This window comes from Nuphar pumila, chromosome 2 (assembly GCF_984573655.1).
Source record: "Nuphar pumila chromosome 2, dmNupPumi1.hap1.1, whole genome shotgun sequence".
Taxonomy (NCBI): domain Eukaryota; kingdom Viridiplantae; phylum Streptophyta; class Magnoliopsida; order Nymphaeales; family Nymphaeaceae; genus Nuphar; species Nuphar pumila.
The window spans coordinates 144,737,022-144,858,917 of record NC_143250.1 but is presented as its reverse complement, the minus strand read 5'-3'; the positions used below and the strand labels follow the sequence as shown (position 1 = coordinate 144,858,917).

Sequence of the window (121,896 nt, the reverse complement as noted above, 5' to 3'; positions counted from 1 at the left end):
GCTAATTTTCAAAATAACCAAGGGCATGCTTGAAGAAAAGGACTACTAATGAAAAACATAATTCTGAAGGACATATCTGTCAACTCGCAGTTCAAAAGTTTGATCTTGTGGTAAAAGCCTTCCCGTCTGTTCTGCAAACCAACCGAATCTAGATCGACCTATATGTTGAGAAAACAAATGATTAAAAAACTCTTTTTGGAAAATTTGTAATTTTTTTTTTTATCTTCACATGGTTAGTACAGTCACTAGACGAGATAGTGGCCAACAACATAAAAAGTAATGTTAAATTTAGAAAAAAAAATAAAAGTGAGATAAGAGACTCTTGCTTGGCTTCTACTTCATAATTCACACTTTTCCACCATATCTTCTTCCTTCTTAGTCTCACTCCAACCCACCAAGTTTCCGGCATTTCCCCGTAGGAAAACCAAGGCATTCCCGGCATTGGCTCCCCAGGGAAGGTCCCCACTACCAACAAACAGATCAGATCTGTTCTTGCCTGAAAATACAGCAGAAACACAGAAATACTTGATCTTTTCCCTCTTGGAAAACGGGGGGAAACCAATAAAAATCCCACTTTCTGCTGCTAGAAAACCGACTAGACCCATCTTCTCTTTTCCAGAATCCCAACAAAAATTCAATCTTTTTCCTTGCCGGAAAACCCACAAAATGCCACCAGTTCCCTTCTGAAAAACCCATAACAAGCCCAACAAAAAACCAGATCCTTCTCTTTTCCGGAAACTCGTTGCACTACACGTAAAATCCTACTTTTTCTAGGGGAAATCCATCGAAAAAACTCGATCTTTCTGCTGCATTTTCGCCGGAAACCATCGGAAGAACTCTATTTTGCCGGAGAATTTTCGCCGGAAAGGTCCAGTAAAAGAGAAGCATGTTTGGTAGGGACCCCTGGGGAGGCTCCCTGGAGATCAACGCCGATTCCGCAACCGACGACGATCGGAGCCGGAATCTGCATGACTTCGACCGCGCCGCGCTCTCGCGGCAGCTCGACGAGACGCAGCAGAGCTGGCTCCTCGGCCCGAGCGAGAAGAAGAAGAAGAAGTATGTGGATCTCGGGTGCATGATCGTCAGCCGGAAGCTATTCGTGTGGACGGTGGGGACGATCGTCTTCTGCGGGCTGCTCGCCGGCCTCATCATCCTCATCGTGAAGACGGTGCCGCACCACCACCGAGCGCCGCCGCCGCCGGATAATTACACGCAGGCGCTCCACAAGGCCCTCATGTTCTTCAATGCTCAGAGATGTAAGCATTTCGATCGATTGGGGTCTCTTTTGGTGCCATTCTGTTTCTGAATTGGGTGTTTATGAAGATGGTTTGATCTGTTAGATTGGTGGTTTTCTTTAAAGTTTCCAAATGTGGATTTCTTAAGCATCATTGATATGGGCAACTAGATTTGTGTTATTTTTTTTTTCAAAATTTTATCTGGCTTTAGTTATTTATTTTATTTTTAACGGGAGTATTTTTAGATGTTTTTGTTTTGTTTTTTGAGAGAGTTACTGTTTCTCAGTTTTTTTTATTTATTTTTTAATTGTAAAAGTGTGGATTTCGTGGTTGTCATGCATGGGGATGATCGGATCTGTCTGTTAATTTTAATGGGTCATCTTTAAAAAAAATTCCAATGTATTAAATTATCTGATATTCTATTTTGATCTTGATTAGGGTACCATTACAGTGTTTTAAGTTGTAGATTTCCTTCTTTTCATGCATGGGAAAATTGGATCTGTTTTAATTTCATTTAAATGCTTTTAAAAAAACGAAATCCATTAAAATTCTTTCTTGTCATACATGAGAAAATTTTGTCTGTTTTAATTTCATCTAAATGTTTAAAAAATTGTGAACTCGATAGTTTATCTGAGTTTTTCCTTTGGAAAATTATGAATCCATTAGATTATTTTGCGTATGGTGCATGGAGAAATTTGGTCTGTTCTAATTTGATCTAAATGCTAAAAATAGAAAGAACCCATTAGTTTATCTGATCTTCGTCCATCTTTTGTTCTTTCCATTCATACTCGGGCTGTGAGTTGTGTTTTCTTTTTTTCTTTTTTAAATTACATGATGCATGTGTTTGTTCGATCTAGTTTCAAATCAACCGTTTTTGAAGAGTAGTTTTTAAAATTATTTTTGCATCTTTTTGTGATCATCGTCGGATTGGCTCGGTTTCATGATTTTCAGGGATTCTAATTCAATATTATTTTTTTCCCTGGTTCGTTTGACTTCAAACTATTTTTCTGTAGCATGTATGTATAATTTTCTCATTCGATATGTCAGAATTTAATTATATTATCAAATTTTCTCCTCTGATCGAGTTTTAATTATGGATTCGGTTTCCTCATTTTTGAGGATTGTAATTCAATGCTATTTTCTCTCCTGGTCTGTTTGACTTACAACCATTTTTCTGTAATACTTATGTATAATTTTTCATTTGATATGTTCAGAGATTTAATTATATTATCAATTGTTTTCCTCTGATCGAGTTTTAAATTTTGTACTGTAAAGATACTTTCCATTCATTTGATATGCAGATCTGGTTCATTAGATCACTGTGTCTAAAGGTGGGATGTCAATGTGCGTTATGCGTGAGAGATATCTGTTATATTTATTTTCCATTTCCCCAATATCACGGACTCATGCTTTCTGCTTGTAAACCTCTCTCTCTCTCTCTCTCTCTCTCTCTATATATATATATATATATATATATATATATATATATATATATATATATATATATATATATATATATATATATATATTGCTGGAAACATGCTAAATGTTTTTTTTGGGATTTTTCATTTTATTTTAAAATTATGACCATACAGATGTGATCTACGTACTTGATTTTATAGGCGTTCAATTGTGACACATGGGTGGGGTTTTATAAGGTTCAAAAAATCAACGGTCCAAATTCTTTGTAAATTTTTTAGGCTCCAAAATATCATTATTTTTATCGAAAACACATGATCCAGGTGCTGATTCCTAGTAAATCAACCATGTTCTATGGAGTCAGAATTGCAAAAGGAACACCAGAAAAGCCAAAAAAACCATTTAGCATGCTTCCATCACTCTATTAATTTAAAATTTGAATTTGATATTTTTTATGTTTTGATCTTTTTAGCGTCTCCTCCAACCTTTTCTCTGGGCAGCTTTATTCCTGCTCAGCAGACTGCGGCATGGTTATTTCTTATGAATGCAATTTTCACCTGTAACTGTTTATCTTGTTTATCTGATTTGGAAAGATGTGTTAGACTATTCTATCTGTACCGACACTCCTAACTCTCTGTTTTTAAACTTTATGATACAGCTGGGCCACTTTCTAAAGGTAACAATGTATCATGGAGGGGAAACTCTGCAATGAAAGATGGGTTGTCTGATGATTCTTATCGTAAGAGTCTGGTTGGTGGGTTTTACGATGCCGGGGATGCAATCAAGTTCAACTTTCCTCAGTCATTTGCCTTGACCATGTTGAGTTGGAGTGTGATTGAGTACAGCACGAAGTATGAAGCTGCTGGTGAACTCGATCATATTAAGGAGTTGATCAAATGGGGAACAGATTATCTTCTCAAGACCTTTAACGCTTCTGCAGATACCATAGATGTGATTGCCGCTCAGGTGAATCAATTAATGATGGTTGTTTTTATTTCTTCAATCCCGTCTTTCATGTCTTTGATTCTTGTCAAATATTTGAACACAAGTTTGCACAAACATCTACCAGGTTGTCATATATTTTTGTCTATATTTTGATTCCTATGAACTACATATGCCATTGTCATTTTGTTGTGTATTAAGGTTGGTTCTGAATCATATCCAGGTTGGTGTTGGAGATACTTCTAAGGGTCCTAGCCCCAATGACCATTACTGTTGGATAAGGCCAGAAGACATCAACTACCCGCGCCCTGTATACCAATGCCACAGCTGCTCGGATCTTGCTGCAGAGATGGCTGCAGCCTTGGCTTCTGCATCTATTGTTTTTAAGAGCAACACGGCATATTCAAAGAAACTTGTTCATGGTGCCCAAGCACTGTTCAAGTTCTCTAGAAGTCAAAGAGGCCGGTACAGTCCTGGTGGCACTGATCCTTCACTATTCTATAATTCTACTGGGTACTATGATGAGTATGTGTGGGGTGCTGCATGGATGTATTATGCAACTGGAAACACTTCCTTCCTTCAACTAGCCACCACACCCGGTATTGCTAAACATGCTGGGGCATTTTGGGGTGGTCCTGATTATGGCGTCCTCAGCTGGGATAACAAACTTGCTGGTGCTCAGGTAATATTAGGATGACTTATAGTTCTTTTTGCACTATCATCATCATCATCGCAGTCATCATGACTGTTCTGGTCTTTATGTTAGTCATGGAAAACATACATTTAGGAATATTACATGGTCAACCATGACATTTCAAACCCTCAAAAGGTGGATCTTATGCTGCAGATTTAATGTACATGTTCAATCGGTTTTCTTGGTAGAAACATATGAAATTGGGTGTAATTTAAAATCTTCAAAGCACTTCATGATCATTCCTTAGTGGTGGACTCTTTTACAGTCCTCCCATGTCAGATTTTCTAGCATTTAAGATTGTAACGTTCTTGGAATAATTGAAAGTAAATTTTACTAATTACAGTTGCATATGCTTTAGAGTTTTACACGATTATTTTGTTTATGCAGGTTCTGTTGAGTAGGTTGAGACTGTTCCTAAGTCCTGGCTATCCATATGAAGAAATGTTGAGGACTTACCACAACCAGACCAATATCATAATGTGTTCATACTTGCCAGTTTTCACTAGCTTCAACTGGACTAAGGGTTTGTATTTTCCACCAGCCTTGTCTTTCTTTTCTGTTCTCCTCAATCCCATAAGAAATTGAGAGAGAGATAAGCAAAATTAAGTTCCAGTTCAGCTCACAGACTAGATCTGAGTTACCATCTCAATACTGATGAGAAGTGATGCACTGTTGCAGGGGGCTTAATTCAGCTGAACCATGGAAGGCCACAACCTCTTCAGTACATTGTAAATGCAGCCTTCCTTGCTTCTGTTTACAGTGATTATCTTGATGCTGCAGATACACCTGGCTGGTACTGTGGTCCCAATTTCTTCACCACAGATGTCCTGCGAAATTTTGCAAGAAGCCAGGTATCAAAGTGTTTCTTTCATGATATGGGTAATGCCTATCAAAACATGTAATTTGACTTTGGACACATACGCGTGAACATGCACGCACGCAAGCACAGCCCCCCCCCCCTTCTCTCTCTCTCTCTCTCTCATGTGTCAGAAAACATGGTATACAAAATGAGATTAATCTTGACACTAAAATGCAAACAGGGCCTTAAGGTGATTGTCATGGTCTGCTGACTGCAATTCATGGTTGAATTGATTTCGAATTGACTCCAGATTGCACCATCATAACTTCATAAGAGAATAGATTCTGACCTCCAAAATTTTGTCCCAAAACATGTTGATGGTAAATGGTCCATAGCAATTTCATCATACGGTTCAATTTAGTTATAAGATAGAAAGCATTTTCTATTAATGTTCCCCCAAAACTTTGTTCTGAAGTTCTATGACTTGATAGATCTTCGAAAAGTACACCTGTTTAGATTCAAGCAAGTGATCTGATTTTAATAACCCAGACCTTCATGGAGAAGTGCTTTAAGTAACTCCAGCAGCTTGTTGCTTCCGACGAGGGACTCATTGAATGGCTTGGCGTAGTAGTGATTAGTTCAGGTGAGTTTGGTAATAGTGATTAATTCAATTGACGTTTGCCACATCTGAGCTTCATATGATGTGGGTCCTCAGCCATTTCATGTCCATTGTCATAATCTGTTATAATCCACTTCTTAGCGATGTTTAAGCCTGTTGCTGAAATTTAACCAGCTCCATTGCACAACTTATTTATTGGGTGATAAATCTCAAATAGCAGGCATGCCAAGTGCTAATTGTTCTCTCCATTTCATTCATCTTCGTCTGTCTTGTTAATGACCAATGTATTCTCAAATCAGTTGATTGTTTAGGTATTTATTATTATTTTTGGTTTCTACAGATCGATTACATTCTTGGTAAGAACCCCAGGAAGATGAGCTATGTCATCGGCTATGGTGATCACTATCCTACACACGTTCACCATCGTGGTGCATCGATACCCAAAGATAGGACCAACTACAACTGCAAAGGTGGAAGGAAATGGCTTGACAGTTCAAAACCGAACCCGCACACACTTGTTGGTGCCATGGTTGCTGGACCAGACAAGAACGATGGGTTCCACGACGTTCGCACCAATTACAACTATACGGAGCCTACTCTAGCAGGCAATGCTGGGTTGGTTGCAGCATTGATCTCTTTGTCCACGCATGAGAATGTGAATGGGATCGACAAGAACACAATATTCTCTGCTGTTCCTCCCATGAACCCAATTACACCTCCACCTCCTGCACCATGGAAGCCATGAGAAAATAATGGACTTTGAGATTGATTGTACTCGAGTATTTAAGGATGTTGCAATTGTTAGTCTTTGAAACCCTTTACGGCTTTGGGTGTTTGGATAGAACCCACGTCCATCTTATGGAAGCCCAAAATAGGTGTGTTCAGTATAGCCTACGGGTTATCTTTTGTATGTATGATTTCTTTTTTCGTGTTCTTAAATCTTCTGCCGATGTAGTAACTATATGTGGGCAGATGGGATTCTTTTTGAAATGAAAAAACTGCATGGTCATAATGAATAAGAAAGCTTATGCCAATTCTCTCTCTCTGTGTGTGTGTGTGTGTGTGTGTGTGAGTAATCTTCTGCTGATGTATTGTAGAATTGGACAGAGTGGATTAGTCTTGGAATGAATTCTTTTGTTGGATATGATGAATATTAAAACCTGTGTGTGTGCGCATGCAAGTGCATGTGTTTGTTTGCGTGTGTGACAGACCTGGAAAACCAACAATCTAAAATCATTTTTTCTTTAATTTTTACTCGGAGAAACCACTTAATGATCATAGACCTAGTCGCCTTGACTCTGCCTGCCATATGTACAGTCCCGTCTTGGCAGCGGCTTACCCTTCACCCCTGGAAAGTCACAACGCTTCGTCTTGCGCAGGGGGTGACGCTCATGAGATTTGAACCTATCTGAAATCAATGTTCTGCACAGTTTTTGTAGTAAGGTGCCCTAGGGTTTGGTTTTGTACGCCACAAGGCCTGTCGGCATGGGAAAAATTCAGATCCAGCCCTATTGTCTTGGGCCCATCTATGGTGCTGTCTATACCAACAGCCCAGGCTGTTCTGAGCCAGACCAATTATTATTGAAAGCAGAAAAGGGAAAGAGGAGGCAAGGTCTGGGAACACCCTGGGGGAAAAATCGGGTTTGGGGAACCAAGGTGGGGGCCCAAACCTGGCCCACAGCTTTGGTACACAAAATCAATCAGTTTGTGCCAGCTCGATCTCCAAAGCCTAGCCAAGTCTTACTTTGTCAAGATAATGTGATGAAAGTAGGGGTGGCAATTTCTGACACGACCCGCCAACCCGACCCGCCAACCCGCCTCTTAGGCGGGTTCGGGTTGGGCTTAAGCCAACCCGTTTAATAAACGGGTCGACCTGCGTAACCCGTTTATTAAACAGGTCGGGTTCGGGTTGGGGTATGCCAACCCGGCTGACCCGTTTAATAAACGGGTTAGGCGGGTGGGTCAACCCGCCAACCCGACCTGCCAACCCGTCCACCCGACCCGCCAACCCGCCAACCCGACCCGCCAACCTGCCTACCTGCCAACTCGATCCGTCAACCAGCCAACCCGACCCGCCAACCTGAAAACCCGTTTACCCGACCCAACCCATTTATTAAATGGGTTGGCGGGTCGTGTCGGGTTACCCGTTTATTAAACGGGTCGGGTTCGTGTTTGCCACAGCCGACCCGTTTAATAAACGGGTCGGGTTCGGGTTGAGGTATGCTGACACGCCAACCCAACCCGATTGCCACCCCTAGATGAAAGTCATGGCCGAAATCAGCAAAAAACATGTCAACCTTGAGTTATTATAGACAAAAACTGATGCCTATATAAGGCCCCGTTGAAAACCTGGTTTAGGTGGAAACCAGGTTTTGGAGAACAAACTGGGGTTTTGTCTGTTTGGGTGACACAAAACCCAGTTTTCATAAACCAGGTTTAAGAAAAACCTGGTTTATGAAAAATTATGGGGGACCAGGTTTTTCACTTGGAAAACCTGGTTTATGGGGGTACCTTCACCCTCTCACCTTCATGCCCCAGGCACCACTGTACCGCCACCATAGTGACAAAAGTTAAAAACGGCAAAAAACTAGGCAGATTTTTTGAAAATTTTCAGTAAAATCTTGTGAATAAAAAATATATATAAAAATATAAAAAATAATTTTTATAAGAAAATATAAATAAAACACATTTAAAAATAAAAATCTTGGGGGTTTTCAGGATAAATATCTTTTAAAAATATATTTGTCACGGTCTGAAAATCTTGCAAGAAATTGTCATTTTAAACTTTCAGGCAATTTCTCACGATATATTGGCGATATTTTTATAAATATTGTGATATTTGTCACAGAGACCTCCACTACCTGCCACCTTAGTTCAATACCATCAACGCCGGAAGGTACCAGACCATCCATTTTCCAGCCAGAAAATGGCCAGTTTGTTTTTTCCTGTTTTGCTAAAGGATCCAATATATCCATCCATTAGGTTGTAGTCTTTAGAATCCACTAGGGATTCCCACTTCCATAGTCATGTTTGGGATGCAGTTTTTACCCTCATAAATGAAGTGGAAGTCACCAGAAGGTCACCGGTGTGATCAACTTCAGAAGTGTCGATGGTAATTACCACCTCTCCCTTGTGAAAGCTGAAATGAGGAATTGGAACTGGCAAAGGTCATGCTAATTCCTATTTTTCTCTTTTTTTCCTGGTTTCCAAACAGGTTTGGAAGTGGGGGTTCCACACTTACCACTCGGGTGACCTCGGACAGTCACTTCCCAAACAGAGTTTTTATCAACTAAAAACAAGTCTTTTAATTGTTTTTTGTTGTTATCCAAATATGACCAAGACCAGGTATTTGGTCAATTGAGTTTGCCAAAAACCTGAGTTTTTGAAAACCCAGGTTTTGAGACCTGTCATAATATGGAGAGGTGGGGACACCCACCCGGTCGCCCAAGTGGCAGCAGGCTTGGAGAGAAGATGCTGATCCCTTTGTCCCAGGTTCGACCCCCACCAGGGGTACGGGTGCCTTTAACTGGTGGGCTTTGTAAGGGTTTGAGTGTCAGTGACCCGACCCAAGGTTTACTTGACATGGAGGCGAGATATCTCAAGAAACAAGCTCCCACCGGCCACCCCACTTCCTCGATGTCAAAATTGATTCGGACCCTGAATCGTTTTGGGAATAGGCCTTTTGAACCAAACCGAGCCAAATAGAATCAAAACATACCCAGGTCCATATACTAATCTTTTTACATTGAAAAATCACTGGTCATAACCAAAACTGGGACCAAGTCTTGTATAAAATTTTACAAACCATACCCAGCTCCATATACTAATCAGATCCTTTAAATTGGACCTGAATTCTAATAGAACTTCGTTCTTTATCACCAAACCCTGACCTTATAGGGTTTGGTCCGGGTTGAGTCTGGGTCAAACCCGACCCATTGACACCCCTACGTACTAGGCCTATAATTGCGAATTTCAAAACTATGGTCTTAACTAACAATTAAAGTCGAGTATCCTAAACCAACTAGACTACAACGAGAGCATGCTTTTTGTAATTAAAATAATAAAGTCAATCAACACTTGGTCTGCTTGAATTATGACTTGGGCTTCAGAAGCAGAGAGCCACCACAGTGTGGAACAGTGTTGCGAATTGGCCTGAATCGGCGGCCTATTTGGTAAAAAAATCTATACGAAATTTGAATCTGCTTATATTTAAAAAGATTTTAAATATTTTTTAATAATAATAATTTAATATTTAAAAATAAAAACATGTGATTTTTTACGATAAATATCACGACATTTATGTTTCTGGTAAAAAAAAACACAAGAAATTTAAAATATTATGAGAAATTACCGATTTTAACTTTCAGATTTTTTCACGATATTTTTCATAAATCTTCACTTTATTTTCATTTCTCATAGTGCCAATTTACCGCGACACCTTATTTATATTTGGTTTATTCTTTCTATTTTGTTTAATTTGATTTGTTTGCCATTGTAAAATATATATATATATATATATATATATATATATATATATATATATATATATATATATATATATATATGACTTAATTCATACCATTTTACCTGGTTGCAACACTTGCCAAAATTTGACACCAAAATCTGCTTAATTCAAGAAACATATTTAGATTTGGACTTAACCAAAAACAAACTTAACATGTGGAAAAGTCTCCTCTTCTATGACTTTTCAGACATGATCCTGCATCAAGAGAATGAGATATCATACCCATAATTGAATATTTCAGAATCTGAAAGTAAATTTAAATTTTAAAATAACTCTAACTTTTAGAACAAAAAAAAAATAGAATCATTTTTAAATCTTCAATGCAAGTGATTTACCACTTGTTACAGTACAATTTTTTTTTTATAATGATGATGAAGAAGGAATCCTCATTGAGAACTGGGTGCCTAATAAGCCCGACTTTCTGCGAGATAAAACTCCGGGTTAAGGACACGACCACCGAGCCTTATGTGCCTCAACTGTGATATAGCAACAGCAGCCCCAATGCACCAAAATCTGTGTAATTCAAGAAACATATTTAGATTTGGATCTGACCATAAACGAACTTAACATGTGGGAAAATCTTTTCTTTTTATGATTTTTCTCAAGGTTGTTAAATGCGATGAGGCGAAGCGAGGCGTTGAGCCTGCGCTTCGCCTCTGAGGCGTACGCCTCTCACAACTGGTATGGAAGTGAAGCGGTGGGAGGGGAGGCAGGGAGCGGCGGAAGAGCAGTTGGCCGGCATGTGGCGGTGGATCCACCGGCACTTGGGGTTAGCACAGCCGACGAATCGGGCGGAGGAGGAAGACTTGGGGATGAAGGAGGGGGTTCTGGAGGTTGATGAGGGGCAATTTGCGCATCATAGCACGCCTCATTACCTTGAGCGTGCGCCTCGCCTCTGAGGCGTACGCCTCTCACAACACTGATTTTTCTGACTGGTGGCACCAAGCAACCCTTAAATGAGAACGAGATTTAATACTCATAATTGGATATTTGAGAATCTGAACGTAAATTTAAATTTAATTTAAAAAATAACACTAACTTTTAAAACAAAAGAATTTTTAGAATCATTTTTAAATCTTCATTGCTAGTGATTTTTAAAAAAGTGTCATCGTCATTAGAAAACATGACCTATTTACCACTTGTTACAGTACATTTTTTTGTGTGATAACGATGATGATGAAGGAATAGGCTCAGCTTACTGCAAGATAAAACTCCTGGTTGAGGACACGACCACCGAGTCTTATCTGCCTAAACTGTGATATAGCAACAACAGTCCCATGCACCAGCGGGATTTGATCGTAGGCCTTCAGCTTGACGCAGGACACCACTGGCCACATGGATAACCCCCTCGGTGGTAATTACAAAAAGATTAATATATTATGCAACATCCAACCTTATGGAGAAATGATTCCAACAAGCTTCTCAATATGATTAGAGATTGGGCCGGTTGCAAGTAGAGCTCAATCCAAAGGACCCTAACCTCTTCCCACCAACATAATCTCAAGGACTCATAGAGCAAGTAGGACGTGAAAAGGGGACATTGAGGAATAGTTTATGGATGTTCTGTCACAAAGATACGATTACAACCGGACACAACACATGTTCGAGACTAGGGGTGGCAATTTCTGACACGACCCGCCAACCCGCCTCTTAGGCGGGTTCGGGTTGGGCTTAAGCCAACCTGTTAAATAAACGGGTCGACCCGCGTAAACCGTTTATTAAACAGGTCGGGTTCGGGTTGGGGGTATGCCAACCCGCCAACCCGGCTGACCCGTTTAATAAACGGGTTAGGCGGGTGGGTCAACCCGCCAACCCGACCCGTCAACCCGTCAACCCGCCAACCCGACCCGTCAACCTGACCCGCGAACCTGAGAACCCGTTTACCCGACCCAACCCATTTATTAAATGGGTTGGCGGGTCGTGTCGGGTTACCCGTTTATTAAACGGGTCGGGTACGTGTTTGCCACAGCCAACCCGTTTAATAAACGGGTCGGGTTCGGGTTGAGGTATGCTGACCCACCAACCCATCGTGTCGACCCGCCAACCCACCAACCGGACGGGATTGCCACCCCTATTCGAGACAGGAGTTCATTAAATCTTTGAAAAATAGGGCACGAGGACACATATTTTTGTTAAATTTCAGCCAATTAAAATATATTAATATTTAATATATATATATAATACATTTTATTGAAATAATAGTAAAATATCTTAAAATAATAAAATAATGTCTACACTGTCATAGCATGTCCAGCAGTGTCACTAGAAAATGCAGCCAAAATGGCGTGTCTCTGTGACATAGCGTATGTTTGATGTACACAAGCTCGGATCCAAGGTCTGATATAGATATGCCTGATGTGAGTCTATCAACAAGTCCAACCAATAAGGGCGTCCTCGAAGGCTCTTAGGGATGTCAATGGTATGCCTTGGGTAAGATGCCGACCCAGCATCCAACGAGGACTCCGCTTGTTTGGTAGAAACTGTAAGTGCACATCACCTTGTGTTGAGATGTTGCAAGTTCAAAACCCAATGGTACATTGTATAACTGGTGGGGGTCTGCCTAACCCCAACTCGCCTATGAAAAAAAAGAAGATGCCGGCCACACATGAACATGTTTAATGGACTTCAGTAAGGTCTTCAACATCTGATTAGTTAAGTGAGTTCGACTTCACTTTTTGTTCTGGTAATTCTTGCATTCAGATCTCAGAAAATTCAAAATTTATTAACATTGGAATCTGTTTATGAATGGATACATGTCCAATTAGAGAATCCGGATTTGGTAAAAGTTTTTTACCATCCATATCCAGATCCAACTGAGCCAAATCTGGTTTAGCAAAACAAGAGGGTTATTGCCAGATGCTTTAATAAGCAATTGGTGGTTGGATCATTTAACTCAGTAAGCCCTTCTGGACTGTGCGTAAACCTTCAAGAAATTCAGAAACCATAGATGAATATTTTTTTTTTTTTATGATGAAGAAAAACCCTCACCAAGAACCGGGTCATTTAATGGACCCACTTCTCAGTGAGGTAAAACTCCAAGTTGAGGACACGACCACCGGCCTTACATGCCCCAACTGTGATAAAGCAATGGCAGCTCCTATGCACCAGTGAAATTTGTGCCTGGGCATTCAGCTTGAAACAGGACCCCCCCTGACCACAAGGGTAACCACCGCGGTGGTAGTTTGCAAAAGTAATGCCAAGATTTCAAATGAGTTCATCCTTAATTAGCTGCATGTTTAAACGTAATGGTTTTTTCTTAGCAATGAAATCAGAACAATACATACCGAAAGTGTCATACCTCTGCCTTATGTTCCAATATAACATGCATTGGATCTCATGAACACCCATTTGTTTTCTAGCAATTAGTTTTGATCCACATGTCATCTGCATCATCGCTGGCAGTTTAATGCCTAGGCTTTCACAAATATCTGGTAAAAATTAGAAATTCCTCCAATCGCTTTGCTGCTATCGCAAAAGAACAACGCAATGTCAGAACTCCAGATATTTCTGATTATCCACTGGAAAACAAAAAGGACTTATAATTCCATTGCAATTCCATCTAAGACTTGTTTTGATCAATCAATTAATATGTAGACATAAAATTACTATTTACAAACAAAAAGTCTTCAAGAAAAGAACGGTCTTTCACCATACATGGAGAAGATATACACCAAAAATTAGGAAAGAAACAAGTTCATTTACTATCCGACCCGATCTCATCAGAAACATATCCATCGGAACTATCATCACTTGAAGTTTCACCTGTTTCCTCTGGTGTGTATCCTTAGTTTTGGCCGTCTGTGTCACCACCTGATTCATCCTCAGGCTCCTCATTGAGTTCTATATCCACTTAAAAATACTTTACCTCTCTCTTCTGGCGTTTTCCTCTTCCAAAATCTTCACTTTTTGATGCATTACTATTGCATTCAGCAAGTATCTCAGGCCATTCGTTTGCTTTTGGTCATCTTGGATATTGATCAGGAAGTGGAATAAAAGTTTGGATGCCACCAAGATATATAGCCATTCTCTTCAGGGGGTATCAAGGAGAGTTTGAATAGCATTCTCATCATAACTAAATGATGTTGCTTCTACGCTTTTATTTGCATTCTCCGAGCTACATGAAGCAGTACCGAGTGCAGCTCCTTAACGTCAAGCTTTGTTTTAGGATTCATCACTAGATTCTCGATGGCCAACTTTCTCTTAGATTTCTGCAAAATCTTTTCCTCCACTGAACCTTTTGTTATTAAATGACAGGGCGCAATGGACCAATTCTGTGTGCCCTTGACTGTGCTTGCAAGTCAGCAAAGGGATTGAAATCTGGATCTGTAAACAAGAGAGAGAGAGAGAGAGCCGAACTATAACCATCAACATTACGAAACGAAAACAGGTTCAACCAACATTGAACCTACCGGGAAACCAAACACGGGCCCAAGACATGCCAAGGAGCCCCAAAAAAGGGAAAAAGAAAAGAAAAGGAGAGATGCAAGGAGAAAAGGAAGAAAGAAACAAGAAGCCAATACAGTTAGGCGACGAGCATCACCCAGGATCATGAATGGTCCCTGGAGGCAGATGGTGTTGCAGATCAGGGATGTTGATGCGGAGAATGGCGTATACGTCCGCCAAAATAAGGTTCACCATCTTGTTGAACACTGCCAGAATATGCCGAAAAATAGCGTTGTTGCGAGTCATCCATACGGCCCACCATGACGAGAGAAGCCAAGTTCGCCAAATAATACGCCATTTGTTGCAATAACGAACTGGTTGAGGACCCCACAACAAATCATTGGCGAACGATTCCTGACGCACGCTAACCCCCGGCTTATTCCAAGTCACCTTAAAGATGTTTTGAAAAACAGAGCACTCCCAAAAAAGGTGAAAGGCAGATTCTTCAGCCGCCTCACACAACACACATTTACTCGGCAGATGAAAACCGATGGATTTGAGGAAGTTGTCAGTCTGCACCCGATTGTGTAAGATTAGCCAAGCCAGGAAACATGATCTCGGAGTGGGACCCTTGCCCCAGATCAGGTTCGTCGGAAACCGGTCCACCCTCGATGGAAGGAGAGCGAGGTAGCCTTATTTAGAGCGGAAAGATCCGTTCGGAGCAAGGTTACGACCAAAGAACAGAGACTGTGATTCAACATTGCCATTATGAGATAGAACTGCAGACCATGCTTGGATCCATGATCGACGAAGCTTTGACATAGATCGCTGACGCACGCTTGTGGCCCCCACCAATGATTCCACACCACCGTATTTAGCTAGAAGCACGCTTGCACACGGAGACCCAGGTTGGTGTGCAAGCCAGCTCTGCTTCACGACAAGAATCATACTCCTCAGCCGGGGGTCCTTGATTCCCAAACCCCCCCTATTTTGGGGTAGTCGAAGAGTGTCCCACCCTATTAGGTGGCGCTTGTTTTCGTGACCACGCCCAGACCACAGGAAGTGCGTCATTACCTGAGCTATCTTCTTACTAACCCCCATGGGCATCAGGAACATAGACATAAAAAATTCTGGCATAGCAGAAAGAACGTGCTTGATGAGAGTTAGTCTACCTGTGATAGAAAGGTAGGACGCTTGCCAGCCCAAATTTTTTTTCTGAACCCTTTGGATAGTGGTGCTCCAGGCTGCCGTTGATACACGACTGATTTGGAGCGGCAGACCCAGATAAGAGAAAGAGTTATCCGAAACCGAGCATCTGAATATCCGTTGGCCCAAGTCCAACATAGAAGCAAAGGCGTTGACCATGAAAAGACAACACTTCTCGTAGTTCAAGGATAAACCTGACATCGATTGGAAAAAAAGAAGGACAAGCTTGAATCTTAACATTTGTTGGATGGAGGCCCTTCCGAAGATAATTATGTCATCAGCGAATGTCAGGATCTGACTACGACACTCTTGAATACCGAGAGATTCAATTAGATCACCCTCCACTGCCCTCTTAACCAAGACCACCAGGCCTTCAGAGACGACGTTAAAGAGTAACGGAGACAGAGGACATCCTTGTCGAAGACCACGACCAAGTTTGAATTGTTTTCCCTTGACCCCATTGATCTGAAACTGTGATTGGGCATTGGTTACCAGCTCATGCACTCAGCTAGAGAAACGCCTACCAAAGCCCAAGTTTGCCAAAATGTTGAAGAGGAACGGCCAATGAACCGAGTCGTAGGCTTTATGAAAGTCAAGCTTCAGAGTGAAAAAGACCCCCCCGCTGATCTTGAGAGAGTGCAACACTTCTGTGGCCAAAATGAAGGAATGTTGAAGTCTTCTGTTAGGAATGAAGGCGAACTGAGCCTCTGAGAAAATCCTAGGAGCAATTGAACGCATCTTGTTAGCTAAGACCTTGGCGATAATGCGATATAAACTCCCTAACACTGATATAGGTCTAAACCGCGAGATATCCGATGCGGCTTCCTCCTTAGGAATAAGCGACACAATTGCTAGGTGAGAATGAACCGGCAATCGGCCATTTCGATGAAACTCGGCGAAGACACTAAGAATGTCACTCTTAACGCATTGCCAGAATATGCGAAAGAAATCCACAGGATAGCCATCAAATCCTGGAGCTTTCCACCCAGACGACTCCCGCACCGCCGAGACGATTTCTTCTTCGGTGAACAATCCCTGAATCGAGTTGGCTAGGGCTCGATCCATGGACAAAAATAAAGTTGAACCCATATTGCCACCTACAGCTTGGTTGCAGGAATACAGGTTAGAAAAATAGTTGGAGACAATATTGAGTACCTGATCGCCCGAAAAGGAGACACCATTGATATACAGAGTGTGAATCACATGTCTTCGATGCCTGTGAGATGCTAACGAATGAAAAAACCTTGTATTCCCGTCACCCGCTTTAAGCCAATTCACCCTTGACCGCTGCTTCCAACGAATTTCATCCTTTAGACGCCACGATTGCACTAGAAGAGTCAGCTCGGCCGATCTAGCATTGAGACATTCAATATCTGATGCATTCATATAGGACGTATCCAAGAGAGACTGATTGATAGAAGCCAGCTCTCGCTCTCAATCTCCCAGATTTTGGAATTTACTTATTCTATTGGAGATAAGCCAAGATTTGATATCGCGAGATAGACAAAAAAGCTTAACCATGCATCTTGTAGCCGCCCGGACTGCAAAGCAAGGTCTACTCCAAGATTGATGGACTAACGACTCGAAGCCCGCCTCCTTAAGCCACCATTGCTCAAATCTAAAGGATCTATCGCCGGTGAAGCCTTGACCCCATCGGATAACAATCTAACTATGGTCTGAGACAGATGGTGGCAGAAGACAATAAGAGATGTCATTAATAGAACTCAGCAGCTCTGACGAAACAAGCACCCTGTCTAGCAGACGGAAGCACGGAGTAGATCGTCGATTGGACCACGAGAAAGTTTCACCAACATGGGGAACGTGGTACAACCGGTTCATCTGAATAAAATTTTGGAAGCCCCTCATTGAAGCCGAGAAATTAACCGGAAAGCTAGAATCGATAGGAGACATAAGGCAGTTGAAATCTCCCATGATAATATGTTGATCCCCGAATGAAGCAATTACCGTATTTAAGTCCAACCAAAACTCCTCCCGACGGCTTTGACGGTGGGGACCATACACCATAGTGACCACAACTGAAATAGTCTGAGTAGGTAAGGGAAGAGTGATGGATATGGAAAACGTACCTTCGTCCACCTGTTGTAAGGCTAGAGAATGCTTCCCAAGGATGAGGATGCCTCCCACATATTGAGTCGCAGGCTTGAAGAAGGAATCTGCACCACGCCAGATTTCGGAGACGACCGAGCTCGAGATATCTGCCATCTTCGTTTCACAAAGAGCAATAAGATCGGGCTTTTCTTGACGGATCCAACTCGCCAGGAAAAGACGTTTGGTGGGGCAATTCAGTCCCCGAATATTCCAACACAAGATCTTCATAACTGAAAGTCCGGAAATACCCGAGGAGTGCGGATCCTCACAGACCGCCTAGGAGAGACCCCGGACTCGCCGGATGGAGATAGCGAAGGTCGACGACGTCTCCTAATAGGGAGACCACCCCACCTAGGAGGAGATAACCCCTCGACCGAAGGAGAAGTGGTGTTGATGAACGAGATACGCCCAGCATCCGCGACCAAGGTCGGTAAACGATCTGCGATCGCGGCCAAGGACTCACGCATAACAGAATCAACGTTGAGGAGCTGGGCTTGGGAAAGCGCAAGCTTGAGCCGCCGAGCTGCATCGTCCACAGACAGACCCAAAAAGGATGAGAGTTGACCACTCAAAATGACGAACCCGCAATTGACGGATAGACCAAGTTTGGGGAGCCCTCCAGGTCTGCGAAGTCGCCCTCCCGGATGAAAGAGGAGGAGTTCAATGCCAACGGAGCCCTGCAAAACACGGCTAACAGAGGGGCACTTACCAAGCTGATGGAGACCAGGCAAATCGGATATACGATGCACTTTGTTGAGAAAGACGAAAACAAGACTGAAAGGCCATCAACCAGCTTGAAGAAGAAACATTGTCGGATCGGGACTCCGATAATAGGCGACCTGTGGGCCCGAGCAAGGAGAGAGTCCTCCGAGAGATGAGACCTGTTACGCGAGAAAGACCCAAACTCATATGCCCCATAGGTCGAAGCAAACAAAATATAGGATGATGCAGCTGCCGAGTGGCAGAGAGAATCCTTAGACGCCAAGGCGACACCTGACGGTACCCGATCCCCATCAAGCTCGAAGAAAGGATCCACCAAAATGATCCACAACAACATAGCCCAAGACTCAGACCACCCGGGAAGCCACGACAGCCAACATCTTCCTGACCGAGGCCAAGATGCCTCGTCACACCCGCCATACCACCTGAAAGCCCGCCCCGCTTCGAACAACGAGCACAGAAAGGAAGATACTATAGATGATGATGATGATGATGCGAGCAGATTCGCACCCCGAGGCTGCAAAACGCCCCCTGCCGACACAGAGACACAAACACTGCCAGGGAGCCGCGGTAGCCCGAACCCCAACGCCCCCGAAGGAGAGCAAGATGACGACAGCGGACAAAGAGAATCCCTGCTCACCCAAGAAGACCTCGCCACTTCGCTAACGGGACCCACAGTATCCACCGATCTCCGTACGGCTTGAAAACCGAGTGGCCAGCACGACCACCAAGACAAGGAGAGGCGAGATCTCGATAATTGAATCGGGGAGAGCCTGCTTGCCTCACCTCTGGCCATAACAACTCCTCGCACATCAAAAGGAGCGAAAGAAGAGAAAAAGTACCTTCGTCGACCAGAAAAAGGAGAATAAATCGAAGGCACCCCCGAGCACTCGACCTGCATCCCCGATCTACGCCGAGGAGAAAAGGACGGATAAAACGCAGGCATCCCCGAGCAAGCCACCTGCACCCCCGAGCATGTCGCAAGCACTCCCTGGCTGCAGAAGTCACCAGACGCGGAACCCTCAAAGACAGAGGCAACACAAAGGACAGGCGGGCCCGACACAGCAGAGCAGAAACTATCCCGACCCAAGATGGCAGGCGAGCCACAGGTACGGTCACGACAAAGATGGTTAAGATTGAAACGCTTCCCTGCGAAAGACATCGGAGCAGCCGTAGACGGTCGCATCGGCACCCAAACGGAGCCGATCTTGAATCCCAAAAATGACGACGAAGGATCTTCCAAGATACCGATCTGGACCCAAGGCGCGAAAGAGGCTTTGCGAGGGCGGTGCATACCTCGCGAAGAGGCTCGTCCGAGGGAGGGAGGAGGGACTACCGCCCACGAGTGCCTCAACACTGGGTGCCGCCGAGACCTGAACAACGAGGCACAATGGAGGCAAGCACGACGCCTGCGAAAGTTGAGTGAAAGGCAACCCGCGCACCACCAGTCACCCGGCTTCGCCTGAGAAAGATGAGAGCGAGAAAGCTTTTTGGAGAAAGACCGCTGCCAGGTAGCTTTCACCTCCTGCCAGCCCCGACCGTCGATCGAGCTGGGCGGCCTACGAAAGAAAAACGGAGCCCGAAGAGAGGCGCCAACAGAGCATGCCTGAAGGGATTCCACCCTAACAGCTCTAAGAAATCGCCCGACATCACGAGCCAGCAGTGAACCGGCGGCGAGACAGGACGCGAAGGCCTCCGATAGAGAGAAAAACACACGAAAAGATAAGCGGAAAGGGAGAGCAACAACAGTACCTTGGCGGCGAAGGGCGAAAGCGAGTCCCCAATCGTTCAAAGCCTCTAGGATAGAGGATAGAGCATGTTGGTTGGCTTGCAGGGAGTTGGAAGCTCCTAAGCCCCAGAAGAAGAGGGATGAGGGAGGCAAGCGTCCCACCGTAGGATTGACGATGAAGGTCGGAATCCTTGACGCCGATGGCCGAAACCCCTTACACTCGGGAGACTTGGAGCTTGGCGGAGGACTGCTTCTAGATGCCGAGGACAAAGGTGTCGGTGCCGCGGACGCCCACCGCCGTGATTCCCTACCGGACGGCCTCCAGCACGAACTCCACCTCCCGTCGTGCATCGCTGAGCGAAAGAGACCGAGTAACCTCCCTCAATCGCTCCTTCACGAGAACTCGTGCCCGCATATGGATGCATGGTATCAAGAGAAACTTATCTAGCCAAGTGATAGCAACCGAATTTGGCAGCAATAACTGATAAGGGTGCTCAGACAAATGATCTACGTTGATAGTGCAACCAAGGACCAACTCGCTAGTTCAACCCATCCATTAAGTTTGACACAGGCCATAATAAATTTTTAAGGAAACTTGGCCATGCAAATTCTTAGGTGGGGGTCCTAGCCTCGGAGTTTTATGCCCCAGGCACGACGACCGTGGGTATGGCAGGCTAAGCCAGCACAACCAGATCTTCTTTCTCGGTTATAAATATAAAAAAAAAAAAAACAGTTTGGGGGCATAGAATGGATCATTGTCTAATCATATATGATGACTCTATCTGCACTGGGCAGTCAGAAAGAAAGGTTTGAGTTGGTTCCAGTTATGCCAAACTAATACTTTATCACTAATGAAATTCTAATTCATCACAAAAGCATACCAAGTCAATCCCGAGTTCACCTGCACGAGTTGAATTAAGAAAAATAAACACCTCACACTCTGGGCTATTGAACTCTTGTATTTGTTGCGGACTAGCATGTGCATTGGTTTGGCCATCAATCCTGTGAATAGAAAAACCAAGAGTTATCATAAGCATTCACATAAATGGATACATGACAGTTACGAGATAAGGTTAGAGTAGGTAAACAACAGAGTTTCTTGAGAGATCTATCCTCTACTTAGAATTACTGAATTATTGAAGATGAAGAAGTATTTGATATCACATACTACTCATGGTAAAGTGAACAAAATTTTTAATGCACACACACAGTGGATTTATAACTTGGTTTCTTTGAACAGAGAGAAACATGTAACCATACTATCTCATTGCTTGGGATTTCTTAGTATACAAGAAACTGTTCACACTTGGACTGTGACTAGGACCACTATGTCAAGAACACATTTACCATCAGTGTTTGTTTTCAAATTCTTCCTATGCCATCGCCATGACAGTCAAATGAAGAGGTAAATTAATTGATATCATCAAGAGATTGAGAAATTGTTTTCCCTCTTCGAAAAACTATGACTCATTTCAAGATCTTGTTGATACACAACTTTCTTTAGTTCTCAAACTGGACAAAATCTAATGTAATATAATCTCTAATAAAGTTCAAAACAACAAATATAAATATAGTACCAAGTAGCGAGTATTCGAATATAAATAGCAAATCATAAATATGAATAAATAAATAACACTACAAATGCACCCTCCCCCTTTGGTTAGAAAGAACCATCATTACATAATCAAGCAACACCACGTTCCAAATTCCTTCTATGTTCAACAAAACCAACCCCACTGATGCACCCACCGCCCCAAAATTCTCATCTCAGAAACTGTAAAAACAAACTTCACCATCATCAAGTTCCTTACTCAAAACACTCATGACCCAACCACTATTGAAATTTATTCAAGCAATTCAACAAACACTTGCTACCCATCATCCTCTTCATTAAATACCCATCGATTTGTGAATTTCTCTAAAAAACTACAAACCATAGAAAATATAATATGCAAAAAAAAAATCAACTATAAGAAAAAAGAATACCCAAAAAGAAAAAACTCCGTAAACACAAGAATATATACAGAAAGTCTCAAATACTGGTCATCAAAACACGAGAGAGAGAGAGAGACCTATTTTCTTCTGTTTTATCTTTTTTTTTGGGATTACAAAGCCCAAACCCTATCCCGGTGTCCCTCCCAGCCTCTGAAGCTCCCTCAACTCAGCCCTCCCCTCCATGACCAAACCCTACTTCTGGTCCATCTCTCTATGCAGAAATTCGTCGGAGGTTTCTATTTGTTGCCAGATTCCAGCGGACTGGCAGGAGTGTCTTTCCGAACTTTGCGGGGAGAAAGAGGGCCCCTGCGTGTCCACCTCTCTTAACCGGTGATGTTGGTCCTCTTCCCCAATCTCCGAGCTCTCCGCCACTGAAAAATGAGAAAAAGTATCGTCGACGTGGTAGTCGAATTGTGGAATTGGCTTTGGCTTTGGCTTTTTCTACGCCAGTTTTACGATTTGACGTTTTTTTCTCATCCCAAACAGAGAGAGAAGGCGTTGATTCCATGAATCCACTCCGATGCCCTCCAATCACGAGATCCTAAACAGGGCCTAACTGGTTTTTGACTCTAGTGTATTTTTTTTTTTGAATAAAAGCACTCCATAATCTTAGCATTTTTCTTGGAAGTAACGAGAAGAGGTGAAACTTTGACTGGTTTCACTATGTCTTTGGCCATTATGCAATTTGAGGACTTAACTATTCATATGATCGACTTTTTTATGCAATTTCAAAATAGGATGATCACATTTTTATAAAGGGAAAAATCATATACCGCTTTTTTATTAGTGGGTGCTCATTAAAGCATTGCATGTACCACAAAAATAAAACTTGGAAAGGTCATTATTTGGCATGTACCTGGTTGAAAGTAGCTATATTTTAATGTAATTAAACGTGGTTAGTAACATTGATCCAATATCTGTTACAAATAAAAAAAAAAGAAGAAGAAAAGTTTCGAACTGATCCCTTCATGCATCATTCGATCTTGGTCTAACAAATCATTTAAGATTTGTTTTATGTTTTTTCTTTAAGATCCCTTTTTTGTGTTTTTAGCATCAGATCATTGTGCTTGATTCAAGGTGACAGGGCTAGGGTTAATTCAGAGTTTATAATTGGGATAATTATGAGCTTATTTTTCAATTTTCTTATTATTTCACGTTTTCCTAAACATATTTGGACAGCTTTTGATATTTTACTTGTAGTTGTGCCTATGGCATTAAACTACAGGATTTCATGAACAACCTTCCTTATATCAGTGGTCCAGTTTTAGAAAGATAAAAGAACTCAATCTAGCATAGCTTTCTAGTGGCTGTCAACGGGTCAAGTTTGTTTCGGGCCCAGATGGAACTAAACTCAGACTTTAATTGAGATGATGGTACCGGGTCGAGACTCGGGTCCAATCGGACCCACCATAAGAGAAATCATACCCAGATCCTATAAGAATTACATGAACCCGACGTGGACGATACCCAGTAAAACAATATTTAATTTGTATCATTTTTTACATTGAAAATTTGCGGCTCTTAGTCAGAACTTGGGTCAGGGCCCGAGTCTGGTATGAAGTTTCAACAACCATACCCTGCTCCATATATTAATCAGACCCTTTGGGTTCAACTCGGATTCTAATTGGACTTTCTTATTTATCACCAAACCTTAACCCTATAGGTTTTGATATGGGTCGGTTCTGGGTCAAACCTGACCAATTGACATGTTAGTAGTCTTTAAAATTTGGTGCCCTTTGTTCATAGCTTTTAGAGGTGGCCACGTAAGACAGGGTGGTCGTGGGGCCCTACCCGGTGTTTTCCTTTGCTTCGGTGAGGGTTCCTTGTCATTAAGAAAAAAGTTTGGTGCCCTTAGGTGGATATTATTAGTTCTTATAGCAGTGTCAAGTCTGACAAGTATAAGATACTAAATCGGTGGTCGGCAATCCATTGGGTTCTGTTTAACCCGATGATTAGGTCTTTTTTATATGACATGCTCATTATAAAGGAACATTTTAAAACTAAATAAATGCATGAAAAATGTAACCAACACATGCATAAGAGAGAGAGAGAGAGAGAGAGCCAAAAATCTTAAGGCATTTTTAAATAGCCAATGGATCCCATATTTTCTATCAAAATGCAACTTCCCTTATTCTAAAAGTTTTTTTCCCCATTAAGTCCCTTATTGAGTATGTTTAGAAGCAATACAAAATCTTATAAGAAAATAAAATGTTGCTTATGAGAAGTTTTTATATAATAACTTTTTACTAAGTGATGTTTTTTTTCACTTGTTTGTGTAACATGAGAAAATAGAAAATGTGAGAAAATTGAGAGAATGTTGATCAGCCCCGAGAGAGAAAGGTGGTTGACCACACCAGAGTGAGAGAAAGAGAGATGGGTGAGAGGGAGCTCTTCTTGTGGCAACCCTATGAGATGAGATGTTTTGTGGGTGAATGGTTGTCCTAATGCAAAAATAAATGTTGATAGAAAAAATCTCTTCACCTCAGAAAAATTTTCTATAAAAAGATATTTAAAAAAAAAACTTTCCGTTCAAAAATGTTCTCTCGTTCGGAAAGGATAGAAAAGTTGCCATTTTTTTTTATTTGCCTTTTTCTATCATTTTCTTGCTTTCAAATGCATTCGATTGTGCAAGGCAATGTACTCCATAGATAAATTGTCTTTGAAGGCTTCTTTCTACCTCATTTACCAGTTCTAGTACCTAGGATATATAGTAACAAAAACAAAGGATAAAAATTAAGGGTGGGCATCGGGCCGGCCCGGGCTCGTTTAGAGCTCAGCCCACCGGGCTTTAAGTGGGTCGAGTCCAGCCCGGCCTGGCCCAAATCCATTTATAAATAGTAATAATTAACAAGTTCTCAAATTCTTATGCACCCAAATAATTATCTTTCTAGTTTCCATAAAATTAATGTAACTAATTAGGTAAATAGTAATAGTTGTTTTTTTTATTATTAAAGATTAATAAATAACTCAGGCTCATCGGGCCGGGCCAGGTTTCGGCCTGTCACTTACCGGCACAGGCCTAAAACCTTGGCCCAAAGCTGGCCAATGATGGGCCGGGCCGGGACGGCTTGGCCCATCAGGCTGCCTGGCCCGTTGCCCACCCCTAGTTGTAGGACAAAAGTTCCCACATTTGCAACATTTATGAAATCTACAAGGACATTGGTGTTGAGTTTTTTTTGGAACAAAACGTCCGCCATGGCAATGAAATGCACTCCAATAGTAAAAGTTCATTGGCAATAGCCTGCTTGATTGCATGAACCTTGAAACATGAAGGTGGGAAAGAAAAGTGTACAGGTTTTTTAAACTTTCAAAACAAGGTAAAATCTTTTACATGATAAGTGTTGAACACTCAACGAGTTTTTTCATATGGGAATTTTCTCAATACACGGAGTTGGAGATTTTTTTCATAGAATAAGTTGCCCCCTCACCTCCTCTCTATATCTTTCCCTCTTTCTCGCTATTGGTTCTTCTCTTTTATATGAGAACATTCCCTACGCAAATTTTCCTTTTTTACCAAGTTTTTTCTTGCTTCCAAAAGTAGCCTAAATAAAGTTAAACTTTATTTGCAGTTGTGCCTTGGCAACAATAACATATTTTTGTTTGAACATGAGACCTATCATAATTGATTATGACACGTGACCTAACCATCCAGCCATCTCATTTGACCTTTTATTTCTCAACTTGGCTTATATTAGAGAGAACCATACTTTTTGTTGATATTTATGCGGAGAAACCAACCCCAGGATCAAAGACCTAGTTGCGCTGGCTCTGCCTGTTGTACTTACGGTTGCTGTCCTGGCAGCGTAAATAGGGGTGTAGCAAAAAAAAAATTATTTGTGCGATAGTCGGGGGTTCGGGGGCAGCGCCCCGAATTTTTTTTTTGAGATAAAATAAAAAATGGCTACAATTATTAATAAAAATTTATTTCATATGGACAAATCAAACTATTTGCTGCAGTCAGGGCTGGGCTAGGACTGGACTGGGCTACAAAAATGGATAAAAATCTATTTCATATGGAATCAGGGCTGGGCTAGGACTGGGCTTTTAAAAAAAAAAACAAAAAAAAAAATTACAGCCCAGTCCTGCCCCCCCCCCTAGCTACGCCCTTGCCCCCAGGGAGAGCATGGGTTCTACATTCAGCATCTTAGGTTTTATCAAGAGTTTTTTCAGTTAGTTCTCTTTTAACTTGCAGGCTTGGTGTCGAACCCATAGTTAAAAAAAAGATAAATTCTAAATTAGTTCCTAATATTCAACATAATTAAAAAAATGCACACACACACACACACACACACACACACACACACACACATATATATATATATATATATATATATATATATATATATATATATATATATATATATATATAATGTAGTTATGCTTTATTCTAGTCAATTAGAAATTTAATGGACAATATTGACATTAAACCTCTAGCGAAAACCACAAACATAACTTTTAAAATTTCATTAATGATCTCTCTCTTCTTCTCGTCTGATCTCTGTTTTATAAGTTGAACTGATTTGTATTGGCATAAGAATGACAATGATCCAAAGATTGGTGCATTTTAAAGACAAATGGATTAATATAAAAAATAAAATAAAAGAAGGTTTCATCAAATCAAAACCTACTTATTTCATTAACACCCCAAACCTATGGTGGCATATAGTATATACTAATCGTGAAAGGTAAAAAAGTAATATAATTGTGTTAACCATTGAAATAACTGTAATTAATTTTGAAGAATATTTTCTTTTGATCTATATCAACAAAACTTTTGGGGTCTTCACATAAATTTCTAGACACCAGTTGCATTTTTAAGTTACGTCAAAAAAAGTTAGGTGCCATATGCTGAAAATATCACAATTTCACAGTGATATTAAAACTTGATAACATCTTGGTGATTGAGATATTCTCAAGTATCACCTATTATCTACTGCAATGCAAACATTTACTTTATTAGTTTACAGTAATTTGCATTTTTATATTAGTTGTGTCCATACACGCCTGAGATTAGCATGCCACCCGACGGTTCTTCCACACGCACTGTAATGATCTAGTCGGTCACTGAAATAATATCTACATTAACTGAATTTTGGTTCCATAAACAAATAACGAGTTCTAAGGGCAGTGTTCTGTTCACTGTTCATACTTCTGTTCACTGTCCTGACCGTTCATAGTTCTGTTCACTGCTCCCAAGGTTAATTTAACTTTAACCAAAAATGCTACATCCACTTTATTCTTTGATAAGGCATCTCTAATTTTCTGCCTGGCCAAGGATCTCCCCAGACCTCTCACGTTCGAGAAGAGGATTCTCTTGAGGAATGGTGAGGTTTGGTGGTTAAGGACAAGGTTTTGTCCTTAGCATTGAGCTCTGATATCTCCAAGATCCCCCCCTGATTGTATACCCCGACAACATCAATATTTTTGGATAGTGGATTGTTTATTGATAACCGTGGTCATGCTTCACGAAGAATCTCATCCGTTAAAGAGAGAGGATGGCCAACTCTCTCCTTAACGATTGAAACTGCCCTGCTTGAGGGCTTTATCCATAATGATGTCTTCATTCTGGATAAGCTTCAAGTGAAGGTGAGTAACTAAGGCTGGGTTAAACGGGTACCCAAAGAGAGGTAAATTCCCAACAACCATTTCTCTATAAATACGAGGAGGGTTTTCTCACTTATAAACTGGTGCGTGAACAAACTCCTTTTAAAGAAAGCCGTTTACAACAAAAAACCTCATGTCGATCCCTCAATCTTAATCTCCTTGTTGACTCAGTTATCTTGATTCTTCAGTGGTATCAAAGCTAGTTGGCGGTGTGCGCAGGACCGTCGTCGAATCACCGAGCAACCGTCACCAAAAAAATAAAGTGACAAAACATGCCAATGCTTTTATTTTAAGATATCATGCAAGTCACCGCCCTTGTTTTTGTTTGCAAATCTCTTAAGGAGGTGAGTCATTTCCCCGACCTCTCTGTCCTCTGTTTTTTAGATAGTCACCAACATCAGGCGACCTTTATATTAAAAAATAAATAAATAAAAGGTCATCGACATTAATTTTTTTTCTTTTGCAAAGTAATAAAAAATAACAGGTCTCATCTGGGATCTGCATCAGTTTTTTCAGAGGGTCTCAAGCTACCTCGAGAAGAAGAAACAAAAAAAAAAGCGAGTGGGTCTCTAATTTTGCCTCTCTTTTTTTAATGTAGGTCACCGACATCCAGTGACCTCGGTAAATAAAAAAAATCAAAATCAAAACAAAAAAAAGGGGCTTTGAAGGTGAACACAGACCCCAAACTGAGGCCTGAGTCTATCGTCATTGGATCATAAAAAAAAGGGGGGAGATTTTCTTTTGTTTATCATCGACAACCTCATCAGGCAAGCCAATCGGCAGAATCTTTTGTTTCATTTTCTTTTATTTTTCGGCGATCAATCCAGGAATCAGATCACAACAACTGGAAAAAAAAAAGCAAAAAAAGAAGGAGAAAGAGGAATACCATTTTTCTTTAATCGTCATTTTTTTGTGTGACCTTCGGATAGTTTTCGACATTCCTGCAGTTCTTTCTTTTATTTTTTTTTCGACGAATGAGCTGAAGGAGATGAGTGTCTTCTCATCGACTGTCACAACAACAACAAAATAAATAAATAAATAAAAACAAACAAACAAAAGCACATTGATCAACCTCTCTTTCTTCTTTTTTTTGGCGTATGATCAAAGGTTTTATCTTCGTCTGACGTTGCTGCCCTTTTTTCGGTGAATTGAAGAGAACAATTAAAAAAAAAAACTTTCACAACGTCTTCCACTGCTGCAATAGCGAGCAAGGTTGCTCCAACAACCACTGGGTAACTCCAACTCCTTCGAAAACAAGGCATCAACTTTCTTCTCTCCGATGAACAAACCGACAACGATCAATTTTTTTTCGCTGGCTGAATAAAAAAACAACCAGAAGCTTCATCGAGAAGCTTCTGTTGTTTTCAAGAAAGACTGGATTATATACTGTTTACCAGGTCAAAATATGTTTCTGCCCCCAATCGTTTTCGAAAAGTCTGGTCATATCCCTGTCAGATTCAATTTACTGTTTTATCGAATTTTCTTTTAGTTATTCTGGTCAAGTCCCTGACCTACTGAATTACTTTTTTGAGCCTGCACATTTATAGTAAAGATGGTTTTGTCTTATTGCAGTTGATTTACCTTATTGCCCCTGCTTTTAATTTAATTGTCGACTATATCCCTCTATTGCATATTACAATATGACTATTCTCTTTCTTGATTACTATTTCTGTGTCCCTAAATTACATTAGCAGTCCTATTTTTTGCTGTTAATTTAAAAAAAGAACATAATCTTAATTTTTTTTTAAATAGGGTCAGTTTTTTTATTTTTACAGAAAACCTTCTGTTTCCTTTTAAGTCCTACTTTTGGGGATTATTCTTGAAAAATGTTCTCCAACTTTTTTGAAATTACAGAAAAGTGGTCAAAGTGTGTAGATTAGCTCAATTTTAGTTAAAATCAAAGAGCTTGATTGCCATAAATTTTTTTTTATCTTTGCATGCAATAGTGAAATTGATCATGAATTTTTTTTTTATTATGAACATGTTATTTTATGCATTCATGACTGATATTCTCATGTCATTTTACTTGTTGACTGTTGGACTTAAACTTATCATGTTATACCATATTCAAATAACCAACAACAAAAAAATGATAACTAGAGTTTATGCTACTGAACTAACCAAAACCGATAAACTCATTTGCACAAATTTTCATATTTGAAAGATATGGATTTCTCTTGTTCTGACTCTAGAGAGCATTGAGAATGCCTTTACTACTAAGATGAGTGTCCCTGGTCCTATTGCTTATGACAAGGTTAAAACCTTATATACTAAATACAAAAGGACCAACATGTTGGCGAGAACCATCATGTTAACATATATGGATGATGATCTCATTAGGGTATTTAAGGATTACCCTACAACAAAATCAATTTTTGAAATCATATCCAAGAAATATGACATAACCTCAGAAACCCACATTCAACTTCGCTTGAAACAATATAATTCATGCTATATGCAAGAAAATGATAATGTTGTTGACCATGTCAACAAAATGCTGGTTATGACTAAGGATCTGCAATTATTGAGAATGCAATTCCTGACAAAATGCAGATATCTACCATTTTGCATAGTTTATCATCCTTTTAAAAGATGATACGAATTGCTCTTAGGTTGAATTCAAAAAACCTAACCTTGAAAGAACTTACTGCTCAACTAAAAATTAAGCAACAACACATGTAATAAGAATGAAAGAGTGAATTACACTTCGTTAAAGATAGACCTTTTTGTGTCTATAACCCTTCTAGATGCCCACAATTCAAGAAGAAATACTTTAAAGAAAATGACAAATCTGATAAAAAAAATTATCCAACATACAACAAGCCACAATTAGCCGCCTCACAGGTGAAGTGCTTCAAGTGTGAAAAACCTGCACACTTTAAAAGAGATTGCAGAAGCCGATCGTGGAGATAGCAAAAAGAGAGGCGAGATATAATCTGTGTGATATTAGAATGCTCTTACGTGAACCAAGCTCTTTCCGGTTGGTTGGTGGACTCTAAAGCAACACGACACATTGTCATGAGGAGGGAGTGGATGGTGGACATGATCGACTATAAACATAGTGAACATCAAGTGTACATGGGCAACAACACCTACTCTGATGTTATGAGTGTTGGGATTTATCAGATTAAAACCTCTAAAAATAATATTTTGTTGTCCAATATCTTGTTTGTACCATCCATGAGACATAATCTAGTGTCTGTCCCGACCTTGGTTGCCAAGGGTTTTGAAGTTCAATTTTTACTAGGGAAGGTCAATATAGAAAAACATGGTCGAGTCCTGTTTGATGGGGTTTCTAATCAGAACCAAGGATTGTTCAAAATTTATGACTCAAACATGAATAAAATTACTTTGACTCCTACTTATATTGATATTGTCCTTAATGTGGATTTAAATGTATGGCACCAAAGACTTAGTCACATTAACTTAAAAAAGATGAAAAAACTCATTGAATTATAATTAATACTTGACTTTAATGAATAGTCATTTCATAGATGTGAACCTTGTATTTATGAAAAAATGACAAGAAAACCATTCTCACAAAATGTTACTAGAGCATCTAAATTATTAGAAATCATACACAGATACATATGTGGTTCATTCAGGACTCCAACTTATAAAGGAATGCAATATTTTATATCATTTATTAACAATTTTTCTAGATACAGTTATGTTTATCTTATAACTTATAAATCTGAAGCATTAGATAAATTTAAATAATATTGTCAAGAAGTTGAAAATCAAATTGATAGAAAGATTATAATTTTATGGTTTGATCAAGGAGAAGAATATACCTCAAATGAATTTGTTGAATATTATAAAGTCAATGAGATCATACTGCAAACTACTACTTAGGGCACACCTCAACAAAATGGTGTGGTTGAAAGATTTAATAGGACTCTTCTTAATATGGTTAGACGTATGTTATCTAATGCTTCATTATCCAAAGTATTTTGGAAAGAAGCTCTATATATAACAAGATATGTCCTAAATAGAGTTCCATATAAAGCTATTGTCTCAACCCCTTATGAGTTATAGACAATAAGAAAACCTTCGTAGATGAGGTTCTGTAGCTCATATAAAAATTATAGAGCAATCAAGGGATAAACTCGATAACAGATCTATAAGGTATATTTTTATCGAATATCCTAAAGGATCTAAGGGCTATAGATTCTATCATCCAGATGAGCATTTAATCAAAAGTAGAAATGTTATCTTCTTAGAAGATCAAAACACGTAAGAAGTTATTCTAGAAATAAATGAAGATGATCATTTTGATCTACAGTATGATTCTGATATCATACAAGAACCTATAAGTAATGACGGACCTTCTAAAATCACTCATTCTTCTTCTTCTTTTTAATAGTCCCAGGTTGGACACAAAAGGTCTAGAGCTTCTTCGTCTTACTTAGATGACTATCATGTCTATCTATCGAAGGAACTGTATTATGCTTTAGATATAGATGACATAGAAGATAATTTGTCATATGGTGAGACAATAAACTCACGTGAGTCAACAGACTAGGTAAAAGTCATGGTCAAGGAAATTAAGTTTATTGAGAAAAACCGGGTCTGGGAATTGACTGATTTACCTGAGGAAATGAAAGTCATTGTTTGTAAATTGATATTAAAGAAAAAAATTCAAATCTGATGGTAGTATTGACAAATTTAAAACAAGATTAGTTGCTAAGGGTTTTTTCTCAGAAAAAAGGATTAGATTATGTTGACACATATTCATCTGTTGCAAAATTCACCTTGATAGGGATAATTCTTGCGATAGTAGCTTACTACGACCTAGATCTATATCAAATGGATGTTAAAACTGCTTTTCTTAATGATGAGCTTAAGGAAACCATTTTTATAGAGCAACCTGAAGGATATATAATAATAGGCAAAGAAAATAAAGTATATAGGTTGGAAAAAAATCCTTATATGGACTCAAGTAATCACCACGTCAGTGGTACTTAAAGTTTCATATGACTATTACGTCATTAGGGTTTGTGGCAAATAAGTTTGACCACTGTGTTTATGTTTGAAAAAGTGAGAGTAAATTTGCTATTCTCTCACTATATGTGAATGACATTCTTTTGACTGAAAATGACTATGATATGATTGTCAAAACCAAGTCATGGTTAAATTCATAATTCGAAATGAAAGACATGAGAAAAGCATCCTGTGTTCTTAAAATTAAAATCACTCAAGATAGAAGCTCCAAACTTTTAAGCTTGAGTCAAGAAAGGTATTTAAATCATATATTCAAGAAATTTAAAATGAATGATTGTAAGACAGTTACAACACCTGTGGTAAAAAGTATCAAGTTGAGTAAAAATGATAGTCCAGGTGATGGACAGAAAATACTAAATGTCCCTTATGCTTAAGCTATCGAAAGCTTGATGTATGCTATGCTTTGCACCAGGTCGGATATAATCTTTGTTGGTGGCCTCGTTAGTTGCTACCAAAGTAATCCTGGTTGGCCACACTGGCAAGCAATAAAAAGAATATTTTGATATTTAAAAGGGACTATAAACTTGAAATTATGTTTTCAAGGGACTATAAATTAACTGGATATTCTGATGTTGACTTTGCAGGCAACAGAGATGATAGTAAATCCACCTCTGGATATGCTTTCCTCCTAGGAGGAGGATATGTTTTTTGGTCTTATAAAAAATAAGGTTGCATAACTCAACATACTTAGGAAACTAAATATATTGCATGCAATGCAGCTGCCACATTTGTCGTTTAGGTAAGCTGCTTCATTAATAATTTGAAACATAAAATAACCAATCGGCCAGTCCAGATTTATTGTGATATTCAAGTTGCCATCTCTCTTATATAGAGTGAAGCTGATAATTCAATCAGGAAACATATAATGGTACCATTACATTTATGATATGATTGAAATACATGAAATCAAAGTCAGCTACTTACCAACAGATATGATTGCTGATCCTTTAACAAAGGGCATATCAGAGAAGATGTTCTCATAACATGTATGTGATTAAGGTATGTCTAGTAAAGACATATGTCTGGATGAGAAACTCAAATTATAACTCATTTTAGGAATGTTGATGCAAGAGAAATACTCCAATAGTGGGAGGCTAAATCCTCATCTAAGTTTTGTTTCATATGGCCAAGTGGGAGATGTTAATAACTGTAACCATGCTTAATGGAGAATCTCATCCGTTAAAGAGAGAAGAGGGCCCATTCTCTTCTTAATGAGTGAAACTACCCTTCTTGAGGGCCTTATCTAGAATGATCTATTCATTTTGGATAAGCTCCAAGTGAAGCTGCGTAATAAAGGTTGGGGTAAACAGCTACCCAAAAGGAGGTAAATTCCCAACAACCCTTCCTCTATAAATAGGAATAGGGTTTTCTCACATGTACACTAGTGCGTGAACAAAACCCCCTTTGATGAAGGTTGTTTACAATAAAAAAACCCTCTATCATTCCCTCGATCTAAATCCCCATGTTGACTTGGTAATCTCGATCCTTCATTGTTTAGGTCCCACTTTGGATCTTGCACCTCTGGATCCAGATTTTTGTTCAAATGATTGAGCCATTTTGAGGACCTTGGAGCATTAATCTCCTTATTTCTGTCATGGCTGTGATCCAAAACCACCAAGGTCAATTGTGAACCTGGGTCCTCTAGGTCTTGTTTGAGGCACCATTCCCAACGAGATTAGCATAAAAATTCCACTGAGAACAGGGATTCCAACAAACGTTGGATACAATGGACGTGTGAAATGCGTCACTGCATCCAAAAAACATGTAATTTTTGTAACACCCCCTCCCCTGTTACAAAAAGAACTGGATGTGGGGAACAAGGGGTGTTACATGGGAAAGAAAAGATGGGAGAGTGGGAGAGGGGTCCCCCTACTCTCTCTCTTTCTCTCTCTCCTGTGCAGACCGAGCCAGGCTACCGGTAGCCGGTGAGGCCATCGCTGACTGGCGAGGCCACCGATGAAGTTTGGAGTATGTAGTTTTTTTTTTCTTTGTTCGGTTTCGTTTTTCTTAGTTTCCGTCATGGTTCACCGAAGCTTTTGAGGTATGACTCCTATCCCCTTCCTCCTTCCTCTTCCTCTTTTCTTCGATCGTCACTACATCTTTTTAGGGTCTCTCTTACTTTTTTATTAGGTTAGATTCTATTAGGTCTATCCTCTTTTTTTTCTTCTTTGATTTTCTTTTTTTTCTTGATTAAAATATTTATTAGGGTATTATTCTTCTTCTTCTTCCCCTTTTTGATTTTTTGTTTTTGATTTTCTTTAAACATTTTTTTGATCTGTCCATAACAAAAACTGGACTTCAGAATGCAAACAAAAGAACGATCAAAACAAACATTGAACTTGAAACAATTGTTATAGAGTTTTTATGTTCCTTAATTTCACGAACAAAAAAACTTCCTCAAAAGTAGGCATGCAATTAGGAAGCTTGAAAATGGCAGCCTCAACATCCATCATGTGGCCGGTTTTCGGTGCTGAAATATCAGATTCTGGCTTGATGTCCCTACCGAGATAATTAGCACTTGCAGCCTGCTCACCCTCCATCGTCATTTGAGGATCTTTTATGCTGGATATTTTGGATCGAGTCCAACCCTCAGTGTGACCCGGTTTGACACTAACAAAGGTTTTAGTGGGGCATTAGTGAAGAATTAGTGTGGAAGGGGTTATCTGGCATATGAAGGGTTCACATACATGAATGCCATGTATGTAACCCCCCACTTTCCTCAAGGTGTCCTCATTTTTTATTGGGTTCAGGGTCATGCACACCATCGGCTTGATGACTTGGGCTTATCGTGGGCATCAATCAACTGAGGAAAACGTCATGCACCTGCGCCAATGCTCGTCTCATCCATGCCATCTACCGGTATGCATGTTTTGTTTTTTTACATTTCGGTTATGGTTTTCTATGAACGCCAACATTGGGTTATGGACTGACACCATCCTTTCACTATGTGTGTGTGGGTGCATCAACGTTCATGCAACGCTCATCAAAACTCTTATCGGCATTGTTCTCTCTCGCTGGATTCTCCACGCTCTCCACCCATCTGCCACCGAATTGGGCAGCCACCTGCTCGACTACGCCCGCATCGTCGCTGCAACCACTCAACGCACATCCAACAACTCCTCTGGAAGCTGGTCGCCTGCTTCCTACATGCGCTGCTCTCGCGGGTGATGGGTTCGGGCCAATGGACCCACCACGCCCTATGCTCAACCACAAAGGAGATCATTGGTTAGGGTGGGGGTTGCCATCGTCGACAACATTTCGGCCTGCCACTGGTGCCGGTGACCTCAGGTTGACAATATTGCAATCGAAAATGGCAAGATGCAGACATGCTCGATCGATCGAGATTGAACTCGGTGAGTCCGTCGCTGTGAACTACGTCAGTGACTTCCGTTGAGTTGAGTAAAGACCAGTAGTCGGGACGTGGTGATCGGTCAGCTCAACTATTTTTGAGCTAGCCACCAGTCCAAAAATGGCCAATATACTAGCAACAATCAGTAGCCAACTCCCCAGCCCAATAAACCAGGTTAATCCTGGTGAAAAAAAAGTAGGGGGCAATTTTTAAAACCTTGGTTTCGTGAGGCATAACCAGGTTTGGTAAACCCAGTTTGTGTAAAACAATGCACAAATTGGATTTTAACCTCGAAACTAGGTTTAGTGCCCAAAATCTAGCTTTTAACCAAGCGTTTTGTGTCAACCAAATAGGACCCAAGGTGTTATCAGCTATGAGCCTAAATTTTTTTCAAGAGATCAATTTGTTGCTCCCACTGTTGATAAATATAAATACTACTAAAAACATAATTTTATCAGTTTTTTTTTTAAACCCAGTTTATGTTATTCAAACAGTGCACAAATTGGGTTTTAACCTCAAAATTAGTTTTTTGTTTTCGATGAAGAAGGAACCCTCTCTAAGAACCCGATCACTTAATGAGCCTGCCTCCCTCCAAGGTAAAACCCAAGGTTGAGGGCACAACCACCCTGCCTTACATGCCCCGACAGTGTTAAATCAACGGCATCCCCCATGTACCCTCAACCGGGAGTTTTAAAACCATCGTTTTAACTCTGCCACATGAGGAGGCTGTTGTTCTGGTAAGGATCCGCCTAACCCTAGCTTGCATTTCAAAAAAAAAAAATCACTCAAATATGATGTTTTATATCATTTTTAGACCACTCTTATTTTCATGAATTGTGCGCCGTTGATTTCTTGCCATCAGAAGATGAAATCTTATGATGTGTTGGACATGATAAAACATTCTACTGTGATAAATAAGTCATGCTAAACACATCGATCTAATATTTAGTGGCGAGATCCTAACAAACAAAAGTATGTTTTTTCAAATATAAAAATTATTAAAAAACCAAATTTTATCACTTTATTTTTACAACTAATATAACCCAAATGCCTTTGAAAACCCCGGATCAAACTCCGTCAGTGCAGCACGGGTGTGTCCGTAGCTTTCAGAGGTGAGCCACATAAGACAAGACAGGAGGGTGGTCGTGGGGCTCCACCCAAGGATTTCGCTCGCTTCGATGAGGGTTCCTCGTCATAGAAAAACAATACAAACCGTGCTGCACTTTTTTTCTTCCTTCTCTTCTCATCGAAGCAATTGAAACATAAGCTTTGCCTACGTGGGCTCCACTCATTTATTAACGTCGTCAAGATGACGGTACGTTACGAGTTCAAAACCTAAAGATAGTGGGAAGTAAGTAGACATCAGTCAAGAAACTTCGTGGGATTTGAACTGAGACCCTTCATAAAGATAGCGGGAAGTAGACATCAGTCAAGAGCGCATCATGTCAAAAGCAGCGGAGTTAGATGCCGTTGATCGATTTGATGAACGAAAGCCACAACATCACACCATGGATAGGTAGGTTATTTCTTAGAGGGTTCTATAATTTTTTTTTAGGGTCATTCAAATTCCCTGAATCGGCGTATGGATACGTTGCTAACTTGAATCGGCTATTTTTTAATAAATATAAAAAATGCTCAAAATTATTTTTTATTATTATTTTAATATTGTTTTAACATGTTTCCATTGATGCAAAATATCTTTTAAATTTTTTTTTAGCAAATTGAAAAAGTTTTATAGGATGACTATTAGGCTCACTTTACTATATGGCACGGAATGTTAGGCTGCCAAGATACATCATATTCAAAAAATGAGTGTAGCTGAGATGCGTATGCTTAGATGGATGTGTGAAAATACAATAAAAGATAAGATTCAGAATGAGGAGATACGTAAGAAGGTAAGCGTTGCACCTATTGAAAATAAGATAAGAGCGAATCGTTTACGGTGGTTTGGACATATTCGGCGAAGGCCTAATGATGCTCCAGTTCGCAGGATGGAAAAATGGAAAAATATATTAGCTAAAAAAAGTCGGGGTAGGCTTAGGAAGACTTGGATGAAGATGATAGGAAAAAATATGAATGCTTTGAACCTCACCGAGGGCATGGCATTGGATAGAAATGATTGAAGGATAAGGATTCATGTTGAAGACCCAAAATGATTTTCTTTGTTGGTTCATATCGCCGACCTCAATTGTTTTGGGATGAAGGCGTAGTTGTTGTTGTTGTATTCAGAACGATTCACTTGAGAATTGATATCCGGCCCATTCACCTGAATCGTTGGCTAAACAATTTAGGGCCAATACCGATACTGACAACATTCATCTACATCCAAAAAAATGAACGGTTGAAAGAAAAACAAACTTGATGGTGTTCTAGCTGCCGTTCATTACATTGATGAATGGCATCCAAAGCAGCTCTGACGGTGACCTGATGCATTCTCATTTCACCAACCCCAGGTATTTGGAAAAATATTAAAAAATGAGAGTATTTTAAAATGGTCGGTCACATATCGATATAAAACAAAATATTACCTGTAAAATCCAAGTTGTTCTAAAATTGGTTATTTTATGTATAATTTTTTTTTTACTTGTTTAATGCATTTTTTTTTAAACATCACGTGTCTTGTTAACCGATAAGTTAGCCGTTCAAAACGTCTGTCACCAAGTTGAGGAGGAGGGGTGGGGTCCACGTTATACGTGAAACGTGGACCCAGATATATTCGTACCGAATCTTTTTCTTTGACCGCCAGATCCAAAAAAATTATTGGATCAGACAACCCTACCTGTATCCTTTGACCATGGTAGAGTAGACCCAAGTAGGGTCAGAAACCAAGTATTAGAGCTGCTAATGGATCTTGTTTGTAATGGATACTTAGGGATGTCAACGGGTCGAATGTAACCCGATATCAGACCTGAATCTGAATCTGATTAGTCCGATTCTGTAGCCAAATTTTAGATCTTATTAAAAATCAGATTGGAATTTGGTATTAATTTTACATTGGAATTCGAAGAATCCGAATTCGATTAAAACCCGAATATGATTAAGTGTGAATATCGAGTTTTGGACTAGTTGTATCCAGTTTTGGTTCTATTTATTTCCATCAGACTGAATCCGATTAGGTCAGATCAGATTAAGTCAGATTCGGTAATGTCTAGATCCAACCCGAGTCCAACCCATTGAAATCTCTATGGATACTCAACCCTACCGGATCCCAATATCCGGATATGGGCATGGAAGAACTTCTACCCGATTAGTTGATAACCGATCTACTTAGGTCAACACAAGCTTTGAGATGTAAATTTGCCCGGATATCAGATCGAACCGGGAGACCTGAGTATTTTATATGCATTTTTTAATGTAAATATGCAATTTAAATATCCTTTTCTATTATATGGATCAGGTCTTGAGATTTGTTTTTTTTGACCCGACATAGTCAGAGTCAGATACACTCGACTGGTTGTTATTTGAATGGGTTCAAGAAAATCATGATCCAACACAAATCTAATTAGTTGATAACCGTAATCAAGATCCATATCCAAATAAATCTACACTTAAGGTCCGATCTTGTTATGGCCATGGCCTAGCCCACCGTTATCTAGGGTATCAATGGGTCGGATCTGGTTTGGATTCAGGTAACACCAAACCCAAATCTGATTTGAGGTGCTGGTACCAGTTCTGGATTAGACTCTAATGGGGCTCACTATAACAGAAACCGTACCCAGGTTATATAAGGATTTCATGAACCAGCCTCAGACCCCGACTTTATATATTAATCAGACTCTTTGAGTCTGACCCGGATTTTAATCGGACCTCCTTACTTGTCACTGACCCTATAGGTTGATATGGTTCGGATCGAAGTCAAACCTGGTCCATTGACATCCTTCCGTCATCCAAGTCAGATACACTGAACCTCGGGTACAGGCTCGGTAAGCATATACCCGACCCGTTAATAAGTGTGAACGCGTGTGCTCCAGAGTTTGACGTTCTTGCTTCCACGTAATATTTATTTTCATAAAATTAGAAAAAAAGAATGAGAAAAAGGAAGATTGCGTGGGAAGCTTCTCTCCTCTCTCGAGGCCTAAAAAGAGCGCGAAGAGCCCTCTCTCTCTCTCACTCTCTCTCTCTCGTCTGAGTGTAAAAGAGGGAGGGTTTATTGTTTCAGCGTCGCTCGGGTTGCTTCTTCGGAGTCCTCTTGAGGTAAGAGAGAGTGTGTGCGCGCGTTTGTATGGAGCGCTAAACCCTAGTTTTTTGTTTTCGTCCCTTTTACCATATTTGCTTTTGTTTGTGCTTCTCTATGGATTGATAATTGAACCATCGTTTTAGGGTTTGCGTATCGAGTTTTTGTTTTTATGTTTTCAGGGGTGTTTTTAGGGTTTGTGTTTCTCGCCTTGCTTTGTTAGCTTGCGAGCGTTGTTTGTTTACTCCTTCTTTTTGATGGGTCTGATGGGCTTAGGAGTGGTGAGATCGCCCCTTGTTGGTTTGGTTTTTTGATCGTAACGTTTGCTTTAAGCTATTTGAAGCCGTTTACGCCATCGGTCTGGGTTGCATTTTCGATCGGAGTCTTGAGTTTCTTCTCGGGGTCGGTGTCTGCGGTCTGGATTTTACGTTCTCTATCTCGTTTCTTTTTCGGTTCGTGTTTTTGGGTTTCCAGTTTCAGTCACGGATTTCTTCTATTTAAATTCGTCGGGTTGGTGCGTCTCTTTCTCTTTTTTTTTTTTTTTTTTGAACCAGAACATTTCCCATGTTTCGTCCAGATTAGGGCTTGTGAAGTGATACGGTCCCTCCCCCCTTTTCTTCTTTGTTTGTAATTGTGGTTTGAGAATGCGTCGGTTGCTGAATCGGAGTTGATTTTCTCCGAAACCTAATCCACCAGATTGGTGTTCAAGCGTGCCTTCTCGGAGCATTTCTTCTTTGGTTTCTTTTTCTTCTGTTGTTTTGACATTTTCATTGGCGCTGATGCGGAATCATGGAAATCTAAAATTTATTGGTGATGAGAGTGTTTTATTTCAAGAAATGGCACCCGTAAGTAGTGAGTATTTGTTGTTTAAGGGAGTTTTGTTTAAAGAAATCATGCTCCTGATTAGTAAGTGTTAGATGTTATTTTACTTATGAGTTATGTCTTTTAAGCAGGCTTTTTTCTTTCGGAATGTTGTCATCGGTTGAAACAAAATCCTTTTTTTTTTTTTTGTTTTTTCTGATTAATCTTGCTAGTTTTCACTGTGGCTTCTGTGTGGTGTTCCCTGTTTTAATGGTTATGGTATGCTTGTCTTTTTTGTGCAATTATGTTTTGCTTATACGCTTTTGGGGTTCATGGCTGATCTTTGTTCATTCACTGAAAAGGTGTAGCTATTCGCTAAAGCAAACTCTTTTGAGTCTTTCCAGAACTGATCAATTTTTTCATCTGTAGCTTGAATGGGGTTGATTTCCTAGTGCTTTGTTTGATTGTCCCCAACTTTATTGTCTTATTTACGTGATCTGAAGTTCTTTGTATTTCTCGTGAACAGGAACTCCTTCTGTTTGTCAATGTCTATAAGTCCCAGTGACGATTTCCAATGGCTTTCTATGAGATGTAGTTGTTGTGTAACCTGCCGGGGTCGTCACTGGTGGTGCCGGCGCCGTGTGTATCAACATTGGATTTGAGAGTTAGAAGTCTTAAAGAAAAAAGAGGAGTTGCCTAACCTATTTTCACAATTTTGTGATACTCAAAAGCATAAAGAAATTGGTTTTATTGTTTAATACTTCAATACAAGAAGGATTTGCTGGCACTTGATAGAAGACGGGCAATTACAGAGTTCAGCTGTAGGAATTTATAATCATTATAATTATTTCTGTGAGGAGACGGGAAGATTTTTCTGGTTGAGGGCTGTAGCTGTACGTGGACTGTCACTTACGTAAGTGAGCAAGGAGTTCTGGTATACTTATGGCAAAATTATCGTTCCTTCCAGGGTTCCGATTTCATCCAACAGATGTGGAGTTGGTTTGTTTTTATTTGAAAAGAAAGATCTGTCGGAAACCAATTAAAGCTGATGTTATTTCAGAGCTTGACATCTACAAGTTTGCGCCTTCGGATCTTCCAGGTATCGGTTTTATCCCCTTCACAACTGCATTCCTCCTTGTTTTATTGCAATTCTTGTTTCTTTTATTGATCCATTTCATGATACGAAGATGAAGATGTTTTCTGTGGATTGCTGTATTTTGTTTCCATTAGTTGTGGGTTTGGTATGTTTATGGTGCTCCTCCACTTGTGTTGTTGGTCATAATCCTGCATCCTTTTATTGATGTACTTTTACAAATGGTGCAGGGAAATCTTGCCTTCAGAGCAGAGATCTTGAGTGGTATTTTTATTGCCCTCGGGACCGGAAATACACAAATGGGCCTAGAACAAACAGGGCTACTGAAATTGGGTATTGGAAAACCACTGGAAAAGACAGACCTATTTGCAATAATTCTCGAGTGGTGGGGATGAAGAAGACATTGGTTTTCCACATCGGAAAGGCTCCAAATGGTGCTAGAACTAATTGGGTCATGCATGAGTATAGACTTGAAGATAAGAATCTAGCCGAATCTGGGATTGCACAGGTAATTTCCTCATTATCTTGTTATTGTTTACTATATACAACGGAAGACTTTTAGTTGTTTGAGATTCGCTTTCTGAATGAATATTTTTATCTTCAAGAATTGATGGCTAGATAATTTTGAGCAATTAATGATGTTACTCTAACTCTTGCAATGATAGGGTTGTCACAAAATGACACAAATCTCAATGGACTCTGGAATGAGTCACAAGGATCAAGAATACAATGTAATTAAAACACACATTTACAATAGAAATACCCATAAAACACATGACTTAAAAATAAAAAAATTCATTAAGGATGAAATTAAAACAATATAAAAGAAATATAAAATTACAAAGAATCCTCACTACAATACACTTAAATCACACACATAATCCTAAAACTACCCATCACTCTCTCACATGCAAAGTCACCCACCCACCCACCCACCCACCCATATATAGACCTGACAGAGAGAGAAGAGAGAGGAGTTAAAGGGAAGAAGTAGAGCCTTCTAGCCATCGGAGCTAGTCCAATAGCTAAAATTCTAGTTGTTGGACTAGCCTCCAATGGCTACAACTCGGTCAACCTAGATTGACTAAGCTATATACACACACACACACACCAAGGATCTATTTATCTTAACACCCCCCTCGGACTTACAGTGACTCACTGTAAGTTTGAAATTACAAACGAAGAAACCTATTACGTAAAATGTTTCCATGGACTTATCAAGTTATTCCATTTGATGCTTTTTTGAAAGGTGCTTAATCATACGCTCAATAAGACAAAACATCTTCAATATCATCAATGCTTAAGAAACCTGCAAGAAGATCTAATAAGAGCCATCTAACAAGAAATATCTATACTTATATAAATTACAGAGAGAGGATGGCCTAAATAACAATATTTAAAAATAATTTAACATTTTTCAAAATCATGTAAGGTAAGAACTAATTTTGAAAAATCATTAATTTCAAACACAATAGTAATTTAAAATAGATAATTAAACAAAAGTTCTTAATTCATAAGAGAACATAGTAAGATAATATTAAGAGGGATACACGCAACAGTAATGATAAAGTCATCTCATGAAAATCATGCATTCATATATCTATTAATGAATTTTCAACATCATCAATATCATAAAGAAGTAACTCATAAAGGATTATAAATTATTTTCACACAGCGGCAGATACAAGAAATGATTTCTATTATTACAAAGATCAATCATATTTTAGAAGCAACATCAGTCATTTAATTAAAAAAGTCACTTATGGACCAAATTTAAATAAACAAACTTTCAAGATCACATGTTTAGAAACAAGCGAAAATACAAATAGCAAATCCATAAGGGGATTACACCAAACAAAACAAAAGAAATTATACAAACAATAGTCCACTATGGGACAATACAACATTCAAATGAGAACAATCACCAAGGCACAATATGTGCATAAAAAACCCCACAAAGGACACAACACATAACAATAATGATCTTCACTTGTGAAAAATGCTTAGAAATCATTAATTAAGCTTATGCATATTATGCAAGGCAATCAATCACGAAATAAATCATGCATGAAAATATTTCAACAACCATTTCCCTTACAAGAGCTAATGAGTTTAGAAAAAATTACGAAGAGATTTTTAGAAATCCCATATAACACAATCAATGATATTTGCAAATTTTAACACTAGTTTGACCACCACAAGGAATCACCCCACTAGACCTCCAATCCTAAAAAATCAAGTGTATCAACGACTAGAACATGAGCATAATCATATTGCCACTAAATGGACAAAGACACACACGAAGGTGTGTATAAGCATCTCTTGTTTACTTATAATGACACTCAAAACAAGTGTATCAACGACTAGAACAAAAGCATAATTACAATGTTACTAATGGGCTAAAATCAAACACGAAAGTGTGAATAAACATCTCTTGTCTAAATATACTGACACTAAAAAACAAGTGTATCAACAACTTGATCAAGAGTATAATCACAATGCCACTAATGGACTAAAATCACACATGAAGGTGTGAATAAACATCTCTTGTCTACATATAATGACACTAAAAAACAGCTGTATATTAAGAGTATAATCACAATGCCATCAATAGACTAACAACACACACGAAGGTGTGAATAAACAAATTTTGTCTACATATAATGACACTTAGATAAGAAGCATAAGAAAAAGAGAAGACGCCTGTGGTAAAAAAGCTTGTAATGGAAACACATTAATGTTATTAAAAAGAATATCAATTTTAACAATATTTCGAAACACCATAGTTTCAAAAATAGATAGCCATCACAAATAAATAGATTTATAAGCATCCATGGTAATAACAATAACCAAACAACAAATGAGTGATACAACACACTTAGATTTAGAGATCAAACAACTGTTAGTTGGAACCAAACTATAAGTTGGCAATGAAAAATGACATAAAACGATGTGCACACAACTCACCCCAACAAGCATCTCTGGTTCAAGAATAACAAGGTTAAGAGAAATGATGTATCATATAAAATTCTATGATGGAAAAAAAATGCCATAAGAAGACAATAAATATTCACATAAATCAATTTTCAGATAAGTGAGTTTATATCAAATAACCGATTTAAAAAACAAATTTCAAAAAATCCAATTAAGTTGGATGAAAACCTTAGCATAAGAATTAGTTCAATCATATGCACAACAATTGATGCAATTATATGCAATGATGTCATATGATAATTTCTACAAACTTGAAGAAGCAAATAACAAGTCATGTTCAATATAGGCAATCTACATAGAGGAGATGAAATTGTGAATTTTGAGAATCCTTCAAAAGATCATAAATCCACCAATCAAGAGACAAATGCTCTAGGTACATCACATACAAAAGATCAATACATCTTTACTAAAGAGACAATGACACATGATTTTAAGAAGTTAGAGCTACATCTTAACTCATAAGTCTACTATGAGCCAATTGAAGACAATCATATGGAGATTCCCAATGAGCTATAAAATCTTTAGTGCACTAGTACACAACCACACAAATACAAAACCACTAGTGGGCGAGTTACAAGGAGCCAACTAATGGCTATACCCAATCCTCACAAAGAGGAACAAGTGACATACAAAACAATATAGATGTTATTGATAAAATATTCCTAAAGAGCCATAAAGATCCACATATATATGGTCATATAAAACTAAGAATTTTTCTCACAATGTGCCAGTCTCTAATAAACATGATGCAAAATATTAATACACAAGAGAGAAACCACTAAGATGAACACATTTATTATGTGATAACAAGTCATGCATATGCAATTCAATAAAGACTTTTTAAGGCATATACCTAAAGAAGGCCTTAATTCAACACATGTCATTTGAAAATAATCTTACTTAATAGAGCAATATCGCTCAAATATGTATAAAGTAATATATTCAAATGGTGATAGAAAGACTTCATTAGAAATAGATCACGATAAAAGTTCATGTTTGATCTCATTACAATATATTAGAGATTCCAAATATAGTCCATACAGACGTTAAGAGACATTCAAATATGAATTTTAGTATTTTACAAAACACAATATTTTAAGAAGCGATTCAAAAAGAGTCTTCAATTACGAACGAAGAGTCCACCAACTTCAACTTGAGTGGATAACAACAAAAGTGTTCTCCAAGGAACACACTTACAAATCCCACAAAGGGAACCACACAAAATGTTTTCTAAAGAACACACTCACAAATCCCACAAAGGGGATACACACAATAAGGCACATAATATAAAAAATATAATTTTATTCGATTAAATAAGTGTGCCCGAGCTTATATATTTTTGCAAAATATAGTTTTTTTACTACACATATCCATAATCTAAGACATATATTTCATATATCAAAACACAACAATTTCTACCTATGAAATTCACCGGAATGCGAAATCCTTGAATCCTTTCCATTCATTTAATACAAATCCTTTTCAAGACTCTGGTGCCTCCCTTTGATACCGTGTCATGAAATGATACGGATCGCAATGCACTCTGGAATGGGTCACAAAGACCAAGAATACAATGTAGTTAAATACATATTCACAATAGAAATACTCATAAAATACAAGACTTAAAAATAAAAAATTTCATTAAGGATGAATTTCAAATAATACAAAAGAAATATAAAATTACAAAGAATCCTCACTACAATATACTAAATCACACACATAATCCTAAAACTACCCATCACTCTCTCACATACAAAGTCACATACCCATCCATATATAGACCCAACAAAGAGAGAAGATAGAGGAGTTAAAGGGAGGAAAGAGAGCCTTCTAGCCGTTGGACAGTCAACCTAGGTTGACTAAGCTATATATATATATATAAATATATACATACATATATGTATACACACCAGGGATACATTTATTTTAACAAGCGTATCCTTGCTTCAATTTTAGTTTGGGTATAGGAATGACCTCTGTTTGTTCGTTAATGTCTTGGCAAAAAAAATCATCCAGTGGACCACTATCTCTCTCTATATGCTGGGACCTTAAGCTTCCTATGATACTTTGACAGTTGTTTACAAATATACTGATGAAAAGAACATTGAAAACTACTGACTCAAATTGGATTACACTCCAGGATACTTTTGTGCTTTGTCGGATTTTTGAAAAGAGTGGCCCGGGCCCAAAAAATGGTGAACAATATGGAGCCCCTTTCAGAGAAGAGGAATGGAATGAAGATCTTGTGGAGAATTTCACAGAACTCCAGTCCTTAAACAACTGTAATATGCCATCAGCTGAGGTCGTTGAAAATCCAAATTCCTGTTCTGCAAATGTGACTGACTTCTCATTGGACTGTGCACTCTCTGATGCTTCCGGGTCTCGCTATGCTTCCCATGAAAACCCACCTGCTGGGTATGATGATATTGACAAAATGCTTCTGGAACTTGCTGCTGAAGGTAACGATCTGGATGCATCTGAGAATTGTGATGGCCTGCCTTCTTCCTATGAAAACAACAGTGGTGGTGATGAGGTAAGTCTGTTTGTTTGATGGCAACAATCATTTGGTGGTATCTTTTCATGCACAGTATGGATGCCTTGTAACTTGGCTTTGACTGCAGATTTTGAATAATACTGTTAGAAGTGCTTGGGAAGGCACTGATCCCAATGGGTTGGATATTTATGTTGGCTTGGAAGACATCACCAATCAGGTGAATCCGGGGGAGTTGTGTACAACTGATGATTTCATTTTTGCGAGTGGTCTGGAAGACGAATCTTCATCGCGTTATTGGTTTGATGGGTTTGTTGCGGAAGGATCGTTCCTAGAGCTGAATGATCTCCAGTGCCCGGTGGATGTGGATTCTTCAGTGTTCCAAAGATCTGATAGCTCTTGTGTGTTTGATGTCCCACAGGGATCGTCTATTTCCTCTGCTAATCTGAATAAAGCAACCATACCTGCACAAACTGAGGATACATTTTATCCTATTTCAAGTATCAATTGTTTGTTCAAAGATCAGGTAGCAGAGGTATGACTTCACGTTAACGTAATGGTTTTTCCTTTCCGTTTGCAGGCTTCTTTTTGCATCATTCTGGTTTCTTTTTTTCTTTTTTTTTGGGCCCTCCTTTTCAATTACACTTATTCTGTCAAAGTGGAACTGATGCTTTAGGTAAACAATCACTTCAGGTTAGCAGAGTTGAGACACACTCGGAAGAGGGGCGTTGTTTAGTAATGCAAGGGCCATTGCCATCACTGGAGCAGCATGTGTCAGAAAAGGGAAGCACTTCTGGATCGATTGCTACAGCTGGTATGGTTCACAATCTTGGGTGTCATTCATGAGTCGAGGAATGTTCTTATCCTTCTGTGAAGACAATTTGTACTGTCTTTGATTTACTTTCAGTCCTGTAATACTTTGTTTCCGGTCGCTTACCAAATTAGGCTATTAGTAGTGTCGTGTAGCCTCAGTGAGATGTTCTGCAATCTCTTGTTTAATGTAAAGGCAGAATTGCAAGTTCTGCTGGTTCTGTTATATCATTCATGTTATCTTGGATCATTAGGTCGTCATCCTTGTCATGTTTCGTCCAGGTGAACACACTATAGGGGATAGTGCTAGTAATCCATCTACGGGCGGGGGTCCTGTTTCAAAACTCCGAAGCCTACTTGACTGCTTTCCTGCTCCTCCTGCTTCTGCTGCTGAATATCCGCTGCTTCTCAAGGAGGGAAAACTCGAGTGTAATTCTTCAGCACACAGCAGTTGTGTAAATGCCTTAACTGCCGTGAAGATCAATCATGTGGGCATCAAGGGAGGTTCACCGTGCAACTATTACGATGCAGTAAAAGGCAAGAGGCTGGACAAGGATGCAAGGAGGAAAGTAGGAACCAGCATCTCATGGAAGGGGTTCTCTTTCGTGTTTTTGTTGAGCGCGGTGTCTGCTGTGATGTGGGTTTTGCTTCTTGTCCTTGGGTTCAAAATCTTCAGGTGCGCATGGAAGCTAATCCTTTCATAGGGTGGTTCGGGTACGTCTGTTTTTGAGTTGGGTGAGGTTCTGCCTCTCTATAGCCTATTCTTCCCGTCTGTTATTCTCACACTATACTGTCAGTTAGTATATTGTTAGTTTGTGGTGGTGGTAGTATCTATTAGGGATGTTATGTTGTGTTGTCGTTGATTATGTGAATTCTTGCTGTATTGTGCTTTTGTTGTTCATTTGGCGTCCTCACGTACTCTGTATATTTAATGATGTGGAAAAATATCACCATTGACTCTGTTTCACTTGCATGGTTTTTTATGTTCGTTCCTGTACTGATCTATTATTGTAAGTAGAATGTAGCACCTCTGGTTATAACAAAGCTAATGTCGTAAGAGAGTTTTCATTGCGGGTAATTAGGAGTGGAGTCTGAACCCGATCTAATCATATCTTGTATGCAATAGAGTGATCCATCTGGAATTTTGTATCGGATTCTGGTTGAAATGGTCTTCATGTTCGTCATGCTGGGGTCCTACTTCGTGTTGAACTAAGATCCAATTCTGGGTCCCACTAGGCGCAGGGATCAGATTCAGTTGAAGAGTAAGGGGTGCAAGTTAGATCCAATTCCAAACTAAAGCTTGGAAGATTCTAGTGAGGTTGGATTAGTACCGTCCTTATGTGGTCTAAATTCAAGCTGCTTACAGCGACTAGTGTTCATGGAGTGATGAGTAGCTCTTAAACGGTGCATTCTTAAATATAAACGCTTTTAAAAACATAGTTGCATGCGTTATTTTTTGCTTAATCTTATCTTGTACATGCTTTGGATTGAATCGATCCAATGAGAAACCTCGATTTCAGTTTCACCAAGTTTTGGGTGCAATATGAGTCATGATTTTTTATCACTCTAAATACAAATGTAAACCCAAAAAATGCCTAAATCTAATACATATTTTCGACTAAGTGAGATATGGAGAACTCTATGCATTCGATTTCGATTAAACCAACACCCGAATCTTTGCCTCTTTAAAGCGGTTAAGACGGTTTGGGAGGTAAGACTATTTAGGAGCTACTCTGTGTGCATGTATTAAGGTAGTGCATGACTTCTGTATTGGCCATTTTCTGCGTGGGTATGTGCTAGGATAAGCGGCTTCATATTGTTCAAGAACTAAATAAGTGTTCTGAGCGTCATATCACCAACAACCTTATCCTTTTGTGGGTGCCATGTGATATGAAACCAGTTTTTTAGGCTGTCAATGTGTGCGGTCCGGTTTGTGTTGGGTAGCCGAACCGATCCAACCTAATCTGGATATCTGAATGAGTATGTGCCCCGAATATTATTTGGGTTGACCTGAACATGATTCGTGTAAAAAGCCTCTTGCGATTGAGCTATTTTATAAACTGGTCGCTCCTTGATATTTATTTTTTGGACAGAGAAAGCTGGGGTTAGGCAGACTACCATAGGGATTCGAACTTTCAATGTCCCAACACAAGGTGACGTGCACTAACTGCTCCTGCTTGTCGCTCGCTCCTTGATATTGTTTCATTGTTTTTTTTTTTTGACAGAGAAAGCTGGGGTTAGGCACACCCCTACCAGTTATACAACCATACCATTTGGGGTTCTAACTTACAACGTCCCAGCACAAAGTGACGTGCACTAACTGCTCCTGCCAGACAAGCAGAGCCCCGTTGGTTATATTGTTTCATTGTCACTACTACTATTGCTGAATTTTTCTATAACGATTTACTAGAAAATCACACTTGGATCATGTTTCTTTGAGAAAAAAATGTTTTTTAAGCATTGAATATTTTTTTAAATTATAGACCGTTGATTTTTTATTCTTATAAAAATCTAAGTTGGTGTTGGAATCGGATGATTCAAAAGTAGATTCCCACAAAATCAAACATGTAGATGACATCTGTATGGTCAGATTTTAGAAAAAATAAAAACAATCTTTCCAAAGCTCAGGAGTAGGGGTGGCAATCGGGTTGGGTTGGCGGGTCAGCATACCTCAACCCGAACCCGACCCGTTTATTAAACGGGTAACCCGACATGATCCGCCAACCCGCTTATAGACTTAACTAAAAAGACTTAATGTTAATATTTATCTAAGTCCATAACACAAAGTAACAAGGGAGTTACTAATTAATTCAATCGGAAATTGGCAAGTGGAGAGCCTCCAAAATCGTCCAGCCCAAAATGGGGTCTAAACTAATTGACCTTGCCTTAAAAACAACCAAACAATCTTAAATATCTTTCCCAAATCCTTGAAAACCTTTTAAGAGAGGAATTTGAAATTCAGATTAGTTTCCAAAAACGTATAGAGGATAGAAGGCTCTATCCTTAATGATCTTGAAAAACACTTTAGGAAACTATAAAAGAAGAAGCCGTCCAGCCCAAAATGGTCCACACGATTTTCTTGATTTCCAAAAAGAAACCTTTCTAGCAATTAAGTCCCTTCCAAAATTCGTGTGGAACAGTTGTGGCAAATTAATTTTGAAACCCCCAATTATTTCCACTTTTGAAAAATTAAACCCTTGCTCACTTGGCTGGAGAATAAAACTTCATTTGATTGGAGCAAAAAAGTCAATAGTTACCTTACACGAATTTGGAACAATCTCACTTACCAAAAGAATAAAAAAAAATGTTTTGACTAATACCCTTGATATAATGAATCTAGACAACTAACTTAAATTACCTAAATCCTAAAAACATACCAAAAGCAGCCTAGAGCTCAAGTGAAGCTCTAATGGCTGACACCCCACCTTGGGGAAGATGACTAACTAAATAAAAATAAAATTTTCACTTAACTAACATAAAATTTCAAAACTAAGCAAGTAATATTATGCTAATAATAATTCTAACTTAACACATGACCTTAATTAATCTAATTACACTAAGAAAAACCACATTAACTAAATATGATGCTGGAAATAAACATTACATGAACCTTGAACAGTAACCTAACTACACATACCCTAAAACAATGAGGATTGAAGCTGATTAACACTACGTTTACCACATAATAAAAATCGATCTTAACTAAAGCTTAATCAACATATTAGACCACTGTAATAAACTGGAACTAACGTAAAAGTCCTACAGCCGGCTGGATAACACTACAATCAAGACAACAAGAAAACTCGATTTTTGTATTTTTCTCAATAAAACTAAAACACACAAAACACTAAAACATTAAAACAATATTCAGAACAATCATAAAACGAAGACCTTAAGCAACACAACCTTCACGAAACTGTGAACTACCAAACAAATCACAACTTGAAACTACAATCACACGCACTTACCCAACTTCAAACCTTCATTCAACGATTTTGGCAAAAACATTCACACGACACATAAGAACTCAAACCTCACCTAAAACGAAAACAAATGATACTAGAACAACTACCACAAATCAGATTTTAGCAGTAGAACCACAGAAAAAAAAAACTTTCTGAACCTAAAATTACTAAAACCCAAAGATCGACTAGAATTACTCTAGCCGATTTTTTTTTCTTTTTGATTGAAATAACAAGCAATCAAATCCAACGACTCAACTAAATCAAAATGAAACTTTTTAAACTGATTTTTCTGTAAAAAGAACACTATAAAACACGCTGGACAGAATTGAAAAATCGGCTAGATGAGGATCTAGCCGATTTTCACGTTTTGGGTGAAAAACAAGAGAAAAACAAGACTCGAACAATATAAAAATGAAATTAAACCTAGATCTACCGTGCTGGTCTATGCATGAGTTCTATACTAGGGCTAAAACAATGAAAATACAGTAAACACACAGAAACTAATAAAAGAAAAACAACACACACTATTTGGGCTTTAACTAGAAGAAAAGAGAGAAGAAGACCTACCTCAAGGGCGATCCGACGATCGTGGAGGAGAAGAGAGCGAACAATGGCCTTGGCTTGACATCCCGAACGGTTCGAGAATGCTGGAATATCACCACGAGCAGAATATCTACAGTTGCAACACGTTATAGATCCACCGAAGATAGAACGGGTGCCGATTCACGATCGGAGGGCTTAAAAAACCGGATGGAGGTAGGGTCGGCTCATCTTGTTGGGGTGTTTCACACTTCCAAGCAAGATTAATGGTCTCCACCTCTTCTACACCTGCAAAAATATAACAAATAATAAAAAAACGCAGCAAAGATGCTAAAGAAACGAAAAGGGATGGAAAGAGAGATAGACTAATGCTTGATTTCCAAGCAAAAACCCAATTTTCAATGGAAATGAGGTGGGATGAGAGGTTGGAGAGGGGCTGGAGTTAAAATCACCGCAAGAGGCATCAATCCCAATGCCAAAGACGCCTAGGGTTTGCTGGAATTTGTATTTTATACTTTTGATAGTTTTCAGAAACAAGGTTATAAAAATTTTTATTCCTATGCACCACTTTCTGAGGAGTTTTCTGCAAATCTTTTTGAAATGGATATAGATATGCGTGTGGGTTGGATTTTGGGCTTTCTAAAGGTTGATCCAAAGTCCAAACAACCTAGTTGGGTCGGATATGGATCCGATTCACCTCGAAATCCGTGCATGAATACTAAAATAGCCATAACTCACTCATTTTAACTCTGATTTCTCTGAAATTCGAACCACAACCCCTTACTATTAAAATGCATCTAAACATGGGTTTAAAACCTTAATCTCACTACAAAATGTATGAATAATCTGCTAACATGATGTGCATTTCATGCATTATCAAATACCCCCATGCTTGAATGTTTGTTAATCCCTTAACAAACCCTAACTATGCTATGCAACATGACAAGAAATGCTAGACATGAATGCATAAAACTAACTCACTTTCGTAGGAATCACAGTTGCATTTAGCGTATGCAACAAGCCCTTTAAACCCCTGGCTTACACCAGTGGACGAGTAAGGTCTCGTGAGGGTTTGCAGAGATGCTACCCACAAACATCAATGAAATGGAGGAATGAATTCTTCAAACATTTTAGGCAGTTAAGAAAATAGTTGGAACAAATATTTCATGTAATGGACATTCTCAAAACCAATTCATTCGTTGGAACAACTTCCATTGAGTCTCTGCACCTATCCTTTTTTGATTCTCGCTTTCTAGGAAAGGAACCCTTGTTTTCTGTAAACAGGATTTGGCTCAGGATTGCCCATTTTTAATTCCAGGGTTTCTCTGAATTTGGAAGTTACACATCAACCCCTTAGGGGAAGGGCTAAGCAAGGTGGACAACGAGTAGGAGAAATGGAAGTTTGAGCTCTAGAGGGATTTGGTGTTGCTCATATTTTACAAGAGATGCTCACTTATAAATCCGATCATATTAGAGCTCGTCAGAAAGTACTTGGTACCATGATCGTTGGGGGAACAATACCTAATCCTGAGGGTGCGCCAGAATCTTTTCGATTGCTCGTTCGCGAACTACGATCTTTATCTCTGGAACTGAATCATTTCCTTGTATCTGAGAAAAACTTTCAGATTAATAGGAAGGAAGTTTGATCAGAGTGAATCATAATTTTTCTTCTATGATCGATCAATATAAACATCAACAACTTCGAATTGGATCAGTTTCTCCTAAACAAATACGTGCTTGGGCCAACAAAATCCTACCGAATGGAGAGATAGTTGGAGAGGTGACAAAACCCTATACTTTCTTGGTGGAAAAAAATGTGAGTGAAAGACACCACTGAATCGAATTTGGTCCATGAATCTAAGAAATAGCGAGAATTCTTGATCTCTCTCAATATCTCTCTCAATTCAAAAATACATGATTTGAATTGATGCCGTTTCATTGATTTCTCCTAAACGAAACATTATATTTCAATTGAAATCCACTTACACAAAGACATCCCCCGTTGATGACGAGTCTCCGCGAAGCATCCATGGCTGAATGGTTAAAGCGCCCAACTCATAATTGGCAAATTCGTAGGTTCAATTCCTGCTGGATGCATGCGAATTGGAACGTTCAATAATAGAATTGGCTTCGTATCAACAGAATCTCATCATCCATACATAACTAATTGGTATATTCATACTATAAGAATAAGATAGAAACGGTAGAAACGGTAAGAATTCTAATTCTTATAGATACTGGAACTCATAGGGAAGAAAATTGATTTATGGATAGAATCAAATATGCAGTATTTACAGAAAAAAGTATTCGGTTATTGGGAATAATCAATATACTTCTAATGTCGAATCAGGATCAACTAGGACAGAAATAAAGCATTGGATCAAACTCTTCTTTGGTGTCAAGGTAGTAGCTATGAATAGCCATCGACTCTCGGGAAAGGGTAGAAGGTTAATAAACGGGTTGGGTTGGGAAAACGGGTTGGTGGGTTAGCGGGTCGGGTTGGCGGGTTGACCCGCCCACCTAACCCGTTTATTAAACGGGTCAGCTGGGTTGGCGGGTTGGCATACCCCTAACACGAACCCAACCCGTTTAATAAACGGGTTAGGCGGGTCGATCCGTTTATTAAACGGGTTCATTTTTGCTAAACCCGAACCGACCTAAGAGGCGGGTTGGCAGGTCGTGTCAGGTTTTGCCACCCCTACTCAGTAGGCATGCAATAGGCACAAAAAAGCGTCAGGCACTTACCCTTTATATATATATATATATAAAAATATATATATATATATATATATATATATATATATATATATATATAAAGGGTAAGTGTCTGGCGCTTTTTTGTGCCTACCACATGCTTACCAAGCTTGGATAGTGGTTTTTAGTCTTTTTTTTTTAAATCTGACCCTACAGAAATCACACTTGATCATGTGTTTTTGAAAAAAATGCCTTTTTAAGCATTGATTATTTTTTGAAATTGTAAACCATTGATTTTTGAATCTTATAAAAATCTAACTTGGTGTTGGAATAAAAAAGTCCAAAAGTAGATTGCCACAAAATCAAACATGTAAATCACATCTGTATGGTCAGATTTTAGAAAAAATAGAAACAATCATTTCGAAGCTCAAAAAAGCGTGAGGCAACTCTCTCTCTCTCTCTCTCTAATGGGTACGTGCTAAATAAAACATGTTAAATGAGTTTTTTAGTTTTTATTTTATTTTATTTTTAAATTTTGACCATACAGATGTGATCTAGGTACTTGATTTTATAGGGATCAACTCTTAAAGTGTTTGATTCCGACACATGGGTAGGTTTTTATAATGTTCGAAAAATCAACGGTCTAAAATCTTTGTAAAATTTTTAGGCTTCAATAATCTTTTTTTATTTTTGAATTTGACAATACAGATGTGATCTATGTACTTGATTTTATAGGGACCAACTCTTAAAGTGTTTGATTCCGACACACGGGTAGGTTTTTATAATGTTCGAACGGTCTAAAATATTTGTAAAATTTTTAGGCTTCAATTATCTTTTTTTTTCATCAAAAACACATGATCCAGGTGTGGATTCCTCGTAAATCAACCATGCCCAATACATTTATGGGGTCGAAACAACGAAAATAACACTTAAAAAGCATTTACAACTCCTACCAATCATGCCCCATTGTTGGATTTAGACCGATTTCTTTTGTAAGGCAACCTGGAGCTAGGTGGACCCTTATCAGAACTAGGGGTGGCAAAATCTGACACGACCCGCCAACCCGCTTCTTAACCGGGTTCGGGTTTGGCTTAAACGAATTTGTGTCATAAATGGGTCGATCCGCCTAACCAGTTTATTAAACGGGTCGGGTTCGTGTTAGGGGTATGCCAACTCGCCAACCCATTTGACCTGTTTGATACACGAGTTAGGCGGGCGGGTCAACCTGTTTACTGCAACCCGCAACCCGTTTACACGAACCTGTCAACCTGTGTTATCGGGTAGACCCATTTAATAAATGGGTCACCGTGTTGTGTAATCGTGTTGGGTCGACCCGACCCGTTTATTAAACGGGTTAACCGTGTTGGGTTACTTGTTTAATAAATGAGTCGTGTTCGTGTTTGCCACATCCGACCCGTTAAATAAATGGGTCGGGTTCGTGTTGAGGTGTTCTGACCTGCGGACCCGACATGATTGCCATCCCTAATAAGAACAACAGCCGCCCAATGTGGCAGAGGGATTCGATAATGGGTCTTCAACTTGAAAAAGGATGCCGCAATTACCACGTGGGATACCACCTCGGCAGTGATTTAGACCTATTTTAACAATACTACTAGGGTGTTTTTTTTTATTATTGCACATGTTTTGTTTTTTGATGACAAAAAACCCTAGCCTAAGCTAAGAGAAAACCCCGGGTGAAGCCCCACGACCACCCTGCCTTATGTGGCTCATCTCTGAAAGCTACACTTTATTGATGAAGCAGCACAAACATCGGAGTAATGACCTGGGAAGGCGAGAGCAAAACCAATATTTTTGCAGGGTCTGAACTCGTCAATGGGTCTAGTTCCCATTTAAGCAATTTTCCAACCATTATCCAACATGTGTCCCTCATCAGAATTTGTAGCCAGCCTTTCTCTACCACCAAATATAGCCCAATTCTGGTGGTGATCAGGCATTGCCCTGATTCAATGAGAACCCAAGAAAGAGAGGGAGAGAAAGAGAGAGCTTGTTTTCGTCAACCCCACGAATCCAATGCAAGAGATGTGAGAGAGGGTGCAGAAGGAGCATCCCCTGAGGTAAATTTCTCATTTGTACTGCCTTCCTACTCTCCTTGTCATGGAACTATGTGAAAAGCAAACACTAGTAGAGGTATAAGGAGTGTGAAAATTTGAAAAAGAGCTTTCCTGCAGCTTCCCCTCAGTTTCCATATCTTAGAAACACATGATCGATGCCTTTATATAAACCATGAGAGCAGCTGAAGTTATATCTTGTTTTTGGTAAAGCATTCCTTTCAAACAGAGTTGTATTCCTTAGGGTCCGTTTGAATCGCGGTAGCACGTGGACAGGACACGCCGGGATGTCCATGCACCTCCGTGAACAGGACAGGACATGCCACACTGTCCTTCCCTCCCTGTCCAAGTGCGCCCCCTCCCCCCTCGCCCGAAAAAACAATATTATTTTTGTCTGTGTCCTTCCGCTACTGTTCTGTAGGGGCCACGGAGCAGCGGCGAATGCCAAATTAGCGTCCGTAGAATGCACCAAGATTGCACCTGCACATCCCACGTGGGTGCATGGATGCGGGTGGTACCCACGCTTACATCCCGCAGACGGGCATGCACGGCGATTCAAACGCTCATCCTCGGGCGTTTGTGTGGGTTTCCGCAGAAACACACCTAACCCCGTTCATTTCCTCGTGCCCACCATCGTGATTCCAGCACGAGCTGTGAAAATATAAACAGTCCTTATATTGGTGAATTTATTGGGTTAGTAATGCGACTTTTTCATAAGAGCTGATACTTTGTTATAGTGAAAATGTTTCACAGCCAACTATTATGAAAATGTTTTAAGATAAAACTTCATCTTTTTTTTTTAAAATGTGGTGATATTTTGTTATAGTTAAAAACAAAAAGATGCATTTGTGATTCAAATTGTCATCCCATTTTTCACAAATCAGAGATTGAAAACATGAAGTTTCTTGGTTAATTAGTTTTGGCTGCCAACAAGAACTTTATTTAATCAAAACTTAAAAAAAAATCTTTCTTTCAATTTTTGTTTTAAATAACTAAGATATTTTAGTTGAATGTCATCTAAAATCTAATTGCATCTTCTCTTTCTACATGTCTTGGGTATATATATATATATATATATATATATATATATATGAGTGATTGGTAGTTGGTCACTCTTAGGTGCAAAATGAACGTGCTAAATGGGTTTTTCAGCTTTTTTTATTTTCTTTTTAAATTTTGATCATGCAGATGTGATATATGTACTTGATTTTATAGGGATCAGATCCTGAAGAATTCGATTCTGACACATGGGTGGATTTTTATAAGGTTCAAAAAATCAACTGTGCAAAATCTTTGTAAATTTTTTAGGCTCCAAATATCATTTTTTTCATCAAAAACACATGATCCATGTATGGATTCTTCCTAAATCGACCAAGCCCGACACATTTATAAGGTCAAAACTGAAAAAAAAAATACTGAAAAAGCAGAAAAACTCATTTAGCATGTATCATTTCACATCTAACATGTGAGCATCTACCAATCTCTCTCTCTCTCTCTCTCACACACACGTATAGTTAACATTTGATGCCTTGAAAACACCAAATTATATGAAACTATTAAGCTAAAAATCATAGTTTTTTTTTTTTTGTAAAACGTTTTCTAGTGAGAAATGAGTTTTCAATCATATGATTGAGACATATAAGCAAGTTTTCTAAGGACTTAAAAATGAATGGTCCACAACATACTAAAATTTCATGACTCAAAAAATCATATTTTTGAATTTATATATCACGATCCTAGGTTTGATCCTTGGCAAACAAATTTCTCAATGCATCTATGTGGACAGATTGAATTGATAAAGCTTGAACTTATGATTTTCATCTCAATAGTTTCATATAATTTGGTGTCTTTGAAGGCAAAATACACACACAAAATATTGTGATCTATAGGTTTTGGATTGCCAGAAACTGACCTGTAAACAGGTTTTTCAGGTGATCCAAAAATCAATGGCTATAAAGGCATCAAATTTTTCTGGCTCATAAAAATATTTTGTTTCATCTAAAAAACATGATCCAGGAGTCTATTACTAATAAATATAACATGATTTACACATCTAACAGTTCAGATTTATCATAAAACACTTCAAACTATGGGGCCAAAGGATACCTAACGAAAAAAGGGAGCCCAATATGTTCAGTTCTTATATAAATATGGCTTCATGAATATCACGTATCATTAGCCTAATAAAATGATATCTGCATTTAAGATTTAGCACTTAAACAAGAAAAAAACATTTTGTACTAAAATATCAAGTATGTATGAATTAATTTTTGGAGAAGCATCCAGCTAGCAAATTAATTAATTAATTAATTTTTGAAAGTTTAATATGGTTGAGCGTTTTACGTTCACTTATTTTTGTTTCAGGTCTTTACGTTAGGCCTCAATCGTGGGAAGATAAGGTAATAAAAAAACCACCACCATCATCACCATCTTCATCACTTTCCTAAACATGCAACATACATCATAATCACAAGCATCCATACATCAAAATTCAGACCACCGGTCCACCACCACCACCATCATCATCATCATCATCATCATCATCATCAACATCATCATCATCAAACCCACATTACCCATTAGCATTGCCAACATCACCTCCCAACACCAACCCACATCATCATCCCCCATTACCTAGATAACCTAACCATTCAAGCTGATCAAACCTTCAATCATTATAATCATTATTGTCATAATAAACATCATCATACATCATTTGAATAATCATCATCATTGCCACCACCGTACATCTATCATCCATCACCATCATCATACATCCAACACGATCAAGACAAGTAGACAGCCATGTCCCAAAGCAAGATCAGCAAGGCCTTGGGCCTAGTCAAGGACCGGACCACCATAAGCCTAGCCAAGGTGAGCATAGCCACGTCGACCACGGATCTCGAGGTGGCCATAGTGAAGGCCACGCGTCACTGCTCATCGCCACCGGATGAGAAGCACATCCGAGAGGTCATAGCCCTCACATCCTACTCCCGATACCACGTCAGCTCGGCCGTCTCGACCATATCAAAACGTATCGGGAAGACCCGGAACTGGATCGTTGCGCTCAAATCGCTCATCCTCGTCCACCGGCTCCTTGCCGTCGGCGACCCATCCTACGAGCAGGAATTCTCATACGCCACTCGTTGCGGAACCCGGCTCCTCAACCTCTCCGATTTCCGGGACGTCTCTCACTCTGACTCGTGGGATTTCTCTGCATTTGTCCGCACATATGCACTCTACCTCGACCAACGGCTCGAGACGAAGATGAAGACCCGAGATGAGTCCAAGCCGGTTCGAGACATGGGAACCGAGCGGGTCTTCGCCAGGATCCAGAGCCTCCAGCATATCCTGGAGCGGTTCCTTGCGACTCGGCCGACCGGTTTTGCCAAGCATAACAGACTCATTATCATATCGCTCTACCCGGTGGTGCAGGTACTGATTGTCAAGTTCTTTTTCCTCTCCGAATCCACAATTGGTGATTGGTAAATGTAGAACTGTAGGCTCATTTACTTGGCTGCCAATCTTAGCTGGTGCAGCGAACCTATTCTGATGGAAATTGGACTTGGATCTGCACAAGTAGACCCCACCCAATATTCTGATCGGATCAGGTAGAAATCATTCAAGAACTAGCTGGACCCAGCTGATCCCAGCTTAAATTTGGTTCTATCTATCCAACTAGGGTCACAAATGGAGCGAATTTGGTCCATCCTTCCATTTCGAATCTGATGGATTATTCTCGATATGGATCTTAAAATATGATTCAAATATATGTTTGGATCCCCTTCAGACTAAATGAACAGATTTTTTAAATTTGGATTTGGATTCAAACCACTGTTTTCCATTGGATCAACTTTTGGATCCATATCTAATGCATTCCTTTTTTGCTTTTTATATACAGATCTTTTGGTTTCAACTTTTTCTTTCCCAGATAAAATACCATATAAGTTTTGGATATGGATTCAAGTATATGATCATGTTGGATCACATTATGGCCAAGTTTGGATTTGGATTCAGATTCAGATCTACCATGATCTGGCCCGTATCTAATCCACTTGTGTCCATATCTCCAACCACCATCCAACCCAAGAACCTTAAAAGTTTTGGTTGGATCTGCTGCTGCAGACCCGGAATAAAACAATTCCTGAACAAATCAGCAACCATTTTCAAACATGGCAAGGGCCCCACATGGCAGACATGCAAGTGAAGGTGAATGCTGATTGGCAATGAATTTTTCAATCCTGTGTCCGGCAGGATTTTGCTGGATTTGGACCTAGACCGGATCCAACAAGCCAAACTAGGTGTTAAGTAATGAGACATCAATTTCTGACCTTGGCTCGGTCTGCACCGAGTCCATGCCAAATCCGACTGTAGGACAGATCCATTTTAAGTTGAATTTGGTTATCTCCTGTACTGGGTCCAACCCAACCCATTTATGTCGCGTGCAGGAGAGCTTTGCTGTATACAATGAGATAACCGAGATGATGAGCATCCTGATCGACCGGTTCACGGGCCTCGATGTGCCAGACTGCGTGAGCGTGTACGAGATCTTCGGCCGGGTCGGGAAGCAACTCGACGAATTGGATTCATATTATGAATGGAGCAAGAGTGTGGGGATTGCCCGGTCCTTTGAGTACCCGGTAATAGAACGGGTCACCCCGAGGAAGCTCCAGATCATGGACGATTTTATCCGCGATAAATCGGCATCGTTCTCGAGGAGGGCCCAAAAAATCGCCGAGGAGGACGAGGTGGAGGAGCCCCAGAGCGTCATGGACGTCAAGGCGCTGCCCGCCCCCGGGGACGACCAAAAAGAAGAAAAACTCGCCGAGGAAAATTTGATCGCCATAGACCACGCCGAGGATGCGGAAAAAGATCGGCCAGCAGAGCCCAAAGAGAAAAAAATCGCCGATTTATTGGATCTAACTGGTGATTTTAATTCTGCTGCCGAGGAAAACAGCAACAGGTTGGCACTAGCCCTATTTTCCGGCGAGGCTTCAGCGGCAGCAGCAACTGCGGCAGCCTCGATCGAGTCGACGGCGGATTGGGAGCTGGCATTGGTGGAGTCGGCGAGCAACTTGGCAGCGAAGAAGGTCGACATGGGCGGCGGTTTCGATGCGCTGATGCTGGATGGGCTGTATGACATCCACATGGCGAATGCGGCATTCGGCCAAGTGGCAAACTCCGGTAGTGCCAGCAGCGTGGTTATGACACCACCACAAGCAGGGTTGCTGGCATTGCCAGCGCCACCAACTAGTGGTGGCATCAGCGGTGGTGGTGGTGATCCATTTGCAGCCTCCGCTATGGTGGTGCCGCCGTCGTATGTACAGATGTCAGATATGGAAAAGAAGCAAGGCTTGATGGTGCAGGAACAGCACATGTGGGAGCAGTATGCTAGGAATGGGATGCAAGGTCAGTTACCCATGACTCAGTTGCAATGGAACTCATATGCCGCGCCTGGGCTCGTGCCGGGTTCGTATGTAGGGATGCAACCAAGCCTATATGGTGGGTATACACCGAGCTAAGGTTATACATATACGTACTTTGTTTTCTGTTGGGGGTTAATCAATGATACTTTTATTGAAATCCATGTTGTTGATCTAGTTCTTTGTAAAAATATCACGACAATATCATGATAAAACAAATGGTTGGCAATAACTTTCTTTTTGGTGTCTCACAAGAGGTTTTGGGAGGCAACGTGCTTATTTGTTGGACAACCTTTCATGGCATTTTGATTCTTATGCACTTGTTTGGGCACCATAGCATGCAACACAAATTAATGAACTATATATATATATATATATATATATATATATATATATATATATATATATATATAAGGTAAATGAAATATGCTTAGTGGTATGTACCAAGAATTTCATAGTTTTTTTGTTTTTTTACTTTTTATCAACAATTTTACCATGCAGGTGTGCTCTAGACACTTGATTTTTATAGAAACAGACTCTTGGATTGTCCAATTACGATGTATAAGAAGGATCTTTTAAGAGTTCAAAATCAACAACTTAAAACTTTCATAAGTATTCAAGCATAAAAAATCATATTTCTTGATCCGTTCAACTATCAATTCTTAGGAAATGAACCACACGGAATGCATCTGCAGGGTTAGATTTATAAAAGAACCTATACAAATCTCAATTCATACCAGCAAACATATTTAGTTGGTAAAAATATTCCAATTTTCATATATATATATATATATATATATATATATATATATATATATATATATATATATATATTGGTTGTTTCTTGAACAACCTTTCAAGACATTTTTAAACACTCTTATTGTAATGCTTATTTCTTATTCCCTTGTTTGGACACTATAATATACAACAAAAATTAATGATCCCTTATGTCATCCCTATTTTTATACCCATTTTTGGATTTCATTGATGCAAGTTGGTTTGATCAATTGGGGCACCACAGATGTGATCTACATTAATTGTTCATTTAGTCAATATCAACATTAAAGTTGCAAAAACCTAACTAGAGTGTAGGTTTTTTTGGCGATTTAGAAATCAATGTTTGACAAAGCACTAAATTTAATTTGTTATTTAAAATTTTATATTATTGCATTGAAAAATACGATCCAGGGGTCGATTCTTATTAAATAGATCCTGTTGAATCTATCTATAGGGTTGAATTTTATCAAAGACAAATTGTATCGTAAGATTTTATTAAGAGGGGCGATGAGTGGAACTGAACAGGGCGTATTTCTAGATATACTCTGCCACAAAAAGGTGGTCAATACAATTCCTAGTACCACATGTCAAGTGTACATAGGATTGGGTTTGACCCGGACACGACTTGTACTAAACCCTATAGGGTCCGGGTTTAGTGATAAACAAAAAGGTCTGATTAGAATCCAGGTCGGACCTGAAAGGTCCGATTAATATATGGAGCCAGGTATGGCAGGTCCGATTAATATATGGAGCCAGGTATGGTTTGTGAAATTTCATACCAGAGCTGACTTCGGACAAAGATCTGCTATTTTTCAGTGTAAAAAGGATAAAAACCTTTTTTTTTACTGGGTATGGTTCGGGTTTGGTTCATGTAATACTTAGATAATCGGAGTATGGTTTCTCTTACGGTGGGTTTGATTAGACCCGGATATAGATTCATTAGCATCATCTCAAATCAGGCTTGAGTTTGGTTCTACCTTGGTCCGAACCAAACATGAAGAGTGACTAGGTACAGCAGCACACAAAAAGTATGCAATCACATTGCTCTTCCCTTCCAAATCACATGATGGTAGGGAGGAAAAATATGGCCAAAGTGCATCATCACCAGTGAACTGTCTGAAAAACAGATAAGAAGGATTTATTGAAGGGTAATTTTCTGATAGAGACGGCACAAATTTTTTTATATGATATTCCATTTCAAGTATCACTTTTTTTGAAATTCCTTATATGGACCTTTATTTTTCTACTACCCTTGTTCATCATAACTACATGGATGCCCTTCTGAACACCTACCCTTATTACCTCCACCTATTTTATGTTTAGGATAATTTGTCCTAATTTGAGTCAGAACTGTGATAAATATATTTAGGATTATTTGGGTCTGGGTTGGACCCAAATTATCATTATAGTTGAATTAGAATCAAGCTAAAACCACTCATTTTTCAGTTGAAAATCGTTAAGTATGTATCTTTTTTAGCAGATACAATATCATAGGGTCCAATTTTCTAAATGGATTTAAAATTTTATTATGACACCTTAGTTGGATATGGGTCTAAAACAAGAACCAAACTTCAAAAAAAAATACAAAGTAGATCTGACCCATATTTTCATACTGGACCGCTATATACAAATTTGGGCTAGATAGTTAATGTATACATTTGGGCTTGTTCAGATTCATGTTAGAACCAGATAAGTATTAAAGTTGGGTTTTGGTAAAATTTGGGACCAATAAGACCCTTTTTTCTATTTACTTGAATTAATAGGTCTATTGTGAGATGAGACCCAAAACCGGATCTGACAATTTTTGTATATGTGCATGTTTGGGTCAGATCTAAGGATGTCAAAAGCTAAAAATTTGACCCGTTGACAGTCTAATCGGATCCATAAGAAATATATTTGTTAATGAAAAGGATATTTTTTGGCATTTTAAATATTTAACTTATGTTAATTGGGTAAGGGTAATGATGATAGGTTAGACAGGTCCTTATTTGATCATTTTCAGAAAAATGTAGGTCCACGTCAGGAATTTTAGAAAAGGTGGTACCTGACATGGAATTTCAAGCAAAAGGTGGGTTGGCATCAGGAAATTACCCTTTATTGAAGTTACCGTGAAAGATCAAAACCATAAGTTTTCCCTATTTCTCTGTGGGTTAGGCAGACCCGTACCAGTTATACAACCATACCATTTGGGGTTCGAACTTGAAACTTTCCAACACAGATAAGGGGAGACCCCGTTGGTCGATTAACAGATTGGTTTTGTTCATTCTCAAGTCATCCCATCTTCATACCCCTCCTCGAGATTTCATTGATCAAGCTGTTTTCATCAAATCAAACTCCATAGATGTGATCTACATCATTCGTTTAGTGAAGATCGGCATCTAAATCACAAAAATCTAACTTGCATTCAGGTTGTTTTTAGTGATTTAAAAATTAAAGGTTGACAAAATATAAAATTTTGTGATTTAAAAAGTTATATATATATTTTTTAGTAAAAACAATATGATTCAAAGGGCGGTTCTCATTAAATCGACCATGTTGAATCCATCTACACGGTCAGATTTGATCAAAACTATCATAAGATTTAAGAGGGGTATGAAGATGGGGGATGTTAATCACAACCCCATGCTTAAAAAGAAATATGTGGCCGCGTAAAACTCAATTGAGACGTTCTCTAAAAAAAAACTCTTAATTCTATGTCTTCCTTTAAAACCGTTTTGCTACCCCCAATGCTTGAAAGCATAAAAACAACAACAACAACAACAACTACGCCTTCATCCCAAAACAATTGGGGTCAGCGATACGAACCAAAAAAAGAAATTCATTTTGGGTCTTCATTGTAAGAAAATAAAATTTTGCCTATGAAAAGTTTTAATATTAGAACTTTTCTTTATGAAAAATTTTGAAGATGTGTTAACATAATTGATTTATTAGAAATTGACACTTAAATAATTTGATTCTAAATCATTGATAGGTTTTTATAAGGTTCAAAAATCAATGGTCTATAATTTTCATAAATTCTTGAAGCTTCAAATACAGTTTTTTCATCCAAAATGCTTGATCCAAGTGTCAATCTCTAAATCAATCATGCTGAATGCATCTGTAAAACACAGAAAAAATTCTCAATGGGCAGGGTTGGTAAGTTTTATATTTGGTTGGTTTACATTCCTCTATCGACTAACTACTCCAAAGAAAACCATAAATCTTTGTACGGAATTGTTTGCATTATGAAGTATAGAATGAATGACATAAAGTTGATCCCCATCTATCTTTGCTACATTTTCTGTGAGATGTGTTTTGAGGTGGGAAAGACATTGACTTTATATCACAAACTGTACATATGTCATGCATCTAAATCGCTGCGTGAAATAGAGAAATTCACTGTGCATGATGCACGCCCATTACACACGAGTCCGGATCCGGTGCAATCCACAAATATTTGCGCAATCATATTGCACCTGATCTTTTCACCATTACACTGATTTTTTCCTCTGTTTTCACCTGGTGATTCTCTGTGTTTTGGGTTGTCTTGTTAAGTGCTCAGCCCGATTAATGGATTTGCTCTCGCTGACCACCACATTCATTGATGGCGGACGAGCATACTGTTGGACTGCGAATATGGAACCGGTGCGAAAACAAGCCACCAAAAGGGGGATTTAGCAGCGCTCCAAGGAAGATTTCACGTGTTGTTTGCGCCTAATCTGTTTACAGCTACTCTCAACAGTCGCTCTCTGGCTTACGCCAAAAACACTACAATTCAAGAGTCAATTCCTACTATTTTAGCCATGGTGAATACATCCACAGGATCAAATTTCAAGCTCAATAGATTGGTGGTTAGTGCACGTCACCTTGGGTTGGGACATTGCAAGTTCAAAACCAAATGATTCCTTGTATAACTGGTTGGGAGTGTGCCCAACCTATGGAAAAAAAAAAGGAAAAAGAAAAAAGGAAAAAGAAAAAATCATAGGTTCAGCCATTATCCAGACAATCTCTGACCCCATAGATGTTTTCAGCATGGTTTCTTTTTGCAAAGGATCAAGCCTTGGATCATGTTACTTGAAATCTAAAAATATGAATTTTTTAATCTTGAAATTGTAATGCATTGTGGGCCATTGATTTTTGAGACCTTTAAAAAGCATGCTTAAATGTAACAAACACATGATTCAAAACCCATTTCCTACTAAACAAAACCTTGTAGATCACATCCATAAGGTTCAATCTACAGGAAAAGTTTCCAAGATATGAAAAAAAGAGGTAACTCATACTCAGTAGTTTCATGCATGCCTTCAATAGCACCAAATATTAACCCATATATATTGTCTCGAACTGAGTCATAGGAATGAGGGATGTGCAATGCGGAGCTCTACTGAGTGGAAAACGCAGTATACGTTGACTTGATTGGTGACACGCAGTGTTAGTGCCTCACGCGATAAGCAATGATATTAGCGTTTGTGCATTGCTGTGTAGCGGCTCAAAAATAGAGCCTTATTTGATTAAGCAGTGCCAATAAATCAAAGGATGTTGTCTTTGAAGATTTGATTAAGGACCTCTTGGCTTACAAGACCTTCCCACGTATAGCGATTGGATGCACAAAGGTGCGTGTGGGTTAGGGCTAATTCTTTCAGGGACCACCTTAGGTGGTTTCAACAGAGTATGGTGACTCGGGGCTAGGCGAGTGAATGCCTAGGCGTTGACGAATGAGTCACGGTAGTGCTGTTCGCTATGGTGTTCAATCATCAACTGGTCTTTAGACTGGGGGCGACAAGGTCTTGTTCCTTCAGTGGCGAGGTTTTGTTATGTCGTGCGCATGGAGCCGCAATACGCTCCATGGCATGCAAGGCTAAGGCAAGTGTGTGCCCTTTTTAAAAATGATAACTGGTATGAGATGGCTATACACTAAGCGACATGGACTAGATAGAATTCACATTTAAAGATGTGTTTGATCAGCTTTCTCTAGGTAGCTGCACACAAGGTGATGCGCAGAGCCAATGAAAATGATTCAGCACATGAAAAAGTATTGGTGCACGACTTTTGGTCATTAGGCTAGTCAGAGAGGGCAGTCTGGCAGGTCGTGGGTTTGTAAAAATTTCTATGCTTATGATAAATTGGCATCAGAGTAAAAAGATTCACGGAGACCTTGTTGTTAATTATGTACGACACTGAAGAGGACAATGATGGTTTATCTTGGTTACATAATTTTGCGCAACTGAAGTATGGCTGATCGAGCACAAAAGCAAGATTTTGACAGGTTGATATGGGTCATCTTATCGATGATAAACAGAAGTCTAAGGTTGTTGTTCAGTTGGTTAAGAGAACGTAGATAAGTTAAAGATTCCTACCAGTTGTGCGTTAGGCTTGCATGTAGAGCATGACGTTTGCCTTGTGCATGTAAAGAATGCACGTTGGATTTGGCTAGATGGATTTATACCTCTGGGTATGGGAGACTCAACTAAACTTCTAGATTCTCTCCCAAGATTGTGGGTTAGCGAAGTGCCTATATTGAGCAGAATGCTCATTATTTTGGTCCCTTGAGTTGACAGTTTCTCTTTGGATTGCGTGTGCAAAAAAGTTGTTTGTAGCTCATTGATTTGGTTTCTACAAGAACTTTTTGCTGGTTTCGGATCAGAGTTATAGCGTGTTGTCTCTGAATGAAAGTTGCAGCGTTGAGCCGTGTTGCCCCTTGTGTGGACGAGTGCCCAGGAAGACGCTTTGAAGGACTACTTTGGAATGATATGCAAGTTGGCATCTCCCATTTGAGGACTAATTTGGATTATTGAAAAATCACAAGTTGGTGTCTAAGAGAGTTAATATTCTTGCGGCACACGTTGGTGGTCGTCTTTCTCTGCAAGGACCATAAAGGGCTTGAAATTACTTTTGCTGAGGTTAGATGACACCCCAACCATGAGCATGAAGACAAGTTTGTCATGCAGGCAAAGATAACCTGCTTATATTTGGGACTGCACTGGGGTCCCATGAGCAAATGATGCTCGATTTTGATTGAACGAAGACCACTATCTAAGTGATCGGAGTGTTATCCCAACCTTGTAAGAAAAAGAATTTGAGAAAGAAGATCTCAAGCCTAGAGGCACGTTCTTAAGATCACTATCTTTAGAACTTTAATCGCCCCACTCCGGGAATTCCGAAGATGCGAAAAAGGGTTTTTTACGACTGAGTTCTCAGGATACAACTAGGCTTGAACCTCAAGAGAGTCACTGCTTCACAAGAACATATGACCTTGAACCTCAAGAGAGTCACTGCTTCGCAAGAACAGATGACCTCTCCCACACATGAACTCTGCAAGCCAAAACCGAGAAGAAAGAATGGAGAAAACTGGAGAGTCAGAAATTCCAATGATTCAAAAGACGGAAAAGGAAGAGATTTATAGACTTGTGAGAAAGGCCAAAACATTTTGAGATAAATGAGATTAATGGCCATAAACTAGACGGTTTAAAAATAGGATGAAAAGGTCCTTGAACGGTCACCCACCTTTGACTATCAATCAAAGGCCTTCAAAACCGTCCAATAGTCACAAAGCGCCATAAACTCAATATAAATGCTATTAAAACCTTTCAAACGGCCAGATATCTCAAAACCAAAAAATCAAAAAAGACATTTGCGCCTCATATGCACCTCGCACCGCTGCGAGCATGCGAAGTACAAAGTGCGCCATCAAAACACCACATTGTGCCTCAAGCGCCCTTGCGCACACGCACGCGCGAACGACGCATCCGTTGCTGCATGATGTGCAACAACGTCTGCAATCCACATAAAGACTCAAGGCTTACCAAAGTAAAGAATAGATAACAAAGCCTATATTTAAACCACTAGAAAAACTGATTTCTCTTAGATATGGGACTAAACCTTTTAAAGCACTTTTGGTGGAAGAAATCACCAATTTTAAAACTTTCCTAACAATCCCTCACTAGTTTTAAAATATATTTGGCTTGCATAGAAACTTATGCATCAGTGAGTGTGTCTGCATGACTTGAACCCCCACTATCTGAAAGAAAACCTAAATTAAACAATGTGCTAAGTGGACTTACCTTGAACTTAGCTCCTTATATTGTTAACAGAGTTTTCAATCATACATAGGTTTCCAAAAGTTCAATGGTGTGGATTTCATGTTGGCACATTTAGAGCCTTGTGCTTTCTTGGATTCATGAGTGCTCTAGAGAATTGCCAATTCTCATAAGAAACGGCTCACACTTCTACACTCATATAGGTGAGTTTGTCTAGGTGTACTATAACACGCACCCTAGCCTTAAGGCCTACAAACTCATTAAGAGCTATTAGCTCAACCCTCATATTAGTTACAGCTCATGAGCATACATCAGTAATGGGCTTACATAAATATGCTTAATATCTGTCATTCACCAATTCATTTTTCATTGAACCTATGCATGTGGGATCTCCAACGCTCTAGGTTGGGTATCCTTAGGTGATGACTTAATTGGCTTAATTCCCATTTCCCTCGATGTTTTATTGATGACATCTCTCGAAAGACCTTTCGTAAATGGATCTGCCAAATTTTGACATGACTTCACATATTTTAATGAAATAATATTGTCGTCAATCATTTGTCTTATAAATCTGTGTCTTAGACTAATATGTCTAGACTTCCCATTGTATTTCATATTACCTGCTTTACATATAGTTGATTAGCTATCATAAAACATTGAAATAGCAGGTATAGGCTTCTCTCCTAGTGGAATATCCACTAACATATTCTTAAGTCATTCAGCTTCTCTACAAGCAGATGCCAAAGCAATAAACTCATATTCCATTGTAGAATGAGTTATACAGATCTGTTTCTTAGACCCCTGTTATCCTCGCAAAATCTTTAACTTTTGCGAGTCAAACTGACCTTTGAAATAGTTTTTGAAAATAACTCGCCTCCGTTTTAAAATGCGGGAAAATCCCGTAGAATGGGACTCGCCTGTCGGTACGAGGTTTGACCGTTCCTGCCACCTTTAACAGGGGTAATCGAACCAAGGATCAATCTACTGCTCTGCTCTATTCAACTTGTCTAAACAATATTCTAATTTCTAAATGCACATAGAATCAGGCATGTGCTATGAATTTCTAAAAATGCACATTTGAAAACATGATGTTTGCTTTGAATATTGAAAATAATTGGAAAATAAACTCTTTGAAAATCATGAATCAAGGTTGAGATACTGTATTTGAGAAAGTGAAAATCGATTTCTGAAGTATTCAAGAGATTTTTGTGAAAATCGATTTTGAGAAATGTGAAATAACTTTGAAAAACTTGATTTCTTTGAATTCAAACTTTGAAATTGAAAATATAACTTAGAAAATCAAATTTGAAACTTGAGAAATACTTGAAATATCATGGGCAAATCCATATTTTGAGAAAATCGATTTTTGAATAAGATTTAGGAATTTTTTGAGAAAATGAACTTCTTTGAATTGAGATTTGAATTGGCATTGGCAAATGCATGAAATGAATGAATATGGATTTGAGGAATTGATAAATACTTTTTGTATTTTTGAGAAATGCAGTGCATTTTGAAGTTAGCCTAAGAGTGTAGGCTGAATGTGGCTAATGTGAAGATCATAAATCTAGATATCCTTCATATTCTGACTATGGCCATAAATACGAATTCCACCAAGTTTATAAACTTCATAAAAGCTAGTGTATGTGCCATTCGTGTAGACCATAGTGAGTTTGAATATGCATGAATCATCATCCATCACACATTAACATTATTTAAAAAAATAAACTATATGCAATGCTGCCTAAGCTAAGCAGGAAATATAAATTCTTATTCCAAAGTTTAATTTAGTTTACATCACTATTGAAATTTAAATACATGAAAAATAAAGTCTTCAATGTACCTGTAAAACTAGAAAACTTTGTTAGTGATGATATGTTAGCTTTTCTAGATTTATCCAACAATATCAGGAAATTGCTGGATTTTGCTAGATATAAGCCTTTTTGCCATGATTCCATTAAATCAAAATTGATAAAATATGAAATAAAATTGAATAAATAACAAAGATAAGATATGAAATTTCGAAATTGGGGTCAAAATGACCAAATTGCCCCCGATAGCAAGACTATGGCTTTGAAATCAGGGTTTTTAGAAAATATTTTGGTAAAACTTAGGTTTTAGGCACTAAATGAAATCAAATGAGCATCAAATTAAACCTAAAGCATCCTAATATGATTATGAATATGATTAAACCCTAAAAATATATGCTTATACACGAAAATCCAAGAATATCACAAATTTTGTGATTTTTGCAGTGTTTTGGAATTCTTCGGGTGCCCTGTTTTGCAATTCAAGCCATTCAAGCATCAAACAGATTTTAAAAATCCTCAAAATTGGTACCTGCACTTTTTATAACCCTAATATCAAATTAGAATTATAAAAATATTTTTTTGGCATTAAATTAATCCGAAAATTGCATTAAACCCTAAAAATATGCTATTTTTGACCTAGCTCACCAACCAGTCTCAGTCCAAGACCCGAACCAGGGGTCAAACCTCCATAAAAATCTATGAAATTTTACAGATACCAAATAGACAGGAAAACAAAAATTTTCCTTTTTACAGATATGAAAAAGCCTTTAAAACCAGAGAGATCCCCATCCGACAATCCGGACTTGAATATATTGATTTTAATTTTGGTCCTAACTGATATTTTCAATTGAAAATTCTGGGATAAATAGCAGTACTCATTAAAAATATCTGATATTTTAACAGTGAACAGTTGACAGAAAAATAACAATACTCACTTTTTACAGATCTTGAATCGGATCTGTAGTTTGGGATTTATAAACAACACAAGTCTGATTAGGGTTTTGGTAAACCCTAACGAGTTTTAAATTGAAAATCAGAGTCTCTGACAGAGGAAAAATACTAAACAGTGATAAAAAATTCTGCAAATTTCACAGTAGATAGATCCAATTAACATGAATACATAGCAATTTACAGATCTAAAATCGGATATAGGATGAGAAAAATATCATAACAACAAGTTACCCTCTTGATTTTCACAATGATTTTAAAGTTTTAAAAACCTGACTTGATGTCTGATTTTTCTGACAAGGTTCCTGAAGTCTAAAATCTCTGATTTTTTTACAGTAGTTCAATCACATATGCATGCATCACATATGCATGCATCACATATAAAAAAATCAGAAATTAACAACACATATTTCAATCCGAAACAGCATGCTCTTTTCTGTTCTAAACTAAAAACACACAGAAATCTAAGAAACTTGAAAAAATATGCATTAACTAATGAAAAACAATAAAATAAACCATAAAACAGTAAATAAAAATTATTTATATGCTGGAAAACGTAAAATAAACATGAATAAATAGATAAATAAATAAAAACTCAGGAATCAATGGCTGGAATTTGCTTTCACCTTCGAAATCATGGATTTAACCCATTTAACGGGTAAATCTCACGTTTCGTCGGTTAAGAACATGAAAAACGTACCTCTCATCGATTCTAATGGATTAGAATCCTAGAAATCACCCTCAAACTGAGTTAGATCATCTTTTTGGGTCGATTTTGGGGTTCTTGGATGAAATCCATGGTTAAATCCATGAACACAAGAGTTTCCATGGTGAAATCTATTGAAAAATCATAAAAACTAATAAAATAATAATAAAATAATATTAAATAAACTCACCTTGGGGCTGCAGCTGCAATGGAGGAAAGTGGAGGTGCTGGAGAGGAGAGAGAGGCCACGAAAATTTGAGAGAAAAAGAGCTCCTTTTGACCTCTTGAAGTCCCCTATTTATAGGTTTTCAAAACCTCCTTAATTAGGATTAATTAAGGAGTTTTATTTTTTTAGAACTCTTTCTAATAAATCCAATAAAGGGGGAAACGATTTTTTGGAGAATTATAGCCTAGGCGGGACTCTAATTAATCCCTAATTAACCCCTAATTAAACCCTAGAAAGTCCAAATGTGATGCCACTTGGCATCTTCCACATTTGGTTTTTTAAAAACCTTTAAAAACACTAGTTTTAAAAACTAAACTTCAAAATGGGTTTTCAAAATGATATTAACTCTTCTAAACCCCTAACACTAACTAATACACTGACTAACCCTAGTCTAGCCCTGACTTACTCGAATATGGCACCACCCCGAGTGGGCCCTACTTGAGTTTTTCAAAAAGCGATTTTAAAACTTGAAATTGAAGGAGTTTTCAAAAGTAAACTTAAAATTAGAATTTTTGAAATGGCATAGGGTTCTAACCGAGTCAGAATTCCTCTGGATATGGTGCCAACTGAGTGGGCCCACATCGAGTTTTGAAGAATTTTGAAATAAACACTGAAAATGGCTTTGAAAAGGGGTTAAAATCAGTATTTGAAATTCAAGATCTTTGAAAATAGGGTCTCAAGCGAACTGGAACCCCGAATTAGAGTCGTGAACTCTTAGGACTCTGTGATTTTGTTTTTTAAAAGCCAAACAAAGAAATTTTTGAAAAGATTTCATCGAAAAAGGGTGAAACAAGTCAAAAAATACAGTCAGGGTTAGACTTCTAACTCGATCAGGACTCTGAAATAGAGTCCTGGATTAACTGGACTCTACAAAATAACCTAATTTTTGAAAACAAACGAAGAAAATTTAAAATGAAAATTAAACAGACTTCAAAACAGACTTCTGACTGGACTAGGACTCCGGGACAGAGTCCTGATCGGACTGAAACTCTAGATTTTTTTTGGTATTTTCTGAAAAACAAATGAAAGAACTTGTCAAAACAGTGAAAAAAATAATGAATACTGGAATAAAACAGAGTTCTGATTCAACTGAGACTCTAAGGACAGAGTCCTGATTGAACTAGGACTCTTAATTTTTAGATTTTTTGGGAAATCAAATGAGAGAATTTTGAAAAACAGTTAAAAACAGAATGAAATTGAATTTTGGTTGAGAGTCCTGATCTGATTAGGACTCTAAGAAAGAGTCCTGATTCGATCAGAACTCTAAGAATTTTGGTTTTCTGATGAGCAAATGATGAAATTCTTAATTCAAAAATATTGTTTTCACGTCCATTTGATGGATTTGAACCTTATATATGGCAGCCATGGCAATCAAAATTCTAATAGTAGATATTCTGGTTACATGAGCAAAAGTATCAAAATAATTAATACCTTCTTTTTATTTAAAACCTTTTGCAACCAAACGAGCTTTAAATTTATCGATTGTACCATCAACTTTTAATTTCTTTTTGAAAATTCATTTGCAGCCAATAGTTTTGCAACCAATACGTAAATCCACTAATTTCCAAACATTATTAGACATAATTGATTCTATTTAATCATTAATAGCTTCTCTCCAAAAGGCAGCATCTTGAGAAAACATCGTCTCATGAAAAGACACAGGTTCATTCTTAATTAGAAATGTATAAAAGTCAGAAGCAAAATTGGTTGGTTTTCTAATGCATTTATTGTGCCTAACTTCAGTTTCTGGTTCAACAGCACAATCATTAGAATATTCAATCATGTCATTAACAGGATGTTCATCTACTATAATACGACTGCCATCAAGAAGAGAATCAAATGCATTTTTATGTTCTATGAAAGATGCATCTCTAGATTCTATATTAACATCATTAACAATGTCCAGAAATCTATATGCTTTACTATGTTCAGCATACCCAACAAAAGCACATTTAAATGCTTTAGGTCCAACCTTCTTCCTTTTATTTTCTGGAATTTTAACATATGCTAAACAACCTCAAACACAAAAATAACTAAGATTAGGTTTCTTACCAAAACACAATTCATAAGGTGATTTTTCAGATTTGGAATAAGGAACTCGGTTAAGAATATAACAAGTAGAAAGTATAGCCTCTTCTCATAAGTTGGAATGCAAACCTGTATTAAGAAGCATAACGTTCATCATTTCTACAAGTGTTCTATTTTTCCTTTCTGCTACTCCATTCTGTTCAGGAGTTCTAGGAGCTGACATTTGATGGATAATACCATTATCTTCACAAAATTTATCAAATTCTCCACTTAAGTATTCACCTCTTCTATCTGTTCTTAAATGTACAATCTTTGTTTTAAACATATTTTGTACTTCAGCTAGATAAAGAAGAAATTTGAAAAATGCTTTAGATTTATGTTTCAACAAATAAACATAAGAGAATTTCGGGTAATTATCTATAAAGGTAATAAAGTACCTATTGACACCACGACTCAAAACATTATCCATCGTACACACATCAGAATGCACTAATTTAAGCAATTTATAATTCTTTTCTACACTAGGAAACGAGAGTCTAGTTAGCTTAGTTTGAATGCATGTCTCACACTTATGTTTATGTTCTATTCTAACATGACAAGGAAGAAGACCAAAGTTATTCATATTATGAATGCAACGAGAATTTATATGTCCTAACTGTGAATGCCAAAGAAAATAGGAATCAACCATATAAACAGAAGTAGTAGCTTCATTTATGCTTATCTTGAACATACCACCAGTGGCAAACCCTTTTCCTACAAAGATTTTTCCTTTGGTCACAGTTACAATCCCAGACTCAATCACAATCTTAAAACCATTTCGTGACTGGAGATCTGCAGAGATTAATTTTTTTTGAACTTCTGGAGCATAGTGGACATTCTTAAGTGTTAGGACTTTCCCGAAGGTGAACTTAATCTCCACACTCCATTTTCTCAGCACTTTAGTTGAGGAAGAGTTTCCCATAAAGAGATTGCATCCCTCCCCCACTACTTCATACAACTTGAACAAGTTCCTGTCGTTTGCCACATGAACAGTGCTTCCAGTATCCAGGTACCAGTTCTTATTTACAGCCATCATAAAGGTTTCTGAGATTACAACAACAAGCCTCTCTTCTGACTCATTTGGCTTAGGGCCAGTCCTCTTTCGTTCTCTGCATTCTCTAGCAAAATGACCAAACTTGCCATAAACATAGCAACTAATTTTCTTTTTATCAGTTGGCTTTTTCCTTTTCACAAAATTCTTTTTGATTTTCTGGGTTTTCATGATTTTGCCACTTTTGTTACTAACAAAATTTACTTTAGGATAACCCTCTTTAAGATTCGAATTCTTTTTGTCACAAAGACGAGTCTCCTCCTCAATTCAGATGTCCTTAAGAAGACCATCTAAAGTGATTTTCTCATTTTTATGTTTTAGGTGATTTCTATATTCTTTCCATGAATCCGGTAGTTTCCCAATGATGACAACAGCTTGGAAGTCATCATCAAGATACATACCTTCTCCTTTGATCTTATAGGTCAGTATTTACATCTCATGAATTTGAGCAATTATAGGCTTATCATCAACAATAAAAAAATTAACATACTGATCTACGATAAACCTTTTGTTACCAGCATCTTCTGCATTGTACTTGATCTCGACAGCATTCTACAACTCTCCAGCCGACTCCAATGGTGAGTACAAGTCAAAGAGAGAATCAACTAAAGTGTTCAGGATATGCCCTTTGCATCAGTAGTTGTTAGTAAGCCACTTCTCTTGCTCTTTCTTCTGTTCTTCTGTCTCAACTTCTTTAGCAACAACAGTGGGACAAGGCTTTTTGAGAACATAGTCGATATGCAGCTCGGAGAGCAAGAAAGAGACCTTTGATTGCCACCGCTTGAAGTTTGACCCATCAAATCGATCGAGTTTTTCAAGGTCACGGCTAAGCAGATTGATGGAGTTGGATGTCGAACCAGAGGCCATATTGAAGTTTTAAAATTGTTATCCCAAACTTGTAAGAAAAAGAATTTGAGAAAGAAGATCTCAAACCTAGAGGCACGTTCTTAAAATCGCTATCTTTAGAACTTCAATCGCCCCACTCCGGGAATTTCGAAGATGCGAAAAAATGTTTTTTTACGACTGAGTTCCCAGGATACAACTAGGCTTGAACCTCAAGAGAGTCACTGCTTCGCAAGAACATATGACCTTAAACCTCAAGAGAGTCACTGCTTCGCAAGAACAGATGACCTCTCCCACACATGAACTCTGTAAGCCAAAACCGAGAAGAAAGAATGGAGAAAACTGGAGAGTCATAAATTCTAATGATTCAAAAGACGGAAAAGAACAAGATTTATAGACTTCTGAGAAAGGCCAAAACGTTTTGAGATAAATGAGATTAATGGCTATAAACCAGAAGGTTTGAAAATAGGACGAAAAGGTCCTTGAATGGTCACCCACCTTTGACTGTCAATCAAAGGCCTTCAAAACCGTCCAACAGTCACAAAGCGCCATAAACTCAATATAAATGCTATCAAAACCTTTCAAACGGCCAGATATCTTAAAACCGAAAAATCAAAAAGGACATTTGTGCCTCATATGCACCTCGCACAGCTGCGAGCATGCGAAGTGCAAAGTGCGCCATCAAAACACCACATTGCGCCTCAAGCGCCGTTGCGTACACACGCGCACGCGCGCGTATGCGCGAACAATGCATCCGTTGTTGCACGATGTGCAACAATGTCCGCAATCCACATAAAGACTCAAGCCTTACCAAAGTAAAGAATAGATAACAAAGGATGTATTTAAACCACTAGAAAAACTAATTTCTCTTAGATATGGGACTAAACCTTTTAAAGCACTTTTGGTGGAAAGAAATCACCAATTTTAAAACTTTCCTAACACGGAGACGTGTTAAGGAATATGACTTGACGTGTTAAAGGTTGTGGCGATGATGGATGAAAACCAAAACAAGTTGAGTAGGGTAAGAAAAAGAAGTAGACCAAAGCAAGGTATAAAGGAAAACTGACATATCAGTTAAGACAGTGTTCTTACTTGCATCAATATTGTCGAAGACGGCAATGGTTTGAGTTGGGGAGAATGTCCCAAACTCAGCCTTCAAAATGGGGCATGTGCAGTGCAGAGCTCTACTGAGTGAAAAATACATCAAGGGTAGGAACGCGCAATATGTGTTGACTTGATCGGTGATGAGCAGTGTTAGTGCCACATGCGATAATCAATGATATCGACGTTAGTGCATCGTGGTGTGGTGGCTCAAACGTAAATCCTTATTTGATTAAGCAGTGCTAGCATATAAGAGGATGTTGTCTTTGAAGATTTGGTTAAGGACCTCTCAGCTTGCAAGACCTTTCCACGCATAGCGGTTGGACGCATGATGGTGCGTATTTATTAGGGCTAATTCTTTCAGAAATCACGTTAGGTAGTTCCAACCGAGTATGGTGACTCGAGGTTGGGCGAGTGAATGCCTAGGTACCGACGAATGAGTCTGGGTGACACTCTTTGCTATAGTGTTCAATCATCAACTAGTCTTCGGACTGCTGGCTGAAAGGTCTTGTTCCTTCAGTGGTGAAGCTTTGCTATGTCCTGCGTATGAAGCTGCAATACACTTCATGGCACGTAAGGCTAAGGCAAGTTTGTGCCTCTTTTGAAAGTGATAGCTTGATGAAACTTGCATTTGAACTAGATGAAACTTGCATTAAACGACATGAACTAGATGAAACTTGCATTTGAAGATGCGATTGATCAGCACGAGGTGGTGTATAGGGCTAATGAAAATGGTTCAGCATATGGAAAAGTATTGTGCACGACCTTTGGCCGTTAGGCTGACTAGACTGAGCAGTATGGTGCATCGCAGGTTTGCGAAAAATGCTATGCTCTTGACATGGTTAATATATGTTGCTATTGAAAACAATTACCCTTATTTGAAACTTCTACAAATTTTTTTAGATTATACTTTATGTGATTTTCAATGTTTAATAGGTAATTAGTTTTGAATCAAGTGACTATGACATGTAAGCAAGTTTTTCATGAGCTTAAAAAATCAAGGCTTGCAGTTCGCCAAAATTATACAACTCAAAAACCCATAGCCTTACACTGAAAAAACATGTTCTAAGGCCCAACCCTTTATAAACAAACCATCTTGAATACATCTCTAGTAGTCAGATACAGCTTGCATCCATGATTTATAACTCAATAGTTTCATACCTTCATTAATACCAAATATAAACCCATGGTATATATATATATATATATATATATATATATATATATATATATATATATATATATATATATATATATATATATATATAGAGAGAGAGAGAGAGAGAGAGAGAGAGAGAGAGAGAGAGAGAGAGAGAGAGAGAGAGTTCTGTATGCTTCAATGAATTAAGACGATGAAGCAGTGAAGCATTTCTCACTAGAATTGTTGGCATTATATTGCCTAGAAACTATCATGGTTGCTAAAAAACTCTCCCCTGTAGATGAGGGCATATCCAGTACTTGGGCCAAATACTTAAAGTACTCGACCCACACAAAGCACAGAAAATCACAGAGTACTTAATTAAGTACTCGGTCCTGAGTACTGGATCTCTCATAATCAAATGCATACCTCATAAAGTGCACAGTGGAGTTGACCAAACAATTTCCTAGCTATAAGCATGCTCACATTACTGTTTTTAGCCTTAAAATTCTCATCTTGTTGCAGAGTTCGCTGGATTATTGTACGAAATTGTTTGCATCATATGAACTGTGGAACGGTGGCATCAACTTGATTAATCTTACAAACTTGTATACTAAATTTGTTTGAGAGAAAGCGTTGACCTTTGGATTATAAGCTGTAAGGTGCACCTGATATCACTGCTTTCATTGCTGAAGTATTTTAATTATTGGTTGGGTTGCCAAGGGATCAGGCAATGTCCGGGTCCGGGTTGACTTGGATCCACCCATATAACTAATAACCGGGTTCGATTTCGCCAGGTCACAAAAATAGAATCTCAAACCTGGACAGGGATAATTTAAAAAAATTAATTTTATTAAAAAATATAGAAAATACTCTTTGGGTCTGGTACCCAAAAAAAATCATGACCCAAAGTGGCCCTCCAGCTGGGAAAAAATATATAAAATACTCTTTGGTTTGGTTATTTGTGTACTATTTCTCAATAAACAGAGAGCTACCTTTTTTTTTTAAATTATAACCCGAAGAAACAACACCCAGCACGAAGACCCGATCGCGTTGACTCAGCCTGCCATACCTACGGTCGTCGTGCCAGCAGTGTAAAACTCTGAGGCTAGGACCCCTGCCCCCAAGGCCTAAGCTACATGTTGGCTTGCGCAGAGAGGCGACCCCATGAGAATCAAACCTTGACTGCCTGTCTACCAGCCAAGGCCCTTACCGCACTACGCCAACCCTCATTGGGGGCAAACAAAGTGCTACTAACATGGCACTTTAATGCCATTTTTTTCAAAGACTAACAGTTTCCTTAATGATAAAAAATGGATGAACACCCTCTCTTTCTTTCAAAAAAAAAAATCTTCATAAATCTCTCTCTCTCTCTCCTAGATAGATAAAACCTATAGGTTTTCTTCTAATGCATGAAGACTAGGAAAATTTTAACTATCGTTTTAATTAGGTGTTGCCTTTAATTTTTGCAATCAATTATGATTAGGAATTTGGGAAACAATATGGAAAAGAACCTTTAGTCTTTTGTTGATAAAAAACTACTATTTTTAATTATGATTTGCTTTTAATTTGCAGTTTTTAGATTGATCTATTTTGAGGAGAAAACTTATATATAGGAAACGTTTTCAGTTAAAAAAACTACTCTTTTCTATTGTGTTTTTTTTTTTTTTTTTATCAATTATGATTGGAGAATTTATTTTGGAAAGGCCTATAGAGAACATTTCATAAGATACATTTCTTTACATCCCTTTTATTATGGTCTCTTTTGGTACAAGTGTTGACACTACAAGAAAAATGTTAATTAGCGACGGAAATTTGCGACGGATTTTTTCCGTCGCAACTTTGCGACTGATTAGCTAGAGAAAACTTTCTTCATGAATCCGTCGCTAAGTAGCGACGGATTAGCGATGAAAGTTGTTTCATCGCTAATCTGTCGCTAATTAGCGACGGATTAGCGACGGAAAAATTCCCTCGCTAAATCCCTCGCTAATTTTCGATTTAACAGAGCGCGAAATTTTTCCTCTCTCCACGTTCGAAATTTAAATCGGCCGCGCTCGATTTAAACCGACTTCTTCGGAGGACGGCGACGTCGGAGAGTATGACGGCGACGAGGCAGTTTCACGGAGGACGGCGACGCTGGAGGACGACGACGTCAGAGGACGCTGGAGGACGGCGATGCCGGAGGACGGCGACGTCGGAGGACGCTGGAGGACGGTGACGCCGTCTCACGGAGGATGCCATTTCACGGAGGACGGCGACGAGGCAGACGCAAAAGCGGTGGCTGGAACCTTAGCTTTTGGCAGCTCGTTGGAGCCGAAGATGGTGGTGCCAGCAGCTGCAGTGGATGAGAAGAAGTGGTCGGCCTCTGGACTGTCAAGGAACGACAATATTGAAGACAGAATGATGTCTTTCTCCTCTGCGATCGTCCTTCCGTCCGGGGTGAAGTCGGAGGGAGACTCGAACCACTTTAACCTCGAGGCATCGGTGCGGGAAGCCGGTTCACGGAGGACGGCGACACCGGTTCACGGAGAATGACAACACCGGTTCACAGAGGACGGCGACGCCGGAGAGCACTGATTCTGTGCAATGCCTGTCGGGTGCGGTATAAATCCGGCTTATTGCTGCCGGAATACCGCCCGACAGGGATCAATTTTTTTTTTATTTTATTTTTAAAATTTAGCGACAACTTAGCGACGGACATTATTCGTCGCAAATTAGCGACGGAATTAACGGCAGATAAGTTTTTTCGCTAATTAGCGAGCAAAAATTCGCGATGGTCTCTATCCATCGCTAATCTGTCGCTAAACTGTTTAGCGACGGCTTAGCGACGGATTAGCGATGGATAGAGACCATCGCTAATCCACGATTTTCTTGTAGTGTGAATTGGTTTTGAAGGAAAATGTGGATTCTGTTTTTCGTTTGGAAGCACTAGGAACTCAATTAAGGGAGTTGGGGCATTTTGTGTTCATGTGAACTTGTGACACTTTTCATGTTGAAACTACGTTGAAATCCTTTTTGAATGAGTTGTAAATACCTCATCATTCAGAAGGGAGTCGAAACTAATGAAATCAGGGATTTGGGAGCTCCTGATTCCTAACTGATTTTTACGACTTTCTCAAATCTATTCTCCCAAACAGCAGACAAATACGTTGCAAATGCTTAACTGCCTGTAACTGCTTCCGATGCCCTCTTATTCTCTCGGATGCCATCCTCCCAAACACAGCCATATTCTTTTTCCTCTTGTTTGGTGGTTCTACTGCTTGGTTGGTTTGGAGAAGAACCTAACCATGATTTTGACCTTTTTTGTGAGGTTGGTAGTTTCCTCCTTATTTTTCATAGTTGTGTTGAGATTTTTTTATGTATTATTTGATTGGTTTTCATTTCATTTTCATGAGATGATCTGAATCAAGATTGAGATTTCTTGTATCCTATGTTCCATATTTGGGGGTTAATTTTAGGTTTATTGTTTTATAATAATCTGGTTATCTAACTGTATTATTTCTTGGATTTTTAATTATGTTTTTTGCAAAATGAATAATATTCTATGAGCCTTTTTTTCAAGATAAATATTATTTGCATGGAATACTTAATGAAATGCACTTTTTTATTTAATTTTAATTGCCTTTTATTATTATATTTCAATATTAAACTTCTGTTCAAGTATGGTTATATATTTACTTTTTTTTTATTAGTGCCCATCCTTGGATGGGCCATGTTATATTTTATGATATTTACACGGAGAAACTAGTTGACTTAAAGGGCCAAAAATCTAACTAAGATCTCTTGTATTTTGAATCTTCAATGGCATTTGTCATTCTTAGATAACCAATGAGATATGGATGATGTATGAAACTTTAATAACATTTATAACGATGATGGGAGAAACTTGGAGTTCTCATTGCTCCAGTAATAATTTGGTCTGCTCTCTTCATTTGATGAGAGAGAGAGAGAGAGAGAGAGAGAGAGAGAGAGAGAGGTTTTAAGGGCCACAGTTTCTCAAAACTAAGACGCATGATAAAAGGCAGAATCCAGTGGCCATGAGACCCAATAAAAATATTGCCAAAAACATTCAAACAAAAGTTCAATCCAAATGGGAATGACAAAACGTTGCAGGTGAGTGATTACGTGAGTCCCATGACGGTGAGTCCTTGATCTGGACAGTCTGTACATGTAGGTCAATCTTGAACAGCACCTACACAAAGGTGACCCCACAAAGATGTTACATTTTCAGAACTTCAGACCATTGTTTCATCCACTGCACGAGTGGAGAGATGACCCCACACGTACTTCTAAATCAGATGATAGTTACTGCCTTGGAACTGTAGGCAAAAACGTTTCCAAACAAGCCGAGCTCATGTTCAGCTCATAAAGAGCTCGTTCTAACTGATAAAATGGGCTCCGCAAGATGAATATCAAAAATAGATACTGGGATCCGCTCTACTCGTATAAGCTCGTTAAATAATAAAGAATATATTTTAAATATATTTTACATGTACTTTTTTGTAAATCTCATTTCTTCTTGCTCTAGAATAATGTATTTTTTTCTATAAACAAGCCAGCTCAAACTCGGCTGATTTAACTCAGGTTAATTATGAGCTTGAGTTTGGCTTGGCTCGATACAATAATAAGATAAGCATGAACAGTTTAAGTTCGGTTCATTCAGCTTGTTTACCAGCACTATTCATAGGCTCATAATTAAGGGTGTCAATGGGTCAGGTTTGACTTGGACCTGACTCCTACCAAACCCTACAGGGTCAGGGTTTGGTGATAAATAAGAAGGCCTGATTAGAATTTGGGTCGGACTTGAAGGGTCCGATAATATATGGAACCGGGTATGGTTCGTGAAATTTCATAACAGACCCGGGCCCAACCTGAGTTCTAATTAAGATCCATAACTTTTTAATGCAAAAATGATAAAAAATATGATTTTACTGGGTATGGTCCAGGTTTGGTTCATGTAATCTTTATAGGATCCGGTTATGATTTCTCTTATGATTGATCCGATTAGACTTGGGACCAGACCTGGTACCATCATCTCAAATCAGGTTGGGTCTGGTTCCACCTAGGACAGAACCAAACCCGAATCACTGACACCCCTACTCGTAACAGGCACACACACATACAACTCTCTCTCTCTCTCTCTCATCAACATGGAAGTTCTAAGGTAAGAAATGCATTTATAATGATCCTAAAGACTAATCAACACTAACAATATATATATATATATATATAAGTTTATGTTTGGTACAAACAATTGTACCTACAATTTATAAGTGCCAATTGTTTTGACACAATCTAACCTCACAGTCGTGCTCAGCATGCACGATTTAGTAGGAATGGACTCTTGGATAATGTCATGTTTTTACAAGTCAAAAAAATTGATGGCTTGGTAGCCATTGATTTTTGGATCACTAGAAAACCTGTATACAGGTTGGATTCCAGTGATGTAAAAGCTGGTTCTCACTAAACAAAACTTGTAGATCATATCTATGGTGTTAGAGGTAAGAAAAAAACCCAAAAAGGAGGTTTCACCCCCATCTGCTAGGTCGTTTGCATGAACGATTGTAGCAAACATAAATTCTCTCTCTCTCTCTCTCTCTATATATATATATATAGTAATGGGTATGTGCTAAATGAGTTTTTCAGGGTTTTTTTATTTTATTTTTAAATTCTGACCGTACAGATGTGATCTATGTACTTGATTTTATAGGGATCAGTTCTTGAAGTGTTTTTGATTCCTACACATGGGTGGTTTTTTATAACTTTTGAAAATTTAACTGTCCAAAATCTTTGTAAATTTCTGAGGCTCCAAATATCATTTTTTCATCGAAAACACATGTTGGTTTCCTCTTAAATTGATTATGCCGGACACATTTATGGGGTCAGAACAGCAAAATAACACCGGACAAGCATACAACCCTATTCAGCACGGATCCATTAGTCTCTCTCTCTCTCTCTCTCTCTCTCTCTCTCTCTCTCTCTCTATATATATATATATATATATATATATATATATATATCGGAGAATTCTTTGCCTCCTGACTGTCAATACCGTATGAACATTTGATTTTTCATATTTCAATCCATATTTGAAAAAATTTGACCTACCTATGTGTTTAAAAATATGATTTCATGTTGTTTAATTTTATAAAAAATTTTAGTCATTGATTTTTTAAGCCTTATAAAAACCTGTTCATATGTTATATTCAAATAATCTAAAAAAGTCTACACTTATTAAACGGACAGCATAGATCACTTTTGTAAGGTCAGATAGAAAAGGGTGATTTTGAAATAAAAAGTTTTCCCTTTATCTAATGTAAAGTTTTTGGCTTTTCAAATCTCCACCAAAGAAGGGATGAAACCCTATCTCATTATAGCCTTAAAAAAGTCGCAATGCATTACCATTATCTTCCCACTCAATTAAAATTATTTTTTTGTCCTTAAACCCAAATTTCATTCTTGTTTTGATGCATCATAAATTCATGCTCATATAGGGCTGGGCAAGTTTCCTGAAAACTAGGCCTTTAATTTGGGAAAAGTGTTTTGGTAGAATAGTCATTCTAATGGATTGGATTATAGGCTTCATGCAAAGTTTTCTACTATGGCAACTTTTGAAGACAAATGATGGAAGAAGGGTAGGGTTGCATCCGCCAGTGGGATAGGTGTTAGAGTTGACCAAGATTTAATTGGCAGAGAATATGACTGAAAAAGTAGCCAACTTCAAACCTGCCCTTATTATATTATTGTTATTATTTTTTCATTGAGAACTGGGTCACTTAGTAGGCTGGGTCGAACCTGAGGCGAAGGAGTCAGCAGCTTTTCCCAGTCTGGCTGTCACTCAGGTGAGCCATTTCTGCGCCAGTAAATGCGGCTCTACAATGGCGCTATCGTTGGGTGCGCCAGCAAAAGCTGGGTTTCTTGTTGCGCCAGGAGGGTGTAACATGCCCTTATGACGATCCCAGAGAGAGAGAGAGAGAGAGAGAAGAGAGATATATATCTTAGCAGTCTAAACGCAAGAAAGCATGTTCGAATTGCAGCATAAAAGAGTAGATGCAGCGAGTGTTATTATTTAAGCATACCTTTGTTTGAGTAGGGCTGGTAAACTAATTGAGCAGCTTGCGACTAGGCTCTTCACGAACTCATTTATGATCAGTTCATTTGGCTGGCGAGCAGAGACACAAGCAGCTCGTTTAGCGCATGTAATGATAAAAATATATACTTTCAGTGTAACATACAAGGGGAATAATGATATCAAATATATATAAAAAGAGAAGGATGAATAAAAAATATACACATAAAATATGAACTATGAGTTGAAATAATATATTTTAAGTGTAATGTAATACACATATTTCATGTATAAATAATATGTAATTTTTTTTTTTACACAAGTCCGCTCGTGTTCAGCTCATCTCATTCTAGCCCGAACTTGAGCTGAGTTACAAACTCAATCCATTGGTAAATGCACTAATTAAGCCCGAACATGCCCTGTTTGGTTCGTTTAGCTTGGTTACCAGCCCTACCTTTGAGCATTTTTCTCAAAGGTTTTCTTATGATAAAAAATATCTAAAAAAAAAAAACATGAAAATGCATTTCTTAATCCAAAGTATAATTTCCTATGGCACAAGAGAGATCCATCATCCTACAAAATTTCAAAAGTAGCATCACGCTTTTAAAGCGAGCTTCTAGTTTCTCTAGCTTTTCACGTAATAAAGGAGCACGAGAGTGGGACAGGGTAAAAAGAGGGTACAATAAAAAAAGAAACCGATCAACAAAAGGTGAGAAAATCTCACCCAACCGGCCTTCCACCACAATTACGTCTCTGATGCAGTTGGGCATTAGAAACTCATGCGGATTTTCTAGCCGAGTAAATACCCCTGAGGTTCGGATAAATTACAAAAAATGCCACCAACCGGGTATGTGTGTGGATACTAGGGGTGGCAATCGTGTCGGGTTGGCGGATTGGCGGGTCGACCCGACGGGTTGGCGGGTCAGCATACCTCAACCCGAACCCGACCCATTTATTAAACGGGTCGGCTGTGGCAAACACGAACCCGACCCGTTTAATAAACGGGTAACCCGACACGACCCGCCAACCCATTTAATAAATGGGTTGGGTCGGGTAAACGGGTTCTCAGGTTCGCGGGTCAGGTTGACGGGTCGGGTTGATGGGTTGATGGGTCAGATTGGCGGGTCGACGGGTTGGCGGGTTGACGGGTCGGGTTGGCAGACGGGTTGACCCACCCGCCTAACCCGTTTATTAAACGGGTCAGCCGGGTTGGCGGGTTGGCATACCCCAACCCGAACCCGACTTGTTTAATAAACGGGTTACGCGGGTCAACCCATTTATTAAACGGGTTGGCTTAAGCCCAACCCGAACCCGCCTAAGAGGCGGGTTGGCGGGTCGTGTCAGAAATTGCCACCCCTAGTGGATACCCTGCTTGTTGCATAAAGCTGGGATTGTGATTACTCCCCCAATAGATTTTTTGAATCCCTCTCAAGGGGGTTTGGGGTGGTGGGGTGGGGCTTTGGCTGCTAGACGAGTAGTAGTCAAGGTTCCATTCTCATTGGTGTCGCCCCTTTGCTCGAGCCAAGATTTAACGCCAGTGGGATAGGTGTTAGAGTTGACCAAGATTTCATAATTGTGGTCGTAGCCTCAGAGTTTTATGCTGCCGGCACGATGACTGTTGGTATGGCAGGCTGAGCCAGCGCGACTAGGTCTTTGTGCCGGGTGCAATTTCTTTCGGTTATAAATTAAAAAAAAACACAAAAATTCAGGCATTTACTAAATTGGAAAGGTTCAACTACAGAACTTAACACGTGATTCACATTCATTCACTTGAGTGATATTGATGTTGGATTGGTTAAAGTTGCACTATATCAAAGCCTTCAAGTTCAAATCCAACTAGGACTGCTCCATCCTGCCTATCATAAAAAAAGAAAGAGCACCTTTTAACTCTCATTGCCACCATTATGAAGCTCAAGGTCTAAAGTTTAAACTTTGATTCATCGATTTCTAAGGAGCATCTTCTAGCATTTGAATGAGATCGTTAGAGAGAATGACACATGTCACTTCATTCACTGAGTTCATTGTCATAAAACCTTAGGTCCCTTTGCCCACCAGAGAGTACACCCAGTTTCAGCAAGGGACTACTGGGTTTTGAAGTGGCCACATAGCTACCCAAAAAAGATGTCACTTTTTTCTTTTTCTTGGCTAGACCAAAAGAAAACACCCCCATCACCGACCTCACATTGGCAGGCCTCGGCTTGATAAAAGCCTTTCGGCCCTCCATACCCACCAGAAGGATGTCACTTCATGCATTGTAATACACTAGAAAGATGACACTAGTGGAAACACAAATGATATGCCATGTTAATTAGCGCATTAGGAAAAACATGGTTTCATCTGATCGCAGAAGTAGCTAATTGGATTTGATCAATGCTTTATCTCTCTTGCAGTGAGAGCACACGAGTCGCGAAGGGGTGCAATATGATTCCACAAAAATTGTGCATTAAGCACCCAATCGCCCTCCATCAGGTCTTCAGCCGCACACCTGACAGGCTCTGTCTCTAAGATGGAGGGTGATCAGGTGCTTAATGCACAAATATTTGTGCAATCATATTGCACCTGATCTTTTCAGGTGGTCACACTAACTCTAGTGGGACATTACCTGGGGATAAATAGTCATTGATTATGTATACAATCATTCAAAATCCAAGATACTTCTCTCTATGTATATATATACATAGAGAGAGAAAAGGTGGTAGCTGCTAACCATTTTTCTAGCTAACCACCGTGGCTAACCGGGTTTTCGAAGGGATTTTTTTCATTTTTAATTTTCATATATCTGACTGTATAGATGAGTTCTACACGTTTGATTTTATAGGAATCAACTGTTAGATTATCCAATTCTGATACACAGATAGGTTTTTATAAGGTTTAAAAAATCGACAGTCTAAGATTTTTCTAAATATTTAAGGCTTAAAAATAATAGTTTTCATCAAAAAAACATGATCCAAGTATCATTTGCTAGTAAATCAATCGTGGCGAACACATCTGAACTGTTAAATTTAAGTAATGCATGAAAAAACCCTTTGAAAGCCCGGTTAGCTAAAAAAGCAGATAGCAACTACCACCTTCTCTCTCTCTCTCTCTCTCTCTCTACTATGTATATATATAACATTTCTTTTGGTTTTTATGATCAAAGCAGTTTGACAGAGACTGCATTTACCACTGTTCTTTATAAGAACAAGCTACTTGTATTTTATTATGATCAAAGCAGTACGTTATGAAAAAGGTATTCCGGTGAACAAAAGGCAAGTGATTAAGTAATGGGAGAAACAATCAGATTACCCAATTCACATGTCATCTTCTAGATCACGGATTAAGTAATGGGAGAGCAATCAGATTACCTAATTCACATGTCATCTTCTAGATCACGGATTAAGTAATGGGAGAGCAATCAGATTACCCAATTCACATGTCATCTTCTAGATCACGGCAGTTGGGATACTATAGAAAGACTATAAAACTTAAAATTCTGACATAAGCATGGATAGCTAAGCTTTCTTTTTCTCTTTGTTCTGATGCTCACTCATAATGGTGCAGCACTCTGTAAATAAAGTAGAGAAGGGGGTCGTAATTAATGGTAAATGATTCATTCCTAAAAGAAAAATACATTAATATTTTATTGTCGGCATACATGACATATTTTCTATAGCATTTGGAGTGATAGATAAGGAGTCGAAGAAGTTATAAAACTTTTTTTTGGGACATGTGAAGAACTAAATAAATATCTACAATGATAATAAGTTCAATATTAGACAACAATTGACGATTATCTCAATTAAGCACCAAGAGTTTCTATATGTTATCCCTCGTACATGGCGTAAATATCATTATGGATATTGCATGAAGAAACTATCTAAAAACTTTTCCAAGAAATTTGGTGCACCACTTAGTGCATATTGGTGGTGCACCGTCAAAACACCCGAACCATAATGTTATTTTTATATTTCAAATATTTGTGAGTAAAGTAAAGAAGTATATGAATATATTGCAAAAAAAGGTAAAATCGATACATTGAGCTACTGATCATTTTCTAGCTAGAAGGTATGGGTTCTTAACCTTTAATATAGTGGAGTGCTTTAATTCATGGATTATCCTCATACGTGACAAGCCCTTAATCCTACTTATTCGTACAAGCAAAACCACAATTATGAAATCATGTATGAGTATTCGATGCATTCAAAAAGTAGTCTATAATATGCTTCTTTGTAGTTTATATAATGTCTTTTCAATATTGTATTTGTTTTGTTCAAGTACTCATTCAATTTAATGTTTTGTTGTAGGTTAGTTTTTTTTCTTACTATGGATTGGTAATGATATTTATGTAGAATAATCGACTATTGTTGTGTTGAGCTTGCGGCAATGAAAGCCGAAGGATGTGCTTGTGGATAAAAGCTGCTAAAGGCCACCATTGCACTTGTGACGGTGAAAGTTGAAGTTTTTTTATTCTAGTTTTTTGAGGAGAATGAATTATATATATAATATAGAATAAAGTTGTTTGATTCTTGTTTTTTGAGTAAAATGAATTGTTTATATAAATGAAAATTGATTAATTGATTTGTTTATGATAATAAATTGTATATATAACATTAAATGAAGTTCTTTGATCTTATTTTTTGTTTGGTATGTGTTGTTTACATAACATATGATTGATTTGTTTATGAGAATCAATTGTGTATATAACAAAGAATGAACATATTTTTATAAATGGTAAATTTTCTCATCAGGAAGGATACATGTTGATTTCAGTTTATTCTTTTTAAATTAGAAAGGAATATTTTAAGGTACGTGTGAATTTTTGTTCATTTTTTGTAATCAATTTTTTTTTTTACAAAGTACGTGAAGAAATTCATGAAAGTCTGATATTATGAAATTTCTTATTCGTCTCGACGATTCGCAGAATATTCACCAAAAAAATCGTTTGAGGTAGGTTGTAATTCAGGGTTTGTAAAAATAGGGCATCTAAATGCAAAAAAAGAGTTAAAAAATGAAGCGTCATTCTTTCACAAAATGATATCAATGATACATTACATTCGTTTCATTCTTTCACAAAATAAAGATTCTTATATATTGCATTTATTATATTATTTTACAAAGTGAAGTCTCTTATACACTGCATTTAAGCTATTCTTTTACAAAGCGAAGTCACTCATACATTTCATTTATTCTATTTTTTTCCAAGAATGTTGCCTCTCATTGCCTTTTTAATTGAGAGAAAACAAAGTATGTGCAAATGTACCTTTATCTCTTAGGCCTCAAGAAGGTTACATATCATTGTATCTTTGATGGAGAGAAAACACTACACTCTATGTTGTTTTTCTGCATGTCACCTCATCGAATGTTAACTTGTGAACTTTTGGTTTCTTATCCCACCGTACCATAAGATGCACTTATCGAAAAAAAACTCAGTTCCTTAAAACAGAGGCCTCAGGAATGTTGAATGTCCCACTCATACCACATGATCGAATGCTAAATGTGAAATACACCAACTCTATGTTGATGGGGAGATACATCATCATCGTTCCCCGTCCTCTACGATGAGAATAAGTAGCGGATTTCATTTCGAATGTCACTCATATCATAAGATGCCCTTACTGAAAAAACTCATCATTGATGATTTTTTGTCGATGAAACATCGCCGATCTTCTCACAGCAGATGCTTGGCCTTAAGAAAATAGCCACAAATTTTGACTGTTTGGAGACCATAAAAATCATAGTTTTGGTGAAACTCTAACTTTGCTTTTATACTATTCAGACAAAGTTTTGCAAGAAAAAGTAATTGTGCAATACAAATGAGATTGGAATAAGAAATTTTGCAATATTGAACTTTCACAATTTTTCATAATTTCACAATACTTTATGTGATACTCGTTCGTAATATCGAACTTCTATAAATTTTATGAATTTTGCTGGTGATCGTGCGAAACTCATCACAAGTTTATTAAATTGTTTGAAATTATGCAATATTTTTTAGAATTTCACAACCTCATATGTGATTTTGTTGATGAGTTCTATGGGTGTATTATTTTAACATCATGATGTGTGAAAATCAGAAATTCAGACTTGCAAAGGGTCAAAATGTTAAGAAAAAATTAAAAACCTACGATATTGTCCATTTGACAGATTTGGTAAATTGTAAGCCATTTTCGAAAATGCATCATTTTTGCAGTACAGTAAAATTATTTTCTGATTTTCTTAAATATTCAAAGCTTAAAAAATCATGTTTTTCAATGAAAAAACATGATGCAAGTATCGTTTTCAAGTAAATCGATTGTGTTGAGATTTAAGTAATACATAGGGAAAACCTGTTTAGAACGGCAGTTAACTAGAAAAGTGGTTAGCAGCTGCCACCATCTCTCTATATATAATCATTTTAGCAAAAATCCATTTGTTTAATTCATCATTTTTTTCCTTTCAAATCTAACCTTTGTGATCTACACACTCGTTAGTAGGAATCAGCTTTTGGATCACCAAAGTAACGACATTTTTAGCAAAATTTTTTTGTTCAAAAGACATGTTGGTAAAAAAATCCTAAAGGTAGATTCCCACAAAATTGACCATGCTCAACACACACCAAGCTCATCCTCTGTAAAAATGTTGTGGTGAAACATTTCCACCATGCAACCATAAACGGTTGGTCGCAACCATGTGCAAGTACAATCTGGACATGAAAAACATGGCTTCTTGAAAATGACTTATGATAATCCTGTGCAACAATTTGGCCTTTTTTTGGAGTAATAGATCAATCCAAATTACATCAAATCATTTGTATAGAGCAGTTTTAATTTCTTGCTAGCTATGGCAGGAAGGCTATGCATCTTTATTCGCAAGTGCTGAACAACAAATGCTCAGGATTGCAGCTTCCCTACTAATTTCTATTTACCAGAACATTTGGAAACCATCCTATACTTTAACAATGACAATATTTTCTCACACAATAAATAATATATATATGAGTTTTGAGCTCACAAGCGCTTCGTCCATCTGGTAAGTGCCACTCACGAAGTCAACAAATGTGAAAAGACGTCACGAGTTTGAAACCCACTGGATCATTCTTTTCTGCAAGATGGAAGCTGGGTGTACTCCCCAATAATCAGGGTGGGGTCGGCAGATCAAGTGCAATCACATTACACTTTATTGTACTACTATTTGCCCGCCATCTTAATTATGTTGAGCTCCTCAGTTGACCCAAGGGCAGTTAGGTACAACAACACACTCAAAATGTGCAATGTGATTGCATCTGGTCCCTGAAAGGAGGAAAGATCAAGTACAATATGATTGCACACATTTAGTGTGCTGTTGCAGTTGAGTACCCTCCATCTACTGTTGGGCTGCACAGGCTCTATCCCAAACCTAAACTTTAGCACCCTCCATCTACTGTTGGGCTGCACAGGCTCTATCCCAAACATAAAGGATGATCAGGTGCAGCAGCACACTAAAAGTGTGCGATCACATTGTACCTGATACTCCCACATGTGAGTCAACCTGCCAAAGATATTGGAACCCAAGTCTTGGTTAGTGATATTCAAGCTACCAAGCAGAAACTGGTGGAACTGTGATGAGTTTTACCTCATAGAACAAAATGACGAAATTACCCTTTCATATGTGACAATAGAAACCACCTTTCAAGATCTTTGGTCAATATTGGTGTCATCAATCATGGTGTACGAATGTGCGTTCCACCACACGATTCCCCTGAATTGGTGGTGAAATGGAAAAGGGCAAGAGAAGAAAAAAAAGGATAAAAACAAAGAAAGAATGGTGATACTGTTGCTTCTACAGTGGCAAGAAGGCATTTCAATGCATTTCTTGTCCCTCCTCCCCTTTCAACCGTCGGGTATCTTTTACTTCGAATTCAGATATTTGGAATTCGAATTTTTTATCAAAACTAAAAGAATCTCTCTCTATATTATTGGAAAAAATGAATGGTAATCATGTTTCCACACTGACAAGTGGGCATTTCTGTTAGAATTAATTAGCAGTTCTGTCAAAAGAGAACAGCAATAGACCCCTCTCTCTCTCTCTCTCTGGAAACAAGGACGATTGCCACGGGTTACAACAAGCTTAAATGCTTCATCGAGAGGAAAGCATCAAGTTTGTGTGAAATAAACAGACAAATAACCAAACGGAGTAAAAGGAAGAAGGAATTCAAAAGTGTGGAGTATGAGAGGGACAGTGAGTGAGAGGACGCCACTTTTATTTGTTTGTATGTAGGCTTTTACCGAAAGCCCAAAGAAGATAAGGACGACATCAATTTCCCCATCACCCTTTCACTATATATACCCCTTCCCGTCACTCCCATTCATTCATCTTAGAGTTTTTTCCCATCACCCTTCCACTATATATACCCCTTGCCATCACTCCCATTCATTCACCTTAGAGCTTTTTCCCATCAACCTTCCACTATATATAACCCTTGCTCCACTCCCACTATTCATTCACCTTAGAGCTCTCTCTCTCTCTCTCTCTCTCTCTAGACCACTTGCAAGCAAGTAATGGAGATTGCGCATTTCGTGTTTGGAATCTTTGGTGAGTTCCTCTTCTATACCTCATGCTGTTCTAGCAGTAATGGAGTTTTTATTGTTTTGTAGTCCTTTTGAATCTTGATAACTAATTGCTGCATTTCTTTCTTGGTCTTGATGACAGGGAATGTTACTGCTCTCTTTCTTTTCTTGGCACCAGCGTGAGTATCTACATCCTCTCTCATTCATCATCATCCTTCTCTAAATCGTCTTCTCTGATGATTCTCTTGATAAATGCATTTATCATGGGTGTTGAGAGGTTTTCTTTCAATATTTAGAACCTAGTACAAGTATTAATTGTTGAAGTACTTGTGCATTTATTTTCCTTATTTCATTTTAACAGGTTTTCTTTAATGATGTTGGTTCGAGATTTATTTTCCAAAGAAAATGGTTTACAAAAATCAGAACAAACATTGTTTCTAGGTTCACAGAATTCAAAACAAAGATTGGTATTTCTTTGGTTTTTTTTCGATAGTTTTTTTGACTTTTGATCTTCAAAGATTATTAAGATTTCTTTATGCAATCCAATATAGTGTGTTGATACAACTTCATCCCATCTGTTAGAGCTGCAAACCCTATCCTGAGCAAATCTCTGATTTCAAAGATTTCAAAGATTTCAAAGATTTTCTTGGCGTGTCTTTCATCCTAATTTCTCGTGACTGCTTTATTTGCTTGTTTCTTTTACAGTACTCTTTTGTTGGTATTCTTTTTTACTGCACAGTTTTTCTGTACCACTCTACCGTACATGCAGAGTTAGGCCTTTTTAACCCTAACCCTAAAATTGCCCGGAGTCAAAAAAGTAAAAAAACCACATACTTTCCCAAAGCCAGCAATGGGTTCTCCCAAGAACCTGTGCTTCTTTCTTCCCCACCACTTTCCTCACTTGCACTCCAACCTATCCCTGGTCTGTAAACCCAAAGAAACCCTTTCTTCTTTTACCTTTTTCTCTTTTCCTTTTCAACCCAATCATGAATCCATGATGGGTCATCTTCCAATATTCTCATATACTTTATCACCAAGCTCCTCTTTTGCATGCATACTAACCCTGAAAATGTAGATTCCAAAAACCATGAAACTCACTTGACTCCAAGCAACGGTACATGTAACCACCCAACCTGTATTGAAAGTGGGTAGTCTTGAATCTTCTTCCCCACAGAAAAACGTTGCTCCCCACCAAAAAACGGAAATTTCCTTGGAGAAAGAATTATCCTTCAAAAGATCTGTGTTAATAAGTGGGCAGTCTTGAATCTTCTTCCCCACAGAAAAATGTTGATCCCCACCAAAAAAGAAAAGGAAATTTCCATTGAGAAAAAGAATTATCCTTCAAAAAAACCTGTATTAATAAGTAGACAGTCGTGAATCTTCTCCCCGGCCTAAAAATTGTTACTCCCCACAAAAAAAAAGGAAATTTCAAAGTGGGCAGGCTTGAATCTTCTTCTTCCCCATTTGAAAAATGTTACTCCCAGTCCCCACACAAAAAATAAAGAAAAAAATGAAATTTCAATTGAAGAAACAAATATTCTCCTTCAAAAAGAAAAAAACGAGAAAAAAAGGATTACATTCACACCATCTTCCCCCTCCTTAAAAGCATGGGTTGATTCATCAACCGACTGCACTGGATTGAATTGAATCATGAATGGGAAATTTTTCAGGTGGGTAGTCTTGAATCTTCTTCCCCACCTGAAAATTGTTACTCACCCCAAAAAAAAAAGAAATTTCAATTGAAAAAACAAAGATTATCCTCCAAAAAAAGAAAAAGAAAAAGGGGATTATATTTACAGCATCATCTTTGAAAAGAAAAGAAAAAAAGTATGAGTTGATTCATCAACGGACTGCATTGAATTGAATTGAATTGAATACTGAATCATGAATGGGGAAGATTTCTACAGGATGACGTTCAAGAGGATCATCAAGAGCAGGTCGACGGAGGAGTTCTCAGGGGTGCCGTACGTGGCGACGCTGCTGAACTGCCTGCTGTCGATGTGGTACGGGCTGCCGTTCGTGTCGCCGCACAACCTGTTGGTGAGCACCGTCAACGGGGCGGGGACGGTGATCGAGTTGGTGTACGTGGTGCTGTTCCTGTCGTACGCGAGCGACAAAAGGGTGAGGGCGAAGGTGGGGGGGCTGCTGGGTCTGGTACTGCTGCTGTTTGCAGCGGTGGTGCTGGTGTCGCTGCTGGCACTCCACGGGCAGTCTAGGAAGATGTTCTGCGGGTTAGCCGCCACCGTCTTCTCCATCTGCATGTACGCCTCCCCGCTATCCATCATGGTGAGCAAATAATTAACATCACAGCTCTCTCTCTCTGATTAACATTTTTGCTTAGTAGTTGTTTCTAAGGTCTATATTGTGCTCATTACCTGACATTATAATTGTGATCTACATGTTTTATTTAGGTAGCTTTTGAAACGCCGGAATCATACCTGTATAAATTTTTTCCGTTAATACAAAACACAATACCTATGAATGTACAGATTTTTTTTGACTAAAAAAACGTTTTTTCAGTAAAAATATCATACAGAGATCGATTCCCACTAAAACGATCATGTTGACCACATCTATGTGATTAGATTGGGTTGAAACAACTTGGATCACGAGCTTCTAACAGATTATAGGTATAATCGACTGTTTGGATCAGGTGATATTGAAATCACCATCAGTGGTGATTTTCTCAATATCACCTGATCCCAACCCTGTTCATTGTTAATGGTAAAGTGGGCCCAATGAACACTGGTTGGCTTTAAGGTGGGAACTATTTTTGTTGTCCCCCATTTCATGGGTAATTTTAATGACCAAAATACCCTTTATGTGAGTGATGGCCCCACCTTGATGGTGGGTTGGTGAAGCAAGCCTTCCACCTACTTACTCTAATAAATGTGAGGGCGTGTATAAGTTGGTCATTCCATTTTAGTGGTTTGTTTGGGCTTAATTGATGATGGTTAGTTACATTAGTGATTTTGGTGGCCGTTAATGAACGTGCAGAAGCTGGTGATCAAGACCAAGAGTGTGGAGTACATGCCTTTCTTCCTGTCTCTCTTTGTCTTCCTATGCGGCACCTCCTGGTTTATTTATGGCCTGATTGGTCGCGACCCTTTTCTTATAGTGAGCTCTCTCTCTCTCTCTCTCTCTCTCTCTCTTTCTTTGGAATGTGCCTTAATAACATTTGGATAAATAGGGATATAGGCAGTATTGTCATTTTTTTAAGGCATGAGAATGGGGCCTAAATTCCATTCATTCTTTTTTACTATAAAAAAAATGTGTTGTGTCTGTTAGGTTGCTTTAAATTTGATGCATATAGTGCGTTTGAGTCCATGGGATCTTGAGATCTGAGGGATCTTCTGGGCAAAGATCCAAAGATCTGAGCCCCCCGCAGATTCAGTGATCGGCCGAGTGCATTCATCTACTTTAAATTAATTTCCAATTCGTTAAGAAAATGACTTATATTTAACTGTTGTCTTGATTTTGGGGGAGGCAGGTCCCTAATGGGTTTGGATGTGGGCTGGGGGCCCTACAACTGATCTTGTATGCAATCTATAGAGATTGGGGTGGTGAAAAGGAGAAGGTGAACAGCAACAGCAAGGGAGAAAGCCAAGCCAATGGCAAGGAGTGTGCTGCTGCTGATGCAATGGAGATGGGGTACATGAAGCATGACCCCAAGAACACCAACATGGTGTAGCCTTCCTCCCTCAACCAGGAAACCAAGCCAACCCGCACGTGACCTCCCCCACGTGACAGGCAGCCCTTCTGCTGGTGATCACGTGACCTGGCTACCTTAATACATGCAGGCTTCCAAGGGTCCCTTGTGTCAACATCTCTCTTTGTTAGCCTTTCATGCCTTTACGATTTTATGCTTTTGTACGGCTTTATGGCCTTATCAATTTGGAGTGAGTTAACATGATCAGTCTAGAAATGGTGGTTTTATTTTGAATTGTGCAAGTTGAAAAATGGTGGTTTTAGATTTGTGCAAGTCGAAGCGCGATGACTCTAATGGGAGAAAGGGTTTTAAGCTCACAAAGTTTTACGCTGTCAAAGTTTTACGCTGTCAAGACAACATGGTTAGGTCTTTGATCTTGGGGTGGTTTCTCCGTGTAAATATTAAAATAAAGTAGAGCTATGGTGGTATATTAGATAAAAAAATTATCACAATGAAATTGTGATATTTTTGTAAACGTTAAAAAACACTATAGTATCATGATTTTAACTTTTTTTAACGATTATGGGTTTTGTTTCTTTTGCTTTATTCATGTGTTTATCAGCAAAACCTCAAGAAACAACTTATATTTGTTTTTCGAAACTTTTTTTAAAAAATTTTTGTTTTAGAATATTCACTAATATTTTAAAGAAAAAGTCCAACAAATAAAAAATTCATGGCCGATAAATTGATGTCTTAAAGCTTTACGTCACTGTGGATGGAACCATGGGATATGTTTGTACAATCCTAAGATCCAACTTGGGTTGCATGAGAAGATGTAGATGCCATAGGAATTTCTTTAGCCTAAAAATGTCAAAAAAAGAGCCATTTTTTTCAACCTTGTTAGGAATGCTGGTGAAGGGCCCACTCACAACGTTATTTTTTTTTTCATTTTACCTTTTTTTTATGTCAAAAAAAAATGTGCCCTTATTTTGTCTATATCAAAATAAATGCTACAAACCCTAACATGGTTTGTCTCTTTCCCTTGGGGGTGTTTGTTTCATGCCCTTCCTATGAAATATACCTTTTTTCATGGGAAATGAAGCTCTTCCTAATGGGGTGTTTGCGTGTCATGGCTTCTGCCCTTTCCTTTCTGCTGAAACCGAATTGGCTCGCCCCTCCCCCACAGGAACCCTTTGAGGGGTTTTCGTGGATTTTGGGCTCATTTTTTCGCAAGGAAAAGGAGTGCCCAGTTTGTTTGGTCATGGTGGGGCCCATGAAAATGCACGCCCGTTGATGCATTTTTTGCGGAAAAGCTCCAGTTTTTGTGACACGCAAATACCTCCTAAGTGGAGTAAAACAAAAGTCTCAAATAGAAATATGTGGAGGGACTCACATAATAAATGCACAAAAGCATCTTTCTATCAAATTAGGTTCACTCTCCTCCCTTGAGGAAGTACTTTCCCTCTTGGGTATCCTTTTCAAAGGAAAGTGTCTTCCCTTGGTTGAGGGTATAACAAACGCCAATTGAGGGCCCATTTGTTGGAAGGGAATCTAGCCCCTTCTCATATGAAAAGGGGTCTTTTCTCACAATAAGTGAAACAAACACAGAAAAGGTCTAGGATGATTGATCCTGCTCTCAGCTTTTTTCATCTTTCACATGAAAATCTTTATACACTTCCCCCCTGGAGAAAGGTATTTCATGGAAAATCTATTCTAGCATTGACTTTTCTGAAGGGTGTGCCTTTCGCATGAAAATGAAAGGCACATTTGCAACTTTTATGAGAAAATGTTGAGCTGGCAATCCTTTTCTTTTCCTTTTCCATTATGAATGAAACAAACATCTGTCATGGTGAGAAAGTGCCATGATATTAGTGGGCCCCAGTTTTTTCTACCACCTACCACTTTTCATGTGTGAATGCTTCCATACCTCCTCCCATGAAAGAATTCTCACAAGAAAGTTGAGCTAGCAAGATTTTTTAGAAATCCATGCCGCTTCCCATGAAAGGCCTTTCCCTTCTATGAGAATGAAACAATCAAGCTCTAAAGCAGATAGGCCCAAAAGAATTTTAATCCCATGTCAATGGGAAAGAAGGTAGGTGCCCCTTTGCATGTGCCATAAAAGGTGATGCAAATCGGGCAACTGATTTGCATGAAACATTGATTCTTGTTATTTTTCTTTAATTTTTGCAGTTATTTATTATTTTCCATTATTTTCTTTGATTTTCTAATTTCGTTTGGTAGGAGTAGGCATAACTTAATTTTTTCTGTGCCCTCGAAATCAAGGGGTGCATCAAAAGGGCTCAACCTTCCTTCTCAATCCTTCCCCTCACACAACACCATAAATTTAACCTCGAAGGTGTCCTCCATTCAAATGTTTTTTTTTTATTAAAGCCATAAACATTGATTGTCTTACCAATTTAATATGTTTTAATTGTGATGAAATCTCGACAATCTAAATTTAGCGATGTAATAAAAATATTGTGTTATATTTATTGTGGTCTTAATCTATCATGATAAAATTCCCATAAATTCAAAATTTTGCCAATATTTGTGGTGATGGTTTATAGCATTGCCACAAATCTTGTTCTTGGAAAAATCATGAGCAGAATGTCGTGATATCTAACAATTTTTTGTTTGTCTCCTGAAAATCTTGAGAGAATGTTGGCATATATAAAAAATAAAAAAATGTATAATTCAAAGAAATGCAAAGAAAAACATAAACAATATTAATTCAGTTAGAGAATATAAAGAATATTAAAGATACCACAAAATAGATCTGGTGTTATAGCTGTCAAAATGCCTGAAATTGACAAAAATATCCAAATCCTCTCACACTATCTTGCACGTAATAGTGGGTTCAATGTGGATGGCTAATCAAACTCAAATCTAGCAAGGGCTTTTGAGTTCAGACCCAAAGTCCAAATCCAACTTCATATGTGATAAACTGATAATCCTAGATCGAGTTAGCAGACTCCAAGGAGTTAATGTCATATGGCCTATTATAAAGTATATCTAGAATGGATACAAGAGTAAGAGAACCCATTCTTGTCTATGTAAGAGTTTCAATATGTGTGAAAACAAGTGAACCCAAGTCGAAGAGCGTATGTAGTTACACAATAAATCACCATGATTAGATTTTCTGTTTTAAAACCTCTCATCTTTTAATTAGGTACAAAAATTCTCTAATTTTGTAAGAGTATCATGCATTATAAATGTAAAATAGAATATTGTCACACTTAGCCATTTTGAGATTTTTTTGAAAATTTGAAAAAGTCTAGGAGAAAATTTGTTTGAGCCTCGATTTTAGATCGATGTTTTTGAGTCTGAGTTTGACCCATGTCTCATCACCTAGGAATAAACGAGTCACTTAATTAAAATGTGAGAAAAAATTTTATTTTTTACCTTTAAATTCAAGCAAAAAATGAGTTATTTTTTGCTGAAATTCAGAATTTGATATTTGTATAATATGTCGTTGGATGCATCTCGAAATTCTGAGTACAATGATATTTTATTTTTCTCGATTCAGGCTACGGTTCGGCCGAAAATCATATTTTTTTTTAAATTTGAGCAGTTTGTCGGTTTAGATCCGAACTTGAATCAGATCGGATATGAGGGATTTGATCCAAATTAATATAGATTTGGACCCTATCCTAGACCCATATTATTTTGGATTTAATCCGGTTTAAAACCCATTTGGATTTCAGATATAGATTTGGATCTTGGATCCGGATCCAAATCCATGCCCAACGAATTTTCTAACTTTAAATATATCAAAAACCTTTAAATTGAGGTTTATTTATGTTAATAAGCCACTCACATTGATTTGGTAATTTTTGAAAACTTTTGGAAATTTATTTATAATTTAATATTAAATAAATAAATCATTAATTAATTAATTTAATACAATTCTGAAACTTTATTTTGGGGTTTGTTTAGGACTCTTGAAAGAGCCTTTAAACACCTATAGAAGAGTTCAAGAGGATTTGAGAGACTAAGAGTTCTTTTTTAACAAATTTTTAAAAAGTCAAACTTGAAGAGTTTTAAGATTTTCAGAAAACTCATATAAAAGAGTTTTATTTTCATGAGAGTTCTCTCTCCAGCCATTTTAGATGGGATGGAGAATGGGGGGCGTCCTCCCGTATAGGGCCTATAAAAAGACTTCAAAAAAAAAAAAAAGAGAAAGAGAAGGAAAAAAAAGAGGAGGAGAGAGAAAGCAAGGAAAAGAGAGGCAAAATGGGGAAGAAGAGAAGGATATTTGATCTTCTCCAGCCATCCACCCATGTTTTTCAATATCTACTATCATTTTTTTTTGACATGGTACGGGTTTCTCTTTTGATTTGAGTGAGAAAGAGAACATGAATTCAATTTTCATGTGGTATTTTAATAGAAATACATGTGGAGGAGTAAATTCGATCATTTACTCTAAGATCTATGGATGAAATCCATGTGTTTTATCTTCTTGAAGGTTAGTGGAATAACATACATGTGGAAGTATTCTTATATTAAAACAGAATTTTAATCCATGAAAAATATAGTGGATTATGTGTGTGCACTCTAGTATTGCCAATTTTTATAAAAGGCCCATGTCATGGACTGTCCGTGCATGTGAAATCTAAATATAACCAAGCAAAAAAAAATGTGGCCGCATGTCTGTGTATGATAATAAATGATATTTATTGCATAACTAGGTGATCTACCTTATGAATTTAAGTATACTTGATTTATACATGTACATCTTATGCAAAAAGTTTCATGTACAGGTATACTGGGTTTTCTTTTCATGCATTAAGCATGCCCGATGTTATGAAGCTTGTTTTTAACGTGTTTTCATGGGCTTGCTGTCGAAAACATAAAAAAAAAATGTTATGTATATGTGTTGCAGCGGCAGCCTGGCACCCCAACCGAGCTGGGCTCGGTTGGGGCAAGACTTGCCTCTGCCAGGCTAGCCTGTCGGTAGGCCTGGTGCAGGCCTGCTAGACTAGTTATTAGGTTGACAGTCACTACCAGACCAGCCACTCGGCCTGAGACAGTTTCCAAAAAACACAAAAAAACATATGTAGTTTTTTTTGGGCTGGTGGTCAGAACAACCGAACTCAGTTCGGCTGGCTTGACAGGCCGAGCCTTGGTGGCAACCGAGCCCAACTGTGTAATCAGTTGGGAATGTTTGAAAAAAAAAGAATGGAGTTAAATTTTTTTTTGTGGCATGCATGGGAGTTGGCTGGGCCCTGAGGCAGTCAGCCCCAGCCGACTGGGTCGGCTGGGTCAAGTGTATTAAAAAAAAGGGTTTTAATGGTGTGAAGAGAGTGTTAAAAAATTCAAGTTTTTGCCCCAATAGATGTTTCAGCTATGTGCATGCTAGAGGTTGGTTTCACACGCTTATGATTGACTTATTACGCATGACTAATGTGCAAATGCAATGCTAGTTCATGTGCATCTTGTGAGTATGTAAAAATTTTAAATTTTTTGTTATGATGCATAGGCATGTCTGCATAAGCATTCATATATTTTAAGTAAATAGAATTATAAGTAAAAAGCATGCATATGATATGAACCTGTGAGTTGAAGCATGCATATGACAGGAATACTTGCATCAAGTAAAATTATGCTATAGACATGAATATGCGTATTGATTTGGGAGCATGTTTTTAACCTGCATACGTGTGCACTAATGCATATGCTTATGAATTTATTGTTTCATGTGCATATCAAAAGTTTGCATATATGAATACATAATAACAAGCATGTGAAAGTAATGCATAGTGGCACACGATTGAAGATTTTTGCATATGAATGCATTGATGATCAAATGGATCATCCTGGGTTATGTGAGCCTTGAGCACGTGTTGCTCTTTGTTTTAATTGTTAAATGCATTGCAAAAATCAAATGTGATATTATTGTCTTATTTCAATATTCTATGTTGTCACGGGTTGTGGTCTCGTGAAGATCTTGGCATGTTGATTTACAAGCTTATGTTGTTAATTATGCATGTTGATTTATAAATGTAAAAGAAATGAATTAATAACAAGATAAAAGAAAGTAAAGAACAATATAATTTATGTTTCCTTAATGTCCCTTCTTTAGTGTGGAAATCTTGGATATTGCGGTTTTGAGAAAATCGTGAGGATACTAAAACTCTGTGTGTGTTGTTGTTGCCCCTCAATCCAATATTGAGGTTTTTCTCCTAGCCACAGTTTTAAGGAGAGTCTGTCACTTTGCTTGGGGTGGTGTGTAGAAACAATTATTGTTTTCGTATACCAAGAAAATGACACTTGTGGATGCTAATGTCCCTGGTGTCCCGACATTAGATGTTAATTTCTAATGTTTTGATGGATGATGTTGTTTTCTGATATCGATCCAGAAAAAAGTTTGAAACCCAGTAATAAAATATAATTTGTGTGCTAAATTATCTTAGAAATCTTACTTGGCTTCGAAAATTCTTACCCGTTTTGAGTATCTGTGGGCAATGATAATTAAAAAAAGGAACTTAAATTATGTGCAATTAATAGGCACATGCATATGAAAAGAAAACTCTGATAAAAGATAATAATTTATTCACGCATTCCACTGAATCTTGCATATTCCTGTTATGCATTAGATCATGCATATTTATTTGTTCCCTTGACTGTGATATATTGGTTAATGCATAATGTTGTTCCTTAATACATGTTAAATATCTTCAATGCTTAAATCATAATCCCTATTGTTATTAAATGTTCTCTCATACTTAATAGTTTTTATCTATTACATGAATAGTTAATTGAATTATGAATTTATCATAAATGCGTCCCTATAAAATATTGCATGAATCTTATTTATATTTTTTTTACTTGTTTGATTCATTAGAAGGACTTGTAGACATGATTCTTTAGATTCTGATACCCTACTTTTTTTTGCAGCTTCAAATTCCTAGTGGAGACGATTTGCTTTTGAGAAGAGTCACAAGGAGACTACACGACTACATGGCAGATTTTTGGGACGGCGTGGCTCTTTCTTTTTGCTTTATTTACTTTTATTTACTTGTGTCTTAGACTCTTTACATTTGAAAAAATAAAGTTTGGTTTGATTATGGTTTGGTATGAAAGATAAGTATAAGATCCCTTGTGGTGGTGGTGGTGGTGTTTCAACTGTAAGGTCCCGGGTCTCTGAGATTGTTTCCACATTTGTAAAAAAAAATCTGCACTTTTAAGGAGTATGAGTTGGGGTCGTTACAGGTTTGGTATGAGAGTCCACCCCAAAATCTTATATTTTATCATATTTTCATACCAGAATTTTTCTTTTGGTAAGTGAGACATGTCTAAGAATGACAACAAGTCGTGCCTCGTGCTCCACAAAAGTTTCCTTCACTGGTAGGACTATGAGGTATTTTTATGAAAGTATGTAAATTTCTTATGCATTCATGATCTAATTTTTAATTTTGTGATATGAATTAAGAAGTGTTGGTATGCATGTAATAATTGTAATTATGGTAAACGTACAGAACCAACCCTAAGGGGGTAGGATCGATCAAGGTTAACTTTTAAATTTTGTGATAGGTGTATTATCGTACCAGCGCTTCGACTTCTTTCGGTCGATCCGCGGACTGGCAAGAGCAGATGGATTCCATGATGAATGCCCTTCACACCCTGACTGAGGCAATGGCAGCGCAAATGACTCAGGCGGCATAGGCAGCCAACTACATCCATCCTTCCGAGGTTATCCCAAACCTCGGCGAGGTTTTCTATGAGAAATTTCTAAAGTTGGATCTGCCAACTTTCAACGAAAAGGCCGACCCAGAGGCAACTGAGAGTTGGGTTTAGGAGACTGAACGAGCATTTGATGTCCTATCTGTCCCCGAGGACAGAAAGACCCCTTTGAGCACGTATCGTCTGAAGGGCGATGCCAAGAAGTGGTGAGACACCCTGCGAATGATGAAGTACGATGGAGTGGACGAGATTCCCTTGAAGGTTTTAGGGAAAATGTTTTTGGATGCGTACTTTTCCTCTTATGTGCGGGAGCGGATGCAGCAAAAGGTTCTGGATCTGACCGAGGGAGGCATGAGTTTGGTGGACTACACCACCCAATTCAGGAGCTTGGAAAGGTACTGCCTGAACTTGTTCAGCGGTGACAAGGCGAGGGCGGCCAAGTACATGTTCACGGGCTGAAAGATGGGCTTCGAGTCCATGTGATGATGAGTCGATCTACCACTCTCAACGACACAATAGAGTTTGCGACCGTCCTGAATGAGGAATGGGAGAGGTACAAGGATGGGTCGCAGCGGAAAGACGACAATGGAGGTGGTTCGGCGGGCAGAGCGAGAAAGAACCCACCTGCTGTTCCAAGGAGCAGAGAGGCAAGAGGCAGCGAACCTAGGGGGAGGTCAGCAATTTGCGCAACAAGGATGACCTCAGCAGAGACAACAACAGGGGAAGGCCGAATCGATGTGTTATAGTTGTAATGAAATCCATCCTCAGGGTTTTTGTCAGGTGTTCAAGGGGGTTTGCTACCGATCCCAGCAGCCTGGGCACATCGCCCCCTACTGTCTGAACCAACCAATGGATCAAGGAGGACAACAGCAGCAACCACAACTACAACAGCAAGGTCAGTGAAGGACCAATGAGAGAGTTTATGTTGTTATGGCTACCAAGCAGGGTGATCCGACTGATCTAATCGAAGGTATCATCTTAGTTGTCGATTATTTGGCTCGTATGATATTTGATTCTGGTGTACCTGCACTAGTTTAATATGTTCTAATTTCGAGGATGAAATTCTTTTAAGGAGGTAGGGATGTAATATCACGTATTTTCACATTTAGCCAGTTTAAGATTTTTTCAAAAAATTGGCTAAGTTTGGGAGAAAATTTGTTTAAGCCTTGATTTTAGATCGATATTTTTGAGTCTGGATTTGACCCAAGTCTCATCACCTAGGTCTAAATGAGCCACTTAAAATGTGAGAAAAAGTTGTATTTCTGACATTTAAATTCAAGCAAAATTTGAGCAAAAATCAGGTTATTTTTTGGTGAAATTCAGAATTTGATATTTGTGTAATATGTTGTTGGACTCGTCTCAGAATTCTTAGCATAACGACATTTTATTTTTCTTGATTCGGGCTACGGTTGGGCCGAAATCACATTTTTTCAAAAATTGAGCAGTTTGTCGGTTCAGATCCGGACTTGGATCGGACCGAATCTGAGGGATTTAATCGAAATTAATATTGATTTAGACCCTATTCTAGACCCATATTAATCTGGATTTGATCCAGTTTAAAACCCATTTGGATTTCAGATATGGATTTGGATATTGGATGTGAATCCAGATACAAATTTATGCCCGAGGATTTTTCTAACTTTAAAATCATCAAAAACCTTTAAATTGGGGTTTATTTGTGTTAAGAAGCCTCCCATATTAATTTGGTAATTTTTAAAAACTTTTGAAAATTTATTTATAATTTAATATTAAATAATTAATTAATTAATTAATTTAATGAAAGTTCAAAAATTTATTTTGTGGTTTGTTTAGGACTCTTGAAAGAGCCTTTAAACACCTATGAAAGAGTTCAAGAGAATTTGAGAGAGTAAGAGTTCTTTTTTAACAAAATTTCAAAAAGTCAAACTTGAAGAGTTTTAAAATTTTTGAAAAACTCATATAAAAGAATTTTATATTCATGAGAGTTCTCTCTCTCCAGACCTTTTAGATAGGCTAGAGAAGGGGGGTTGTCCTCCTTTATAGGGCATATAAAAAGACTTCAAAAAAGAGAGAAAAGTGAAAGAGAAGGGAAAAAAAGGAGAGAAAAAGTGAGAAAAAGAGAAGCAAAAGGGGAAAGAAGAAGATGATATTTGATTTTTTTCAGCCATTCACCCACGTTTTTTAATATCTACCATCATTTTTCTTCACATAGTACGGGTTTCTCTTTTGATTTGTGTGAGAAAAAGAACATGAATTCGATCTCCATGCGGTATTTTAGTAGAAATACATATGGAGGAGTAAATCTGATCATTTACTCTACGATCCATGGATGAAATCCATGTGTTTTATCTTCTTGAAGGTTATTGTGGAATAACATATATGTGGATGTATTCTTATATTAAAACAGAATTTTAATCCATGAAAAATATAGTGGATTATGTGTGCGCACTATAGTATTGTCGATGTTTATAAAAGGCCCATGTTATGGACGGTCACTGCATGTGGAATCTGAATATAACCAAACAAAAAAAAATGTGGCTGCATGTCTGTGTATGATAATAAATGATATTTATTGCATAACTAGGTGGTCTACCTTATGAATTTAAGTATACTTGATTTATGCATGTTTGCCTCATGCAAAAGTTTCATGTATACTGGTTTTTCTTTTCATGCATTAAGCATGCTCGATGTTCTGAAGCTTATTTTTAACGTGTTTTCGTGGGTTTGGTGTCGACAACATTAAAAAAAAATATGTATATGTGTAGTAGCGGCAGCCTGGCAGTCCAACCGAGCTGGGCTCGGTTGGGGTAGGACTCAGCTCTGCCTGGCCGGCTTGTCGGCAGGCCTGCTAGACCAGCTATTAGGTCGGCAGTCCCGACAGTCACTGCCAGACCAACCACTCGGCCTGGGATAGTTTTAATATATATATATATATATTTTGGGGCTGGCCTGACAGGCCGAGCCTTGGGGGCAGCCGAACCTAGCTAAGTAATTGGTTGGGCATGTTTAAAAAAAAAGAAAGAAGTTTCATTTTTTTTTGTGGCATGTATGGGAGTCGGCTGGGAGTGTATTAAAAAAAGAAGGGTTTTATTGGTGTGATGAGAGTGTTAAAAATTTTCAGTTTTTGCCCGGATAGATGTTTCAGCTATGTGCATGCTAGAGGTTGGTTTCACACGCTTATGATTGAATTATTACGCATGACTAATGTGCAAATGCAATGCTAGTTCATGTGCATCTTGTGGGTTTGTGAAAATTCTAAATTTTTTGTTATGATTCATAGGCATGTCTCCATAAGCATTCACATGTTTTAAGTAAATGGAATTATGAGTGAAAAGCATGCATATTATATGAACCTGTGAGTTGAATCATGCATATGACAGGAATACTTGCATCAACTAAAATTATGCTATAGACATGAATATGTGTATTGATTTGGAAGCATGTTCTTAACTTGCATACGTGTGCACTGATGCATATGCTTATGGATTTATTGTTTCATGTGCATCTCAAAAGTTTGGATATATGAATGTGCAATGACAAGCATGTGAAAGTAATGCATAGTGGCACATGATTGAAGATTTTTGCATATGAATGCATTGATGATTAAATGGATCATCCTGGGCTGTGTGAGCCTTAAGCACATGTTGCTCTCTGTTTTAGTTGTTAAATGCATTGCAAAAATCAAATGTGATATTATTGTCTTATTTCACTGTTCTATTTTGCCACGGGCTGTGGTCCCGTGAAAAGCTTGACATGCTGATTTGCAAGCTTATGTTATTAATTATGCTTGTTGATTTGCAAATGTAAAAAAGATGAATTAATAACAAGATAAAAGAAAGTAAAGAACAATATAATTTATGTTTCCTTGATGTCCCTTCTTTAGTGTGGAAATCTTGGATATTGCGGTTTTGAAAAAATTGTGAGGATATTAAAATTCTGCGTGCATTGTTGTTGCAACTGAACCTGATATTGAGGTTCTTCTCTTGGCCACGGTTTTAATAAGAGTCTGTCATTTTTCCTGGGGTGGTGTGTAGACACAATTTTTGTTTTAGTATACCAAGAAAGTGACACTTGTAGATACTAATGTCCCTGGTGTCCCGACATTAGATGTTGATTTCTATTGGTTTGATAGATGATATTATTTTCTGATATCGGTTGGGGGCTAAGTTTAAAACCTAGTAATAAAATATAAATTTTGTGCTAAATTATCTTAAGAACCCTATTTGGCTTCGAAAATTACCCTATTCGGCTTCGAAAATTACCCTACTTGGCTTCGAAAAATCTTACCCATTTTGAGTATCCGCGGGCAATGATAATTAAAAAGAGGAACTTAAATTATGTGCAATTAATAGGCAAATGCATATGAAAAGAAAACTCTGGAAAAAAAATAATTTATTCATGCATTGCACTGAATCATGCATATTCCTGTTATGCATTAGATCATGCATATTTATTTGTTCCCTTAACTGTGATATATTTGTTAATGCATAATGTTGTTCCTTAATACATGTTAAATATCTTTAATGCTTAAATCGTGATCCCTGTTATTAAATGTTTTCTCATGCTTAATAATTATTCTTTATTGCTTGAATAGTTAATTGAATTATGAATTTATAATAAATGCGTCCCTCTAAAATATTGCATGAATCTTATTTATGTTCTTTTACTTGTTTGATTCATTAGAAGGACCTGTACACATGATTCTTCGGATTCTGATACGATACTTTTTTATGTTTTTTGCAGCTTCAAATTCCTAGTGGAGACGATTTGCTTTTGAGAAGAGTCACAAGGAGACTACACGACTACATGGCAGATTTTTGGGACGGCGTGGCTCTTTCTTTTTGCTTTATTTACTTTTATTTACTTGTGTCTTAGACTCTTTACATTTGAAAAAACAAAGTTTGGTTTGATTATGGTTTGGTATGAAAAATAAGTATAAGTTCCCTTATGGTGGTGGTGGTTATGTTTCAACTGTAAGGCCCCGGGTCTCTAGGATTGTTTCCACATTTAAAAAAAAATATGCACTTTTAAGGAGTATGAGTTGGGGTCGTTACAAGTTTGGTATGAGAGTCCACCCCAAAATCTTATATTTTATCATCTTTTCATACCAGAATTTTTCTTTTGGTGAGTCGTGTCTAAGAATGCCAACAAGTCGTGCCTCGTGCTCCACAACAGTCTCCTTCACTGGTAAGGCAATGAGGTATTTTTATGAAAGTATGCAAATTTCTTATGCATTCATGATCTAATTCTTAATTTTGTAATATGAATTAAGAAGTGTTGGTATGCATGTAATAATTGTAATTATGGTAAACATACAGAACCAATCCTAAGGGGGTAGGATCGATCAAGATTAACTTTTAAATTTTGTGATAGGTGTATTATTGTACCCGCGCTTCGACTTCTTTCGGTGCACCCGCGGACTGATAGGAGCAAATGGATTCCATGATGAATGCCCTTCACACCCTGACTGAGGCAATGGTGACGCAAATGACTCTGGCGGCATAGGCGGCGTAGGCAGCCACCTACATCCATAATCCCAAACCTCGACGGGGTTTCCTACGAGAAATTTCTAAAGTTGGATCTGCCAACTTTCGCCGAAAAGGCCGACCCAGAGGCAACTGAGAGCTGGGTTGAGGAGACTGAATGAGCATTCGATGTCCTACATGTCCCCAAGGACAGAAAGACCGCTTGTAGCACGTATCATTTGAAGGGCGATGCCAAGAAGTGGTGAGACACCCTGCGAAGGATGAAGTACGATGGAGTGAACGAGATTCCCTTGAAGGTTTTCAGAAAAGAGTTTTTGGATGTGTACTTTTCCTCCTACGTGCGGGAGCGGATGTTGCAAAAGTTCCTGGATCTGACCCAAGGAGGCATGAGTTTGGTGGAATACACCACCCAATTCAGGAGCTTGGAGAGGTACTGCCCGAACTTGTTCAACAGTGACAAGGCGAGGGCGGCCAAGTACGTTCATAGGTTGAAAGATGGGTTTCGAGTCCATGTGATGAAGAGTCGACCTACCACTCTCAGTGATGTGATAGAGTCGCCGACCATCCTGAATGAGGAATGGGAGAGGTACAAGGATGGGTCGCAACGGAAAGGCGACAATGGAGGTGGTTAGGTGGGCAGAGCGAGAAAGAACCCACCTGTTGGTGAAAGGAGTTGTGAGGCAAGAGGCAGCGGACCCAGGGAGAGGTCAACAGGATGCGCAGCAAGGACGACCTCAGCAGAGGCAACAACAGGGGAAGGCTGAATCGATGTGTCGCTGTTGTAATGAAATCCATCCTTAGGGTTTTTGTCCGATGTTCAAGAAGGTTTGCTATCGGTGCTAGCAGCCTGAGCACATCGCCCCCAACTGTCTGAACTAGCCAATGGCTCAAGGAGGACAACAACAACAACCACAACAACAACAGCCGCAGAGGCCCCAACAACAGCAAGGTCAGTGAAGGACCAACGAGAGAGTTTATGCCGTTTTGGCTACCAAACAGGGTGACTAGACTGATCTCATCGAAGGTATCGTCTTAGTTGTCGATTATTTGGTTGGTGTGATATTTGATTTTGGTGCTACCTACACCTGATCGGTATGTTCTAATTTTGAGGATGAAATTCTTTTAAGGAGGTAGGGATGTAATATCACGTATTTTCACATTTAGTCATTTTGAGATTTTTTCAAAAAATTGGCTAAATTTGAGAGAAAAATGGTTTAAGCCTCGATTTTACATTAATGTTTTTGAGTTTGGGTTTGACCCATGTCTCATCACCTAGGTCTAAACGAGCCACTTAAAATGTGAGAAAAAGTTGTATTTCTTACCTTTAAATTTAAGCAAAATTTGGGTTATTTTTGGGTGAAATTCAGAATTTAATTTTAATGTAATATGTCATTGGATGCGTCTTAGAATTCTTAGCAAAACGACATTTTATTTTTCTTGATTCGGGCTACGGTTGGGCCGAAAATCAAATTTTTTAAAAAATTGAGCAGTTTGTTGGTTCGGATCTGGACTTGGATCGGACCAGATCTGAGGGATTTGATCCAAATTAATATGGATTTAGACCCTATTCTAGACCCATATTAATCTGGATTTGATCCAGTTTAAAGCCCATTTGAATTTCGGATATGGATTTGGATCCAAATCCAAATCTATGATCCATGATTTTTCTAACTTTAAGTTCATCAAAAACCTTTAAATTGGGGTTTATTTATGTTAAGAAGCCTGCCATAATAATTTGGTAATTTTTAGAAACTTTTGAAAATTTATTTATAATTTAATATTAAATAAATAAATAATTAATTAATTTAATGCAAGTTCGAAAAATTATTTTAGGGTTTGTTTAGGACTCTTGAAAGAGCCTTTAAACACCTATGAAAGAGTTCAAGAGGATTTAAGAGACTAAGAGTTCTTTTTTAACAAAATTTTAAAAAGTCAAACTTAAAGAGTTTTAAAATTTTCGGAAAACTCATATAAAAAAGTTTTATTTTCATGAGAGTTCTCTCTCTCCAGTCTTTTTAGATGGGCTAGAGAAGCAGGGCGGGTGTCCTCCCTTATAGGGCCTATAAAAAGACTTCAAAAAAAGAGAGAAAAGAGAAAGAGAAGAAAAAAAAAGAGGAGAGAGAAATTGAGGAAAAGAGTGGCAAAATGGGGAAGAAGAGGAGGATATTTGATCTTTTCTGGCCATCCACCCACGTTTTTCAATATCCACCATCATTTTTCTTGACATGGTACAAGTTTCTCTTTTGATTTGAGTGAGAAAAAGAACATGAATCTGATTTTGATGCGGTATTTTAGTTTAAATACATGTGGAGGAGTAAATATGATATTTTACTCTAAGATCCATGGATGAAATCCATGTGTTTCATCTTCTTGAAGGTTATTGTGGAATAACATATATGTGGATGTATTCTTATATTAAAATAGAATTTTAATTCATGAAAAATATAGTGGATTATGTGTGTGCACTCTAGTATTGTCGATGTTTAGAAAAGGCCCATGTTATGGACTGTCAGTGAATGTGAAATCTGAATATAACAAAGCAAAAAAAATATGTGGCTGCATGTCTGTGTATGATAATAAATGATATTTATTGCATAACTAGGTGGTCTACCTTATGAATTTAAGTATACTTTATTTATGCATGTCTACCTTATGGAAAAAGTTTAATGTATAGGTATCATGGGTTTTCTTTTCATGCATTAAGCATGCTCGATGTTCTGAAGCTTCTTTTTAACGTGTTTTCGTGGGCTTGTTGTCGATAATATAAAAAAAAAATATGTATATGTGTTGCAAAGGCGACCTGGTAGCCCAACCGAGTGGGGCTCGGTTGGGGTAGGACTCGACCCTGCCAGGCCAGCCTGTCGATAGGCCTGTCAGACTAGCTTTTATGCTGACAGTCACTGCCAGACCAGCCACTCGACCTCGGACAGTTAAATATATATATATATATATATGTGTGTGTGTGTGTGTGTGTGTGTGTGTGTGTGTGTGTGTGTGTGTATTTTTTTTGGGCTGGCCTGACAGGCCGAGCCGTGGGGGCAGCCAAGCCTAGTTGAGTAATCGGCTGGGCGTGCTTGGAAAAAAAAAAGAAAGGAGTTTAATTTTTTTTGTGGCATGTATGGGGAGTCGGTTGGGCTCTGTGCAGTCAGTCTCAGCCGATTGGGTCAGCTAGGATGAGTACCTGACCCAACCAACTAGGTCGGCTAGGTGGGTCTGGTCATGTGCTAGACCCAACCAATTGTTTCGGCTAGGTCAAGTGTATTGAAAAAAGTAGGGTTTTAATGGTGTGACGAGGGTGTTAAAAATTTTTAGTTTTTGCCCATATAGATGTTTTAGCTATGTGCATGCTAGAGGTTGGTTTCACACGCTTATGATTGACTTATTACACATGACTAATGTGCAAATGCAATGCTAGTTCATGTGCATCTTGTGACTATGTAAAAATTCTAATTTTTTTGTTATGATTCATTTGCATGTCTGCATAAACATTCATATATTTTAAGTAAATGGAATTATGAGTGAAAAGCATGCATATGATATGAACCCGTGAGTTGAAGCATGCATATGATAGGAATACTTGCATCAAGTGAAATTATGCTATAGACATGAATATGTGTATTGATTTGGAAGCATGTTTTTAACCTGCATACGTGTGCACTGATGCATATGCTTATGAATTTATTGTTTCATGTGCATCTCAAAAGTTTGCATATATGAATATGCATTGACAAGCATGTGAAAGTAATGCATAGTGGCACACGATTGAAGATTTTTGCATATGAATGCATTGATGATCAAATGGATCATCCTGGGCTGTGTGAGCCTTGAGCACATGTTGCTCTTTGTTTTAATTGTTAAATACATTGCAAAAATCAAATTTGATATTTTTATCTTATTTCACTGTTCTATATTGCCACGGGCTGTGGTCCCGTGAAGAGCTTGGCATGTTGATTTGCTAGCTTATGTTATTAATTATGCACGTTGATTTGCAAATGTAAAAGAGATGAATTAATAACAAGATAAAAGAAAGTAAATAACAGTATAATTTATGTTTTCTTGATGTCCCTTCTTTAGTGTGGAAATCTTGGATATTGCGTTTTTGATAAAATTGTGAGGATACTAAAACTTCATGTGCGTTGTTGTTGCCCTTGAACCTGATATTGAGGTTCTTCTTCTGGTCACGATTTTAGGGAGTGTCTGTCACTTTGCCTGGGGTGGTGTGTAGACACAACTGTTGTTTTGGTATAGCAAGAAAGTGACACTTGTGGATGCTAATGTCCTTGGTGTCCCGACATTAGATGTTGATTTCTAATGTTTCGATGCATGGTGTTGTGTCCTGATATCAGTCGAGGGCTAAGTTTGAAACTCAGTGATAAAATATAATTTGTATGCTAAATTATCTTATGAACCCTATTTGATTTCAAAAATTCTTACCCGTTTTGAGTATCTGCGGGTAATGGTAATTAAAATATGAACTTAAATTGTGTGCAATTGATAGGGACATGCATATGGAAAAAAACTCTGATAAAAGATAAGAATTTTTTCATGCATTGCACTGAATCATGCATATTTACTTATTTTCTTAATTATGATATATTGATGAATGCATGATGGTGTTCCTTAAGGGCATATTTGATGTGTCATTTTCAGCGTGATTCAGACAAAAATCTCGCTGAGAATGATGATTTTCAACAAACGTTGAATGCGGCGGATGACATCATGCACCTCCGTCGCGTCCTTATACACGTTATTTTCTTGCCACCCTCCCCCCTATTACAAAAGTAATAAGAAGTATGGGCATGTTTGATACGTCGTTCCCAGCGAGATTCAGACGAAAATCCTGCTGGGAACAACCAAATTTGACAAATGTTGGATGTGGCGGTCGACGTTACGCACGTCCACCACGTCCATAAATGTTTGTAATTTTTGATCCACCTCCCCCCTTGTTACAAAAAGAACAGGAACGGAGGGGATGAAAAAAATGCTTCGACGGGCATGTCATGCTCGTCGATGCGTCTCCCTCTCTCTCTGTTGTCTCTTGCTCTCTTTGTGCAAGGGCTCTACTGGAGCGGCGGGTGGCTGAACCACCACCTCTGGCGCCATGAGGGGCATCCCTTCGGCAGTGGGGGCAGCCGACCCTCTCTCTTAAAAGTTAAAATGGTGTCTCTCTCCTATTCAGCAGTCGGAGGGGCAGAGCGCTCTCTCTCAGTGAAGGGGCTCCAACGGCTGGCGAAGGGGCACGGTCGACGAAGGGGCTCCAATGGCCAGCGAAGGTGCGCGGCTGGTGGAGGCGAGGCCGCTTGGCCCCCTTCCTCTTCTTCTTCTTATTATTCTTCTCTTGTTCGTTCTTTTTCTTTTTTTGATTTTTGCTTAATTACGGATTTTTTTCTAATTTCTTTGATGATTTTCTTCTTCATTATTCTTCTTTCTTTTTGTATTTTATTCTTGATTAGCGCTTTCAAGAATCTTCATTGAAGCCTGTTTGGAAGAAGAATTTCCTAAGACTGTTTCTTGTGGCTGGAATTTTGTGGATATTATTCATGCTCATTGTGTTAGTATGTCAAGTTTGGTCATGCCAATTGTCTGTGGCTTCATTTTCAGGTGGGCTTTTGGAATTATCCCATATTTCTTATGAGGCATTCAGAATCAGGGTTTATCAACAACCACAGAAGTGGCAGTTTGTCTTCTGTTGGTTGTTTGATAACATGATTTCTGATAGAGGCATATGTCAAATACTCTGTGTTAGTTTTAGATGACTTGCATTGATAAATGTATTGTTTTTGTGGTTTTTATGAACTTATACAGAGATTTGTGTTTTTTATGAACTTGTTTTTGTGTTAGTTTTTTATATATGCTTTCCGTATCATAAATATTCATCAATTGAAGGTGAAAGTTTACTCTTTTGAACTTAAACATTGCTAGATCATGAACCTGCTCTGAGCATGTAACTTTTTTTAATTTCTGTTGCAATTTGTAACATAGCATCTGAGTACATCATCATCAAACAACGGACATATGGAACATGGCATCTGAGTACAGTCCAAACAAAGGTTGGACTTAGAACAGTTGTTACAGAACGAACAGAACCAATGCTCTGTTCCGTTCTTTTTGTTCATTTCGTCCAACCTTGGACAAGCCATCAAACATACCCTAAAGGAACGTTGATTTGTCTGGACGGGCGCGCCTCTTTGAGCCCCATCGCCATCCACAACCCCCTTGCGATCTGCTTTTGTTCTGCTCTCCTTTCTCCTCGTCTTCCTCCTCCTCTACTTTCCTTTTCTTCCACGTCTGCCTCCGCCCGCGACTCTTTCGCTGTCGAGGATCAGCCGAACGTCGGGAGCAACGCCACTTCCCTTTCGTGAGAGAGAGAGAGAACGCTCTTCGTTCCTCTTCCTTCCCTGAGAAAAAGGTTCGCCTCTCTCTCTCAGATCCCCCTCAGATCTTGATCAATATCCCTCTCTTGATTCTGAATTCGATCTCAAACAACACTCTCTGCCTTTTTCTAGGTCGAAGGTGTTGGATTAACCACCACGATTAACGTGGTGGTTATCCACAATGTGGATACATCTCCGTTGAGGGATGATCCTGCCGATAAATCAGCATAAGATAATGGGGAACGGTGCGTAACCGTTCCCACCTTATGCATATAAGAACAGGGTATCATGAGCGACCCTGGGTGACGGGAAATCGAAGGTCTACTCACCGACTGCATCTGGTAGCCTGGGCTCGTGAAGGGCTGCAGTCCGGTTGAGCACAAAACTCCGGTGACCAACTCCGGCGACCTCCGCCCTCCGTCAATGGCAGCCTCAGGTACACTGTCTTTTTTTTCTATTCTGTTTTTGCAAGGCCACCGCCATACAAGGATGCCGAATGAGGCCTTGCTGGAAAACCCCCAGACCCACCCGAATCTGATCCATAAAGTTGATTCGGATCGGATCCGGGATTCGGGTGGGGACCCGCTCGGGTCTGACCCGGATAAGGTAAACCCTGGGTCAGACCCGGATCCAACGGTTACCGGGTCCGACCCAGATCCGGTTACTATCGGGTTCGACCCGGATCCAATCCGAGTCGGGTTAGACCCGGATCCGGTTTGTATTGGGTCCGACCTGGATTTGTTTTGTACCAGGTCTGACCCGGATCCAGGTTATTAACCGGGTCTGACCCGGATCCAGGTATTAACCGGGTCTGACCTAGATCCGGATAACCCCAGGTCTGACCCGGATCCAGTTATTATCGGGTCCGACCCGGATCCAATCATTACCGAGTCTGACCCGGATCCGGTCAATACCGGGTCTGACCCGGATCCGGTATGTGCCGGGTCCGACCTGGATCTAGTTGCAACCGCATCCGACCCAGATCCAGTTTATACCGGGTCTGACCCAGATCCGAATACAGCTGGGTCCGACCCGGACCGAGATCATACCGGGTTTGACCAGGATCCATAAGGGTCCAGGCACTATTTGGCCTGAACCGGATCAGGGACTGACTCAGCCCCCTTCCGGGACCGGTTCGTGGAACATATGATAGGTTCATTCAGTTTTAGAACCATTTCGAGAGTCATATGTCTAGTCCATTCGGTTTACGAACTATTTTAAAATATTATTTTATATATATAATATTGACATTAAGGATAGTCAAATAACTTAGTGTATTCATGTCACCAAAGTGACTAAATACACGTATGTTGTCAAAATGTTGTACTATCATATGGTTTTAGTCAATATTAATGTTGTACTTATATTCATGAAACGATAAACAACCCAAAGGTAGTTTTATCGTGTTTGAAATTTAAGTAGGGTAGAATAAGGTAAATGTGTCGAGATACATCGCATATGAATATCCAAAGGTACCTTGTGTTGATGGTTTAACTTCACAAGAACCTTGGTTTTACCGAATATGGTCGGTAGGCGAAGTGGTTTCGCGTGTCGGAGCTCTTACCAAAGTAGGACTCTGATGACCCCCTTCACTCGCCTGGAAAGATGCATATCAAGGGCTTTTATTATTTTGCTTTTTTCACTAAAGTTTTAGTCTCGTATGAATGCTTCCTGATACGTGTCTTTTGTCATGCAGTTTCTAGTTCTGTGATTTTAGATGGCTCTAGCTCTATACATTTTCTAGATGGATCTAATTTTAGTGATTAGAAAGAAACTGTTTTTTTTTGCATTAGGGTATATGGATCTAGATCTGGCCCTATGGATAGATGAACCTGCTGCCCTCACTGATCAGAGCACTGCTGATCAAAAAATTGCTTTTGAGAAGTGGGAGCGCTCGAACAGGCTTAGCTTGTTGCTTTTGCAATCTTAAGTAGCTAAGAACATTCGAAGTGATATCCCACAATGCAGAACAGTGAGGGAATTCATGAATGCCATTGAGGCACAGTTTATGAGTTCAAACAAGGCCAGAGCCAGTACCCTGATGTCAAAACTGATATCTGTGAAATATACTGGAGTGAGAAACAT

The 121,896-nt window shown here is 38.5% G+C and overlaps 3 protein-coding genes, 1 long non-coding RNA gene and 1 pseudogene across 4 annotated transcripts; 4 read left to right on the top strand and 1 right to left on the bottom strand.

Moving 5' to 3' along the window:
• Positions 1-341: 341 nt before the first annotated feature.
• On the top strand, positions 342-6,742 carry LOC149847453 (endoglucanase 25-like). Its single transcript, XM_089997035.1, has 6 exons — positions 342-1,256; positions 3,313-3,620; positions 3,820-4,278; positions 4,678-4,813; positions 4,969-5,141; positions 6,049-6,742. The coding sequence occupies exons 1-6, from the start codon at positions 887-889 to the stop codon at positions 6,451-6,453; spliced, it is 1,851 nt and encodes a 616-aa protein (XP_089853161.1). The 5' UTR covers positions 342-886; the 3' UTR covers positions 6,454-6,742.
• Positions 6,743-13,754: 7,012 nt separating this feature from the next.
• Positions 13,755-22,543, bottom strand: LOC149847452 (uncharacterized). Its single transcript, XR_016430616.1, has 3 exons — positions 22,453-22,543; positions 20,404-21,382; positions 13,755-14,556 (listed from the first exon to the last, which is right to left on the bottom strand). It is a non-coding gene; the product is annotated as an uncharacterized LOC149847452 (long non-coding RNA).
• Positions 22,544-40,368: 17,825 nt separating this feature from the next.
• On the top strand, positions 40,369-49,661 carry LOC149847451 (uncharacterized). The gene is made up of 7 exons (XM_089997033.1): positions 40,369-40,526; positions 41,834-42,406; positions 42,631-42,908; positions 47,535-47,927; positions 48,016-48,420; positions 48,579-48,699; positions 48,978-49,661. The coding sequence occupies exons 2-7, from the start codon at positions 42,250-42,252 to the stop codon at positions 49,397-49,399; spliced, it is 1,776 nt and encodes a 591-aa protein (XP_089853159.1). The 5' UTR covers positions 40,369-40,526; positions 41,834-42,249; the 3' UTR covers positions 49,400-49,661.
• An 11,107-nt stretch (positions 49,662-60,768) lies between these two features.
• Positions 60,769-63,569, top strand: LOC149847450 (putative clathrin assembly protein At1g03050 pseudogene; annotated as a pseudogene).
• Positions 63,570-96,631: 33,062 nt separating this feature from the next.
• On the top strand, positions 96,632-100,561 carry LOC149847449 (bidirectional sugar transporter SWEET1-like). Its single transcript, XM_089998425.1, has 5 exons — positions 96,632-96,665; positions 96,783-96,819; positions 98,548-98,926; positions 99,638-99,757; positions 100,131-100,561. Exons 1-5 carry the CDS (start codon positions 96,632-96,634, stop codon positions 100,329-100,331), a joined length of 771 nt encoding a protein of 256 aa, XP_089854551.1. The 3' UTR covers positions 100,332-100,561.
• Positions 100,562-121,896: the final 21,335 nt, after the last annotated feature.

Excerpts from the sequence above, each read along its gene's own strand:
- LOC149847453 (XM_089997035.1), top strand. The coding sequence starts at position 887 with ATGTTTGGTAGGGACCCCTGGGGAGGCTCCCTGGAGATCAACGCCGAT. Across the intron at positions 1,257-3,312 it reads GTTCTTCAATGCTCAGAGAT|CTGGGCCACTTTCTAAAGGT; the intron begins GTAAGCATTTCG and ends TTTATGATACAG. Across the intron at positions 4,279-4,677 it reads ACAAACTTGCTGGTGCTCAG|GTTCTGTTGAGTAGGTTGAG; the intron begins GTAATATTAGGA and ends TTGTTTATGCAG.
- LOC149847451 (XM_089997033.1), top strand. The coding sequence starts at position 42,250 with ATGGCAAAATTATCGTTCCTTCCAGGGTTCCGATTTCATCCAACAGAT. Across the intron at positions 47,928-48,015 it reads ACAACAGTGGTGGTGATGAG|ATTTTGAATAATACTGTTAG; the intron begins GTAAGTCTGTTT and ends CTTTGACTGCAG. Across the intron at positions 48,421-48,578 it reads TCAAAGATCAGGTAGCAGAG|GTTAGCAGAGTTGAGACACA; the intron begins GTATGACTTCAC and ends CAATCACTTCAG.
- LOC149847449 (XM_089998425.1), top strand. The coding sequence starts at position 96,632 with ATGGAGATTGCGCATTTCGTGTTTGGAATCTTTG. Across the intron at positions 96,666-96,782 it reads TTTCGTGTTTGGAATCTTTG|GGAATGTTACTGCTCTCTTT; the intron begins GTGAGTTCCTCT and ends TCTTGATGACAG. Across the intron at positions 96,820-98,547 it reads TTTCTTTTCTTGGCACCAGC|GATGACGTTCAAGAGGATCA; the intron begins GTGAGTATCTAC and ends AGATTTCTACAG.